The sequence below is a fragment of the Aquarana catesbeiana genome, linkage group LG07 (assembly GCF_042186555.1).
Source record: "Aquarana catesbeiana isolate 2022-GZ linkage group LG07, ASM4218655v1, whole genome shotgun sequence".
NCBI lineage: Eukaryota > Metazoa > Chordata > Amphibia > Anura > Ranidae > Aquarana > Aquarana catesbeiana.
In genome coordinates, this window is record NC_133330.1 from 77,930,427 (window position 1) to 78,074,605 (window position 144,179).

The window sequence follows — 144,179 nt, forward strand, 5'->3', positions numbered from 1 at the left end:
GAGGTCGGGACTATGTGCAGGCCAGTCAAGTTCCTCCACCCCAAACTCGTTCATCCATGTCTTTACAGAGCTTTGTGTATTGGTACGCAGTCATGTTGGATCAGGAAGGGGCCATCCCCAAATTGTTCCAACAAAGTTGGGAGCATGAAATTGTCCAAAATGTCTTGGAATGCGGACGCCTTAGGTGTTGCCTTCATTGGAACTAAGGGGCCAAGCCCAGCCCCTGAAAAATAACCCCACACCATAATCCCCCCTCCACCAAATGATTTGGACCAGTGCACAAAGCAAGGTCCATAAAGACATAGGTGAGCAAGTTTGGGGTAGAGGAAATTCACTGTCCTGCACAGATTCCTGACCTAAACCCGATAGAACACCTTTGGGATGAATTAGAGCTGAGACTGCGAGCCAGGCCTTGTCGCCCAAAATCAGTGCCTGATCTCACAAATGCGCTTCTGGAAGAATGGTCAAACATTCCCATAGACACACACCAAAAACTTGTGGACAGCCTTCCCAGAAGAGTTATAGCTGCAAAGGGTGGGCCAACTCAATATTGAACACAACAGACGAAGACTGGGATGCCATTAAAGTTCATGTAAAAGCAGGTGTCAATACTTTTGGTTATATATATATATATATATATATATATATATATATATATATATATATATATATATATATAAAGAAGGCCAGTATGGTGGTCCTTGTCAGTTTCGGTGCACGATACCCTCCCTCCGATTCCCCTTTTCAGGGCACTTCTCAGCACATTTCTCTCCATAATCATCCATTACTTATCTTGGGCATGCCCCCTTTTTTGGCATACCGACCAGTAAGACCAGGGCACACCTCAGGTCTATGCTATGTTGTATGTCTTGTGGCGTATTTATGTGGTTCATATCTGGGCTTCGAATATATATTTATATATATATATGTTTTTGAGATGAAAACCTGGGAGCAGTGTCTCATTAAAGATGAACCTGGGGAAATGAAAAACTACCCTTGCAGTGGGGCTTCTGCTTTTATTTGCCTAGGGTACCATTAAAGAGCACTTTTACCCATTTATCCAGCATTCCCATGGGAGCCAGCGCTCCTTTCTTCCATCCATTGCTCCCGTTTGTGGGTGGGCCTTTAGCAATTTCACTTACAATGCAGGACTACTAATTTTGCATTGTATGCGATGACATGAAAAAGTGACCAATGGGTGGGGTATCAAAGAGAAGCAACTGTGGCATGGAGAGCAAGAGGAGGCAGGAGTGATCAATAAGGTAGGTAAAAGTGGTGTTTTATGGTACCCTAAACAAAAAACAAGCATTTAAGCGACATTTTTTACATTTTCCTGAAGTTCAGCCTTAGGGCCTATATGTTTTGTACCCCTGTAAGGTGGGCAAGCAGAGCAGTTTTGTATTAGCCCCACCAACTGGACCATGGTAAACCCTACAGATCTTTTGGTCTAACCACTGCACTGTAGTAGCACTCACCTCTAACCAACGGCTTTCACACATGGATGTCAGGTAACTGTTTTTCCACAGACATTCATAGACCTATAAAAGGAAAGAGAAATGTGTCATTATGTCAGTAACAGATAGGCAGCTGACACACGAGCATCTGCTGTTCCCTTTTAGTGCTATACTCGCAATATAATTTCTCTTCTGCAAACTAGTGGATCGGACTGGAGAAACGGATGATGCACTAGTGCTTAAGAATCCCGGTCCTGACACAAGCTTCATCATCATCATCAGGTTCTTCTGACATACTGTATCTACCTCCTTCAGCCTCTTCTGTCCCTGTCTGTCATCTAGCAGTAGTATAGTGATCCGTAGATTCAAGCTACCCAGAGTTCCCATGTCCACTGTACACCACCATCATTTGCTAGTCTTCCTCCTTCTCAACTTCCTGCTGGAGCAAGCAAGCTGAGACCTGAGCACTTCAGGTTCCAGATCCTGGCAAACATCAACTAATTAGGCTACAGCAGGATGACTCTTCTTCTCCTCCATGCAGACAGAGGGTCGGTAACTGAAATTCCTGGTAGTCCCCCCTGCCCTTAGGCAACATGCTCCCAGAGCAGTAGTAAAAGGAGGACATATTAAGGCTGCCCATACACTCAGACTTTTTTCTTCAGCCTTCAGGCTGATGAAAAAAAATTCAACATATTCCTCCATTCATGCTATATAACTGGGCTACTGTACCCAATAAGCAGCTACATCATTGGATGCAGCCACTGTTTGACAACTTTCCGTGTGGTGCCTTTGGTTTTTTCAATCAAGGGATGTTGGGAAGGGGGGGGGGGGGGACTGCCAATGAGTTGACTTTGCACAATGTAAAGAAAGCCTAAGCCTGGGGCTGATAACAGTCCAAATCCAACTTTAGAAAATACACAGTCTAGAGCGGGCCATACATGGATCACTTTTTTCATTCAGCCAGTCAACTGAATAAAAAAAACTGAATCGATTTCCTCATCCAAACATTTGAAGTGGATGAGGGATTTCTTCCTGTTGTGCCACTGTATTCTGAAAACTGGATTCCCCCACTGTTAGTTTACACTGATCAGTGCTGCACCTCTTTGGCTGCATGCCGTAATCAAAGCAAAATTTCCCAAAAAGCCCATTCATGAGAAGGCAATCAATAGATTGCCTTCTTATGAATGGGAATCGCCATACATGGATCAAAATTCGAACCTTACTGGCCATATGCTAGCTCTGTTTCACAATCACAAGCAGCCTCATTAGAATTACCTATTTCTGTGCTTGATACTTTATAGCAACAGACCTCCATCACAAACACAGGGGGAGTCTGACAATATAACTTTCATGTTAGATATTGCTTTGTTATTTTTATTTCAGTAGATACGTTCATTTTCACATTTCTTTCATTGCTCATGCTCCATTTGTTGGGTTGGAGTTGGAAATGTGTGGATAGACCCTAATCCTAACAGCACAGTTTATTTTGCCCTTACTAACAAGGCTGATGCCTCAATGTCGGCTCGATTGCTGCCTTTGTCAGTTCCTACTTTTATCTTCTCCTGTACCAGAAAGTTGTTTAAAGGGGCCTTATCTTGCAAATTGTCTCCACTGGGATTTCATTTAAGTGTTTCCATTAGGAAAAATTTTGCAGGAAGAATATATTGACATCCTTGAATTACTTCCTTCCTAAAGATAATAGATTTGAAAACGGGAAACTCGACAAAATTGATGATAAACATGAAATGCTCCCCGAACATTTAACAATTGTTTGCAAGCTTTCCACATACACTATGATGTTATAGGTGAGAAACATTTTGAATGCTGTAATGGCTTAATCCATGAGGAAATTATAAAGAAAGCATGTAGAAATTTCAGTGGATTATCTTGTTTTTTTTATAATTACTCTCCCAACAGCTTTCAGTACATAAGAATTTTAAATAGAGAATAAAGGGTGTTTAATAGGGATGGGTCGAACGACCCCCTGTTCGGTTTGCACCAGAGCTTTCGAACATAGCAAAAGTTCAGAACCAAATAACGAACCCTATTGAAGTCTATGGGACCCGAACTGGAAAAAATCAAAAGTGCCCATTTTGAAGGCTTATATGCAAGTAATTGGGCATATAATGATTATGGGAGTCTGGGTACTGCCCTGGGGGACATGTATCAATGAAAAAAAAGTTTGTAAAAAACTTGTTTGTTCTGTGGCATAGGAACAATGGTGTCTGCATAAATTGGGCCTTGAAAGGAAAGGAAGTCCTCCTCTTACTTCCGCTGCTCTGCCTCAAGTGCCCTGTACATAATGCCATGCAGAGTTTGCTCCAGCAGGAACACAACAGGAATTGTGTCACTGATGCATGCATTGTCACAGCTCACCGTCCTCATGGCCTCCTCAAATGGTGACAGTACATTGCATGCATCCTTTATGAGCAGCCATTGGCGTAGGGAAAAAAAGCAGAGCCTTTCTGAGCCTGTTGTTGTGCCATACTCACACAGGTACTCGTTGACGGTCCTCTGCTTTATGTGCAGCCGCTGCAGCATTGCTAAAGTCGAGTTCCACCTGGTGGGCATGTCACAAATAAGGCGATTTATGGGCAGGTGGAATTCCTGCTGAATTTCAGCCAACCAAGCACTGGCTGTGTATGACTGTCTGAAATGGCTACAGATTCTTCTGGCCTGCTTTAGCAGATCTTCTAACCCTGGGTACCTATTTAGCAAACATTGCACTGCCAAATTGAGGACATGTGCCAGGCATTGCACATGTGTCAACTTTCCATTTCTAAGGATGGACAGGAGGTTTGTGCCATTATCGCATACCATTCCTGGCTCCAGCTGGCATGGCGAGAACCACCTCTGGGCCTGCCCCTGCAGATCTGCAAGAATCTCTGCTCCGGTGTGGTTCCTGTCCCCTAGACACACCAGCTGAAACACTGCATGGCACCTTTTAGCCTGACTCATTGAATAGCCCCTTGAACGCTTAGGGGGTACTTGCGGTTCATAGGACAGTCCAGCAAAGGAGGGCATGGATGAAGAGGAGGAGGGGGTAGAGCTGACAAATCTTCCATCATCTCCACTAGCTGTATAGAGATATGGGGACACAACAAGCTGCAGCACTGAGCCCTGTCCTGCATCCTTCTGAGTTTCAAGCAGTTTCCCAGTGTGCTGTGAACTAAATAAATCGTCCCTGACCATGCTTGCTGGACCACATGTCAGCAGTAACGTGGACTTTGCGGCTGACTGCCTTGCCCAACGATGTGACAACATTGCCTTCCACATGATGGTACAGAGCTGGAATGGCCTTACATGAAAAGAAATAGCGACTGGGAACCTGCCATTGTGATACAGCACATTCCGCAAATTCACGCAAGGGGGCAGAATCCACCAGACAGAAAGGCAGAAATTGTAGAGCCAGCAGCTTTAACAAGCTTGCATTTAGAGGCTGGGCATGTGGGTGACGGTGACTTTTTTTTTTCTGCAGCAGATGGGGCAGAAAAAATTGCCAGCTATAATCTACAGCTGGTAGATGTGCTGCAAGGACCTGGGACATTCTGTGCTATACCATACCATGGAATAGCAGCGGCAGACTGAGGTAAGTAAGGAACAGAATGGTACCCCTTTTGAGTGGTTTTCAGGTGCTCTTGCCAACAGGCTGAGTGGTGGGAGGTTAAATGCCTTGTCAAGCATGTGGTACCCAAATGTGATTGATGTGCTTGAGATAAAGTTGGCAAATTGCAACAGTGCGATCGGCTACACGTGCTAAAAAAGGCCCAGACACCTGAGCTGTGGGAAATGGGCCGGGAGATAACAGCTCCACAATGTGATGGAATAGGGTGGCTGCTCTACTCTTCCATGATGGCTGCCTCGTTGGGGTTGTGCCTCACCCTCACTCTCCTCCTCTGTTCTATCCGGCACCCAAATCACATCAGTGACCTCATCATCATCATCTCCTTCATCCTCATTACCACTGGAGACAACTTGGCAATACGCTGTGGCTGGGGGAACATGACTGCCAATTTGTGTACCAGTGTTCTCCCCTCTTTGTAGGCTCATGTTCCTGCCTTTCTCAACCTCAGAACCAACATCTGAATAAAGTAATGGCTGTGCATCAAGGAGCAAGTGGCTGACGCTGTTTTCAAATAACTCAGCTGACTCCTCCATGCCTGATGCTGGGGCTATGGCAGGAATAGCTGTGGACAAGGAGGCAGGTTTAGCCACTCTGGCAGTTGCAGTGGACTGCGCACTAGTCTCTGCTTGGGTGACAGAGGATGACGATGGTTTAGTAAGCCAGTCCACCACCTCCTCTGCATGCTGTGGCTGGATAACATAGGACACACCACTAAGCAGAGGAAATTATGCCCTGCCTGAGGACTGACCACGTCCACCTTTGCCTGTGGACACATACGCTGCTTACCCCCTCACAGTGCCACCATGGGAACTGCCTCTCCATGTTGTCCTCTCAGATATGATGGGGGGGGGGGGTGCTTATTAACAAAATGTAATGTAAGATGTGGAAATGTGTACCTGGATGCACTTTAATCAATGGAAAGTGGTGTTTGGTGCACTTCAATGTGAGTACTCACTAAACAGACACACTCCACTGATACACTATAATATACTGCAGTAAAACTGCACTGACGCACTGCAATATACTGCATCAAACGTATAGTAACACACAAATAAACTGCGTTAAATGGCACATAGCGCACTGAAATATACAGCATTAAACTTGTAGTAATGTACTGAAATATACAGCATTAAACTTGCAGGTAAAATACTGAAATAAACGGCATAAACATGCAGTAATGCACTGAAATATACTGACTTAAACGTGCACTAACGCACAGAAATATACTGCATTAAACGGCACGTAACGCACTGAAATATACAGCGTTAAACTTGCAATAACGCACTGAAATATATGGTCACTACACTCACACTGACTGATCTATCATTAGATTCACACTAATGTAAAGATGGATGGTGGTCACTACACTCACACTGACTGAACTATTACTAGATTCACACTAAACTGGTGTTCTACACTGGCAATAGAATCAGAATAGCACACTATTAGCACACTATCTAGTAGCACTGAACAGAGCCATGTTCTATCTCTCTCCATGCCAATATCACACTAAAAATGGCTGCTATTGAAAGAATACTTTTATAATGTGGGTGGGACTAAGAGCAATGAGCTCATCGTGACAGCATCCAATCATGGCTCTGACAGTGCTCTGTACCCTGATTAGGCAAAGCTTTCATTGCTTCAGCCAATCAGGGATTCCAATGCACTGTGCGGCCTTGCAGTGCACTGTGGTTGTTCGGCGGCCGAACAAATGGTCGATCGCCCGATAATTCGGATGTTCGAACGAGCGAACAGCCAATGCTCGGGCTGAACCATTTGCCCATCCCTAATGTTTAATTATGGTTGAATCTCGTTACCTCAAAAACAATTACCTAAGGCTTCATGTACATGGGATGTTTTTACAACCTCTCCTGAACGATTTAACTTGACAGATAGTAACCCAAGTTTAAAACGTCCGTTTTGACACGTTTACATGCCGCATTTAAGAAAACAAAATTTTTTTTTTTCCAAAATAGCCAAAAATGAAAAACGCCTATAAACAAAACGTGGCTAAATGCGAGTTACCACGTTTAGAAGCATTTGGTGCTTGAAATGCCTGTAAACTCAGCTTCTGAACGCATTTTTTTGCGTTCCAAAAAATGCCTCTAAATGACTGTAAACGACCCTGTGTACATGGACAGATAAGATAACATAGAGGAGAGTTCAGGGGCAGCTGAAAAAAACTCCCAACTGCTCCTAAACATCCGTTTACCAGCAGCAGTGTACATGAGGCCTAAATTTCAATATTCCATATTTCTTGCCATATACAGTATATCAGTATAAGGAGCGGGCTTGTATTCCTGTGCCAGTTTGTGTCCCCCCTCCGTTCCCGCCATTGTCCTGTCAGCTGGAGGAGCGCTGGACTCTGTTTACAGAGCAGCTGTGGACTGGGGATCGGAATGGCTGTGTGTGATCCCCTGCCACCCTTTCCTGGCAGCATTGTTTGAGCCAATCAACAGTGGCAGAAAGGACTTGCTCTGCAGCTGCTGAGTATTATGAGATATAGCTATGGGGCTGGGGAATTCACTGCACAGAGATCTCTGCACACAGAGGAGGAGAGGACAGGACTTTTTCCAGGCAATTTACCAGAGGTCTGGGAAGCCTAGTGCGGACAGCCAGAAACCACAGACCTGTTTGCTGTAGTCTGTGCACCGCAACAGAGAAAAAAGCTTGCGTGGAGTTGAGGGTGCCTATTTTGGTGTTCGCTGTGCCCAGAAAGCCAGAGGACTAAGCCAAAGTAAGGTCACCAGCTGAGCTCGGACCAGAGCTAGAGGGACCTGTTGCCGGGTGTATGCCTGCGGAAGGACAGATTTATTGAAAGTCTGTGGTGACTAAGCCTTCTGGGACAACTGACCGTCAAGCATACTGAAACAAGTCCATTACATACCAGGAGTGGTGAGCAGAACTACAAAGCCTAATCCCTTACTGTCCACAGTTAATGCCTATAAAATAGGATTTTTTCGTCATACTTACCTGTAAAAATCATTTTCTTCGAGTACATCATCGGACACCGAGTCAGGCTAATATTGATTACCTGCTGGGTTATACTTTATCTCCAAGTGAATGGACACTGGTAGACCAAAGGTCTTTAGACAGGAAGTGATCCCCTCTATAACCCCTCCCATACAGGAAGCACTTCAGTTTTGTAGCAAGCACTGAATCCTCAAAAAAGAGGGGAGGGATCTCTGTGTTCCATGGTGTACTCAAAGAAAAGGATTTTACAGGTAAGTATGACAAAAAAATCCTATTTTCTTTTTCATACATCATGGGACACAGAGTCAGGCTAATATTTATTACCTGCAGGGACGTCCCAGAGCAATAGCCTTGAGGGGAGGGAGACACCCTGTCAAACAATAATTATCAGAACTTATACGGCAGCCCACAATACACTGCGGCCAAAAGCCAAATCCTCAGCTGCTCGAACATCCACTTGATAAAATTTTGTATGAGACGTATGCACTGAAGACCAGGTAGCAGCCTTACAAATCTGAGCCACAGATAACAGATGGCAAAAAGCCCAGGAGGTTCCTACACCCCTGGTAGAATGAGCTCTCAACCTAAAGGGAGGAGCTTTACGTTTCAGACCATAGGCCTGAATGATCAATTGACGGACCCAGTTGGCAATGGAAGCTTTGGAAGCTGTCTGCCCTTTCCTGGGTCCTTTTGGTAAAACAAAAAAGGAGTCTGATCCTCAGATCTCCGCAGATCTAGACAAATAAACCTTGACTGCCCGGACAACGTCCAAGGAGTGCAGTTGTCGCTCTTCTGCCTAACCAGGCTGAGAGAAAAAAGGAGGCAAAAAAATGTCCTGATGTAAATGAAAGGCCGACGCCACTTTTGGCAAGAAGGATGGAACAGGTCGTAACACGACCCTGTCAGGGTGAAGGATCAAGTACGGTTCCCTGCATGAAAGGGCCGCCAACTCCGACACCCTTCTAGCCGAGGTGATAGCAAGTCTAATTGAATTTCCTTGATAGGTTCAAATGATTGTTTCTGTAACACAGACAGCACCAAGTTCAAGTCCCAAGGACACATAGGTGACCTAATAGGGGGGAGCAAGCGAGATACCCCCCGCATAAAATTTCAGACTAGTGAATGGGAGGCTAAAGGCCCTTGGAAGAATACCGATAGGGCCGAAACTTGACCTCTGATTGTATTCAAAGCCAGGGCCGTCTTTAATATTGACTGGACCCTGGGCAAACATTTTCTTGGGGCCCCTCTTCCATGAAATTTCGCTCTCCACATGCTTTGAGCCATACAATAAATAGCAGTTAGACTCAAAATCAGTTTAATGAATCAGATCAGTCAGCGATTGCGATTGGTTGCCAGAGGTTACAGTGTATGATTACCGCTCACTGACTGGCTGCTAGAGGTTACAGCACACATTATGGCTCACTATTTGCTAGAGGTTACAGTACATGACTTCTAGAGATTACTGTACATCAATACTGCTCACTGATTGATTGCTAGAGGTTACTGGACATCTATACCACTTACTAATTGGTTGCTAGAAGTTACTGCACATTATTACTGCCCACTGATTGGTTCCTAGAGGTTACTGCATATCCTTACTGCTCAATGATTGTTTGCAAGAAGTTAGTGCACAGCATTACTGCCCACTGATTGGTTGCTAAAGGTTACAGTACATAATCTCCTCACTGCCTGCACTCCATGGACTGGGGAGGTGAGGGGACCCATAAATAGACAGAAAACTCCTAGGGGTCCTAGGACTCCTGGGATCAGTGGCAATGCTGGGGGAGGGGGGTATGATCAGTGGCAATGCTGGGGGGGTTGATGGGCACAATAACAGTGGTGGGGGGATGGTATTAGTTAGGAGGCAGTACACTGCGGCAAATTCTGAATCATGTAGAGCAAAGCTGGAAATCTTTGGTAAGTATATAGTGGGGGATTCTACCAATGTAATGGGGAATTTACAATGACCACCAATGTGAGGGGGGATTTGCACTGACCATCATGTAACAGGGGATTTTACACCACCCACCAATAGAAACAAGGGATTTCTACACTGACACCAATGTAATTAGAGGGTTTGCACCAACCACCAGTGAAAGGGGGAATATACAATGACCTCCATTTAAGGGGAAATTTCACTGACAACCATTGTCGAGGAGATTTGTACTGATCACCAATGTAAGGTGACACTTCTACACTGACCACCAATGTTAGGGGGTATTTACACTGACCACCAATATAAAGGGGGGTTTACACTGATCAACAATGTAAGGGAGGATTTGAAACTGACCACAAATGCAAGTTTTGATTTTTTTCACAATTACAAATATAAAGAGGAGTTTCTACACTGCCCACCAATGTAATGGGGATTTACACTGATCACTAATGTAATAGGATCATTCATAGTAACCACAAATGTAAAGCGCAATTTACAGTGACCACCAATGTAAGGGGAACCTTCACACTGGTCACTAGTGTGAATGAAAGGATTGTGCACCAAGCCCCAACGTAATGAGCAGATTTACAGTGACTACCAATGTAACTGAGACATTTAGCCTGCGTTCACATTTGTGTGCGTCAGGAATACATGCAAAATCGCTTTCCTGAAACCACAGAAACATGCTGCCCCTAAGCAGATACACAGAAGTGCCATTAACTGTTAATGACACCCTCATGCATCGGCTGAGATGTGCGTATTCACATGCATCAAAATTCAGGATTCTGTGGCACCATGTTATTTTGAAGGGTTACCTTTGCAGAACAGGCTGATGTTAGGCCTAATGACTATAGTTGTAGGCAGGACTTTCAAGCATGCTCCTTTACCTCCCCAGTGGGCAGCATTCAGCAGAAGTGATGGTAGATATGAGCTCAGGGGGACATGATATAAATATGAATGCTGCCTCTATTTACATATCAATGATGCGGTCCACGACTATTTACATATTAATGCTGCCGCTATTTACATACCAATGCAGGTTATTTACATGTAAACACAGGGTCTGCAGGTGAGTCATCTGTACATGGCAAAAGGGCAGAGCTGGGCAGCAACAGAACTTTACACTGAAATATTAATACACAGCACGGGACTAAAAATTCAAGGGATAAGGGAATTTAAACTGGGATAGTTGGCAAGTATGAGGCAGCTGCTTTGGGCCCCACAACAATGATGGGGCCTAGGGCAGCTGCCCCTTTTGCCCTGTCTTAAAAACGGTCCTGCTCAAAGCCAATTTGATTTCCACAGCTGACTGTAGAAAAGAGAAAATTCCCCCAATCACGTATTTCCGAGGATGCCATTTTTTGGCTTCACACCAAGCAATATAAGTCTTCCAGACCTTATGATAGATCTTCCTAGTGACAGCTTCTCTAGCATTCATTAAGGTAGACACCATTGGTCCCGAGATGCCATGGTCCTTTAACACCCTGGCTTCAATAGTCAAATTTAGAGACTGTAAATTGGGGTGGAATATAGGACTTTGAGACAGTAGATCGGGGCGATGTGGAAGCATCCATGGCCCGTCTATTGTCAGTCTCACAATCTCCGGGAACCAGGGCCTTCTGGGCCACGCTGGTGCCACCAGATGACTGGAACCCCCTCTCTCCGAATCCTGTGCAACAAATGTGGAAGGAGAGGGATCAGAGGAAAAGCATAAACCAGGGAGTACTGGCTCCATGGAACTACCAGAGTATCTGCTCCGATTGCCAGAGGATCTCTTGTTCGGGACACAAACTGCTGTTTCTTGTTGTTGAACCTGGATGCCAGTAGGCCGACCTCTGGCAATCCCCAACATTGGCAAATTTATTGGAACACCCCTGGGTGTAGGGACCATCCCCCTGGGCAGATCTGCTGGCGGCTGAGATAACCTGCCTTCCAGTTCTCTACTCCCAGGATATGGACTGCCGATAGAATCGGCACATGTTCCTCTGCCCAGGCTTGTATGTGGTTCACCTCCTTCAGAGCTGAACGACTCCTGGTACCGCCTTGGTGGTTTATATAGTCCACTGCAGTGGCTTTGTCAGACTGAACCCTGATAGGGCAGTCCTGAAGCTCCACCGTCCATGATCATAGGGCCAGTCATACCACCCGTAATTCCAGGACGTTGATGGGCAGGACCTGTTCTGTCCCTTAACATTTCCCTTGAGCTGTGAGCCCCTCTAGGGTCGCTCCCCAGCCTGAGAGACTAGCATCTGTACTCAGTACTCTCCAAGTTACCGGGAGGGAGAATCTTTCCTTTCACTGGTTCTGATCCTGGAACCACTACTTTAGGCTTAAGCATGCTGGAGGAGATAAGAACATTGGATAATCCAGGGCTTGTCCTCTCCTGTTCCAAGCCAACAAGTTGTCTTGTTATAGAGGCCTGGAATGGAACTGGGCATAGGGCACCGCCTCTAAGGAGGATACCATCCTCCATAGAAGACTCATACAGAGCCGAATGGAGGGTTGTCTGCCCCCCTTATCTGACACACCTGATTCTTCAGGGCACAGATCCTTGCAGGTGGCAAGAATACTCTTGCTTGGACCGTATCTAGGATCAGACCTAAATACTTTAGACCTTGAGGTGGTTTCAAGGCTCAAATACCGCACTGTGCATGTTATGCTCTGTTCTAGAGCCTATAATGAGTGATCTCTGAGCAGAAGGTCATCCAGATACCCAATCACCAGGATCCCTTGGGCCTTTAAAAGACCCAGTACTGGTGCTAGGACCTTTGTGAACACCCGGGGAGCTGTAGTGAGCCCAAAGGGTAGAGCCACAAACTGAAAATGACATTCCTGTACTGCAAATCGCAGGAACTTCTGATGAGGCTGAAAGATAGGTATGTGTAAATACGTGTCTTTTATATCGATGGATATTTTGAGGGTAGAGCCATAAACAGAAATTGACGTTCCTCTACTGCAAATCGCAGGAACCTCTAATGAGGCTGAAAGATAGGTACGTGTAAATACGTGTCTTTTATATCGATGGAGGCTAAAAAGTCTTCCATCTGAAAGGACTGGATTAGTAGATACTGGTTCAGGGATCTTAGGTCCAAAAATGGGCCTTGTGACCCCGTTTGGTTTTTAAACCATAAAACAGGTTTGCTCCTTCGGATACAGGAACCTGTAAATCACTCCTTGATGCACTAAATGATGTAGTGCCTGAAGCAATAAGTCTCTTTTTGGAGGATCCGAGGGAACGCTTGATCTTAAAAACCTCTGAGGAGGAACCCCCCGCAACTCCAGCTTGTAACTGCCGGATATAATTGAAGTGACCCAACTATCCTGCATTATCATTCTCCAAATGTCCGCAAAGTGCAGCAGCCTTCCCCCCACCCGATGGAGCGGGGGCGTCCCCTCGAAGGGAGGGCTTGGTGCTGGGTTTAGAAGAATTTTGGACCCAGGACTTGCGGCTTGCCCCTGGCCCTAGCGTCCTGTTGGCAGCGGAACAAGGGATGCCTGGTGCTTTTCTTCACAGGAAGTAGAGAACTTTTCCCTCCGTAAATCTCGTGGATATTTTCATCCAAATGATCACCAAACGTTCCCCATGAAAAGGGAAACCTGCCAATAACTTTTCACAAGGAAGCTCAGCTGACCAGTTCTTAAGCCACAAAAGTCTGTGCATATGTACAGACAAGAGAGCCAAATAAGAAACCTGCTGTATTGAATCCTTTTAAGGCGTCAACAGCAAAACACAGCGCTCAATGAATATTTGTCTTATTTTCAGGCAGATCATCCTCCTGGTTAGGCCTATCAGGCCGTTTGACCCGATCCTTTATGGACTGGCAGATACCAATTCCTGCAACAGCTGGCTGAATAGCTGAACTGGCCAAAGAAAGGGAAGCCTTTAATAATGATTCCAATTTCTTGTCAACAGGTTCTTTCAAGCCCTGTGCGTTATCTACTGGACAAGTTAAGTTCTTGTTTAAGGAAGAGACTGCTGCATCTACAGCTGGCATGCTCCCTTTTAACAAACTTTTCATCCATGGGTTATAAAAAGGGAATACAAAATCCTGTCAGGATGTTCCCAATCAGTATACACCGCCTGTTCCAGCAGGGGGTGTAGGGGTAAAGCCTGTGCGGCCTGAAGAGGCCTCAGGGATCCCAAGAGGACCAGGAGGCTCAGTCACCTCTGCAGTAGGCAACTTAAAGGCAGAACGAACCATTTCGGTCAGAGTCAGGATGAAAAGCCTCTGCGACTGAGAGGCAGTCATCAACTGGATATCTTTTTGTCCAGATTGCTCGGAAGCAGACTCATCCGCCAGGCCCTCCACATAATCCTGAGCTTTTAGCTCTTCCCCATTCTCAACCCATTCCTGCACCAAACTAGGAGGCACCAGGGAGGGGAATCTGTTATGCTTCTTGCCACCATGCGGGATGGAGGCAATCCTGCCAGCATCCTGTGCTCTAACCCGGCTAGGGCCGAGGACAGTTCATCCTTTGTGATAAAGGGTGAAGCATCAGCGTTGACTGTAGGCACAATATCAGATAGGCGCAGCGGCTCAGATTGCATGGAAGCCTCTGGTCCTTCAGGGGATACAACACTAGGGATATGACTAGGTTCATCAGGAACTACTGACAACATAGGTGTGCTCTTCCCTGTAGTGTTAGTCCCACTCCTCTTTTTGCATGCGTGCGCATGTACGTGCGTTGTCCCGGCGAACGGACGTGGCTGTATTTGCGTATGATATGAATGTTTGTGCGCCCAGATAGAGGCTACTGCACATCTGCACCAAAGCCGCGTGCGCCATGGCCGCCAAACAAACTGCTAAGTCCAGCGGTGCTTCTGCAAATGCACGTGCGCCATGGCCACCAAACAAACTGCTAAGTCCAGCGGTGCTTCTGCAAATGCACGTGCGCCATGGCCACCAAAACAAACTGCTGAGCACAGCAGCACTCTTGCGAACGCACATGCACCATAGTGAGCCAAGGCATCATACAGGTAAAAAACAGCCAGACACAAGCAAAAAAGGTACACTTTGCAAACACCCACAGCTAGCCCAAAACTCCCCCATATGGTCACCGCACACAGGTGTCCAGTCTCTAGCTAGCTTGACTGATTGTTACAATCACTGGGAAACCCCACATCAATAAGTAAAGGGGTTTCACTTACCACTCCAGACGCAGGGCAGCTTAGAAACGAATAGGCCAAACTTCAAGGACTGGGTACCCTTTTCATGTTTAGGGTCCACTCCCTTGGACCTGTACAGCACCCTGCAGGAATGTCTTAGCGCTGTGGTGTCCACTGTCCAGGATTCCACTTCACAGGGTCCAGCGCCCAGAGGCCGCATTACAGGCAAAACCTCGCAGGATCTTGAGTCTTATTTGCGAACCATTATACAATTAATCTAAGCATATAAAGCCTGTGTCAAATAGATCCGATCGGACAATCCCTTGATTCATTTAAGAACCGTTTGTGGGACTAGAGACTTGGAGCTCAAACAAACTGTGCCATCCACCTTGCAGACACTGGTAAAAAACTGAAGTGCTTCCTGTATGGGAGGGGTTATATAGGGGATCACTTCCTGTCTAAAGACCTTTGGTCTACCAGTGTCCATTCACCTGGAGATGAAGTGTAACCCAGCAGGTAATGAATATTAGCCTGACTCTGTGTCCCATGATGCATGAAAAAGAAATACTGTTCCTTACTTAGCAGCCCATCAGCCATCCACTGTAAGTTCTTAAAGGGAAAGCTTCAGGTGCTCCTCCTTACAGATGGGACCCAATGACAGCCAGCTAATACCGACAGTTAGGTACCAGGTACTTTGTAGCCACCTCCAGGGGTACCCCTTATTAGGAACGTGTACACCCTGCCTGTAGGGTTGTATGCGAAGAGCGCACTTGAGGACACTTTTTTGTGTTAGTTAATATGTTGTACTTCTCAGCATTTATACCAGTTAACATTTGGTTAGCCTTGTCACAGTACAGTTAATTGCCATATTATAGGCTATCCTCAGTTGCCCAATTCATGCATTGTTTAACTGCCTTGCCATAATAAATCTATTTAATCTAGCATCTAGTTCCTTGTGGCCTCTTTACATTAGAAAGGTCTGTGTTTCAGCTTCAGTGAAGGTCAGTGTAAATGGAAAAATTCCCGTGAATACAAGGATGAGTGTGTGGTTTATTCTGTGGCCCACTCAGTAGCAACCTGTACATAGGCCAATTACCAGGCTTCATATTCTTTATAGCACCCCTTTCTGACAAATTGCAGTCCTGCTCCACCATGTTTATCAGAATCATTAGTTTTTCCTTTCCTTAATAGTTTAAAACTTTACACTCAAATAATTACTGTTATTTTATTTTCCAGGCACCAATTCGCAGCAGCATACCTGTGGTAGTATGCTGCCATGTTGGCACCAGGAAAAATGCTTTAAAATAGCTGTTGTAGATGACATTTTATTACTGACCCATTTCCCCTAACATCTTAGCACAGATTCTGGGGGTCAGCTTCTGGATTTGTTTTAATCTTTATGAGGCTTTGCTACTTCAGATGTCCTTTGTTGTCCTCAAATTTTCATTTCTTTTCACATTTCTGAATTTCTTCCAAAGAATATTAATGACACCTCTGGTATGAGGAGTCAAGATTTATTTCTTGGTGCCGATTTTCTTAAATTATTTTTACACAGTAGTAAAAGAGATCATAGTGGTAGAGGTCTTGGATATTCCTCTGACAATGTATTCTTCTATTTACATTTTTTGTGTATCCAGCCATCGCTACATACTGTATCCATCAGAATGGTTTTTCTTTTACTGAATATCGGTTTGAGACAGTACTTAATAAATGTCTAACTGCTCTTGGTCTACAGAATTTTAGGATTTCCTGCTTATGCAATATAAGCTTCCATATATATATATATATATATATATATATATATATACACATACACTGTATATATATTATAGGGAGAGGTAAAGCTTTATGTAGGAAGCAGATTTCAATAAATATATTTATTTTATTTTTAAATATATCTAAAATTATTTAATTTTGGATCTGAGAGATAAAGAAATATAAGCTAAATTATTTTAGCATAAATATCAAAGTAGATAATACTTAGTTTGCTAAAGCATTGTGCTAGAGGCATTGGTAATGTGATCCACATATACTTTGAATTATCTCACCCTATATTTGTTTCTAAAATACCGACATGGGACACATTCAAAGGTGAATCAATTGTTTTCATGATAGTGATATTTGCGAAAGCAAGAAAAATGTAATTTAAAGTAAAATGTCTGAACTCAAAGATGAGGGTTTATTGTCAATTGTTTTTTTTATTCTCCGAGTCTTAGTTAATAAAACAAAATGATATATATGTAGATTTGAGTGCTGTAATGTGTAGTATGTGTGTGTGTTCTACCGTCACAGCACCTGCTTTACATCGTTAATCCAGTTAGATTCAGAATTTGATCGCAGAAATATACTGTGAACACAAAAATGAGGCAGGAAGAAGCTGATTAGAATACTAAACAGTTGATGTGTTTCAGCATTTTTTTTTTTAACGTGGCATTCTTTTGTACCCGGTTTCTGAGGGAAAAAAAGCATTAGGTTTGCATTTGAGTGGGGTTTTGATTCCAGTTCTGTTTTGTCATTATGAGATCACCACCTTGTGGTCATTTAACAAATAACAGCAAGAGCTACAGGGTCACTGCTTTACAGAGAGCATTTATATGATAACTCTCATACAATAAATGTTAAGCCGTGGATTAATTTTAAATAGGCCTAAGAGTATTGCCTAGCATGTCTGAAAACATAATAAGCAACCCATACTGAATGTAGTGAGCACATGCTTACCACTAACACATAAACTCATCCGCCTTCCATAAAATATGTGGCTTCAAATAAAATCAGTGCAACTATATTGATGGATAATGTCACACCCACCATGTGTAATAAATATGACAAATTCTGCGCCACCTGGTGTTCATGAGTAACTTACACAGCATGCTTTCTATGTAATTACATTTCCTGGCGCATAACAACAGAATACATTGGACTGTGGCATCACCCCTCAACCTGACAGGACCGCTAACCCATAAAGCTTTGCAGGATCAGGCCCACTGGGATTCCACAAAAAAATTACACCTCATGGCATGTAAATTGAAAGGCAGAGGCTGTTAGATCAAGGCTACTCTGAAGAGGTGGTAAGCTACACGGTTACATGCCAGAAAGAGCACAACAAATGAAATATATCTTAAAATCTGGGAAATGTTTGCAGAACTTGGTAAACTAAATTCTTAGAACCTACTATCGCCAGAGATTCCTCATATCCTGCAACTCCTTCAGTCAGGCCTAGGCAGAGGCTAATGCTGTATACACACAACCGGTTTTGCCATCGGAATAAACTCCGAAGGTTTCTCTGACGGAATTCCGTTCAAGCAGTCTTGCATACACACGGTCACACCAAAGTCCTACCGTCCAGATCGAGGTGACTTACAACACGTACGACGGGACTAGAAAAGGGAAGCCAGTAGCCAATAGCTTCCGTCTCGTACTTGCTTCAGAGCGTCGTTTTTGGTCCGTCAAAACAGCATAGAGACGAGCGGTTTTCCCGAAAGGAATTGGTTCCGTCGGAGATATTTAGAACATGTTCCATTTCTAGGTCCGTCAGAATTTTCAAAAAAAAAAAGTCAGATGAGGCATACACACCATCGGAATAGATAATGAAAAGCTTCCGTCTGACTTTTTCTGCCGGACATTCCGCTCTTGTGTACGCGGCTTTAGGCATCAATACTTTAAATGTTCATGTATTAGCGCTATCAGCCATGAAGGGCATCGAATGGGACCTCCGTCTGCTAGGTATTCAGTTGATTAAAGCATGTTTAAAGTTAAGACCACCCAGAAAGCCAACCTTTCCAAAGTGGGATTTAACAGTGGTCCTCGAAGCACTCACGAGGTCACCCTTCCATCTGCTGGAATCTGTGTCTATCTGGAAATTTACCTTGAAACCAATGTTCTTAGCAGCAATAACCTCAGCCAAGAGAGTCTCAGAAATGCAGGCCTTACTTTATAAGGAACCTCATTTAGTGTTTTCCCCAGGCAAAGTGATCTTAAAGCCTTCAAAACAATTAATTCCAAAAGTGGCTACCTCCTTCTGCTTCAACCAAGTAGCACTACCATCCTTCTTAGCAAATCCGGCTCTCCTCATCCTCTGGATGTAGGCCTCACACTAAAAGCCTACTTGTCAGCAACCAATTCACTTTGGAAAGCAGACAACTTGTTTGTGGTACCACACAGTCAGAGAAAAGGTCATGCTGTGTCAGTCTGCGCTCTACCTTGATGGCTTGTCAAAAACATCAAGAAAGCCTATACACTAGAGAAACTTCCCACTCCAGAGTGTTTAAGGGGGCATTCAATGAGGACAGTAGATACCTCCCGGGCAGCATATGTCGAGTTTCCCCAGAAACTATATGTAAAGCAGCTGCCTGGTCATCTAGAAATACAGTACCTTTATCTTTGACTATAAAATAGATCTTGCCTGGTTGACTACAGTGGTTTTTGGCAGATCTGTTTTTCAGGCTTGTCTTTAAAACTTATCTTATTTTCTACCCTCTCATTTGGCCTGTTATTTCCCAATGTATGCTGCCATGATGTTCCAGGAAAATGGAAAAATATATACTCACTGTTCCGCAATGTTCCTTTCCTGGTGCATCTTCATGGCAGCATACATAGACCCACCCAAGTGGTGATAGCTACAGAGAGTACCAGCGGGCCAGATTCTACAAAGCTTTATAGGTTAATGGTCCTATCAGGCTCAGGGGCGGAGCCACAACCCAATATATGCTGCCATGAAGAAAATGTGACAGACCCCACAACCTAATATATGCCGCCATGAAGATAATGTGACGGTCCCTGTACTCAAGTGTAGTATGTCCGCCGTATAAGCTTCCTCCAGTCTGAACATAGATATCAGATATTTTAGCCGCCTATTGCAACCAAGAACTAGGCATGACTCGTTTGGCTGCAAAACTGGAACTATTTAAAAACTCAGAGAATTTATACTACACAACCAGGTGAGAATGATCACATTATCATATGCAAACACAACTGTATATAGAAGAATAATTAACACTATGACCATTAAGTTAATTAAACTAGCCACCTGGTCTCATTCCAGGTAAGACTTGGCATCATTGAGCTCACAAAGTACAATACACATTATTACAAGTGTAAACATCCCCTAGCAGACAATAGGTGAGTTAATTAGAACAATTACAATACAGTGACCTCCCCCTCCTTAGCCTAATAGACAACAGGAGATCCAGGGCTTTCCAGATCTCATTAACCATCTTTCTTTTCATATACATCTGTCCACTGAATCCTATGTGGCAGAGACCATCATGGCCTCCTTAATAATGTCATTTTGCATTACATAACAGGATATCTTCCTAAATGCTTGTAGTTCCCTCAAATGCCAGGGCCCATAGTCAGTAGGCAAGAGGCTAGCACTCAGTCCCCTCCAAAAGCTTCTGTCCCGGGTGAGCATCACGATTGGTCCTAACAGGCTCAGGGGCGGAGCCACAACCCAATGTATGCTGCAATGAAGATGCACCAGGAACGAAAAATTACAGAAAGGTGAGTATTACAACCCTAGCCCTTCCTTTTTCACTAAACCTATACCCCACCCCTCCTCCTGTTCTGGCCCTTTCTCTTTACCGATACCCCAGTTTAACACGTTTCCAAACCCCCTCCCTTTGTTGTGTATAAATCCATAATAATTGTTTCTTTGTCTTTTTAAAATTTCAGGAGAAATTTGTACCCACATCTGGCTTTCTTTTGGGTTCACAGGAATATCTCAATGCATCACTGCAATGATAACATATTTACCAACAGTTGTGTCATACTTAATGTACATGAAAACAACTGCATTAGCTAACTGTCTGTAATTTCCTGCTCATATTAAAGAGTTGTTTTTTTTTTTAAAGCTCTTGCTGCAAAACTCCAGTGCTGTCCACAACCACTACTCCTTTTCAATGCTGAATGACAGCCAGCAGCATCACTTAATCCACTTCCTTTGAGCCCAGACTGTCAGAGACTAAAAATTCTGGATGAACCCTCTGCACACAGCTGTCTACCCTTTCTAGCAAACTTTGCATAAAATCAGGAATTTTTAGTTCACATATATTGCAATGCATGTTTAAGCCATCCAACTGCATTAAAGTAGTCCCTCTCTGGCCAGTCCCTACTCTGCTCTGCAAACACTCCATTGGGGCCAATATGGGCAGATAGAAAGTGTAGGAGAGCTACAGGTGCAGGTCGGTTCACTAACCTGCATCATGCAATAGAAATGAGATATACCTGTGCTAAAATCCCAATAGGTTATACACATATATCCCATCAGGTACTAAAGGCTGTTAAAGACGCCTGGAAGCACATCAGCCTGGGCTCACAGGAGAATGCTGCAGATCATAGTAGCACATCATTACAGGGCACTGCTGACTCTACCATTAAAGGAAGAGGACCCATGACATCAAGGGACCGGATTGAACATGCGAGTCATTTAAGGAGTTGATCTTCACAACGTCCTTAATGTTTAAATGTCATTTTACAGGGAAATAAAATTGAACTTGATTAAATACAAAAACCTATAGTAACGTTTCTTAAATAATCTTAATGTCTGAGTAAAAAGCTGAGGTAGTAACACTAACTAGAACAAATTTGTACCACTTCTATCTACCCTGAAAGTCAATAAGCTCTCCTGTCATTCACATGCTGCTTTTTCCATATTAAACAATTAAAGTGGAATTAAACTTAAAAAATAAAAAATGGCTGACTAGTAGGATTTTTTTGACAGAAAAGACCTTATTGACCCTCTCTTCTGTCTTAACCACTTCTCCTTGCCTGTCAGCATTTATGTACAATGAATTGCACAATGCCCATTGAAAAACTAATTACAGAATGCACAAACATGGAAACACAAAAGTGTGAACCTAACCTATGATAAAACTTCTGGCTGGCTGAACATACTCTCTTCAGTCATTAACTTACCTCTGCTTCTTTGTCTCAAGCACAGAATGTTATCCATAGCTCTCAACTGTCCCTGAATTGGAACAAAGTCTCTTTGTCCCTCATTTTGGTCTGATCTATATAGTTGTAAATTAACTATTTAGCTTTCAAAAAGTGTTTCACAGTGCTAAACCTTTCATCCAAATTCCAAACTGCTGCCTTTGTAAATTTCCAAAGCCTATAAAGGAATAGTAGTGGTAAAAAAAAGGACTTTTTTGTACAATACTCCTTTAAGGGGGCAAGACAGGGGGTGTGTCCTAAGCCTACATATTTTTGCTAATAGGTGTCCCTTATTACCATCTCAAAAAGTTGGGAGGTAAATTGTTACCTTATAGCTCATATACAGTTGTGTGGAAAAATATTTCCCCCCTTCCTGATTTATTTTTTTGCATATTTCTTACACTTAAATGAGTTAGATCATCAAACACATTTTAATATTACACAAAGATAACCTGAGTAAATCCAAGATGCAGTTTTTAAATTATTATTTCATTTATTAACGGAAAAAAGCTGTTCAAACCTGTCTGGCCCCATTTGAAAACATAACTGCCCCCTTCCATGCTGAATCATGAATAAACTGTTATTAACCACATTTTTTTAGATAGCTGAGTTAAATTTCACTTGCCACACCCAGGCCTGATTACTGCCAGACATGTTGAATCAAGAAATCACATAAATAGAAGCTGTCTGACAAAGTGAAGCATGCAAACAGATCACAAAAAGCATCATGTCACAATCTATCAAAATTCAAGAACAAATTAGAAACAAAGTAACATACATGTATTGTTTCTAAGGCTTTGGAACTCCAGTGAACCACGGGGAGAGCCATTATCCACAAATGGAGATAACTTGGAACAGTGGTGAACCTTCCCAGGAGTGGCCGGCCTACAAAAATTACTCCAAGGGCATGACGATGGCTCATCATGGAGGTCATAAAAAAACCCAGAACATCATCTAAAGAACTGCAGGCTTCACTTGCCTCAGGTAAGATCAGTATTCATGATTCAACAATAAGAAAGACTGGGCAAAAATGGCATCCACTGAAGAGTTTCAAGGCCAAAGCCACTGCTGACCAAAAAGAACACAAAGGCTCATCTCACATTTACCAAAAAACATCTTGATTATCCCCAGGACTTTTAGGCAAATATTCTGTGGACAGATGAGACAAAAATGTAACTATTTGGAAGGTGTGCGTCCCATTACATCTGGCATAAAACGAATACAGCATTTCATAACAAGAACATCATACCAACAGTCAGACATGGTGGTGGTAGCGTGATGGTCTGGGGCTGCTTTGCAGCTTCAGAACCCGGGCAACTTACCATAATTGATGGAACCATGGATTCTGAGCTCTACTAGAAAATCCTAAAGGAGAATGTCCGGCCATCAGTTCGTGACCTCAAGCTTAAGTGCACTTGGGTTATGTAGCAGGAGTGGCCTAGTCAAAGCCCAAACTTAAATTCAATTGAGATGCTGTATCATGACCTTACACGAGCCATTCATGCTGGAAAACCCTCCAATGTAGCTGAATTAAAACAATTCTGCAAAGAAGAGTGGGACAAAATTGCTCCACAGCAATGTGAAAGACTCATTGCCACTCATCACAAATGCTTGATTGCAGTTGTTGCCGCCAAGGGTGACACAACCAATTATTAGGTTTAGGGGGGGCAATAACTTTCACATAAAGCCAGGCAGGTTTGGACAGCTTTTTTGCCTTAATAAATAAAACCATCTTTTAAAAACTGCATTTTGTATTTACTCGGGTTATCTTTGTGTAATATTTTTTTGATGATCTGAGTCATTTAAGTGTGACAAATATGCAAAAAAATATAAAATCAGAAAAGAGGCAAATACTTTTTCACACGACTGTGTGTGCTACTAAGTTATGCTAGTATCAAATTACTAATGGCTGTCCAAATGACATTTGTCCTTTCCTTTTAGACACTAGCAGCCAGGAGCGAATACACCATTAGTACGGACCACGCAGCTGTACAAAGGCCCTCCAAGATAAAGGGCCCATGTTTATTAGATGTGGGTCAGATGGGTGCTGCAACCCCCTCTCACTGTCATATAGATCTGGACATGGTTTGCTTCCATCTAGTTGCAAATCAATACACAATTACTTGGCCAGCTGCTGCACAGGGGGTGGGGAGCAAAAAAGTGTCTGGCCCAGGGGGCCCTTTGGTGACTTTTTCCACTGCTGTTTGCAATATAGCCTCTCTATCAAATGGTGTACACTTAGGGGGGTATGATGGAGTACATCTTCAACAGATCCCACAAAACAACCCCTAGGGCTGAACAGATATGCTTCGCTAGTGCTTTGTATCGACAAAATAAGCAAAACTTGCAGCATCTGCTGGTGGTGATGCTGAAACAATCCCTGCACCGCCAGCCATAAACTGATTGGCATTTCGTTTGCTAAAGCGCTGTATATCCATAAACAATTACCATTGGATTTCTAGTAAAATACTATGTGCGTACAGTCCTTAACATATATTATAATAGAACAGTGTCTATATTCCCACAATACCAGACAGGTACAAAGAGAATGACAGGAGAAACATATGAATTAACAAGAACCAGAAACATGCTCTAAACATCTCTAAAGCTATAAGCATGGGGTGACATCTTGTGGTCATTAGGGTGTAGTGCATCCAATGGACTAAATATCAGTAGTCAATAAATACTTTAATGCCAGTAAATGCTTTTGTACCTAGGACCGCTTTCCTTCAGGCTGAGTTCACACTAGTGCGAATTGGATGCGGTTTTCTCCACATTCGATTTGCTTGACAGGAGATTGTGACTGGTTCTCAATTGAGCTGGTTCACACATCTTCAGAGCGGCTGCGGAAAAAATTGCGCAGGAGTCCTGTGCGTCTTTGGCTCCATTTCAGGTCCGAACTCAGGCAAAAATTCAGGCTGGATTCATCCCTAAAATGGAGAACAGAGATGCACCAGACCCCTGTTGTCAGCCGCATCCGTTTTCAGTGTGAACCCAGCCTCAAGGATATTTTTCTTTGTAAACTGCAAAAATGTACATTAATAAAGCAGTATTTATGTTATAGATACAACAGAAGGCTGTTGAGAAAATATACATCTGGCAATAGGCACAGCTACATTTTTTTTATGTATTTGCAATTTAATAAAATTAACCTTTAGTATGTGCATGCAAGATAAAGGACATCCAGGAACCCATCTGTTATAGCCTTCAAGCCATCCACTGGCCTCCTTCAGTATGCAAATTTTTTTATGGGTGTGGTGTTTTTAGGGGGAGTTTTATTAGTAGGGGAAGATGATACCATGCTAGTATGCCCATATCCCACTAAAATACTGTATATATAACAGAATTTGTGTTGTAGCAAAAAGAGACTGTGAAATGGCATACAACATCTCACAAAAGTGAGTACACCCCTCACATTTTTGTAAATATTTTATTATATCTTTTCATGTGACAACACTGAAGAAATGACACTTTGCTACACTGTAAAGTAGTGAGTGTACAGCTTGTATAACAATGTAAATTTGCTGTCCACTCAAAATAACTCAACATACAACCATTAATGTCTAAACTGCTGGCAACAAAAGTGAGTACACCCCTAAGTGAAAATGTCCAAATTAGCCATTTTCCCTCCCCATTGTCATGTGACTCATTAGTGTTACAAGGTCTCAGGTGTGAATGGGTTGAAGGTGTGTTAAATTTGGTGTTCTTGCTCTCACTCTCTCATACTGGTCACTGGAAGTTCAACATGGCACCTCTTGACAAAGAACTCTGAGGATCTGAAAAAAAGAATTGTTACTCTACATAAAGATGGCCTAGGCTATAAGAAGATTTCCAAGACCTGAAACTGGACTGCAGCACGGTGGCCAAGACCATACAGCAGTTTAACAGGACAGGTTCCACTCAGAACAGGCCTCGCTATGGGCGACCAAAGAAGTTGAGTGCACATGCTCAGTTTCATATCCGGAGGTTGTTTTGGGGAAATAGATGTATGAGTGCTGCAAGCATTGCTGCAGAGGTTGAAGTTGAAGAGGGGGGGGGGGTCAGCCTGTCAGTGCTCAGACCATACGCCGCACACTGCATCAAATTTGTCTGCACGGCTGTCATCCCAGAAGGAAGCCTCTTCTAAAGATGATGCACAAGAAAGCACGCAAATAGTTTGCTGAACACAAGCAGACTAAGGGCATGGATTACTGGAACCATGTCCTGTGGTCTGATGAGACCAAGATAAACTTATTTGGTTCAGATGGTGTCAAGTGTGTGTGGAGGCAACCAGGTGAGGTGTACAAAGACAAGTGTGTCTTGCTTACGGTCAAGCATGGTGGTGGGAGTGTCATAATCTGGGGCTGGATGAATGCTGCTGACACTGGGGAGCTACAGTTCATTGAGGGAACCATAATTGCCAACATGTACTGTGAACATACTGAAGCAGAGCATGATCCCCTCCCTTCAGAGACTGGGCCGCAGAGCAGTATTCCAACACGATAACAACCCCAAACACACCTACAAGACAATCACTGCCTTGCTAAAGAAGCTAAGGGTAAAGGTGATGGACTAGCCAAGCATGTCTCCAGACCTAAACCCTATTGAGCATCTGTGGGGCATTCTCAAAATGGAAGGTGGAGGAGCGCAAGGTCTCTAACACCCACCAGCTCCGTAATGTTGTCATGGAGGACTGAAAGAGGACTCCAGTGGCAATCTGTGAAGCTCTGGTGAACTCCATGCCCAAGAAGGTTAAGGCAGTGCTGGGAAATAATGGTGGCCACACAAAATATTGACACTTTGGGTCCAATTTGGACATTTTCACTTAGGGGTGTACTCACTTTTGTTGCCAGCGGTTTTGACATTAATGGCTGTGTGTGGAGTTATTTTGAGGGGAAAGCAAACTTACACTGTTATACAAGTTGTACACTCACTACTTTACATTGTAGCAAAGTGTCATTTCTTCAGTGTTGTCACATGGAAAGATATAATAAAATATTTACAAAAATGTGAGGGGTGTACTCACTTTTGTGAGATACTGTAGTGAGCAAAACCAACAAAACAAATACCAGTATATTACCATACAAGTCCAATTTTATTATACAAAAGTTAAAAAAAACATAGTAGTAACCACTTCCATGTGTTGTATACAGGTAAAGTTCACATCTATAATACAGAGAATATTCCTGTTTTTACAAAACTTGTCCACATAAGAAGATTGACATGTTTTGAAAACACTCTCTGCATGCACTACTTTTCGAGAACACAATGCACCAAATGGCATGGTAATGCACTGCTTTTGTGTTCTACATTTTGGGTGTTGTAAGGAATATACTGACACCCGCTGCAGACTGCACTCTCGGGAAATGTGCACAGAATGCTGGTTTCCTGCAACACATTCTGGTGTGAACGAGTCTGCTGGACATGCTGTATTACCTATATATAGTCAAAGCTACATACAATATAGCAATCCACAGAGGGATGGATACTTTCTGTCTCAATCCTGGGTTGAGCACTGCACAGCCATTCACAAAAATCTTTGTATTCTATAAATGAAAACAAAGATTGCTTTGATTGGCTGAAGCGGAGAACAGGACATCATCCACACACCTCAGCCAACCAGAAAAGAGAACTTTGGGGTTATTCCCACACAGCACAGGGTGCAGAGTTGATATCTGCTGTGACAAACTTTGGAGCAGAAGAAATTGGCCCTGAGGTACATATAGAGGACACATGATCCTGGATTATTTCTCTATAACTATACAATTGGGAAGGTGCATGCATGGCACCACTCAGGCTAGCTGTACTTGTCGGCTCCATTATGTCCGGATTATAGTATCCTAAATTTGGCAGTCACCAAACAGTCTGTCCCTTCTACAACCCCAGATGACCAGGATGAAATAGACCTGCTTTGTTTCAACAGAGGATGCCATTACCTAAGCTCTTCAAATGATTCTAAGGTTGTAATTGTTTTATTTTCTAAAAACAAACATGTTATACCTAGCTCCTCTGTGCAATGATTTTGCACAGAACAGCCCTGATTTTATTTTAGGTAGCCTATTGCTATGGGGGCACTCTAGCAGGCTCGCTCCCAGGCTGTGTTCTCTCCATGTTGGCTCACTGTGATTGACAGCAGCAATGACAACCAATGGGGGGAAGAGACCCAGGAGAGCCGCTGCTCTTATGCTCATTGCTGGATCGGGATGGGGATCAGGTAAGTATAAGGGAGCCTGTGGGGCAGAGCAGAGCATAGAATGCATTAGGGTAAAAAAACCTTCTGCTTTTAGAACCACTTTCAGTTCGGAGTATATGTGTGCATTAGCACATAGAACGCCTGAGATATCTTCTTCTCTCATGTCACAGATCTCACAGAGGGACTGAGCGCCGCTATTCCCTGACTCCTGATTTAAAGGAGTTGTAAACCCTCCTGTTTTTTTCACCTTAATAATGCTTCCTATGCATTAAGGTGAAAAAACTTCTGTCACTCAGCAGCCCCCCCCGTTTTACTCACCTGAGCCCATTCGTACCCTCTGCAGAGATGCGCTCACCCTCTCTGGATGGGGTTCTCGGCTCTTGATTGGATGGATTAATAGCAGCGCAGCCATTGGTTCCCACTGCTGTCAATCAAATCCAATGATGCGGGCGCCAGGGCCAGTCCGGCATTCTGTGTCTATGGATGCAAATGCTGGACTCGGGAGCATGCCTGCATGGTAACCCCCTGGGAAAACACTTCCAGGGATTTCCAGATGCCAGCGCCGTCGGGGGGACCCAAGGAAGATGAGGTTTGGGGCCACTCTGTGCAAAACGAACTGCACAGTGAAGGTAAGCATGATATGTTTGTTATTTAAAAAAAAAAAAAACATAAATAAAAAAAAGGGGTTTAGTAACCCTTTAGGAGTAGGAAGGAGTGGAAGTGAAAACTTTCTTGGCTTTGTTGACATTGCACTGCAGATAAGAAAGGCGAAATTAAAGTGCTTTTAAACTCCAAACATTCTTTACCTTAATGCATTCCTTGCATTAGAGTAAAAAATACTCCCCTTCCTGCCCCCCCCCCCCCCCCTCCAACCCATCCCTAAAAACTTACCTGACTACTCCACCACTTCCTGATCTCACAGGAGACACAGCCAGCAGTGGTAGCCATAGGCATGGGCGAGCCACGCTGTGTATGTCTAAGGACACACATGGCCCCAGCAGCCAGCCTGCTAAGGGGGCACTCGGAAGAAGGAGTGGAAAGCGCCAAAGTGGAACTTAAGAGGTAAAGGACCACTATGTGCAATACCAATTACACAAAGCCGTTAAGTAGAACATCTTTTTATTTTAATTAAAAAAAAAAAAGCCTTTACAATTATTTGAAGTTAGTCTGGTATGGTTACAGCTGTTTCTTTCTCTTTTTTTAAGTTTTTATTTTACTACCTTTATTAAAATGTAACCAAAAAACCCCTCAGGATCCTCAGGCAGAACAGAGACTCAGACTATCGGAACAAACCTGTAAACTTCAGATACATTGGAACAACTCAAACAAAATCCCAAGAGCGAAGCACCTTCTCCTTAGGATTAAGGTAAAAAGATGGCAACACAATGCCCTAATTCGGAAAGAAGAAAGAAATGAGGACCACTTAATCCTGGTGAAGAACCCAAGAAATGTCCCTTGCAAGAAGTGCAGCCAACTTCAATACCCTGCAGGCCAAAGTAATGGCAACCTAAAAAGACAACCTTGTGTGTAAGGAGCGACAAGGGAATCTCTCAGAGTGGCTCAAAAGGAGACTAGGTAAGTCTTTGCTGAGCAGAAAGGGGTGGAGAATTCCTGCCTTTTTTGGCCAGTGGTCCATTCACCTGAAGGTGGCAGTATAACCCAAATAGTCATGAAGTACGATTTGTTCCAATTTAAAAAACAGAAGATTTGCTTTATTTTGTAGGAAAAAAATAGATATGTTAAGTGTGCCTAAACAGTACCCTAAAAAAAAAAAAAAAAAAAAAAAAAAAAATGTACCTTCTGTCCAGAATTCCTTCTGAAAAATATCAGTGCACTTCCTGGAATGTGAGCATTTCTTGGAACTCCACCGACTACAGCCTCATAACTGTATACCATTTGTGTGAAATCTTATGTAATTTGGTAATATTACTATTGCACTGTTCACTGTTGTCACTGCTGAAGGCTCTAAGGCAGTGGTTCTCAATCTGGGGGTCGGGACCCCCTCGGGGGTCGAATGATGATTTGCCAGGGGTCACCGAATCCTGGGCTGTTCCTGAAGCCTGCACCACTCTCCCAACCTTTTTGCGGCAGCCCAGCAGGACTATTCCTGGAGCCTGTGGCCGCCCAGCTTGGCTGTTCCTGGAGCCCACGGCTGCCCACGCAGCCTCTTCGCAGGCGCCCATTCAGTTCACGGCATGGCTGGGGGGCAGGACTAGAGGTCAGCTGACTGGTGAGGAATGTGAAGTGGGAGGGGCTGGATGAGATCCTATCTCCTGATTTTAGCACAGGTGTCACTGCTACGAGACACTACAAAATTGGAGACACAGTGAGTAACACTACCTGCGATTAAAGTTGCCATTAAAAGCACTCAAGGAGCGCTACATGTCTGCAGGTTAGAGGAGCAAATTACTTGTCTTGCCTTGGGTACCGACAACCCACGCTACAGAAATAATTTTACTGTTGGGGGCCCCCACAACTTGGGAAATTTTATCAAGGGGTCACGGCACTAGAAGGTTGAGAACCACTGCTCTAAGGAAACAAAGCTTTGCCTCTACCAAAATTGATTCCTCCACACAGATACAGTGTAGAACAAGGCATGATAAGTCAGCAGTAGGGGAAAGATCAGCTGCAGGAAGACCACAAGCAATACTAGTACTCTGCACTGTACTTACCTAGACACAATTTTCAGGGTTCAGTCCCTACTAAAGCATTTCTAAGTGCCCATCACATGCACCTAAAAAATACAGTGCCAGCTTTGTTAATAATCAAAGACAGATCATTGGAAGGAGTTCACAATGTCAGCACTGCTGATGAAATTGGTGTTCTTGAAGCGTAAAAGTTTCCTCTGTGATAAAAATGAGGCTTGGGATCCACAAAAGCTGAGCAGGGAATGGGGCATCATCCTGAAAATTCGCAACCCTGTGACATTCTATCCAATTCAGATCCTAAAGAGGTCATAAACCGCTGTTTTTTTTTACCTGCAAGGCAATGCCATTATGTGCTAGTAGGCATTGCCTACTAGCACATTATGTGAAACTCGCCTTAGAATGAAGCCTTCCAGCGCACGCTGTTACTGCTGAAGGTGCTTCCATCTGGGTTTGTTGTGTGTCACTCCCGCGCATCCTGTTTATGGCACAGGACTCTGGAGGAACGGCGCCGGTGATGTCACCGGCTGCATCTAAAGTAAATGTGTCCTTATTGGTGCACGTTTAGGAGAGATTTACTGAGCCTGTATGTAAGCCTTAATTTAGGCTTACCTATGGGTAAACATAAGTTAACTCCCACTTTAAAACTATTTTTTTTTTATTGTGTAGGAGCTCAGTCTAGTAGGTTTCTTGAATTCCATTACAACAGATAAGCCGTTGGGTAAACATTTCTGAAAACTTCAAAAGTATTCAATTCATCCACGGAAATTGACATTAATAAAATTTACAATAGCATTACTTAGCAGACTATGGGATCTTCTAATGAGGCCTATCATACACTCTCTCACAACATGTTTACACAGGCTTCAGTTATAAAACCTATTAAGCCAGATATTTCTTAACCAGCTCAAGTTGAATAAACACTTCCAGGCCAGAGTCTGTAAAGCCTCAGAGATCTCTAACTGCATCCTATAAGATACCATGTCAGGTCTGATTTCAGAGCTGGCCGATGACAGCCGTAAATAGCTTAGCAGACAATAAAGGGAATCTACAATCTTGAATGGATATTGCAGAACAAAATTTACACAGATTTTTTAAATCCCAATCTGAGTAAAATCTCAAACAACCTAAGATCAGACATGAGTAAGTTATATGATACAGATATTTAGTTAGACCCATTACACCCCCTAAGGAAATACACATCAGCATAACACCAAGACATAAGACAAGATAAAATATGAGTCACCAGATTGCGGCATATGGTAAAATCTAAATATGACCACATGAAAAAAAAAATGTACATCATGGGAGGGTCCACTGAAATACTATAAATAATTTCAACACTCTTACTTCCCACCCTATAACCCCTGTGATTGGGTTAGGTGAGAGCTCAGTGACATTCTTTAGAAAGTCCACAAAAAGCTGTTGCAACTGCAGCTTGAGATTTCTCTAAGTGTTAATTAGAACACCTGGTATTAATTGAAGTACTTATTTGCCATATTGCTGTTTCCATTGACCTCTAAGACCCCTTTCACACCGAGCTGCCCATAGCTTCGGCGGTAAAACTGCGCTATTTTTAGCGCCATTTTACCATCAGATTAGCGCCGCATTTCGGCCGTTAGCGGAGCGCTTTTACCCCCCCGCTAGTGGCCGAGAAAGGGTTAAAACCGCCCGCAATGCGCCGCAATAGCGGCGTTTTGCCGGCGGTATCCCAGCGTTGCTCCATTGATTTCAATGGAGAGCAGCGGTGGGGGAGCGGTAAACACACCGCTCCTGCACCGCTCCAAAGAAGCTGCTGGCAGGACTTTTCCTGACGTCCTGCCAGCGCGCCGCTCCGGCGTGAAAGCCCTCAGGATTTCACACTGGAGACAATGCTGCAGCTGTTTGAGGGCAGATTGCAGGCGCTATTTTTAACACTATAGCGCCTGCAAAACGCCCTTGGTGTGAAAGGGGTCTTAGTGACTGCAGTACTCTAAGTTTTCACACCCAGTGTTCCATGCAATGAGAATGTTCACCTTCCAAAAAGAACTAGGAATACACACCTTATTAAGCTCCAACAATTTATGCAGCGCTTGACATACTGTACATTCACACCAGTCCCTGCCCTCAAAAAGTTTACAATCAAAGGTGTCTTACATGCAAACACATACCAGGGCTAATTTAGGCAAGAGCAAATTATCCTACCAGCATATCTGTAGAGTGTGGGAGGAATGCCTGGAGGGAAACCATGCAACTCAGTGAAAACCCATGCAATCACATGGAGAACATGCAGTCAGCGACCTGACTAAGATTTGAACTGAGGACTCCTGTGCTGCAAGATAGAAGTGGTACAGACAAAACCACTGAGCTATTATATTCAAATTAACTGGTATACTAACACTGCTAAATTTGGTCTGGGCAAGGGATGCAGCATTCAAGCAGCATAACCTTTCTCAGTAGCGCTCATTGCTGTTAAACTTCTCACCACCAGAAAATAGAAGCTCAGGACAGGGTGGCTATAAAGGAGGCACCTCAGGGAAAGTTTTTACCAGCAGCAACCGCCTCCATATAATGGGATATGCACCATTACACATACCTAATGAGTTGGGTGCTGTATCAAAAATACATATCCTAAACTTTATATATTTTAGGATAAGCGAAGCATAGCACCCTGGATGGGAAGCTACTACAGATCTGATCAACTCAGGCCAAATTCTGACCTAAAAGTGCATTTAAACCCAAGAACAAAATGTATGTGTATGTGCTTTGTATTAGCAGCTTCCCAATCCTTAGATGTGGTTAATTTTCTTTTTCAGGATAAGAACATTTTCAGCAAGTGTAGAAAATACCTTCTGTGAGTAAACAGAAAGCTAATGGAGAAGTCAAGCGTGGATGACAACCCCTCTCTCCATAAATACTAAAGGGGTAAACACAGCCACAAAAGGGACAGGGAGTGTGTAATTCACAGGTTTGCCAAGTTAAAACAAATGAGAAAAGGTGATGAAACAACCAGACCTTTAGTAGCTTTCCTTTTTTCTCCTGCCATCCCACAACAGTATTTAATTGGCTGAAACCTTCCAACCCAGTAGATCTCATCCTATGACATTTTTTGTTGCAGTTACTTGTGATTTAGTCATAGGAATATCACATGCATTGGAATGATTATACCATACAATAGCTCGTCATTTTTAGCAACCATTTTCAAATATTTGTGTTCAAATGTTTTTACTATAGCAAATTTTAAAATGTAAGGAAAACATAGTTCTAAGAAAAAAAAATTAAAATATTTTATTATGATTTTATTTTTTTTTACATGATTCTACAACTCTTCATGCTCCACTCGCTCCTGCGATGAAATCCATCGATTGACAATCACTTCCTATAGAAAGAAACAAAATTAGATAATGATAAAAAAGTTGCTATTTTCCTTTACAAAATCATTTTTCATAAATGGCCAAAAGTGTAAGTTCGTCAAGCAAAAAAAAAATTGAATTTTTATAACAGCTTACCTGTAAAATCCTTTTCTTGGAGTACATCACGGGACACAGAGCACCATAGTAATAATAACTATATGGGCTATAGGCCACCTTTAGGTGAATGGCCACTGGTATAACCAAAAAGGAAACAGGAAGTGCCCCTTCCTATATAACCCCTCCCATACTGGGAGTATCTCAGTTTTTGTAGCAAAGCAATATATACAAATATCTCAATAAGAGGGGAGGAACCTCTGTGTCCTGTGATGTACTCCAAGAAAAGGATTTTACTGGAAAGCTGTTATAAAAATCCTATTTTCTTTATCGTACATCACGGGACACAGAGCATCATAGTAATAACTATATGGGATGTTCCAAAGCAATGCCATCTGAGGGGAGGGAGACACAAAGCAAATAGCCGCCGCCAGGCGTGAGGACCCTATACTGCTGTCTGTAGCACACTGCGCCTGAAGGCGGTATCCTCCTGCCATCTTACATCCATTTGATAGAATCTCGTGAATGTATATACTGATGACCAAGTAGCGGCCTTGTAAAACCTGAGCCACAGAGGCTTGGTGATGCACTGCCCATGAAGCACTGACTGCCCGGGTAGAGTGTGCTTTAATCTGAAAGGGGGGAACCTTTCTTTTCAGGCCATACGCCTGACTAATCACCTGACAAATCCACTTAGCAACAGCAGATTTCGATGCTGCCTGACCCTTTCTAGGGCCTTCCAGCAACACAAACAAAACATCAGTTTTCAGTTTCCGAGCAGTCGCTTTCAGATTTTCAGGCTTTAATTGCTCTCACTACAGCGAGAGAATGTAATAATTTTTCTTCTACAGAACGAGGTTCTGGGAAAAAGGAAGGTAAAGAAACATCTTGATTCAGATGAAAACTATACACTACCTTTGGCAAAAAAGGTTGGGTGTGGATGCAGCACCACCTTATGCTTATGAATGATTAAGTATGGCTCTTTACAAGAGAAAGTAGACAATTTTGATACTCTTCTTGCAGAGGTTATCGCAATTAGGAATACCAATCTCCTTGTCAAAAGGATCAAACGAATATTCCGTACAGGTTCAAAGGGTTGTCTTTGCAACACCGACAAAACCAGGTTAAAATCTCATGGGCACAGAGACATTCTAACTGGCGGAGTTATCCGAGTTACCCCTTGTATGAATGCCCAGACTAAAGAGTGCGAAGCAAGCGGCCTTTGGAAAAACACTGCCAAGGCCGAAATCTGACCCTTGATTGTACTCAAGGCCAGCTTCATTTCTACTCGTAATTGTAGAAAGGCCAGAATTCTTCCTATGACAAACTTATTTAGCATTTGTAAGGCAGGATGGAATACCGGTCCCTGCGACAGCAGGTCCGGACGAGTTGGAAGAGTCAAAGACTCCCCTACTGCCATTCTCACGATCCCTGCATACCAGGGTCTTCTGGGCCATGCCGGGACCACTGGGATGCAGGGATCCTTCCTGTGAAGCAGTCGTGGTCTTCTCGGACTCTGACCACTTCCCTTGAACAGTGGTCTCTTCTAGAACTGCTCCCCAGCCCCATAGGCTGGCATCCGTTGTTACTACTTTCCAGGAAACTGGAATGAAGGATTTCCCCTTCTGTAAATTCCTGGTTATCAACCACCAGTTGAAACTCTGGCGTACCTTTGGAGCCAGATTCATTGGATAAGCCAAGGCTTGGATCCGTTTGTTCCAAGCAGACAGAATACTGTGTTGCAACAGTCTTGAATGAAACTGGGCATAGGGAACCGCTTCAAAAGGAAGCTACCATCTTCCCTAGTAATCTCATACAAAGGCGAATGGAAGGACCCTTCTTTGCCTTGACCGCCTGGACCAGCTCTCTTAGAGCGTTGACCTTTGTCTGAGGCAAGAACACCCTTTCCTGGGTTGTGTCTATGACCAGGCCCAAATACTGCAGCCGTCTTACCGGCTGTAAGGATGATTTCTCTAGACTGAGAATCCAACCCAGGTGTCTCAGATAACTGACTGTTCTGGACACCACCCTGCTATTGACTGATCTACCAGTAGCAGATCATCTAGGTATGCTATTATTGCTATACCCTAGCCCCTTAGTCTTGGTAGTACAGGAGCTAACACTTTTGTAAACAGTTGGGGAGCAGTGGCTAACCCGAAAGGCAAGGCCACAAACTGAAAGTGGCGCTGCTCTACTGCAAACCGCAGAAACTTCTGGTGAGTGGGAATAATGGCAAGTGTAGATACGCATCCTTGATATCTATGGATGCTAGAACCTCTCCTCCCCATAGGGTGGAAACAACTGACCGAATCTACTCCAATTGAAAGGAGCGAATGTTTAGGAAGTGATTCAGATTCCTGAGATCTAGAATGGGTCTGACATCTCCATTTAGTTTTGGTCTTCTGAGGGAACCTCTATTATTACTTCCTGACACAGTAATCGGTCCAGTGCCAGAAATAAGGACTTTTTCTTTACTGGGTCCATGGGAATGTTTGATCCTAGAAAACACGATGGTGGAAACTCTTGGAACTCTAATTTGTAGCCTAGGGCAACTACAGAGAGGACCCACTTGTCCTGGATCTCCTCTTGCCAAGTTTCTGAAAACCACCGCAGTCTTCCCCCCACTCGATCAAGCGGGGGCACCCCTTCACAAGGAAGCCTTGGGACTCTGTTTTGTGGACTTCTGACTTCAGGGCTTTTTGTAGCCCTGTGTCTGGTTATGAGGCTTATCCTTTGCCCCTGGCGGTGGAGGCCGTCAAGACTGCCTGGAGGCTGTTGCCCCAGACATCTAAGGAGAAGGTTACAACCTCTCTCCAAGAAACGGAAACCCAGCCAAAAGCTTCTTGCATGGTAACTCGGCTGACCAGCTGTTTAGCCATAGAATCTTGCGCATATGTATCTCACATGAGAGCAAGGCGAGACGCCTGATGGATAAAATCCTTGATAGAGTCCACTGCAAAGTATAGGGCCCTAGAGAGCTCAGCTAAACTTTGGGCCTTTTCAGTTTGAGCAGGAATTTTTTTTTTTTTTAAACCTGCTTGAATTCATCCCCAAGGGATTGGCAGATGCCTATTGCTGCCACTGCAGGTTGTACTACCGCACCAGCTACAGCAAATGAGGCCGTAAGTAGAGATTCCAACTTCTTATCAGCTGGATCACTAAACACTTGTACATTGTCCACTTGGACAAGTTAAACTCCTGTTCACAGAGGAGATAGCCGCATCTACCCTCTGATTCCTCCTGTATTGATTTGCATTGTAAGTGTACTGTCTGCCCTCATGTTGTAAAGCGCTGCGTTAACTGTTGGCGCTGTGTAAATCCTGTTTAATAATAATAATCTACCGCTGGCAAATCTTATCTCTTTGAGAAAATCTTTTAGGAGGAGAAAACTGCTTATCTGGGTGATCCCAAATAGCATAAATCAGTTGCTCCAGTAACGGGTGCATAGGGAAAGCATGAAAACCCTGTGGGGGTTTTAGCAAACCCAAGGAGGGGAAGGAAACATCATCCACCTCTGCAGAAGGCAACTTATATCCATAATGAACCAAGTCTGTAAGGGATTGGATTAGCAATTTCTGCAATTGCAAAGTTGAGAAAGGTTTTTCAGACGCTAAAGAGTCGCCACCTGAACCTCCTTCTCTCAAAGATACCCCAATATCATCTGCCCATTGTTGCTCCAATACTGGAAGGTCAAGGGCAGGAGAAGGGGGGTCTGCCGCGTTTTCTCACCTCCTGGGAGGAAGACGCTAACATCTCAGCTATTTTTCCTTCCAAACCAGCCATAGCCAAATCGTCCTTAGCGACGTATGCAGAGGCTAGGACATTGAAGGTAGCCACCATGCCTGTGAGACAAAATGGCTCAGATTCACCAGATGCTCCAAGTATTTTAGGGGAGGATGGAACTGCGGGCATGCTTTTAGGAGCCTCAGGCTCTGACTGCAGCGACTTTGCACTCCCCCCTGATGAATTACCCCTCCTGGGGGAAGACATAGTCCTAAGCACAAAAAAAAAAAACAGAGGTACTAAACAAAGTGCATCTACTGCCGAGCTTTAGTCTAGCAATTACATAACATGCTGCTATAAATGCTCAGTCTCAATGTTGAGTAAAACGTGCCCCTTAAAAATGCCTTTATCCACACACCCATATAGCTTACATACCACTTGTATGCTCTGTGTCCCTCCATCAGCCAACCAGACGCTTCCAGAGTGCAAACTTTTTAAGCCAGTGAGTCTTGCGCCTGTGCCGTGTCTCACGTGTACTCCGTTCCACATGCACAACGGCGGCGTCTAAGCCACGCTCCCGTGTTCCGGGACTCCACCCCCCCTCCAAAAAAAAATTCCTTTTTCCCCACGCTGTGTGCGGGGGGGCGGTGGGTCTCAGCAGGGGGGAACCTGACCTCTCTAATGGTGGATGGTCCCACCAAAACCCTCTGATGGCAGACAGAGCAGGAGAAAATAGCAATGCTGCAGCCTTTGCTGACATTTGAGCACACACAGGGGGAGCATGGAATGTTGAAGCCAGATATGTAGCTTTTACACCCTCTAGTGGCTAAACACAGTTTGGCTTTCAAGCGTTTTAGATGGATCCATTTGTACAGCTCCTTGATCCCGACAGGGATTGCTTAGCGGAGCTCTCCTAACACTTCATCAACTGTGACCAACACCTTAGACACTGGCGAAAAAACTGAGATACTCCCAGTATAGGAGGGGTTATATAGGGAGGGGCACTTCCTGTTTCCTTTTTGGTTATACCAGTGTCCATTCACCTAAAGCTGGCCTATAACCCACATAATTATTACTATGGTGCTCTGTGTCCCGTGATGTAAGATAAAGAAAGTCAATCTGTCTCAAATGTGTGCAAGTCGCAGATTTAAAAAAAACGGAACAAGAAGAGGTTGCCTTCTGTAAAAACTGCTTTTTAGATCAGTGGATGCAATGAGATAAGCAAGGAAGTTATAAGCAAATCTTGAGTCTATCAATAAAGTTGAGCCAAGGCACATCTCTCCTGACTCCCAAGCCTTGCTTTTGGTGTTTAAAGGCTCAGTCACTCCAGGTGTGCTGATCAATGCAGGCTCAATGTGCCCTATTCACACTATACAATGTCTGCAATGCCTCACAGTGAGTAGAGTGGACAAGACTAGGTATGGCTAGGTGATTTCTACCTTTTGTTATTCTGAAGAAATCCATGTGTGTTTGTCTGTGCCTCTGGACTGAGTGAGTCTAATCCGAGTGGTTTCATAATTATCAGTCAGCTGTGGTAGCTGCAGGGCACTAATGAGGAAAGCTGCTGCGCCTGCATCCCTTTAGACGTGCTCCTATTGGAAATATCTCACCAAAAATGACAAAAAATGCCTGAAATCTGACTTGTATCTTAGTGCACACTTCTGGGAAAATTGGTGAGCCAATCACACACGCAGGAAATTATGTTTTCTGGGGAGTGGTCAGTACACATTCTGTGTACAGAACCACTCCATGTAGCCATTTTGTTTGCATTTATAGAAAATTACAGCGGCTGCAGACTGAAAAGGAAAGGTAATTTTTAACAACATTCAATTACAATATGACTTGTATCACAATTGTACACGCTATATTACTTTTTCTTTATTTGCCATTTTTGTCCCTACGGAGGTGGAGTTACCCTTTAAACTTTAGTAAAGGCAGATAAAGCCCACATCAAAATGGCAACTCTGCTCTGAATTTCTGCAGGCAAGAGTATCTTCCTCAGCAGTAGAAGCCTAAAGAGCAAACTTTGAAGTTGTCTCCCTCTCTAAGCACTAAGAAGCTTCCCTTTATTTTCTCCACTCCTTCAATTTCTGCATCCAGCACCCCCAAGCGTAGCTCCCCATCCATGCATATCCACACAAGTCTGGGAATTCCAAGTCTGACATTTCCTCAGACAAGTCTAACTTTGCATGAAGGTGTACCCCCATTTTCCATAGTAGAGAGACATCTGTTGACATGTGCAGATGTTTGGACAGCTTGCATTCCAGACGCCTGGGTGCAAGAGGTGGTGTCCTAAGGCTTCAAACTTGAGTTTTGTTCCGTGCCCCTTCCTTTTTATCCTGAATAACCACTCCTACTATTAGAAAATTTTACGTTTTGCAGCAAAGCAGTACTGAAAGCCTGATCATAAACACAGAGGGGTGGGACCTGCGTCACAGGAACACAGGGCATGTGAAACGTTCATGTCCAAAATCAGTCCAACTGAGGGGTGGGTAAGAGAAAAACATGCTAACAGGCCCAAGAAAATAGCAGCAGAACTGGGCACTGGTTCAAAGAGCAACCAGTAGAATCTTAGGCCTAATCTGGCATCAAAATAGACCTTAACATCCACCAGATAGGAATTACAGAATGTGTGAATGGAAGACAAGGTTGCAGCCTTGCGAATCTAGGGTAAAGTAGACTGATGCTGAAAAGCCCTAGAGGCACTTGCAGATCTAATAAAGTCCGCCTTGATGGGAAAAGGAAGAAAACAATTCTTGAGACCATAAGCTTGAATAAAGCTGAAGTAATAAAGATAAATCTCTGGACAGAGAAGGAAGGACAATGTACTGGTTGAGGTGCAAGGCCGAAACAATTATAAGTAGAAAAGGAGTTCTAGGCCTTCCAGCCAGATGGTACAGTGCTGCAGAGACAAACTACCCAAAAATCCAAGCTGTTGATCAGAAGACGATTCTTCTGATATATTCCCCATGCTCCACAAGCTGGCATCCATCAGAAATATATTCCAAAAGGTGAGAAAAAAGGACTTCTCTTACTTTAGAGCCAGATTTCTGAGCCACCAGGCCAAGGACAACCTGGTCTTCTGCTTCAAATGAATCGTTCTGTTTAGAGAGTGGACTAACTTGTCCCATGATGACAGAATATGGTAATGTAGAGGTCTAGTGTGAAATCGAGCAAATGGAACTTACTCGAAGAAGACTACCATTAGACATTTGACTGAGATCTGAGAGATTGAAGCAATCCCTCCAAGGGAAGAAAAACTCATTGCTTAAAATACCTTGATCTACTCCAGGTACAGCTTACACAGTTCAATACTAATTTCTGAAGGTTTAGGATCCATCAGAATATATAGACAGTTAAGTCTATGTTTTCTGCTAAAGCTTCTGCCAACTTTCCCCTCCGCAAGAGATCGTCTAAAAGGTCAAAATGGCAAAAGCACAAACAGAGTGCAGGGGGGCCACAGCAAAGTATAGGACACACTGATATGCTCAAAATATGGGAACATAAAAAGGTACAAATCCTTGATGTCCACAAAGTCCAGGAAGTCTCCCAGGTGAAGAGGGCTATGGCAGACCCACTGGATTCTATACAAAATTTCTGAGCTCAAAAATGGCAACTGCTCCAATCAATTTATAAGTAGCTATTTACAGTAGGATGCACATGGAATAGCTTTCCCTGGCTTGGTGGCTGGGGAACCTAGCTTCCTGCCTTTTGAAAGATTCTCACAACAGATGCCAACTTAATTGGGCTGGGGGAAAGAGCAAGGAATTCTTGGGTATCTTGTCAGTGCAGGGATCTAGGCTGGAAGAGGAATCTCATCTCTTAAATCAAAGTTATAGTCTCTTTGGCTTTTCAGCTTTTGGTCACTTGTCGCCCCCCCCCCCCCCCCTTTGTGTTTTGATCATACCCACAGTACTGCTTTGCCACACAACTGGGGCATGTTAGTAGTGAGAAGGCCTATATTGTGGATTGGCCTCCAGTGTTTGCCATTGTTGTCTGATTTTCTTGTAGGCAGTGGCATAATCTGAAAGGTCTAGAACTCACTGTGTCAATGGACTCCAAGAAAAGTATTTTATAGTGAGTAAAACAATCTTATTTTATTCACTTACAAGGTGCCTTTGAACTTGCTAGAAACTTTACTACTTCAGGAAGAGTCAATTCTCCAGGTTCTGCAGATCTGGACAGACAGTAATCACCCACTTGTTAACATAATAGGTTGAGCAGCTTCCACTCTCTGTCCAGATCTGCAGCACCCCCTACCCTGCTGTGAGAATGACAGTGGCGGTCAGGCAGGAAACCCTGGAGAGGATACCCAAGGCTGACAACTGTCTCTGCCCTGTGGAAGGTAGGACTGTGCAGGGAAGCACTGCAGGGGCACTGCAATTTAAAGGGGGACTGCAATGTAAAGGGGCACTGTGATGTAAAGGGGGGCTGCAATGTAAAGGGGCACTGTGATGTGAAGGGGACTGCAGTGTAGAGGGGGGCTGTAATGTAAAGGGGAATGGACACTGTGGGACTGTGATGTTAAGGGAACTATGATGTGAAGGGGGGACTGAGGACACTAATCTAAAGAGGAGACTGTAACCCCTTTGGTTGTGATGTGATGGGTAGGCTGAAGACACCACAGTAAAGGGGGGACTATGATGTGAAGGAGGGAGGGGGGCAGTGATGTGTATAGCTCAAAAATGAGACTCAGACCTCTGCTGGAAGAAAATTTTACTGACTGGACCCCTGTAAATTTTAATTCAAGAACCCTGGCTATAGATACTTGCATCACATCCAAGATGGCAGCACCCATCAGCAGTCTCAGGGATTTTGGACGTTTACACAAGAGAGGCTTTTACATGAAAATTACATGTCTAAAATATTTTATTTGCAACTATAATCTTGCATCGGTCCAATGCTGCATCTGTCGTTAGCTGCCTCTAAGACCAAGAACTGAGAGATCAGTCACTGGCTCTCGGCTCTGCCCTTCCAGTGCTTACTGGAGAACCAGACTGTGTAGGGCACGGGAGCGGTTGGCTCAGGCTCTCAGTGGCACACAGAGGCTGAGCCAGCTGTCGGTCAGGCATCTGGGTGGATCCCGATATTAAAGTTGGGATCCCTCCAGAGTATGGACCATCTGAGAGACATCAGCCGACACCAAATTTAGCCTGCTGTCGGCTGAATATGGGTCACAGCAGTGCACAACTAAGTAACCATACATCTCCTTTAATTCCCCAATTTAAAAAACTAAAAAGAAAGAAAAACAACCACATTATTAAGAGAAGTCCCGTGAACCATAGCCCATAAATTATATTTACCTACCATACAAAATGTCCACATTATAAACTGAATAGATGCATTGCTGCTCATGTTAAGGGTCCTACACATCCTACAGGACTCTATGCCCCAATTCTTTACTAAATGGAATACTTGAATTTAGTTTAAGACCTAAAACAGAACTGATAATCCTCTACATATAATACGCTGCCATTATTTCTCCCTGGGACTAAAATTATCTTGCGCGCCAAACATGACAGTAACTATATACTGTGACTAAAGTAATGTGTCTTCCTTTAAGATATACTCTTACTTTAATCTATAACTCTGTCAGACTACCATTTTAAATCTTTATGGTTTACTGTACATTTGCAGAAACTTCAGATAAACATGAAGCATTGTAACAAACTCCAGTGACAAAACATATCTGCTGATTGCTTTCAATGTTCATCGATCAATTCAGCAGCTAGCTTATAATGTTTCTATAATCTGGTGGCTTCCACTGAATGAGCATGTGGAAATGCAGGTTGGTGTGTCCGAGATTCTAGCACCAGCCTCTCTTTTTCCACATACGGCTACAGAGCTCAGAAACCTAACATCACCTCTTTAAAACTTCACATATAAACAAAACGTTTTTATAATCATTTGGTTACCTTGTACAGCAAGAGCATTACCAAGTAATTGATTGGTATAATACATAAAAATAATAATTAACAAAAAACTTGCCTGCACTTTAAATGTTTTTATGCATTCTGGAGACTTCATTTCCTTTTCTGTAAAATCCTGAGGCTGGATTAAATAGCAGATCATCAACTCCTGTTAACAAACAAATGTGGGTGAATACCTTCTTTTTTTTTTTTTTATTTATTTTTATTATTAAAGCGGGGGTCCACCTACATCAACCTAAAAAAAAAATATTAAAAGCCAGCAGCTACAAATACTGCAGCTGCTGACTTTTAATACATGGCCACTTACCTGTCCCAGGGTCCAGCGATGTCGGCAGCCGACGCCGATAACCCGCTCGGTTCTCGGCAGCTGCCGCCGCCATCCTAGGTGAGGGAATCAGGAAGTGAAGCGTTGCGGCTTCACTACCCGGTTCCCTACTGCACTGTGTGTTTCCCAGGAGACAGCGCGGAGGGACAGGAAGAGGCATAGACTCCCGTGGGAGTCTATGCCGGAAGTGGATGCAAATACCTGTCTTAGACAGGTATCTGCACCCCCCTCCCCCCTGAAAGGTGCCAAATGTGACACCGGAGGGGGGGGGGGGTTCCGAAAAGCGGAAGTTCCATTTTTGTGTGTAACTCCGCTTTAATGTGAATTCTGCTCAGTGCTGTCAGCCACGAAGATCTCACCTACATTAGCATCTTCTCCTCTTACACAACTCTCAACACTTGCTCCACTCCCATAACCCTGGGGGATGTACATCTACTGGATAGCTGTGCTAAATAGCTCTTTTTTATTTTGCTCACAAATACATGTGAAAATATATGTAAATGAAATATATGCATTTATTATGATTTCATAAGCAGGATTTTAATACTTTCTATTGTGTGCTACCATAACTGTGTTCTGGGGAATTTGTTTTGTACAATTGTAGTGAATTGCACAAGACCCTTTGGCTGGCTACACTGATGTGCTTCTTGCCAGTTTCTTACTATTTGCAGTGTCAGCTTCACCCTTAAAAGTCCAAAGCTTCCCTCCTGTCCTTTTTTTTACCTTAGACACATTCATTGTTGTCCTGTTAAGACCAGATAAAGACCTCCAGGTCAATGGTCGCAGTGGGGAACCTTCATAATTGGCATCAACAAGTTCCACAATCACAGAATAACTAAGAAAAAAAAAAAAAAAACTATAAACATATCCAGCTTTATACAGCATAAAGAGACTTTCAAAGGAAAGAATCAAATGCTTTTCAGTTATTCATAATATGGGGGCTGTTTAGTGATTCACAGCTCTCAACATGTTCAGTTCCATAGAAGACAGTAATCAGATCCCTTAAATGAAATTAGCTAAGCAAACACCATATGCTGTCATAGTAGCCCAAAATTCTAAGACACGATATGTACCTATAGCCTATCATTCTCAGCACAGCTGAACTTTATTGAGCAGAAAAAAAAATCACCTTGCATTGCCCATTTTGTCTAGGGGTAATGGATAAGGTAAAAAAAACGTTTTTATCATTCTCCTGGCAGTCGGTACTCTTCTTTGTGCCTGGTATGCGGGTGGGCCCTCGTCATCCTTACATACATGCAGGACTACAGGTTCTGCACCCTTCAAGATTATGTTGGAGACCTGCACTCAATTAAGTGGTGAAAAGGAAAAGTAGGAAAATGCGGGAGTCACTGCAAGGTTATTTTTTATTTTTTTAGCTGATCGGAGTTCAGTTTTAACATAGGGGCTCAGCAGAGCTGCTGTTATAAATCACGGCGGACACATACAGCCTATCTGACTGGTGATACCCCCTTTTCAAGCGGCCCTGGGGCTTAGTCCTCAAACAGCCCTTACATCTCCAGTGAAAGCTAATTAGATGATTATACAGTATCTCACAAAAGTGAGTACTCCCCTCGCATTTTTGTAAATATTTTATTATATCTTTTAATGTGACAACACTGAAGAAATTACACTTTGCTACAATGTAAAGTAGTGAGTGTACAGCTTGTTTAACAGTGTAAAACTGAGCTGCAGCACGGTGGTCAAGACCATACAGCGGTTTAACAGGACAGGTTCCACTCAGAACAGGCCTCGCCATGGTCGACCTAAGAAATTAAGTGCATGTTTGCTGAGAGTCATATCCAGAAGTTGTCTATGGGAAATAGACGTATGAGTGCTGCCAGCATTGTTGCAGAGGTTGAAGGGGTGGGGGATCAGCCTGTAAGGGCTCAGACCATACGCCTCACACAGCATTAAATTGGTCTGCATGGCTGTCATCCCAGAAGGAAGCCTCTTTTAAAGATGATGCACAAGAAAGCCCGCAGTTTGCTGAAGATAAGCAGACTAAGGACATGAATTACTGGAACCACGTCCTGTGGTCTGATGAGACCAAGATAAATTGATTTGGTTCAGATGATGTCAAGCGTGTGTGGCGGCAACCAGGTAAGGAGTACAAAGACAAGTGTGTTTTGCCTACAGTCAAGCATAATGGTGGGAGTGTCATGGTCTGGAACTGCATGAGTGCTCCCAGCACTGGGGAGATACAGTTCATTGAGGTAACCAAGAATGCCAACATGTACTGTGGCATCCCGAAGCAGAGCATGATCCCCTCCCTTCGGAAAATGGGATGCAGACAGTATTCCAACATGATAACGAAGCCAAACACACCTACAAGACGACCACTGCCTTGCTAAAAAAGCTGAGGGTAAAGGTGATGGACTGGCCAAGCATGTCTCCAGACCTAAACCCTATTGAGCATCTGTGGGGCATCCTCAAATGGAAGGTGGAGGAGTGCAAGGTCTCTAACATCCACCAGCTCCATGATGTCGTCATGGAGGAGTGGAAGAGGACTCCAGTGGTAACCTGTGAAGCTCTGGTGAACTCCATGCTCAAGAGGGTTAAGGCAGTGCTGGAAAATAATGGTGGCCACACAAAATATTGACACTTTGTGCCCAATTTGGACATTTTCACTTAGGGGTGTACTCACTTTTGTTGCCAGCGTTTTAGACATTAATGGCTGTGTGTTGAGTTATTTTGCAGGGACAGCAAATTTACACTGTTATACAAGCTGTACACTCACTACTTTACATTGTAGAAAAGTGTCATTTCTATTTTTTTTTTTTGGTGGAGGGGGGGTGTAAAGCACAATGAACACATTACATTTGGAGGAAGAGAGGAGACAGGAGGGGGGGGGGGTATTATTAGAGTTGGGGAGGGAGAAGAGAGGAGAGGGGAAAGGGGAAGGATTTGTTTGTGTTATTATTTTTTTTTTTTTTTTTTTTTGAGAGGGGGAAGAGTTGTCATGGATAAGGATGTATCTATTTTGAAAATATATGAATACTAGCGATATGAAGTATGTTTTAATGGATATGTTGGAAAACTAATAAAAGTTTGATAAAAAAAAAAAAGAAAAGTGTTATTTCTTCAGTGTTGTCACATGAAAAGATATAATAAAATATTTACAAAAATGCGACCGGTGTACTCACTTTTGTGAGATACGGTATATCACTAACAGATGTTCTCTGCAAGTGGAAAAGGAACAATGTGATAAACATCATCGTTAAATAAATATACTGAAAACCTTATTTGTACAGTATGAGCAAAAGATTACTGGAGCTTTTCTAAGTGTCTGTTCTGTGAAAGGAATTCTGACTAGGCTCACAGACCATTGCTCACTTCCCAACTACATTTCCAAACCATTTTAAAAATCGATAAACTCATTTATCATTTATGGAACCCCTGGGTGGCTGGGCAGTTTAACATCCCACAGAGCTGTTCTAACAAAACCCATAATGAAAAGGAGAACTTTGAAGATACTGCCATTTAAACAGACAGCAATAAAATAAATAAATAAATAAATAAATAAAAGATTCAATAAGTGGAAACACCATTTAAAATATCAGCTACAGCTAATAATGATATATATATATATATATATATATATATATATATATATATATATATATATATATATATATATATATATATATATATATATATATATGACTTCTGATGTATTCACCCCTATTGCAATTATAAATTTGATTTATAGTTAGGTGATGACACTTAAAAGCAGGGCTGCTGTTAGAATTCACGGGGGCCCCATATAGCCTACCTGACAGGGCCCCCCTCCCCCAGGCTGAAAGTGACTGAGGACATAGAGTTATCAGTTCCTTTCTCTACAGCCTCAGCTGCACAGATGAATGAATAGGAAGCGCTATGAGGCTTCCTGCTTATTCACAGGCTGAAGCATAGTAAACATAGTTTACTATGCTACAGTGATGAATGGACACAGGAGTGATTAGTATCGATCGCTCACTGAATTCCTTGAGGAAAGGAAGGGGCCAGTAAATGGCATCCCTCCTGTGTGCCCGCAGCAGCTGCCAGCAGGAGAAGAGGAAAGCCGCTAGTACTGTGGGGGGGAAAGGGGCACACAGTGGGGCCCTCACAGCAGATAGAAGGGGTGCATGTGCTAGAAACCATCCCCTTGCAGTGCAGCCGGAGTGAAGGAGAGGAGGAGAAGCTGGCAGCACTGCAGTGGGAGACAGAAGAGGATCGGTGTCTGCAATAAGGCAGTACAGCCGACCCTCCTGCTCAGCAGGTGCCTGGGTCCCCCTTTTGAACTGATGGGGCCCGGGCCCAGTACAGGAGGGCTGGCTGTACTGCCTTATCAGCCACCCTGCTTAAAAGCACCCTCCTTTAATTGTTATAATAAGTTGCTACCAGTACTAAGCATTGGGGCTAAGTTATTACTTGACACGTTTCACACAGGAGCTAAGAGGGCTGTTGAACAGAATAATTTGAATAAATGCAATCCTAAAATGAACTCAAAACAACATATTACAGTACTGTATAAAAGTTTTAGGCAGGTGTGAAGAAATACTGTAAAATAAGAATGCTTTCAAAGATAACACACACATATATATATATATATATATATATGTTAATAGTTTATTTTTATTAATTTACAAAATGCAAAGTGAGCGAACAGTAGAAAAATTTAAATCAAATCAATACTGTAATTTGGTGACTATCATTTGGCTTTAAACCAGTATCAATCTGTCTCTTCATGTAATCCCAGACAGACTCAATGATGTTGAGATCAGGGCTCTGTGGGGGCCAAACCATCACTTCCAGGACTCCTTGTTCTTCTTTAGACTGAAGATAGTTCACTTCAATACCGCGGCATAGCGGAAAGACAGCTACAGCATGGCATCCATGGACGTCCTCCTAGAATACACCTTCCGCAAGCCCCCTGGGGCATGCATCTGGCGCGATCTGTGATCGGTTCTCCAAAATGTTTGAAACAACCTACCTGCGAAATTCCTTCAAAAACTGTGTGCAAGTATACCTAGAAGAATTGATGTTGTTTTAAAGGCAAAGAGCGTTCACACCAAAAATTGATTCGATTTGGATTGCTCTTTTGTTTACTTTCCATTTTGTTAATTGATAAAAATAAATTGTTAACACTTCTGTTCCAGAAGGCATTCTTAATTTACAGCATTTTTTTACAGCCATGAAAAAACATAAATAAAGTGAGCGCTAGTCTTCTTACACATCATGCAATCTCTGTGTCTCACAAACCCTTTTTTTTACCATATGTGTTTACCATATATTTTTTCAGTTTTTCTTTCACAATTATTTATATTGATGAAAAGTCAAATGATATGGATATAAAATTTAATGTGAGAGCATTTCAGTTTTTTTGGAATCATGAAACACACATACATGGTAAAAAATAGGGTTTGTGAGACACAGAGATTGCACGATGTGTAGGAAGACTAGCGCCCACTTTATTTATGTTTTTTTGATGGTTTAGTGCGTTCTCACACTTAAAGGGGCAGCTATCATATAATATTTTTTGCACAATTTTATTATAGGTGGTGCCATTTATACCAACAATTTTTAATTTTTTTCACAGCTACCTAAAATTTTTGCCTAGTACTGTACATAAAGTGCCTTGAAAAAGTATTCATACCCTTTGAAATTTTCCACATTTTGTCATGTTACAACCAAAAACGTAAAATGTATTTTTTGGGGATTTTATGTGATAAACCAACACAAAGTGGTACATAATTGTAAAGTGAAAAGAAAATGCGAAATGATTTTACAAATAAATATGTGAAAAGTGTGGCATGCTTTGTATTCAGCCCCCCTGAGTCAATACTTTGTAGAACCAGCTTTCGCAGCAATTACAGCTGCAAGTCTTTCTGGGGATGTCTCTACCAGCTTTGCACATCTAGAGAGTGACATTTTTGCCCATTCTTCTTTGCAAAATAGCTAAAGCTCTGTCAGATTGGATGGAGAGTGTCTGTGAACAGCAATTTTCAAATCTTGCCACAGATTCTCAATTTAGTTCAGGTCTGGACTTTGACTGGGCTATTCTAACACATGAATATGCTTTAAAATAAACCATTCAATTGTAGCTCTGGCTGTACGTTTAGGTTTGTTGTCCTGCTGGAAGGTGAATCTCCGCTCCAGTCTCAAGTCTTTTGCAGACTCCAACAGGATTTCTTCTAAGATTGCCCTGTCCTTGGCTCCCCCCATCTTCCCATCAACTCTGACCAGCTTCCCTTTCTCTGCTGAAGAAAAGCAACCCCACAACATGATGCTGCCACCACCATGTTTCACGATGGGGATGATGTGTTCAGGGTGATGTGCAGTGTTAGTTTTCCACCACACATAGCGTTTTGCTTTTAGGACAAAAAGTTACATTTTGGTCTCATCTGACCAGAACACCTTCTTCCACACCTTTGCTTTGTCCCCCACATGGCTTCTGGCAAACTGCAAACAGGACTTCTTATGGCTTTCTTTCAACAATGGCTTTCTTCCTGACACTCTTCCAGAAAGGCCAGCTTTATGACATGCACGACTAATAGTTGTCCTGTGGACAGATTCTCCCACCTGAGCTGTGGATCTCTGCAGCTCCTCCAGAGTTACCATGGGCCTCTTTGGCTGCTTCTCTGATTAATGCTCTCCTTGCCCGGCCTGTCAGTTTAGGTGGACGGCCATGTCTTGTGAGGTTTGTAGTTGTGCCATACTCTTTCCATTTTCAGATGATGGATTGTATAGTGCTCTGTGAGATGTTACAAGCTTAGGATATTTTTTTATAACCTAACCCCAATTTAAACTTCTCCACAACTTTATCCTTGACCTGTCTGGTTTGTTCCTTGGCCTTCATGATGCGGTTTGTTCCCTAAGGTTCTCTAACAAACCTCTGAAGGCTTCACAGATTAGCTGTATGTATACTGAGATAGAATTACACACAGGCGGATTCTATTTACTAATTGGGTGACTTCTGAAGGCAATTGGTTCCACTAAAATAGGATTTTTATAACAGCTTACCTGTAAAATCCTTTTCTTGGAGTACATCACGGGACACAGAGCCACAGTAGTAACTGTATGGGTTATATGGCACCTTCAGGTGGTGGCCACTGGCACACCCTAAACAGGAAGTTCAATACCCCATATAACCCCACCCCTTACAGGGAGTACCTCAGTTCTGTAGCAAAGCAATACATGTGTAGCAAGAAAGAGGGGAGGGACCTCTGTGTCCCGTGATGTAGTCTAATGCCCCGTACAACAAAATCCGTTGTCGGAAAATTTTATCTCCTGCTCTCCAACTTTGTGTGTCGGAAAATCCGATGGAAAATGTCCGATGGAGCCCACACACGGTCGGAATTTCCTCTCCATTCCGGAAGGGGCGGAGCCATCAGTGCATCGGCGTCATGCCGTGTGCCCCAGTGAGAGACTTCCGCATTAGCGATGTCTCCACTTCCTGAGCACTGTCAACATCCGGACGATGGGCGGGTGCCTCTGCTGTATCCCGCCACACGCTGGCGGGCGCGGTGTGTGTGGCTTCCCCCCACCGACGTTTGTATGACGTTGGGGGCGGAGGCTACGGCGGACGTCCGGGTATTTAGGCGGGGGTTCTGGCATGGTCAGTCTTCTCTCCATTTGGCTCCTTCCACACACTGGTGAGAGACCATACTGGTAGGCATCACCATTATACTCTAATTTATACATGCTACCTCACCAATGCACTTATGATTCATATTAGTACACCTTGGAAATATCACTTGCAACTTTTTGACTTTTATTTCTGCTCACTCATTATTTCTTACTTACCTGTTTGTTTGTACCCCCCTCTTCTTCACTTCTGCAGTCTTTCTTGTCCTTTTTCTTTGCTAACTTCCTTCATTCTTCTTTCTCTTCCCCTTTTCTTTTTTTTTTTTTTTTTCTTTCTGTTCCCTTTTTTCCTTCCCCTTCACTATCCCCCCCACTTTTTCTTTCTCACTTCCTTTCCTTTCACATCACACCTCCCCATGTTCTGCAGGACACTCCTGTATTTCTTGTACCCCAGCCTACTACCTTATACTTTCATTACAATGGGATATGAACCATTTAAGCTTTATAAATACACATATTCATGTACCTTACTATGGTGTACATGCTACGTAGGACTTTTAGATGATTGAGTATACTTTAATAAATATATTTACATCTATACATTCTATTATAGAGAGTATGCCCTGCTAGACCCATGGGTTACACTTGGGCTGACATCTTTTTTACCTTTTTTCTGCTTTGCTTTTACTTTCTTTTTCATGCTCTGCTGGACACCCTGCACCCACCATACTCAAGCATACTATTGTATATATTTTTGGATATGGCTACTGCCACTATCTTAGATATAGATACATTTTTGTTATACTTTATTACAGTTAGTACGCTCTCCAACTATTATGGGTGACAGTCGGGTCCATCTTTCTTTTCTCCATTCACTCGCCATGCCTGCCCTGTGCCTGATCCTGGACCTCCGCGTCGTGGTCTCCTCCCCCTCAGCTCCCGGGGGAGATGCATTCCCGCCGCCCCCTGCCTGGGGCCGCCCTCTTTGGGGTCAAGTGCCTGACAAGTAGGTATCGGATTACTAGCTCTGACTTCATGTTGTTGTCCTACTACAAACCATACTTCAATACATTTTTACTTGTTATTACAGACATCAGATATACACATCAGCCCCTGATGAAGCGAGGAAAGCTCGCGAAACGCGTCGGGTTAGAGATGTATCATGTATATCTGTACTTTTTATACTTTGATGTTATGTCATGATGGTTATGTCTTTAGGACCATTTTACTATGTTGCTGTTCTTATGTAACTGTCACCTATGTTTATGACCTGTACTGGATGATATTTATTCCAATAAATCTTGTTACTTATATACTCTTTTTATTTATATGTGATCACCATGGACACTTCATTTAAAGTCCCACGGGCAAAAATTCTTTGTTTCCCCACGGTCGGAATTTCCGACAACACGCTAAGATCGGACATTTTAAATCGGAAAATCCGACCGTGTGTACGGGGCATAAGAACAGGATTTTACAGGTAAGCTGTTAAAAAATCCTATTTTATTTATCGCACATCACGAGACACAGAGCCACATAATAACTGTATGGGATGTCCCAGAGCAATGCCACCTGAGGGGAGAGGACAAAGAAAAAAGTAGGGTGCAATCAGACCTGAGGACCTATACTGTTGCCTGCAGCACACTGCGCTCAAAGGCAATATCCTCATGCTTTCTTACATCCACCTGATAGAATCTGGGGAATGTAAGGACTGAAGACCAGGTTGCGGCCTTGCAGATTTGAGCCATGGAGGCTTGGTGATGCAACGCCCACGATGCACGAACAGCCCTGGTGGAGTGCGCTTTGACCTGAAAAGGTGGAACCTTCTTATTCAAGCCATAAGCTTGAATAATTACCTGCCAAATCCATTAATTACCTGCCGAATCCATTTGGCAATAGTGGATTTCAATGCTGCCTGTCCTTTCCTAGGACCTTCAGGCAACACGAACAAAAGGTCTGTTTTTCGAATCTGAGCAGTCGCCTTCAAATAGATCTTGACTGCTCTCACTACATCCAAAGAGTGTAGTGACTTTCCTTCCTTAGAACAGGGTTCTGGAAAAAATGAAGGTAAAATAATATCCTGGTTTAGGTGAAAAACTGAAACCACCTTTGGCAGAAAGTTAGGATGAGGATGCAATACTAATCCATCCTTGTGAACGATTAAATATGGCTCTTTACAAGAAAGAGATGCCAACTTCTTTAGAAGAAATGGCTACCTGAAAAACTAGCTTCCTTGTCAAAAGGACCAAAGGAATATGTTGTATCGGCTCAAAAGGCTGTTTCTGTAATGCCGACAGAACTAAATTCAAGTTCCAAGGGTTCAGGGGTGCCCTAACCGGTGGATTAAGCCACGTTACCCCCTGTATAAAGCTTCGGATCAAAGAATGCTAAGCAAGCGGACGCTGAAACAATACTGATAAGGCCGAGACCTGGCCCTTGATAGTACTCAAGGCCAGTTTCATTTCTAGCCCCATTTGCAGAAAGGCAAGAATTCTACCTATGACATACTTTCTAGGATGCCAACCCCTGGATTCACACCAAAAAACATATGCCTTCCAGACTCTATAATAAATGACTCTGGAAGCTGGCTTCCTTGCATTAATCAAGCTAGGTATCACTGAGCCTGAAAGCCCACAATTTCTTAGAATGTGGGTTTCAATAGCCAAACCGTTAAATTTAGTGTTTGTAAAGTAGGATGAAACACTGTACCTGCGATAGCAGGTCTGGACGTGGTGGCAAGGGCCATGGGGCCCCTACCACCATCTTTACTATTTCTGCATACCAAGATCTTCTGGGCTATGCTGGGGCCACAAGAACTACCGACTTCCTTTCTCGCTTAATCCTGCGAAGAAGTCGAGGTAGCAACAGAATAGGAGGGAATGCATGAATCAGCGAGAACTAATCCCACAGGGTCACCAACGCATCTGTTCTGCATGTGAGTGGATCGCTTGTTCTTGACACAAAGTTGTAGACTTTGTTGTTGAACCTGGACGCAAACAGATCTACATCCGGGATCCCCCATCTTTGGCATATAGCCAGGAAGATGTTGGGGTGAAAAGACCATTCCCCCGGGAACAATAAATAGTCTGCCTGCCAGTTCTCTACCCCTGGAATCGGCACATGTTTTTCTGCCCAGGTTAGGATATGGTATACCTCTTCCTGGGCTGCCTGACTTCTGGTGCCCCCATCCTTGGTGATTGATATAAGCCACTGCTGTGGCATTGATGGATTGAATCCTGACAGGAGAATTCTGCAACCTGAATATCCAGGCCCTTAGGGTAGACGCGCTGCCCGAATTTCTAGAATGTTGATGGGCAAGGTCCTTACGGTTCTGGACCATTTCCCTTGGACAGATGATTCTTCCAGGACTGCTCTCCAACCTGAAAGGCTGGCATCTGTTGTCACCACTTTCCAGGTAAACGGTAAGAAGGATTTCTCCTTCTGCAGATTCTCGGATACCCTCCACCAACGGAGGCTCTGGCACACTTTTGGCGACAAACGCATTGGAAAATCTAGTGCCTGAATCTTCTTGTTCCAGGCCGATAGGATACTGTTTTGCAGCAGTCTCAAATGAAACTGAGCATAGGGAACTGCTTTGAATGAAGCCATCATCTTCCCCAACAACCTCATACAAAGACGAATGGAAGGACTCTTCTTTGCCCTGACCCCTTGGACCAGCTCCTTTATGGCGCTGATCTTTGCCTGGGGTAAAAACGCCTTCTTCTGGGCTGTATCTATGACCAGACCCAAGTACTCTAACCTTCTTACTGGCTTTAAAGAAGATTTCTCTAGGTTGATGACCTAGAGAAGATTCTACGCATATGTACCTACCCAAGCATAAGGCGAGAGGTTTGAAAAATAGAATCTCTGATTGCATCAATTGCAAAGCACAAAGCTGCTGGCAGCTCAGCTAATTCCTGGGCCTGCTGTTCAGGGAACACCTTGAGCACCTGTTTCAAGTGGTCTCTTATAGATTTGCATACCCCAATTGCTGCCACTGCAGGTTGAGCCACTGAACCTGCCAGGGAGAAAATGTTTTTTAACAGGAATTCCAATTTTTTATCAGTTGGATCCCTAAGCATTTGCGCATTGTCAACCGGACAAGTCAAACTTTTATTCACTTTTATTTTCCTCCATAGGATAAAGTGTTGAAAACTTCTTAGGAGGAAAAAAGTGCTTATCTGGGTGATTCCACTCAGAATACATGAGCTTTTCTAGTAATGAATGGACAGGAAAGGCATGCAAGGCTTGCGGGGGCATTAGTGTACCCAAACAAGAAGTGGGCTCTTCAACCGACTCCGTTAAGAGTAGCTTAAATGTGGCCAGGACCATTTCACTAAGATAATGCACCAGCAAGTTCTCAGCACGTGAAGCTGAAGAAGTTCCTTCCCCACTTGATTCCTCAGAAGAGGAATCATCAGCCTGTTCACGGTCCCCTGAGAGGATTCATCTTCCCCCTCCCACAGTTCCTCCGTTTGGGGATCCTGGGTGGTAGAAGGGGACCTAATACGTTTTCTTCCACTCTGTGAAAACGTGATTAAAGCCACTAATCTTTCCTCTAAGCCATTCTAAGCTGAGGAGAAAACCTGCTCCGTTATACAGACAGGGGCTGAAGTGTCGGAAGCAACTACAGCGCCTGATGACCCTGATGGCTCACTCTGACCAGCCTCCTTAGTACGGGATAGTGTTGCAGAGGGAGGGTCCTTAGGACCTGAGGGCGACCCCTTTGTGTCTTTGGTCTTTTCAGCATTTGAACCACCTCCTCTGGTCATAGTGCCGAGCACAAACGCAGAGGTACCACCAAAAAATGCACCCACTGCTGAGCAATAGTCCAGCAACTGCCGCTGCTATTAAGCTCAGCCTGATGCTTAAAGTAAATGTGCCTGGGAATGCCTGTGTCACTCACATGCCGCCCGTCCACTCTGTGTCCCTCCTAGCTGTATGCACCTGAAAAAAGGTGCATTGTATAGCTATGCAGCCCGCGTTGAGGGTGCTAAATCGCGCCAACGCCGCTAAGGCCCGCCCTCTTCCTTAAACCACCCATTGCGCCCCCCCTCATCTATTTTAAAATAGAGCATTTTCCTACATGAGCACGCTCTGATCCTGACCGGACCTCATGGAGGAGGGCTGGGGGAGGAGGAGAGCTGCCCATGGGAACCTGAAGGTGCCATATAACCCATAAAGTTATTACTGTGGCTCTGTGTCCCGTGATGTACAATAAAGAAATTATAGTTAGGGGTATTAGATTAAAGGGGTCTGAGCACAAATGCACACCACACTTTTCACATACTTATTTGTAAATAATTTTGAAAAACGTTTATCATTAGTGTCATTGTAACCAGACTATCTATCGGATTTATAATGCAATGGGGTGAATACATCAGAGGTCTTCTTTCCTTTTATATATACACACCATAAAATACTGTAGATGAGGTGACTGTATTCACACAACACAATTGCAATGTTTTTAAAATGATGTTATACACTAAATAAATACATAATTATAAATTATTTTTGAATTGTCAGTTTGAATGGAAGTTGCTTCAAAGTCCCCCTTTTTATGAGTTTTGTTAGTACAAACTATTTTGAAGGTTATGTTTAGGTAATCTAAGCACAAGAGTATTAACTATTTTCTTTACAGGGAAAGTTTGTATTCAGGGTTTGATTTTAGCAACCAAGTCAAATTAATATTTTGCCTGAAATTCCATTTTACATTTTTTAATTCTTTAAAACAGCAAAGTACCAAGCCTCCAGAGATCCCGAATTTTCCTATACAAAGTGCAGAGATACATTTTTGCATGATATACGCTTACTCATAAATCTATCATGAGTATTCTGTAAAACATGTCATGGCACTTTCTAGATGAATACTGCTGCACAGTGTTTTTACATTAATAACAACTCTCTAAATTCCAGCTCTCCCATGGCTTTTGGACTTTTTTGTAACTGATTATTGCAGCCAGGCAGGCTGTAGTCCGGTGGTAATCCAGAAGGGAGTGTGTCAGACTTCTGCCTGCAGAAGCAGAGGTTTCCCTTTAAATTTCTAAAGTTTTTAGAAATATGATGTGAATTTTAAATTAGGTTTTGTTGGAATCAAAATCTAGAGGAATATATCCTTTCAAGTATAAATAATTGGTATTATTTGAAAAAAACTGTGGGGTTGATTTACTAAAGGCAACTAGATTTTGCACTTTGCAAGTGCAGTTGCACTAATTTTCCCCAGAGCTTAGTAAAAATGGTAAACTCCACTTTGTAAAGAATACCCAGTCAGGTGCAAGGAAAAAAAATAAAAAAAAAAATAAATGCATTTTTGCTTGCACATGATTGGATGATGGAAATCAACAGAGCTTTGCCACATTTACTAAGCTCTGGTGAAAATGAGTGGAATTGCACTTGCAGGGTGCACAGTCTATTTGCTTTTAGTAAATCCACCCGTGACGGGAAGTAAACTCTATATAGCAGGTTCTAAGCCAAGGCAATAGCCACATATATTTTTCAGTTACCAACCTTGCGTGGTAGAAGGGTGGGCCTTTTCGATATAGCACTAGAAAACATAAAAAATAAAAAATATCAATAAATAAGGTTTTTGTTTGTGATACATGTATAACAATTGTCTGGCAGCTGCCAAAACTGAAATATTAGTTTTGAGTAGACTTAGTAGTTAATCTCAGTGATAACTTACATAGGTCAGTCCCGTATTTCAGTCCCACTTTGGGCACCCAGCCTTTGCTTCGGAAGTGGTGGTATGCCATATAACCTGTCTGGAAGTTCTGCTGTGCTTCACAGAAAATTTCCCAGAGTTTCTGTATGGTTAAAGGTTCCTAAAAGGAATTGATGGTCTGCAATTATTAACCAAGTAATGCAGTTTATTACCAATTACTTTACCAGGTCAACAATCAAAATACCTGGCATTCACACATTGTACCTTAAAAATGGACAGACTATGGATATCAAACTATTTACATATTCTTAACAAGCAATAATAGAGCTTTAAAACATATTATTGACCCTCTAGTTGTTTGTAATGTGAAGTTATTCATTCTTAAAGATCACAACAAAGACTCTACAGCAGTCTTACTCAACCTTTTTACCCTTGAGGAACCCAAACTCAATTTTTCAGGTCTCAGGGAACCCTTACTAAAATCAATTTATTGGCAGTTCGTGAGAAAAAAGCCCCTTACATTTGTGGCCATTAAGGGTGAGCTCAGGCGTATTCGCAACTCCACGTGTCCTCGACCACCAGGAAGCTGACACTCTGCAGCGCTAATCACAGGCAGTGAAACATTTCCCGATCCGCGGCTGCACAGATCAGGAAATGTCTCACTGCCTGTGATTAGCGCTGTGGTGTGTCAGCTTCCTGGCGGGCGCGGGCACGTGGAGTTGCAAACACACCTGAGCTCATCCTTAGTGGCCATTAGGAAGAATGTGCCTTACACTGGTGTTCAGTAGGAAGAATGTTGACCTTAAAAATGGAGGCAAGAATGGTGGCAAGAACTCCCCCCATACAGACAGCCATCATTGGTGTTATGCTGATAGTTTGCCATGTGCGGTTGACCCTGAAACTATGAAGGCGTCATCAAACTGAAGGTGATTTGACACAGCCCAAGCAACCTTTAACCACTTAAGGACTGTCCCACGTACATTTACTGCAGCAGGGCGACCCTTAAGTACAAAATCCTGTACCTGTACGGGATTCTCATGCTTGGCTCTGGGGCGCGCTGTGGTCGCTATGCCTGCTGGCCACCCGCGATCGCACCCTGGAAAGAGAGAAGGATGGTCTGCCTATGTAAACAAGGCAGATCGTCCTTCTGTCAGACAGGAAGAGAGACATCTGTGATTCTTGCTAATCAGGAGCACAGATGTCTCTCTTCCTCGAGTGCATCCGTTCCCAACACAGTAAGAAAACACTGAGTTACAGTTAACCCTTTGATTGCCTCTGATGTTGTTAACCCCTTCCCTGCCAGTGTAATTTATACAGTGTCAGTGCATTTTTAGCACTGATCACTGTATTGGTGTCACTGGTCCCCAAAAAGTGTCAGATTTGTCCACCGCAATCCCGCTAAAAATCGCTGCCATTACTAGGAAAAACAAAAAAAAAAATAAAAAGTCCCTAAATCTATCCCATAGTTTGTAGACGCTATAACTTTTGCGCAAACCAATCTATATATGCTTTTTGGGATTTTTTTTTTACCAAAAATATGTAGCAGAATACAAATTAGCCTTAATTGATGAGGAAATTAGATTTTTTAATTTTTTTATTGAGAATGTTTTATAGCAGGAAGTAAAAAAATATTGTTTTTTTTTTTCAAAATAGTCTGTCTTTTTGTTTATAGCAAAAAAAATAAAAAAAAAATCGCAGAGGTGATCAAATACCACCAAAAGAAAGCTCTATTTGTGGGAAAAAAAGGACATCAATTTTATTTGGGTACAACGGCACACGACCGCTCAATTGTCAGTTAAAGCAACGCAGTGCCGAATCGCAAAAAATGGCCTGGCCAGGAAAGGGGTCAAACCTTCCGGAGCTGAAGTGGTTAAAGGAACCCTGGTTGAGAATGGTTGCTCACAGTCATGTTTCACTGACTGGCTCAGTGTCAAAATCAGCACTTCGAAAGATTTTAATACTTATGCTGGAACTCTGAAAATGTAATTGCTCCACAATGCTTGAAAACACAGACATGACTAAGGGTTTGTTTGAAAATGTTTTAATTGCTTAGGATATCTAAATGATTTAGTAAGCATGATCTGAGCACAGATTCACTTTAAGTACTACTTAAACACAGGGAACCATATTTTTAAAGACAGCATCCTTAACATTGGGGTCCTGTCCCTAACAGCTGAAGTTGTCAGTCCTGTCCCCAGTGCACAGCGGAAAAACAGGGAGTTGGACCCTCTGTTGACTACCTGCAGTGAATAATAAATATCCTGACAAAAAGCCTCTCTCCCTCTCTTGAAACTGAATATTGGGAAAGGTGAGAATGACCGTCTTACATAAATGCAGGTCAGGCAGCGGTGTGCCTAAGCGGGATTCCTTGCATACAGAAATGTGTTTTACGGTCTAACAAATTTTAATTTTTTATCACAACCTTAACGTGGTTGTAAAGCGTATACATGTTTTACCTTGAAGTGTACTAAAGGCAAAAACATTTTTTTAAATTAAAATAATAAACATGTTATACTCACCTGCTCTGTGCAATGGTTTTGCACAGAGCAGCCCCGATCCTCCTCTTTTGGGGTTCTCTGCTGGTAATCTTGGCTCCTCCTCTTCTCTAAGTGCCCCCACAGGAAGCCACCTGCGTGCGCGCTCCTAAGCCGTGTGTGTCTATGGAGCCCGAGCCTCATAGACACACACACACAATGTGGCCCTGCCCCCCCCCCCCGTTCTCCTCAGCATTTGATTGACAGAGTCTCTGTGTGAAGAGGAAGAGATGTAGCTGTGCACAGCACTGGATCATTTTAGGACTCAGGTAAGCATTTAAGGAGGTAGGGGAGGATAGGAAGCTGTAAAAATTTTTTTTTTTTAACTTTAGTGCAGGGAATGCATTAATGTAAAAAATGTTTTGGATTGAGAACCACTTTAACGCATTCCCTGCATTAAGGTAAATTTTTTTTTATGTATCAGTATGCCCCCCCCTATACTTGCTCGAGTCTTCACTTGATCTAGTGCTGTGCCCATCTGCAGCAGCTGTCTTATCTCCACGCTCTCACAGGCTTTGCTGAGGCAGCCATTGGCTCCCACTTCTGTCAGTCAAATCCTGTGAGGAGGGAGTGGGGCCGAGCCATGCTGTCTGTCTCTGAATGCAGGCAGCACGGCTCAGGGATTGAGCTTGCAGATGTGCCACCATGGGAAGCAGCTTCCTATTGTGGCACACCGAGAAAGGGAAGAAGCCAGAAGCACCGTGCAATTCCAATGCACAGAGCAGGAAAGTATAACATGTTTGTTATTTAGAAAAAAATCCTTTACAATCACTTTAACCATCTCGTTAATAAGAGAAACAGAATAATAAAACAATAGTGGTTACCTTTTTATAAGAGACTGACAGACAGCCCAGGGCATACACCAAAAAGAAAGCCTGAGGAAAGAAGAAATAAAACATATGAAGTATTTTGTTTAACGCCAAACCTTTTATGACACAGTATTCTGTGCTGTTATAACAAGCCCTAAGCCGAATTCTGACCAGAAACCCAAGAAGAACAACAAAGGTTCCCCTAAGAATATTAATTTGGACCTGTGTAGAGGAGGCTTATGTTCGTGTTAAAAATAATGTACAAATTGAACAGCGCTATAGCCGCACCAGGTACAAATATAAATAGGCCCCTTGTCGCACGGATGGACCGATTGGTTCCGCCTGTCAGTTTTTCAGACAGACCCATCCCATCAGACCATGCTTTGCTCTCTATGGAGTGGCAGATGTCAATGGACATGTGTTGAAATCCTATCCTATCCGCTAAAAACAGAGAGATGGGGATCCGTCCCCCATTCGTCTGGGGGATCGAATAACAGTCGGATGAAAACGGACAGGCGGTTCATTTACATCTGACCACCCACAGAGGAAAGTGGGCTATATCATCCGCCTGCTCAGTGGGGATCAGTGGACATATTGCCCAGTGAGTAGGCGGATCCGCTTCTGAAGTCTGTCCGTCTGAAAGGGGCCCAACATCCAAGAGCACTGAAAACCAAAATGCGATAATCAAAAGTTCAAAGATATGAATTTTAATGTATCTTTCAAAATGATTTGTGTGTGTACACCCAGTGAGAAAACAATCCTCCACCTGATGGTAAACAAACTCTTAAGCCCCGGACACACGGGCCGAATGTCATGAGACATTGGCTAGTTAAAAAAAAAGCGGCCGACGTTTGGCCCATGTGTATGGCACCCTGTCCGACAGAAGCTGGCTTCTCTCGGACGAGCATGCTGGAAAGCCAGCAGCCGACCAGCTCCCGATCAGCACTCTCTGTCAATGACGGAGAGCACTAACAGGAGTGTTCTGGCAGGGGGCCGCCCCCCCTGTCAGAATACAACAGCTCAGCGGGAGAGATCGCTGTACTTACTTCAGATAGTTAAAGCGGTGTTCCGCCCAAAAACATACTTGCCCACACATACTACAGCTGCCGGCTTTTAACAATAGGACACTTACCTGTCCTGGAGTCCAGTGATGTCGGCACTGCATCTGATGTTTCCATCTGCTGTCGGGTGCTGCCGCCGCCATTGCGGGTGAGGGTACCCGGCAGTGTAGCCTTATGGCTTCACGCCAGGAACCCTACTGCGTTTGCGCGATGCCCCGCACCTCTCTTCTACTGGCCCGGCGACAGGGAGGAGGAGAGAGCCCCGCGGTGATGTCACAGGCCGCGGCTCGGACTCCCGGAAGTGGGAACAGGATACCAAAGACAGGTATCCTCTCCTCCCTCCCCCCCCCCCCCCCCCCAAAAGGTGCCAAATGTGGCACTGGAGGGGGAGAGGAGGCAAATGAGTGGAAATTCCACTTTTGGGTGGAACTCCGCTTTAACTTGCAGTTTGTACCCGGCTTTATAGAAGGTCAAAAGCACAAAAGACATGGATACAATATTTCCAGCATGAGGGTGAAATCTTATGATGAAATCCTCAGATCATGGCTTCACAGTATATGTCTTCTTTTTATAGTTGTCCCATTTGACTGAATTTGAACGAAAGTGGCAAATAGATTGTTCACTTTGCAATTGCACTTTACAAGGCGAATTTTCCCAAGAACTTTGTGAATGAGGTGACGCTCTGCTAAGTTCCATCACCCAACCATGTGCAAGAAAAATGCAGTTTTTTCCCTTTCACCTTGTTTGCCGTTTTTTGCAAAGTGATGCTTCACCACATTCATTAGGCTTTGTGGAAAATTCCCTTTCAGAGTGCAACTTCACTTGCAAAGTGATCACTGCATTTGCTTTTAGTAAATAAGCCACATTGTATCCATAACCTCTGCAACTTTGACCTTCGATAACCAATATCTCACTGGGTGTATGAACAATAAAGCATGTGGAAAGATACATGAAGATGCACCACTTTGAACTTGAATGATTATTACATTTTGTTTTTCATCAATCTTGGATGTTGGGACTTTTATTCACAAACCCTTTTATTTTAATATATTGATCATTGAATATATATATTTGTATCAGGTGTAAAGACAGTCCTGTTCAATTTGTACATTAGTCTTTTCTGGGAAGTTATTATGATACATTTTGAAGCAGCAGCTTACTTCATATTTTCATTTTTTTTATTGTATTGATGGTTTATATGGTATAAACATGTGGTGGTCAACTTTCTTGATACAGAGGGACTCAACATAAAAAGGCTGCACATAAAATATGCGCGAATATGCAGCGTCAGAGACAGCAGAAACGCAACAGGATATAGTCAAAGACTATAAGCATGGTACAAGAGATGGTCAGAGACTGTGGGCAGGATACAAGAGATGGTCAAGCTGATATGATACAGAGCTCACAGCAGCCGCGTAACTTAGTAAAGGAAATAGTTAGTCTGGGCCAGCTTGGCCCAAACTATTTAAAGTGAAAGAAAATCAGCAGTTTGGCTTCAAACATCAAACCCAAAAAGGTAAATCATGTTAATATTACATCATATACCATATTAGGAATCTTTTTATTAGTGCTGTCTATACCCCAATACAACAGGAAACAGATGAAAATCTCTCCAAAGTAAGGGGAAATTCCAACTCTTAACAGCTGTCACCTGAACAAGTGTCCCAATCAGAATATATCATGTTGGAATTCCTATCACTTCCTTTTCTGTGACAAAGAGCTTAGGTCCCCCTGTGGGGACACAACAAGAAAAAGCTGGCAGATTTTCTAAATCTTCCTTGTTCTATCCAAAACGAAAAAAATAAGTGATACATAAAAGGTGCAATCCCATAGGGAGAGCGAGTAGATGTATAAAGCCCTACTATTCTTAATAGGGATCACTGTATTGTGACTGTACTTTACTCTTCCAGGTAGCTAAAAGAAGGATGTTAGGATCACATGATTCTATACAAAGGAATATGGGAGATGAAGGCTTCACAAGGAAAGGTTCCTGATAGACCCCTCTTCCACAGAAAATGTCTTTCAAAAATCTCTTACTATAATTTTACTGCTTGGACTATTACCTCTTCACGGCTGAGCTGTAAATATTCAAACATTTGGAATGGATTTCTCCGGCAAACAAGCTTGTGTGTCTCCTAGAAGGATAAGAATATGGTAAGATAAATACAAGAAATTAAAAATAGCTCTTCAACTTTTAATTTAGCCTGGAATAGAGGCAACTTGAACTGGAAGGTAATATAATAACAACGTAAGGGCTAAAAGTTGTGGGTTTGTTCACAGCAACCAGATTCCAGTGAAGTTTGGAAATTAAAGCACCTCCCCACTGTACCACAAATTCAGGGCCTGTGCCGACAGGCTTTAGGCTTGTGATGATGGAAAATTCAGCATGCTTTCAGTTAAAGCAGGACTAAACCCTCCTAACCCTTTCAGCCATGGAAGCTGCCATCTTAGCTTCAGTTGGATCTGCAACTGCCATGGTGCTGCACATGTGATCAGTTGTGACTCCAGCTATTTGATGGTTTGACAGGTTGGTTGAGAGCAAAAGCAAATGTGACAGTTAGCATTCACAGCATGTCTGGCAGGTAACAATTTTTTGAAACCTTTAAATTAATGGGATTAGTTCCGCTTTAAATTCCACTTTCAAGAATCATTCTCAGAGGATTCAGAGCTTATTAACAGTTCACTGACAGGATATTTTGACCTCCTTTTACACTATATCAACCTTCTCCAAGCTGCTTTTTCATTTCTATTGACTTGTTTGGGTAGAGAGGCCTGTTGAAGAAAGCCCTTAAAAGTGTTTGTTAACCCAAAAAAAAAAAAATTAAATCCTGTTCCCATAACGCATGTTACACAGCACAAAGCTTGTGCTGTGTCATTTGGCCCCCTGTAACACCTGAAATACCTGGCTGATCCTGCCACTTTCTGCCCTCCCCTCCCTGCGTTGACTCCGGTCCATCAGGGCTGCAGAGCTCTGACAGTGGAGTCAACATACGTGTCTCCATCATCCGCAGCCTGCTCTGTGTCTCCTGTGTGCTCTCCCTCCTCTTCTCTCCCCTCCCCTCTCTGAGTGTCAGCTCCCCGCAGGGGCGGATCCGGGGGGGGGGCAACGGGGCAGTTGACCCCTCCTAGAAATGCGGGTGTGTCAGAGAGCCGACGGGCGGTTCCGTAAGTGACAGAGCCGGCGAGCGGCTCCGTAAGTGAAGGAACGGCTCCATAGGTGACAGACTGAGCCGGCGAGCGGCTCCGTAAGTGAAAGAGCCGCCGGGCGGCTCCATAGGTGACAGACTGAGCCGGCGAGCGGCTCCGTAAGTGAAAGAGCCGCCGGGCAGCTCCATAGGTGAGAAAGCCGCCGGGCAGCTCCATAGGTGAGAGAGCCGCCGGGCGGCTCCGCAGGATAGAGACAGCGGGCTGGCCCGGCGGCTCAGTTGGTGAGATGTGCCAGCGCCGCTCGATGTGTGAGCGGGCTGCTGGCCAATCAGGGAGCCGGCCGGCGGGGGAGCAGAGAGATGACATCATCTCTCACCGCCCGGCGCCCGCTCTGCATCCCTGCAGTTCCCCCCTCACAATGCAGGCAGCTGCGGCAGCAGAGAGATTACATCATCTCTGCTGCCTGTCTCTGGGACACAAGAGACCACCTTAGCAGGTGGCAAGTGACAATCTTCATCTGGTGACAGGCGACCTGGCAAGTGACAATCCGCAACATGTATAGCAAAAGGGAGATCCTAGTACTGAAGTACCTAGTATACAGGGTGACTCTGTAGGTACTTTAAAGGTCACTTGTGCCAACGTCCCCGATAATGTATTAGAAGCATCAAAGGACTAAAAAATGGGACTTTTAAGGCACAACTATAATGGACTACAAAAGATATGTAAAAAAGTTGGATTTTATTAATAACATACAAAGAACATAGGGAGTGGACATGGACATTTAAAAAAACAAATCAGATATAGGCATACAACACATGTAGTAACACCATTGAGGATCCTATCCTGCAGTCTCCTAAATATTTCTATATACTCTTAACAATACATTCAATTCCAGATGAAAAAAAAAGGGTAGACTTCCCCTAAGGAGTTTAAGATTGAGGGAGCACTGCAGGTCTGGTATTCCAAAGTGGTGTATTCTCCAATTGCTCTACATGTTTCACGTTGACAAAGAACGCTTCTTCAGGAGCTAGAGTTTCTATTAAAAAATACATACAAAGAAAAACATATATCAAAATCACAAAAAAAATTTTGGAGGTTGTTCTCAGTAAGTATACTGTAGGAAAAGTGCAAGTAACCACTTTATTAGAGAAGATAGAGAAATCCAACCCCTAGTGGCGAGGCATGGCAAAGGCCCTATGAAAGATTAAAGTCTCAGATGGAAGGACAGCACAGACCAGCGGTCCAGGACAGCCAATACAAAGGGAATCTATAGAAACATTTGATATCATAACTAAAATTAATAATTACAATTGGGCAGATGAGTGGGTAAGCAAGGGGTGACGGTAGTGCATGGTCAACGAATTAGATACTTGAACGCAGGACTAAAGAAAAAAGAGGGAAAGAGCATACATACAAACAGGGGAGGGAGGGGGGGAAAGGGGAAAAAAGGTCTCCATCTGAGACCTTAATCTTTCATAGGGCCCTTGCCATGCCTCGCCACTAGGGGTTGGATTTCTCTATCTTCTCTAATAAAGTGGTTACTTGCACTTTTCCTACAGTATACTTACTGAGAACAACCTCCAAAATTTTTTTTGTGACTTTGATATATGTTTTTCTTTGTATGTATTTTTTAATAGAAACTCTAGCTCCTGAAGAAGCGTTCTTTGTCAACGTGAAACATGTAGAGCAATTGGAGAATACACCACTTTGGAATACCAGACCTGCAGTGCTCCCTCAATCTTAAACTCCTTAGGGGAAGTCTACCCTTTTTTTTCATCTGGAATTGAATGTATTGTTAAGAGTATATAGAAATATTTAGGAGACTGCAGGATAGGATCCTCAATGGTGTTACTACATGTGTTGTATGCCTATATCTGATTTGTTTTTTTAAATGTCCATGTCCACTCCCTATGTTCTTTGTATGTTATCAATAAAATCCAACTTTTTTACATATCTTTTGTAGTCCATTATAGTTGTGCCTTAAAAGTCAAATTTTTTAGTCCTTTGATGCTTCTAATCCGCAACATGTGGCAGGTGACGTGGCAAGTGACAACCTGCATCTGGTGACAGGCGACGTGGCAAGTGACAATCCGCAACATGTGGCAGGCGACGTGGCAAGTGACAATCCGCAACATGTGGCAGGCGACGTGGCAAGTGACAATCTGCATAAGGTGACGTGGCAAGTGACACACTCGGGGCTCCCACTGATTCTGCATTATGGCGAGTTAAACTATTTAATTTTTTATAACAATGTAATAATAGTAATAATGCGCTTCAATCATCCTGACACCATAACAACCATGGTGCCGTGATAATTGAAGCGCCAACACCAGCCATTTCCCCGATAGATGTACCCCAAAAAAATATATTTTCTGGCAGTGCCCCTCCCGAGACTAGACTCTGGATCCGCCCCTGGCTCCCCGATCCTTAACTCCTGCTCTAAAAAAAAAAGTTTGTATTTTCTATAGTTCCCTCTGATATAGAATAGTAAGCTCCCCAGTGTATGTCATTTCTAAAAAAAAAAAAAAAGCGGGATAATAGCTTACTTCAGAGCGTTGCTCGGCGCTTATGTGACTGCCCACCAATCTCCTCCTCTCTCCTCGGCTGATGTCAGCAGGGATTTCCCAGTACCTCCTCCTGCAGCTATCACATGGAGACAGGAGACCAGCGGGCAGTCAGCTGAGCGGCGCTCTGAAGTAAGCTGTTATACAGCATATTTTTAGAAATTACATGCACTGCAGAGCTTACTGTTATATAACAGGGGGAACTATAGAAATTTTTTTTACCTTAACAAACACTTTAAGCTTGGTACACATATCAACAGAAACCGGACGACATTCAGCCAGTGTTTACAACAGCCTGTCTGGCTTTTTTCAGCATAAACAGTTCTTTCCTTTAGAGCAGTAAGGATGTGGAACTCCCTGCCACAGTTGGTGGTGTCAGTGAATAGTGTAGATAAATTCAAATAACTTTTAGATGTGTTTCTTAGCAAATATAACGTACAGCGATATTGAAAAAATGAGACATGGATGTCCAGTAGAGGTGCACATCTTTATTGGTCTCACGATTCGATTAGGATTATCCAGTCAAAGTTTCGATTTTGCGATGCATCACAATTAATGCCCATGGTTTTCATCAAAAAGTTAAAGCAGTCAGAAGAACTCCATTTTTTATTTTATCTGCTCTTAAAAAAAAAAAGGGCACTCCCTGCAAGTAACAAAGTCGGAACACAGCAGACAACAGTATTTATTTAGAACAGTAAATACTAAAAATGGCACAGCCCCCTTTACATTACACAGCCACCCTTTACATTCCACAGACCCCATTTACATGACACAATCCCCCTTTACATTACACAGCCCCCCGTTTACATTCCACAGTCCCCCTGTGCTCCCAGGAGACCCCCAGTCTCCTGGGACAGCCCTGCCAGCGTACGCTAAAGTAAAAAAAAAATCACTGCCAGTTCCTCTGTTTCATGGATGCATCCTACCCTGTGTAAGGGTTAATGTAAACCGATGCCTGTAAATATCTTATTATCTCCGATCTTTCATGGCCGGTCACAAAACCTCTGGCCAATTTCCTCCCCCATTTAAGGGCTACAACCAGAAGAGAAGGGTACGCTGGCAGGGCTAACACAGGAGAGGCAGGGGGCGCCAAGATGACGTCATCCGTGCAATCGATGCAGCCATTCTCCATTCTCTGCATCAATGCAGAATCGTTTGAGGCTGAATCGTGATGCATCAATTCTGCGATTATTTTCAACAGCCCTAATGTCCGGTGTCTTTATTCAACCTTACCAACTATATAAAAACTCTAGTTGTGCTTTATTGAAATTCCCTTGGCAGGTAGACACAAAGTTGTTTGGTTTTCAGCATAAGGGAAATTTTATCACTTGATTATTGAATATAATGACTATTACAACCATTGCTCTAATTATATAATACATACTACTATGTAACACTTGCTCAGGGTTTGTAGCCAGGTTTAGTGCAAGGAAAACTTACATTTTTGTACTCCTGCACATCTTCATCCTTTAGACCAGCAGTGTCTTGTTCCTCTTCCACCAAGACATATGCATGCTGTTGCCCATCGATTACACTTTTCTCAGAAGCATAATCTTGAACAGTCCGTTTGGCTGGCCTACAGCCGCAATGTACGATCAAGTCGTCATGCCTATGACAATGCATCTTCTCCAGAACTTCTTTATCTGGTACAATATACGGTTCCTCCGCTTCCAGCTCCTGTGAGCTATACTTTGATAATGGATCAAAAAGGGGGTTACCTTCCAAAACCTCATTTCTTTCATCTGCAGTATTAAGTTCTTCTTGAGCTTTAAGGTCCACAGAATCCACAGTTTCATCTTTATCCTCTGGCAAATCAAGCGGAGAGCAATAATCTTCAAGAATCCTATCAGCAGAACTCCTGTCCATTCCTTGCCCTTCCAAGAGACTTCTAGCCCACTCCACGTGACGCTGGTATCTATAATTAGTTTATGATTGGTAAAGATGAATTCCAGGCAAACCACTAACTGCACAGATAAAATGCATAGGCAGTGAGGGAAAAAAAGTATTTGATCCCCTGCTGATTTTGTATGTTTACCCACTGACAAACGATAAGTCTATAATTTTAATGGTAGGTTTATTTTAACAGTGAGAGGCAGAATAAAAACAAAAAAATCCAGAAAAGCGCATTTCAAAAAAAGTTATAAATTGATTTGCATTTTAATGAAATAAGTATTTGACCCCTTCGCAAAACATGACTTAGTACTTAAAGTATTGAAGTATTTATGGGATTTATAAGGAACATATACTAGTAAGTAGATCCAAAGAGATACATTTAAAGGAAAACACTTTATTTTAACAAAAATAAAAAAATGTTTAAAAACAGTTTTACAGCAAACACATGTAGTACAGTCCTTATGGATATAGCAAAATTGATGTGGTTCCCACCATGTTTCACCCTTAAACTGGGCTTCCTCAGAGGATGCTGTCCACGTAGAAACAAAAACCTTCTAATAGGAAAAGATATATACACTAGTATCAATATAAAGCATTTTAACAAAAAAAAAAAAAAAAATCAATAAAGTATACAGATAATTAAACAAATAAACATACATGTGCATATTCAGCTTAGAGCTATCCCTACTCACCCCAGGATCTAAGATAGATATATTAAACTGCAATCAATGGAGATTTGGGGACTCTACAAAAGCCACACCAAGCCAATGACTGCAGGTGACCATAATACTGGAAAGCAAAATAACAAAAAGAAAATGTGAACAAACATCTCCAAAAAAGAAGACTTACAAAATATAGTTTGCAGAAACGCAAAACACCCAGGGATGCAGAATTTCCAAAGCAGGATACTCATATAAGGAGCTAAACAGTCAGAATAGAAAAACACTTAATTTGTATATGCTGATAAAATAAACCAACATCCAAACATTTAAAGCAGATGCTTCATACTGAAACAAAGTAATCCCCAAACAAGAGATGCAGCAGTGAAAGAGTACTGTATCATTAACGTGCAATATATGAAGAATCTTTGTTTAAAAGGCTAGTACCTATGGTTGGACGAAGAACTATATACACCACATACGTATATAGCAATCACCAGAATGTTGTTTATTGCTAGAAAACTTATAGCTAAGAAATGGCTTTCGGTGACACCACCGACACACGCAGAATGGGTGAATACCATAAATGAAACTCTATTGAGGGAAAAGCTGACATACCAACACAGGGGTAGCCCAGCAAAATTTGAACGTATATGGGATCCTTGGTTGGAGGTACCTGGTTTAGCCCCCTTCCAATTGGTCCAAAATAAAATACTAGGTGGCAGAACGCAGACGCCTACCCCACTTGTTTGAGGAGGGAGGCTGTCTACATTGAATGGATACAGGATGCTATGATGTCATAGGGACTCAGAATATAGATCAAACTGTCAATAATTTTGATGAGAAGTTGTCTTACTCTGCGGTGACGAGTTATAAGGTTTTAATTATATATTAGTTAAAAGAAGAAAGCAGACACTATTCCCCCCCCCCCATTGTTTTTAGGGGGGAGAGGTACCTCTACACCGACCGATTGTCCGTTGAAGGACCGGGAGCGGAGTAGGGGTACAAAGTACTAAAAGGACACACTTACTAATTATAGAAAATATGAGGTAAAGCTGAAATTGGTATAGATATGTAAAGATTTGTTTTCATAGATTGATTGTAAGCCTATATATACACCATAATATTGCAGGAAACATAAGCTGATTGACTGTATATTTGGATAATAATATGTCCTTGGCAACGTAATTTGATGTATGTTTTTGTTTTTGTTTTAAGGAAGAGTTTTTTCTCTTCTTATGTTTTAAAAATCAATAAAAAGAATCTGATTTAAAAAAGGCTAGTACCTGAAGTCCTGTGGTGTGAGAGCTTGTCCCTGTGGTTCCGACAGTTGTAATGGCCGAAACAAGCATCCTTTATTACCCCCCATAAACCAGCGCAGCCGGCTACAAACAAAAAGACCACACGTGCCACTCACGTTATTTCCCTTGTCCTCTAAGCCGCTGCTGGGTCCCAAAGTTCAAGCTGCGGGAAGGCAGGATGGACTCCCTCTAGTGGCTGGAGGGGAAACTTTCACCCCGGACATAACAGCGGCTTAGCGCATAAGAAACAGGGCTAAGGAACTAAAAGGGAAGGACCTGAGATAGTGACAGGTTATGGACGGAGAAGCAAAATAGTGTTGCTGGCAGACGGCTTTCTGAACAGGGAAATGCCCAGGGACCCGTTTGATTAGACAAAAATTGTAACATCAAGAAATGTGATAGATTGTTGGTCACAAGACATTGTAAATTTTAGATTATAGTTGTTTGAACCTATGATGTTCATGAATTCAATTAACTCCTGGTAAGTAACCGACCATACCATCAATATATCGGTGGAAGGCGATTATATATTCCAGGTATTTGCCGATATCTTATAAATCCCTCTCCCATCGCCCCCCCCCCCCCCCCAGGTACTGGTTGGCATACGATACATTGTGTCCCCATCGCAACCCCGTGCACCTGGAGGTAGTGGGAGAGACCAAACAAACACACTCATCGTAAGGATAAACCTAAGAAGGTCCCATATAAAATTCATTGTATTTGTAAGCAGAATGGCCACGTTCATGTAGATGTTCTGCTGTAACACGAAGTCCCAACTCATGTGGGATTGTATTATGCAAACTCTCAACGTCAATGGCTACAAACCAAGCATATTTAGGGATGTGAATACCTCAATGATCTTCAAGAGGTCAATAATGTCTTTTACATATGAGCCAGACACGCTGGTTGCTGGTCGGATGGGGGGGTGGGGGTATTTAAAGCTGCTTGTGTCTGCCATTACTGCCGGAACCACAGGGACACGCTCACACACTGCAGGACTTCAGGCACTAGCTTTTTAAACAAAGATTCTTCAAATATTGCACGTTAATGATACAGTACTCTTTCAATGCTATCTCTTGTTTGGGGATTTATTTGTTTCAGTATAAAGCATCTGCTTTAAATGTTTGGATGTTGGTTTATTTTACCAGAATATACAAATTAAGTGTTTTTCTATTCTGACTGTTTAGCTCCATATATCCTGCTTTGGAAATTCTGTGTCCCTGGTTGTTTCGTGTTTCTGCAAACTATATTTTGTAAGTCCCCTTTTTTGGAGATTTGTTCAAATTTTTTTTTTTGTTAGATATTCTGGTTTCCAATATTTTTTTCTATTCATTTAGTTGGTCCTTAAATGCCTCCTATGGTCACCTGCAGTCCTTGGCTTGCTGTGGCATTTGTAGAGTCCCTGAATCTCCATTGATTGCAGTTTGATATATCCATCTTAGATCCTGGGGTGAGTAGGGATAGCTCTGAGCTGAATATGCACATGTATGTTTATTTGTCTAATTATCTGTATACTTTATTGATTTTATTGTTTTTGTTTTGCTAAAATGCTTTATATTGATACTAGTGTATATATATTTTTCTATTAGAAGCCTTTGTTTCTAAGTGGACAGCAGCCCCTGAGGAAGCCCAGTTTGAGGGTGAAACATTTTGGGAATCACATCAATCTTGCTGTATCTTCAAGGACTGTACTACATGTACTTGCTGTAAAACAGTTTTTAAATATTTTTTTAACCAATGTTAAAATAAAGAGTTTTTTAAATGTATCTCTTTGGATCTACTTACTAGTATATGCATCTTAAAAATACCATAAATACTTCAATACTTCTTTATCTCAGGGATGTGGAGCTATTTTTGGTGTTTTGTCCATGGTTAAGAAATTATCCTCGTATGACTTAGTACTTGGTGGCAAAACCCTTGTTGGCAATGGCAGGAGGTCAGATGTTTCTTGTAGTTTGCCACCAGGTTTGCACACATCTCAGGAGGAATTTTGTCCCACTCCTCTTTGCAGATCCTCTACAAGTCATTAAGGTTTTGAGGCTGACGTTTGGTAACTTGAACCTTCAGCTCCCTCCACATATTTTCTATGGGATTAAGGTCTGGAGACTGGCTAGGACACTCCAGGACCTTAATGTGCTTCTTCTTGAGCCACTCCTTTGTTACCTTTGCTGTGTGTTTTGGGTAATGCTGGAATTCCCATCCACGACCCATTTTCAATGCCCTGGCTGAGGGAAGGAGGTTCTCACCCGAGATATGACGGTACATGGCCCCGTCCATTGTCCCTTTAATGCAGTGAAGTTGTCCTGTCCCCTTAGCAGAAAAACACCCCCAAAGCATAATGTTTCCACCTCCGTGTTTGACGGTGGGGATGGTCATCTTGGGGTCATAGGCAGCACTGCTCCTACAAACACGGCGAGTTGAGGCGATGCCAAAGAGCTTGATTATAGTCTCATCTGACCACAACACTTTCACTCAGTTCTCCTCTGAATCATTCAGATGTTCATTAGCAAACTTCAGACGGGCCTGTACATGTGCTTTCTTGAGCAGGGGGACCTTGCGGGCGCTGCAGGATTTCAGTTCTTCACGGCTAGCGTAATACTAATTGTTTTCTTGGCGACTATGGTCCCAGTTGCCTTGAGAGCATTGACAAGATTCTCTCATATAGTTCTGGGCTGATTCCTCACAGTTCTCATGATCATGGAAACTCCATGAGGTGAGATCATGCATGGAGCCCCAGACCAAGGGAGATTGACAGTTATCTTGTGTTTCTTCCATTTGCGAATACATCGCACCAACTGTTGTCACCCTCTCGCAAAGCTGCTTGGCGATGGTCTTGTAGCCCATTCCAGACTTGTGTAGGTCTACAATCTTTTCCCTGACATCCTTGGGCAGCTCTTTGACATTGTGGAGATTGGAATCTGATTGATTGCTTCTGTGGACAGGTGTATTTTATACAGGTAACAAGCTAAGATTAGGAGCACTCCCTTTCAGAGAATGCTCCTAATCTCAGCTCATTACCTGTACAGAAGACACCTGGGAGCTAGAAATCTTGCTGATTGATAGGAGATCAAATACTTATTTCACTCATTAAAATGCAAATCAATTTATAACTTTTTTGAAATGCGTTTTTCTGGATATTTGTGTTGTTATTCTGTCTCTCACTGTTAAAATAAACCTACCAATAAAATTATAGACTAATCATTTCTTTGTCAGTGGGCAAACGTACAAAATCAGCAGGGGATTAAATACTTTTTTCCCTCACTGTATGGGAGCTATTTTAGCTATCAAAGGATTTGTGTTTCTGTTCATTCGGTTCTGAGATTAACCCAGCTCTGCCACAGTGCACAGCCTGATTTTTTTTGGGTTTTTTTTTGCTGCTCATATGTAACACATGTGGACAGTGAAAGGAGAAGTACTAGACCAATGAGCTCTCCCAGTCTAAGCTTTGCTGTACAAGAGAATCCGAGAGGCTGATATCAAGTGAATTTGAGGAAATTCTGATTTAAGATTGTTCCAAATACAATAAAGCAACGGCTCATAATTATGGATCTCAGAGGACAGTGATGGTCCCAGAGTAATTTATTATAAATCGTTCAGTAGTGTCTTAATAGTTTTGGGGCTGCACATAAAAGAGCTTTAGGGCTCCTTCACACAGGACGGATCCGAGATGATCCACCCGGGGAACATCCGCTTGCTCAGCGGGGATCACTCTGTGGATCCCCGCTGAACAGGCAGATGACAGGTCCATCGCTGCAAACTGTGCAGCGACGGACCTGTCACAGTGCCGCTCCCCCCTATGGGGGGATCGGATGACGACGGACCGTAGAGTCCGTCGTCACCCGATAACGGATGGAAAAGTAGGTTTTTCCTCCGTTACACTTTTTCGGATCGGAGAGGGTCGGATGTCAGCGGACATGTCACCGGTGACATCCGACGCTCCATAGATGTCTATGAAGGGTCCGTTCAGGTCCGCCTAAAAAACTGACAGGCGGACCTGAACGGATCGTTCGTCTGAAAGAGGCCTTAGAGTAGGGTTGAATCGTACTATGGCAAGGGTGATGGCAAGGGTGATGACATCACCAGGCAGCCGTATTTTCGAATGGATTTTACTTGGGCAGGTGTGATGTTATGTAATTATTGCTTTCAAAATTAACCTTTATACAAAAATGTACATTTTTTACATTGAAGAGATGATGCAAGCCTCGAAGTTATAAGATAACTAATAATACTTACTTTTTGGATGAAATAATCGGTAGTTTCATTTTAGAAGCTGTAAAATAATTAAAGTTATTTAGTATTAGTCCTAGATTTAGTAATATAATACATTGCATAAAACTTGAATACAACTAAAAAACAGCACAATCTTAGAGCATGCTCACCCAAAATGTTTTTTTTTCCCAACCGATGCAGAATACAGAATATCCACTAGTGGACAGCTCCATGTGCATACACTTACACTGCAGTGGAGCAGCCGCTCTGCGTCGGATCACGTACATGTGTGCTGTCCTTCGGTACAGCTCAAGCCAGTCAGAAGGTCCCAGCCAACAATTTATGGAGGGGACTTGCTGATTGGCTTAACGAATCACAGCACAGAGCACTGTGTTTACTAACAAAATAGGGCTCTCTACAGGGAGCAGCAATGGGGCTGTTTTTTTTTCTCCTTGCATTGCAGGGAGAAAAAATCAGCTCCATCTATTAGTAAAAGCAGCACATATTACGCACATCACACTAGTTAGACACACAGTTAACCCTTTCATTACTCCTAGATGTTAACCCCCTCCCAGCCAGTGTCATTAGTACAGTGACAGTGTATATTATTAGCATTGATCACTATATTAGTGTCGCTGCTGAGGTCAGTGTCAGTTATTCAGTTCCCACCCAGTGTCCGCTAGTGTCATATTTTCCGCCACACTATCACAGTCCCTCAATAAGTAGCTGATCACTGCCATTACTAGTATAATAAAATAACGAAAAATTACAGTATACTGTACATACCAGTTTGTAGACGCTACAACTTTCACACAAACCAGTTAATATACACTTGTTGGGATTTTTTTTTACCAAAGAGATGTAGCAGAATACATTTTAGCCTAAATGAAGCAATTCGATTTTCTACATTTTTTTTCTATTGGATAAGTTTTATAGTAGAAAGTAAAAAAATATTGCTTTTTTCTTTTTGGTCTTTTTTCGTTTATATAATAAATAATAAAAAACCCAGTGGTGATCAAAAAGTGCCGCCAAAAATAGGATTTTTTTTGTCATACTTACCTGTAAAATCCTTTTCTTTGAGTACATCATGGGACACAGAGTTAAGCTAATATTCATTACCTACTGGGTTATACGCCACCTCTAGGTGAATGGACACTGGTAAACAAAGTCTTAGACAGGAAGTGATCCCCTATATAACCCCTCCCATACAGGAGGTACTGAATCCTCAAAAAAGAGAGGAGGGATCTCTGTGTCCCATGATGTACTCAAAGAAAAGGATTTTACAAATATGACAAAAAAAATCCTATTTTCTTTTTCTACATCATGGGACACAGAGTTAGGTTAATTGTTCCATTACCAGTTAAAGTAGTTGTGCGCTAAATAGCAAAAAATGTCCTGGCATGAAGGTGCAAAACCTTCCAGAGGTGAAGTGGCTATTCCATACCAACCAATTAGAATTAATTTTTAGTAATCTGCTTCCTTAAACAGAAATAACTTGCAACCAGTTAATTTTTTGCACATCACCGTTGCTTTTTTAACTGGTTTATCGAATTAGAGAGATATTTGTGATACCTGGTACACAAGACATAAATTTGAAGCTGAACTCCAGATGTGACCTTTATTGCATACTTACATGGGTCCTGCTTGGAGTAATGTAAGCCTGCATATCTCATACCTGAAGGGCCACTGGGGAAGCCGACAATCACTTTGTGACCTCCTGGGTCCTGTTTCTGAGCAGCTTCTACGCTGCACACTGACCACATGGATTCGCTCGCTCGGCACTGTCGCCATTTACAGCACACCTGGTATTTTTTCCAATGACTACAAGGTGTTCTCTCTGATTGGGCAAGGTGGAGAGGGGCAGTAATGTCACAATCTCTACCTCATTCAGAATATGCCATGCAGACAGAGATAAAATTAAAAAAAAAAAAAGTGTTCTGTGAATGACAGCAGTGCCGGCGAGTGACCTCTTGTGATCAGGTGTGCAGAAGGAAAGGGCTATCATTGTAGTATCACCAACTACTACATTGATTGTCAGTTTCCCCAGTGGCCCTTCAAGTATTAGATATGCATATTTACATTGACCCAAGCGAGACCATAATAAGTATGAAATAAAAATCCGACCTGGAGTTCAGCTTTAACAAGGTTTCTAAATCAATTAATAAGATTTCTAGCTTGGTATAGTAAATTTAATCTTTTAGTTTTTCCAATGGTTTAGGAGACCAAGATGCATACTGTATGCATCTTTAAATTGCTTTTTGCTGAGTTTTATAGCTCTTTCTGTGATTTACATACTGGCCGGAGTCTTAAGCCCTGTACACACGATCAGAAAATCATACAAAAAATACCGATTTTCAGAGCAATCACATGTTAATCTGATCGTTAGTACACAGCTTTCGAGAGCTGATCATGACAGTCCATCCAATATTATCCGATCGGACATGCACAAATGTTTTTTCGTACGATAATCAGCACATCTGTCATTCGAAAATGCAATATTAATACACTACAACACATTACATCACTTTGGAATTTTTATTCCATCGTACGAAGATTTTCGTGACTTTAGTAAACTCTTCAGGTTCGATTTGAAATTTGCATGAAAAAAAAAAAAACAAACAAAAAAAAAAAAAACATACGATCATTCGTCCAACAATCTCATTGTGTGTACCGGGCAATTTCTACAATTTCTGATTGGACACATTTCAGGTTTTTAAAAAGATAGCACAATATATTATAGTACATTTAAGAAACCTACCCACAAAGTAGAATATGTTATGTACATTACTGATTATACTTACGATTATGTCCTTTCCACCGGACCCTCAGCTCACCCTGCTCAATGTTATATTCAGGTCTACTTCTCGACAAAATCCCCTTCCCAAAATATCCCTGTGAATAAAAGAAAAAAAAAAAAGGTACATGGAATACAGGCTCAATTTTAAATATGTCTGTGACAAAATGGGGAAAGTAAAAAAATCCTACCTTGCAGTGGGCTGCCCTCTCACTACAAGGGTTAAAGCGGACCTTCAGTCATTTTTTTCAACTTTCCATTTATTAAATCTTGTGCCCTTGCTGTTTTAACTTTGGATAATAAAACATTTTTTTTCTGCCAGTAAATACTTTATACAGCCCACTTCCTGTTTCTTGTCTGGTAAAAAGCCTAGGCTTACGACATCATGCACAGCTCTCTCACTCTTGCAGAGCTGGAGGTGTGCCTCTGTGTGTCTGTGTAAATCCAGGAAGTGAACAGGCAGCAGCTTCAGCTGCCCACAGTTAAAATGGCAGAAGCCAGACTCAGTGGAGGGAGATTTCTGCAGTATATTTGGCAAGTACAGAATCACAGTATATATAAAATAATATGCAAAGTGGTTGGAGAGAAGCTTCAGAATGGCAAATATGTTTTTATTACAAATTATGTGAGCAGACTGCAGCTCCTCTTTAAATGCTTGTTTAAATGCTAGGGGGTTGGGAAAATGCAATTTTACTTACCTGCTTCTCTTCTTGTGCAGTAACCAGCATTCCCCTATGTATTGGACTGCTCCTTGCCTCTGACTTTGGTATACTCTGCAGAAGGCATTATGTGGCTTAAACACATAGAGCTAAATTTATTTAGTTGAGCTGATTTACTAAAGTAATACATGGTCTTTTTCAAAGTAGATTTTCACTTATAGAATAGGGTGCACATTCACGTTGCAAAGAATACCCAATTATGTGCAAGGAAAATTAAAAACAGGATTATTTGTTGGACATTTTTTCTATTTTCCTTACACATATTAGGGCATCCTTTGCAAAGTAAATTTTGGCTATGTTTCACTTAGATAAGTTACAATTCATTTTGAAAGTGAACATGCTCTACTCCTTTTAGTAAATCAGGGTATCTGACTCAAAACACCCATTTCATAAAGCTCACCACCCATTCTCCATGTCACCATGCTTCTTTATAAAAAGAAGAGTTCTATGTGCCCTTACTTAAAAAGATCCTGCTTGATGGCTCATAATGTCATTTTTTGATTTGGCAAACTTTATGCTTTAACTTGTTGCTACCCTCTTGCACTTTAACCTCTTACTGACTGCATAACACATATATGTGGTGGCGGATAGCGTGGGCCTTATACACCCAGCCACCGCACATTTGTAACCACAATGTTCCCAACATACTGACTGAGTTGTCTTCGACAGCTCTTGGTCATGGCTTCTGGCCGCCCTACTCTACCAGCTCCTTATGTGACCGCTGTGAGAGCTATTCATAGTGGTTATATTATATGCTATATGAATAGAATTATTGAATTTAACAGTCTCTTGTGAAGGCCTTTTAGAAAAACTGGAAAAAAAAGCACTAGAATATGTTATGAAAAGTGTTGTTTATAAAGTCGGAAGTCGGGCTCTAGTCATTAGACATCAGCTGGTTGTACATGCCTAACCCAACCTCCAAATGATCTTTCTTCATGAGCTTGCATGTTTGTGCCTTTGAAGAAGGTGGGCATTTGATTGTCTCAAAAGGAAAAACCCCATTCAATCAGGGATAGCCATCCAAAGTGACCAATTCTACCCATAGCTGGCTTACCTGGGGAAAGTAAGCCAGGGTTTTGAAAGAGCCTATACACATCTCAACTTTTCAAGATGCAACCATGAAAGGCTGGATCAGGGAAACATTCTCCAATTTATCCAAGTACCTCAATGATAGTAAGTAAAGTGGACAATTATAATCACCTTTCCATATAGCAGCAGTATATCCTCCAGGTTTCTCACAATGATGAAATTATTAATAATCTCAGCCTGGCATATCCTGAAATCCTTTGCATAACTATCATGAGATAAAGGGAGGGGGAAAGGAGACTCATAGGATTCATAGACTTTTCTCTTTCGCCTTGGAGCATGAAATATTGCCTGGGACATCGTCTTCTTGCTGATAACAAGGAGAGAAGACCACAAAGAGATGTGTATATTATATGAAGTATATATCAGAGCAATAGTTATAATAAAAACAGCAATAATATCATGCAAATGGTGATGAACAGAGAGGAGCAACTAACATTCACAGATCTGACTTTAGTTGTTGAAATCAGATTTGCATACGATGCCCCTATATGCTCTGCCTTCCAGAATCAGGCTGAAAATGTGAATCTAACAGAAAAGAAAACACCTCCCTTGGACGGGAATTCCCACCATGGCCAAAGCTGCTGTAAATCTTATATAATGTAAATTCAATTTTAAAAGTAAATTCGGATTACTCCTTAACACACATTTCTGACTTAAGACATGTCAAAAAATGTTTAAAAGGCTCGTAAAGTAATGTAGAGGAATTGATCTGATTTAAGGTGTTAATTTATGGTATGTGATTTTTGGTAATACTTGTGGTGTTTATATATATATATAAATTTTTTTTTTTTTTTGCTTATAAACCCAACTGTCTTTTTTTTAAAACAAGTTTAACACTAGAATGCTTGGCTTGGTCCAGCTGAAGAGGATTATGGATCAAACGTCCCAGCAAAAGGAGAGAAGAGTATTGTGTTGGTCCTGGGATTTTCCAGAGGGCACACCCTGTACCATGAGTTATGCACTTACTCACTAAAGTTTTTTGATGTCAACATGGGATGGTCAATCTTTGATGCCTTGCTGAAGAGCCTTAGACCCTGGCTTATGCATCCAGAAGAACATTCCCAGGCAGCAGTGCAATACATTATTATCCATGTATTTGTTTACTTTTATAATTAGTGTTAGCCAACATTTTTTCATTTGGGATAGAGAAAAGAAAAGGCATCAGTTAGGTTCTATTAATATCTGAGTTGCTATTGTGAGATTTTCTTCCACTTCCTATCAGGACAAGAAGCAATCAAATACTTCAACAGGTAGACAAGGCAAAAAAAAAAAAAAGGGTTAATAAGTCTGATAACGGGCTTGCCACTTTCCTAGTGGCAAGGGCCAATATAAAACAATGCTATAAACAGAAAATGTGGACCCCACCTCTCCTGGTTATAAACAAGGTGCTGCCTGCCCAATAACGTATATATAAAAGCAAGATACCCCCAATGGCTTATATGCAGCTTACAAGTAATGAAAAATACTAATTTTATTTAAAAATATTGTTTTTAGTTTAAATTGGTAAAATTTTCACAATAATATCTAAACGAATAAATACAAATCAAAGTCAGTATTTAACCCTTTAGGCTGTACCATATTTAAACGGTTAATCCAATAAACTTCACGTTTTCTCAAAGTAAGTTCTCTATCACCCCCTCGTCTATTCTTCAGATACAACGGTTCCTTTTCTAGACACTCTGCTGAGTATACAGGACAACCGTATAATGGTTGACCTGTATAGAAAGCCTACAGACCGAAATCAGTTACTACATTATTCCAGCTTTCACCCTCCGGAGGTATTTAAATCTATACCGAGAAGCCAGCTGAAACGTATATCTAGGATTGTAAATCAGATGGATATAAGAGAGAGACGATTGAGTGAGATGGAAGACAGACTATACCAAAGAGGATATCCAAGTGATATAGTTCAGCAGGAACGTATCCATTTGGATCAGAATATAGAAAAAAATATAACCCATAGACTGCCTTTCATCTCGCAATTCCATCCATTCTCTAATAAGATCAATAATATAATTAGAAAACATTGGTCAATATTGAATAAAAATTATCCGACCATCCCCGAGTTTTACCACCCCCCCCACCATCATATCCCAGGGGTAGAACGCTGCATGATAGACTGGTCAGCTCAGACCAATATAGCACACCTATTCCTCGCACTACATTCCTAGGTCCCCTGAACCATGGATCCTATCCTTGTCTATCATGTACCAGTATAATAAAAGGGAAAAGTTTTTGCCACCCACATAAAGGTTACAACATTGACATTAAGGATTATTTTACATGTCAGTCATCTTATGTTATATACATTATTAAATGCCCTTGTGGTTTACTTTATGTGGGAGAAACAACCCAGAAGGTAAAAGACAGAATTGCAAGGCACAAGTAAACGATTCGCGACAAACTGGATAAACTTCCATTATCCAGACATTTTACATTACAGAAACACACAGTATCTCAGTTAAGATACATGGTCATCGATGGTATACCCATGAATAGACGAGGGGGTGATAGAGAACTTACTTTGAAAAAGTGACGTTTATTGGATTAACCGTTTAAATACAGTACAGCCTAAAGGGTTAAATACTGACTTTGATTTGTATTTATTCGTTTAGATATTATTGTGAAAAGATGATATTCCGGGTTTATTGTTACATTTTTATGTTTTTGTAGATGTCATAGAGGGAAGGGTTTCTAGGAGGAATATTTTCTTTATGAAAAAATCTTTGTGTCATTATCTATATTGGTTCAATTTTTCACATTTTTTCCTCATGTTCTTTTTCTCTTTTTTATTTTTCCTTTTTTCTTGTTTTCTTCTTTTTTTCCTCCTTTTTTCTCCTTTGTTCTTTATTTTTTTTTTTCCCTTTTCGTCTTTTTTTCCCTTTTTTTTTGGCAAAGAAGTAACAGCACCTGTTGACAATTGATTGTTCCAACCACGTAAAATGAGGAGAAATGACTAGTTAAAAAACCTGTTACCAAATGTGGGTTAATTAATTCCAGCTTAATTAAGTATAATTAATAAACGTATGTGTATATATATCATGTGATGTATGTAACCAGTTGCAGACATACAATTGTGAGAAAGGGTGCTATCTGTGAAAGCCCGAAACGTTGCAGCCAGCTGCATCTAGTATCAGTTCGATGTCTTTGTAATTTTTTATGGAAATAAATTTCCTGTGCAGCAATTTATATATTATATATTATATATATATATATATATATATATATATATATATATATATATATATATATATATATATATATATATTCACTAGAAAAGCAAGCAAAAAAAAAAAAAAAAAGGTTTAAATTGTTTATAAAATAGACGTGAACAAAAGAAAAAAAAAAAAGCAGGAAAATAATTAAATGGAGAGGAGAATAGGGAGTGAATTAAGGCCGATTAGAGTAAATTAAGGGTTATTAAGGGGTTAAACAGAGGAACATTTGTTCATCACTTTGATCTGCAGATGAAGAAACAGAAATATACAAAAAGAAACAATGTTTCTTTTTATTTTAGTGATACGCCTTGCTTGGCAACATGCACATATAGCAAAGTGATGGAGATAATGAAAGGAGGATTGGGCTGCCTGCAGGCCCACCTGCACCTCATCTATCCATTTAATGCATGTGCTTCCATTGTGGAAACGCTTATAAATTCAGTAGCGTTAGGGCCGCAAGCATACACAGGGTGCCGTGAAGAGGCCTTGCAGCTTATGCATGCATTTGCAAATGTGTGCTAACTAAACCCATTTTTAACGCAGACTGTTGGACAGGTTAATTTGGTCAGTTGACAGACTGGTTGGTGAGTTGAGCTATGGAATGTTTTGTTTTTGTCTTTCAGATAATGAAAAGGAGGATTTTTTTTTTTCCTTTTTTTGGCAACTAGTAAATCCTTGTCTTCCATAACTTTCTGGGCAAGTCATTATTCAAAACATTGTGCATGACACTATATGGAGCCTATTAAAGTGTGCTGCAATGCCAGAGCAAACAGACGCTACAGTGGCTAAAATTCAGCAAAGAAATTGCCAGACAACAGATTTCCCTTACCAAGCACATTCACATGCGGCACCCCCCCCCCCCCCCCAAACTCTATGACTACAAAAGTTTCTTGATGGTCATTGTCAATAGAAATTTAATTTTTTTTTTTTGCTTTAGGACGTTGGTGCCTAGGGAAGCTCCACTGTCTCCCAGATGTTTTGAAACTCTCAAATGGAAAAGACGAAAACTGAAAGAAGGTTTAACAAGTGCTAGGCCTTGAAAAGAAAACGGTGAGCCCTTTCTTTATAATGGCCGGGGAGGCATTTGCCCTGTCAACAGCCCTAATGAAACCTTTTCCCAAAAAAGGCCTGGATATAAAAAAAAAAAAAAAAGAAGATTTTCAATTAGCATTTCACATGATATTAGCAACTAAGTGGAGAAATTTAGAGGCACTATATAAATGGATCAAAGCAACAGAAACACTATTCTCAAGAGCACTTCTGCTCTCTACAATTTTATGCACCAAAGTGAGGGATACAATTTGAAGGACGCTCTTGTCCGTGACCTGGAGAATGTTTCCTGGCCCTCTGCATAAATACAGATGAGGCATGGACTATTAGGGAGAAGTATGCCAATTTCTTCCTATTGCAGTATTCCAAAGTGTAAAAAAAATAAAAGTATTTTTTCCATACACAATTCTTACCCATGCCAAAAGTTACTTAATAAAACTTGGTTGCTTACATTAAAATGTAAAACTTGTGAATCTCAATAGTGCTGACATGCGTTTGCACTTTTATGGTGTTACTGTAATGGAAGCACCTGTGCTCCTTTTAAATACTCAGTCGTGGGCAAGGAAAAAAGTTTTAAAAAGCACAAGATTGGATGTTAATAATGATGAACACACTATAGCTTTTTTTCAGCGAAAGTCACATAAAAAAAAAAAAAAAAAAGGGGGGGATGCAGAAAGGGGAAATATGGTGGTCAAAACACACTTTTTGGTTGACTGACAATGCTGTAATGCCACTGATACAGAACAATGAGTGAGCGTGGTTTATGTTGAAAATGAAGTGTTTTACCTGTGATATTATCAGGCCACAAAAAAATTGTATTAGCCTTCCAAACACAGAAGTTATGTAGACACAATATCTTATGTTAAAGTGGAAGGAAAGCCCACTTTTTAACTTGTGCCCACAGGTAAGCTTATAACATTTACCTGTAGGTACAATGAATATCTCCTAAACTTGCACTGTTTAGGATAATCATCCAGCCGGTGACCTCTCCGTCACGCGCTGTGAAGGGACGTCATCGCAGCTCCAGCCAGAGTCCACGAACCTGAAAGGAAGACCAGGTGAAGCTGGAAGCGCTGGGGAGCCGTGACAGCGCTGTACTAGAGAGCTCTTTGTCCAAGTAAGTCCGTCATAATGTGCTAGCACGCAGTGCATACTAGCACATTATGACTTAAGCCTGCAGGGGGGCCCAATTTTTTTCTCTGGCAGTTTACTACTACTACTATTACAGTATATGCAACATCCAAACACACTTGTACAAGTCTTTACCAAGCCTGTCAAATTTTATTAAAAACAAATAAACAGAGAAAATTGCCAAAAAAGGAAATTTATTTCAGGAGTATGGGTAGATGGCTTAACAACACAACAAATTATTTTACATTACATTTAACAAAATCTTGGAGTAATGAAACATGTATTGACTGCAGTAGGTCTGCATGCCTTAGTATATAATATAAAATACAATGAACATTGTGTGAACTAAATCTGTGCATAAAGAATTTTTTTTAATGGACTGGACAAATTTGTCAGTAATCCATAATATATTGCAATCATTTGTATATGTCCAATTGTTTATTGCATGGTCATCAATCTTGTTTGAACATCATATCACACATCTTATTATCAGTTAACTATATAAATGCTTAGCAGTCTTTCGATGTGATGGCTTCATTTGTTTGCTTTTTCAGCATTTTTTCCCCTTTATTTTTACTTGGAGAACCTGCCAGAAGCACACTTACTACTCTGTATCTATGAAGTAGCAGGGTTCACACCCTCGGCTACCCTTCTGATTTGGACTACAAATACCTCCCCTCATTCCCATCACATAGGGAGGAGATGTTTTGTAGTTTAGTAACAAACATGTCATACTTCCCTCCACTGTGCAGTTGGTTTGGCACAGAGTGGCCCCGATCCTCCTTGTCTAGGGTCCCTCAGAGGCGCTGGTGGATCCTCCTTTTCTCAAGTGCCCCATCTGAGAAGCGCACTCCTTCGGGACACTGTGCAAGTGCACTCCCGTGTCCTGCTTCTGTGTCTATTGACACAGAAAGCAGGACTGTGCCCCGTGTCATTGGACTTGATTGACAACAGCGGGAGCCAATGGCCGTGCTGCTATCAATCTATCCATTCTGGACTAAAAGACACCAGCCATAGCTGGTGTGCTCTTCCCTGGGGAGAGAATGACAGGGCTCAGGTAAGTAAAACGGGGGGGGGGGGGTCTGTAGACTGATGGAACGTTTTTCACCTTAATGCATAGAATGCATTAAAGTGAAAAACCACAAGGGTTTACAACCCCTTTAAGGGAAATAATACATTATCAAATGTGAAACATGGAGGAGGGCTTGATCAGATTTGAGCCTTGTACTACATATGGTGCCTGGTCCAAGTAGTACTGTACCCTCCTTTTGGGTTTCTGTTAGCCCTGGTTCTTTTTATGTTTATGTTGAGTTACATCAGTGGTCTAGAAACTGTAGCCTGGGGGAGATATGCACCCCAGAATGGTTAAGAGCAATAAGTTGGATTATTCTGAAGTGGCTTTGTACGAGACCTTATCTGAATCCTATCACCCCTCTCTGTAAAGATCTAAAACATGGAGCCTGGAGATGGTACCCTTCAAAGCTTAGACAGCTATAGCAATTTGCTTTAAAAAAATAAATAAAAAATAAAAAAAAAGTGTTCCATATTACCTAATACATTCAATTGACTTAAAATTGTATGTAATTTCAGAGGAAATGTTGCCTTTTTCTCTGCTTGGTTAAGTACCAACAAAATTTGTCCATGAATATTTCTTTAGGCACCATACATAATGAAAACACTGCATTACAGACACTTACAAACATATGCAGGAAGCATAACACAAATGACTCTGTACTTTATTGGTATAGTGTATTACAAACTCTTTAACCAGTTGTAATACGGTGTTGCTTTTTTTTTTTTTTTTTTTTTTTTTTTATATATAAACAACATCAGTCCAGGGCAGTTCACAAAGTGGGTAATGCTAAGACTGCAGGAATGCAGGATTACAACGCACTAAAAGACACCTTTCAGGAAAAAAGTAAAAAGGTTGTGCGAAAATACAGCAACAAATAAGTGCGAAACGTACACTATATAGCAAAACAGTTTGTGGATACCTAACCACCATGACTATTCTATGTTCATAAGTGAACAAGCCTCCATATTATTGAGTTTCCAGTATAAGATGCTGTTTTAATGCTACAGCATACAAAGACATTAGAAAATTGTCCACTCCCAACCTTGTGGGGAAGGCTACCTTCTGTTCCTGCATGAATGTGCCCCTATGTACAAAACCCATCTCCATAAAGACATGGGGGAGATTTACTAAAACTGGAGAGTGTAAAATCTGTTGCAGTTGTGCATGGTAGCCAATCAGCTTCTAACTTCAGCTTGTTCAATTAAAGTGATTGTTCAATTAAAGTGATTGTTTAATTTTTTTCTAATGAGCCTTTACAAACATGTTATACTAAAAAATATATAATGCGGCGCTAAAAAAACAGTCCAAAGAAATCTGAAGAGTGGGAGGAGTCAAATCACCAGATACAGTGTAGATGTAGAAAAGGCACTCGTCACCACGTGATAATGTAGTCTGCTTACCAGAAGGTAATAAGAATTAGGCATGAATGGATGATTCTCAATGGCATCCTGCAAATCCAGCCCTCTGGAACCCCTCGTCAGACAACAACCTCCGTGTAACTTCCTTCATATATATACACAACTCCCAATAATCGTTCAAAGATGGGGCTTTCCAATATGTAGTCATCAAATACCCAGGAAGAGAAATGAAGGACCCATAGTGAAGCCCATAATAATAATGTTTCTTCCTAACGGATGTCTTTAGAGGCCTCTGAAGACATCCGTTAGGAAGAAACATGTCAGGCAGGTTGACATCCGCACGCTGAATGCTGCAGCCGATTGTCCTTTCTCTGATGCATGCGGACTTGAACTTCAATTGTAAGTTACTACAATAAAGTTGTTTTATATATTATTACGGGCTTCACTATGGGTCCTTCATTTCTCTTCCCGGGTATTTGATGACTACATATTGGAAAGCCCCATCTTTGATGCGATTATTGGGAGTTGTATATATATGAAGGAAGTTACACGGAGGTTGTTGTCTGACGAGGGGTTCCAGAGGGCTGGATTTCCTGGATGCCATTGAGAATCATCCGTTCATGCCTAATTCTTATTACCTTCTGGTAAGCGGACTACATTATCACGTGGTGACGAGTGCCTTTTCTACATCTACACTGTATCTGGTGATTTGACTCCTCCTACTCTTCAGATTTCTTTCGACTGTTTTTTAGCACCACATTATATATTTTTTATGTGACTTTGTGTTTGATATCAACGAACTTTGCTGGCCGCTTGCTTATTTTTAGTTCAGCGCAAATTTTTTCCTTGTTTTTTTTTTTTAAACATGTTATACTAACCTCCTCTGTGCAGTTGGTTTTGCATAGAGCGGCCCTGATCCTCTTCTCGGGTCCCTCTTTGCTGCTCCTGGCCCCTACCTATCGAGTGCTCCCACAGTCAGCAGCTTCCTATGGGGGCGCTGGAGCCGAGTCACAGCTCCCTTTGTCTATTCAGACACGGTGCCCCGGTCCCACCCCCTCTCTCCCCTGATTGGCTGACTGACTTTGATTGACAGCCGCGGGAGCTAATGGCAGCACAAAGAGAGGCTGGGGGTAGGGAACGGCCACAGTTGGCTGCTTCTGTCGGCCAGTGTCTCAATACCCCACGCAGGGGAAGAAGCTAATGGCAGCATTGCTGTGTCTCAGCCAATCAGGAGAAGTGTCAATCAGGATGGCTAAAGCCTCGTACACACGTTTGGATTTTCGGGCAACCGAACGTCCTTTTTTTGTGCCATGCTAGTCTCATGTCGAAAGTGAAGAGATTACCCACAATACAACATTAGAAGTGACGTAAAGTGTTGAATAGTTTTGTATGTGTTCTTTCGTTTCTGAGCATGCCTAGTCTTGCTCTTACGATTTTTTTTTCGAACGAAAACTGTACTGATGAAATGAAAAACGGATATTGACTTCACATCCGACAAAAAAATTTATAGTCTGCACATCCAGCTTTTGTCTGATGAAAAAAAGCTAAAAATCGGCTGTCGAAAGCACCATATTAACGGTCCGAAAATCGGCAGACAGCTCATCATATTAAATTTTTCCATCCGATTTTCGTATCATATGTACGGGCCTTTAGACACTCGTGGACATCGCTGGAGAAAGATGGGGCTCAGGTAAGTAATTGGGGGGTGCTTCGGGAGGTTGCTACACACAAAAAGGTTTATCTTAATGCATTAAGATGAAAAAAAAAAAAAACAAAAAAAACTTCTGCCTATACAACTCCGTTAAGCTTTGAAAAAACACTTGGAAGCTGACTGGTTTCTATGCAGACCTGCACCAGATTTTGCACTCTCCAATTTTAGTAAATCAACCCCATGGCTTGATGGGAGCAAAATATAGGAACTTAACCCTTCACGCCCACGTAACACATATGCAGCCTTACTGGACTGAGCTTTTTGCTATGGGGCTGCAAATAAACATATCTCCCTTTGTGCTGGAAGCTCGCCCCAAGCACAGGCCCCGTACTAACAATCAGGACCTGGGACTCCCGATTTCAGATCAAGTAGCCTCTGATTGGCTACCACAGAGATTAGTCACTGTGAAGCCTGCCCCTGTGTTTCTCTCTCTGTGAATTGACAGGAAAGATGCATTGTATCTTTCTCTCTCCTTGCAGAGATAAAAAAAAAAAAAAAAAAAGCGCGTTTGTAAAATAAAATTTAAAAAAAAACAAAAAAAAAAAAAAAACAAAAAACAAAACAAAACACACAACCATGGAAAAAGAAAAAAAAAAAAAAAACAACTACATTAATTTTCAGCGTCAGTGTGTTAGGTAAGACAAAAAGGAAAAAAAAAAAAAAAAAAAAAAGTAAAAATGTGCACTATCGTTTCTGAGCTGTACTACGGGTACAAACAACAAAAAACATACACATATGTGCTATTGCTGCGATCAGGAGAATTCATCTTGGGTTGTTTTTTGGTGGTAGGTAATGGTAGTAAAAAGAAATACAGCTAAATTAAAGAAAGAAGAAATAATAATTCAGGCCAGGTCTTCCGTTGATAAAAAATAAAAATCCAGGAGATATACCATTACCTCCAATTGAAAGCCCAATTTGTCCTGAAAAACAATCAAGGTATAATATACCTGAATGCATAAAGTAGTTGTGATGATATGTACGGTTTTGCTAACACATGTCAAAGTTGCAAAATTGTGCTTAGGCATTAATATTTGCTTTATCCTTAGACGTGCACTGATCTAAATCCTACCGAATAGCTTTAAACACTGATGTTGAGCCAGGTCTTCTCCTCCAACACCAGTACCAGACTTCAAAAATGCTGTTTTGGCCAGAATCTCTGACCCCCCCCCCCCCCCCACCCCCCAAAGTTTTGCTGAACATTGGAGGCTGTTGTAATGGTAAGGTAGTAAGGAGTGTGCGGGGGGGGGGGGGGGGGGCAGCAACTAATATATATGCATGTATATGCAAAATGGGCAGAATGCACAAAAACATGCATGAGGTTTTTAAATGCAGATACAAATCTCTTTTATGTCCCCAAGCCAGTTAGGTACCTTATCTTGAATCGCAGTACAATGATTCTGTGGGTGACGTGGACAAAGTGGCAGTTGTCCCAACATCTTTCTACATTAAATACCCTGTACCAGACCCTGAGGCCGGAGAATGTGTAGAGGGAGGTTCCTGTATGGTGTATGTTTGTGAGGGTTCTGTAGGAAGTTGTGGTGGCATGTGCATGTTTATGAGATGCTGCAGTTGTGGTTGTGTAGTGCATGAGGTTGTGTTGTAATGATATGTTGGATGATCGGGTGGTGAAGGCTGCATGTGCACATAATGACGAACTACTTGCATGATCTCCCATTTGAGGGCTGACAGTCTATGTGGTGGGATTTGCCTAATGTCATATTCCAAGGAGCAGAGGAAACTTGTGATGTTGTCTTCTCTTTCTTCTCTGCGACGGCTCTCACGCAGTTGTTCCCTCAGCTCTCCCAACATTTTCATTATTACTGATGACACCAAGTCAATATCTGCAGTTTTCTTTTTTTGCTTCTTGGATTGCAGCACCTGATGTTTCTCTGTCTCTTTAGATCCATCTTCTGTACTTGATGTTGTCAGCAAAAGTGATGACTGACTTGAAGTATTCAACACAGCTTCCCCATCCACTTCTCCCAACTCTTCTGCGTTGGAGCCTTGTGTACTCTCAACGTTATCATCCATGACGTCTGAAATTCTAAACATAAAAAATATTACAATTTTGTGTCATATGCCTATTAAAGAGCATTTCATTCTTTTTCTGTCTTGACAGAACTTAAAAAGTAAATCAATCTCCTTAACAGCAACTCATTGATAAAGGCCAAAGCATGCTAAAAATTTAATGTGAAAACACTCACCTCTTGCGTTTCATAATTGTATTCAGGAACTGTATCTCCTCAAAATATTTGCGTGTCTTGACTTGCTTTACCCCAGAACCTCTTGGCTGAATACCAATGGCAGTTAAATCCTTTCAAAAAACAATCCCTTAAGGATTTCTTCCTCGTTTTTATGTCGTTTACTAAAATAAATAAATAAAATGACAATTTATTAAAGTGGTTGCAAACCCTTACATATGCCCAGTGAATTGACTGGCCTCAAAATACACAGAGAAAAATAAATCCTCATATGAGTTGTACCTGTTTATCTGCCGTCTTCTCTTTATATAGCTTTTATAAGCCGTCAGAAAACAGGCGGCTGACAGCTGAAGTTACATCAGTGAGGAGAGCTCTGACAGCTGATTGGAGGGAAGGGACACAACCCCTTCACACAGTACAGAGCTAAGACTGTCAATCAGCTGAAGGTCCCTCTCTCCGTCACTTTTTTTTTCCTCTTGGTGTCAGGAAAACTTGTCAGAAGCGATTCATGCTGATAAGAGGAAAGAAGCAGCAGACAGAAATGACCCTTAGGGGTTTATTTACTAAAGGCAAATAGACTGTGCACTTTGCAGTTGCTCCAGAGCTTAGTGAATGAGGTAAAGCTTCACTTTGCAAAGAATGCCCAATCATGTGCAAGGAAATTAATTTAAAAAAACTGAAATTTTTCTTAAACATGTCTATTTGTTTTTAGTAAATCAACCCCTTATGGCTCTTGAGACTAGTACACACGATATGCTTTGTGCAGAATGTCTGAGGTTTGCAACCATTTTAATACAAATCATTAACAAAAAGTTAACATTTTAAATGCTATTTAATTAATTATATGCTTTATTTCTGTGACTATGACTCAATAGTTATATGGTTTGCTGTTGGTCTATATAGTTTAGGTATATATTTCATATGTCAATACCTCTTTAGTTATATCGTTTTTACAGGTTAACCACTTCAATGCAGGGCATTATCACCCCCATCCTGCCCAGGCCAATTTTTAGTGCTGTAACATTTTGAATGACAATTGTGCAGTCATACACCACTGTACCCAAATATTTTTTTCCCCACAAATAGAGCTTTCTTATGGTATTTGATCGCCTCTGCGTTTTTTATTTTTTGCACTATAAACAAAAGAAGAGCGACAACTTTAAACAAAAAAAACAATATATTTTTTACTTTTTGCTATAATAAAAAAAAAAAAAAAAAAAAAAAAAATCAAAACATTTTTTCCTCAGATTAGGTCGATATGTATTCTACATTTTTTTTGCCAAAAATATTGTAATAAGCGTATATTGATTGTAGGGCTGCAACTAACGATTATTTTCATATTTTTTTTTTCGATTAATCGGTTAATAACCTTAAAAAAAAAGTGTATTGTATAATTTAGTTAATATGTCAAGTTTTTAATAAAGGCAATTTTATTCTTAAATATCTCTATGCAGTGGTAAATATAAATAACTAACTATATGGTTAGGGAGCAAAATCTCTAATCCACTCTGAGAATAACAGAAAGAAGAGATATACTGTATATACTATTAGAGAAGATATACTGTATATGCTATTAAAGGGTGAATCTAGTAAATATCATCAGACTCAGAGATCAAATTTTTTACTTAAAAAAACAACAACAAAAAAAAGTAATTTTAAGAGCGCTCGTTCGATTTACTAATCGTTAGTGGGGGTAAAATCAACATTAATTTTCAACCACAGTGACGGGAAAATTTGGAAATAGAAAACTTCTTGGTCAAAGGAATTTTCAGACCGTGTATGTGATTTTCGTTCAGAAATTACAATTATTTTAAAAACAAGTGAAAATTTCAAACATACTTTCATTCAGAGAACGTACAAAGATTTTTTGTCTGAATATTCTCCTCTGAAAATTAATCCATGTGGCCAGCCTAAGGCTCGGTACACACTTATGCAGTTTGCTTTTGATCCGTTTCTGCAGTGCTTTTTGCTGTGCGTTTTGATATTTGCGCACTTGAATTTGCCGCGATTTGCGTTTTTTTGGCTAATTTGTTGTTGGGCAGTTTAAAAAAAAACACAAATTGCTGCAAAAACGCATTACGTGCTTTTCTGCAGCTTCTCCATTGAAGTATATTGAACCAAAAAAAGCACAGTTTTGTGTTAAAAAAAAAAAAAGTTCCTGACCCTTTCCAATTATGCAGCGGCTGAAAAAAGCATAGATGTGAATGTGTCCCATAGGAAACCATGTAAATGAACTGTAGTGCGTTTCTGCAAAAAGCACCAAAATACACAAAGATGTGAACCAGGTCTAAGATGTTTAGTAACATAATGGGGTTAAAAAAACTAATATTAGCCCTTTTATAGTACAAAAAAAAATTTACAGTAGCGATTACTTGCTCTTTTTGTACTATAAAGGGCTCATTTTAGGTTTTTTTTTAACCCCATTATGTTACTAGCCGATTAATCGATTATGAAAATAGTAATCGATTAATTTCATAATCGATTAATCGATTAGTTGTTTCAGCCCTAATTGATTGGTTTGCGCAAAAGTTACAGCATCTACAAAATAGGGGATAGATTTATGGCATTTTTATTATTTAACTTTTTTTTTTTTTTTTTTTAACTGGTAATGGTGGCGATCTGTGATTTTTATCGTGACTGTGACATTGTGGCAGACATATCGGACACTTGACACTATTTTGGGACCATTCACATTTATACAGTGATCAGTGCTATAAAAATGCACAGATTACTGTATAAATGTCACTGGCAGGGAAGGAGTTAACACTAGGGGGCGATCAAGGGGTTAAATGTGTTACCTAGGGAGTTTACACACACACACAGATCCACGACCCTGCTCTGTAATGAGCGATCGCGAGTGTCCAGCGGACATCGCAGCCGCCGGGCACACACATTGGCTCCTCTGACGCGGCGGCGTGCGCGCCCCCTATACCGCCAGGAGGCCGAGGACGTCATATGACGCCCGCCCAGGATGGAAGATGACATCTGCGTACCTCATATGACAACAGGCGGGTAGGGAAGTGGTTAATGAAGCTATATTACCAAAAATAATTGGTCACCCCTCCAAAAGAAGAAGAAACCAGCGTCTATTGGCTGGTAAAACACATCAGCGGTGTGAAGTCAGCACGTCACTGGAAGCCGCGCGCACCTTGACTTGAGTATCCAAAAATAATAATGCACCAACCCAAAGTGTAAAAAGCAGCCAACACGACAATCAGACAAATTGTGAATAACGTAAATAAAGTGTGGCGCTAAAAGAATATTGTTCATTATTGGGCAAGACCCACCAGAATGACAATCTGGAGGTCAAGTTTTGCACAATAAGGTGTTTAGTGAGACAGGACTTCTCCTGTATATAGTCTTAACTGTTATAATAAGATATGTGTATCTGTGAGATGATCACTTCTATGATTACATCTATAAGATGTCTATTTGTATAAAAAAAGAAACCCAAAAATACATGCACTAAAAATCAAATGTATACGGTTCAAAGAATGTGAACAAACAAATAATACGTTCATGGAAAGATCTAGGAGTCTCTTCCTATATTAAATATTTAACGCCCCATAACAGGAAACACGATAGTACATAAACCCTAAGTTATGTATGTGCGACTCAGAAACAGAAGACAATAGAAAAACATTTGTGCTAATAATGTTGCCACCACAATTTAAGATTAAAAAATATGTTCAAAAGGTAAATAAAAGTCCATAAAGAGTTTATACGACATATCTCAAGACTTGGCTAAATATGACTTCTACTGGAATTAATTGTGTGGGACCCCTGAATCCGAGAATGGCTTCTGTATGGTGTGATGGTCAGACTTGTAATGTAGATAGGGACAGGTAAAAATACCCTTACTGGCAGTGGTGGACTCACCAGCCAGCGGCTTGGGAGTCAAACGGGCTTATGGTAGAGCAGGAAATGATGAATGCAGCACTGTGTCCACAGCAGACGGAAAGAATGAACGGTGGAAGCACTCACCAAACGACTTCCTCCAATCTCACTGGCTCCCAAACTCCATGGTGTAGGATTAAACCGCTCATCAATAAATCAATCTCCATGAAGTGGATGTAGGCCCTCAAATGGAAGGATTAAAGAGAAGACTTCCCCATAGTGTAAATCTGCCCAATAATGAACAATATTCTTTTAGCGCCACACTTTATTTACGTTATTTATTCACACCTTGACTTGAGTGTTAGCACAGAACAAACAGCTGATGGCTTCTTGTTTTTTTTCTTCCAGATCTACGTCAAAACATACGGAGGGAACGAACACTCTATGAGGGGTTTCCCTCTCCGGTCGAACACCTTTGTTGACTAATATAGAACGGGGCTCGTAGCCATTATCCATCCATCTAGGGGTAGTCACACTGCAGGAGGACGGTGGACCCCACACAGTTGTTGAGAGTATCCACATCCCAATCAGAAGCTATTATATGGATGCCTGCTTGATTCTTTACAGCACTCCCCCTATTGACATTTACTTTGAATAATTCAATGCTATGTTTGCCTCCGCTTCTTTCCTCCACTGCTTATGAATATCCATAGTCAAGGTGCCCGTTACACCTGCTACACTGCCTGATTATATATCTATGCTGATGGTCTGTGTTCTGATTCCAAATAGACCCCACTATATGGCTATCTTCATGTAAACAGGACTAAAACACTCAAGTCGCCCACCTACTAACCAGCACCTAACCTATATGGCCTAAAGCTAATGGACTTTATCATTTGGAGCTTTTGATAAGGAATCTTTATGTTTATTCCTACATCCCTAATAGCTTCTTACTAGTGTATGCAAGTGGTTATGGTGGTGTCTGGTGTGCATGTGTGGGATATGCAGCTGCGGCTTCCTATGTTTTTAACAATTTGACAACGTTGTCTAATTTTTTAATAGTCTTTGTCAGTCATTTATCTTTTATCTCTTTTTATCATTTATCATTTTATATTTATCTCTTTTGTTTTTGTTAATTTAGTTTGCAGTGGTATTTTTTGTACTAATAAAACTAGTTTTGTACTAACTATAGTGTTCTGTTTTGGCCCTCTTAAGAGAACTTTATTCTCTAAGGCCCCTTTCACACTGGGGCGGTGGGGGCGTCGGCGGTAAGACGGCGCTATTTTTAGCGCCGCTTTACCGTCATTTTAGCTGCGGTATTCTGCCGCTAGCTGTGCGATTTTAACCCCCGCTGGCAGCCGAAAAAGGTTTAAAACCGCTCGCATAGCGCTGCTACAGCGGCGGTATAGCCGCGCTGCCCCACTGATTTCAATGGGCAGGAGCGGTGAATACACCGCTCCAAAGATGCTGTTTGCAGGAGTTTTTTTTTCCCCTCGGGCTTTCATACTGGAGAAATGGTAGCGGCAGTTTTAGGTCGGTTTGCAGGCACTATTTTTAGCACAATACCGCCTGAAAACTGCCGTGTGAAACAGTGTGAAAGGGGCCTAAGGCCTCTTTCACATGAACGATCCGTTCAGGTCCGCCTGTCAGTTTTTTAGGCGGACCTGAACGGACCCTCCATAGACCTCTATGGAGCGTCGGATGTCAGCGGTGACATGTCTGCTGATATCCGACCCGCTCCGATCCAAAAAAGCGTAACGGAGGAAAAACCTACTTTTCCATCCGTTTTCGGATTGGATCGGGTGACGACGGACTCTACATTCCGTCGTCATCCGATCCCCCATAGGGGAGAGCGGCACTGTGACAGGTCCGTCGCTGCACACTGTCATCTGCCTGCTCAGCGGGGATCCACGGAGCGATCCCCACTGAGCAAGCGGATGTTCACTGGGCGGATCATCACGGATCCATCCCGTGTGAAAGGACCCTTAGTCTTTTCTTGCACCCCTCCAAATCATTGGATTCAGGTGTTCCAATCACCTCCATGGCCACTGGTGTATAAAATTAACCTAGGCATGCAGACTGCTTCTACAAACATTTATGAAAGAATTGATCACTCTCAGAAGCTCAGTGAATTCAAGTGTAACTAGTTTTTGGATCTGACCATTTTCAAGGAGAGTGGGAGGCTTTTTACTCGTACTTTCTTCAAGAAAGTCGATAGAAATGGTTATATACCATTGGGCAACTGCCACCGTCCAAGATGGTTGAGTGGCATTCCTAAAAGCCAGATGCTTAGAGTAAAAAGAAACTGTAATAATATTGAAGATTACAACATTCAGTTGCAAATCATTGTTGATAGGTTCCAAGAAAAGGGGTACAGGACTAGTGATCTTAAGAGAACAAAAGAAACTACCGTATATACTCGAGTATAAGTCGAATTTTTCAGCCCTTTTTTTTGGGCTGAAAGTTTCCCTTCGACTTATACTCGAGTCACCGCCGTCTGTCTGCATGATCAGCGTGTCATGCAGGCAGACGGCGGCCGGCGTGTGATGATAATGCTCGGAGGCTATTCCAGCTTTCAAAAGCCGCGCCTCCTGCTCTTCTGTGATAGGCTGAACAACTGTCAGTGTACAGCCTATCACGGACATTCTCTCATCCTCGTCCGTTGTATGAGAATGAGAGAATGTCCTTGATAGGCAGTCAGTGGTCAGCCTAGGAGGAGTCGCAGCTTTTGAACTGTGGAATGGCCGCCGAACAGTATCATCACACGCTGGCCGCCGTCTGAGGATGGACATCGCCACAGGGAGGATGGACATCACCACAGGTAGGCTGCACATGCACACAGGACACACATGTACAGGACACACGTAGGCTGCACAGGACACAGGGAGGCATGCAGCTGCAGATGGGCATTATTGACCCTCTGCATTTCTCACCCTCGTCTTATACTCGGGTCAATAAGTTTTTCCCAGTTTTTTGTGGTAAATTAGGGGCCTCGACTTATACTCGGAACGATTTATACTCGAGTATATACGGTATAAGAAATCTGGATAGGGAATCTCTTTTCAAGAAGAAACCACACAAAAAGAAAGATTATGGTGTGGCTTTTTTGGCAGGTTTTACAAGACAACACAAACAATTTGAGAAGATAATAAAAGAACATTGGCCTCTGTTACTCAAAGATAGAGACCTCTGTAGTATGCTACCAGCTAGGCCACAATTTACATTAAACCTCCAACTCTTAGGTTGAAATTGGCACATAATGTGATCAATCCCCCCAGGAAAACTCTTACTTTTTTTTAGACCAAACAGGTTTTTTCAGCTGTGGTAAATGTATGATCTACCGAACTTCCAAACATAGAATTAGGAAACTACACATATTAATTCCTATTCTCAGGGTAGATCTAATGAGATCAAAAAATTCATCACGTGTGGAACTACCCATGTCACTTACCTCTTGTCCTGCCCTTGTGGCGCCCAATACGTGGGCAGAACCACTAGAAGATTAGGCATTAGGTTACAAGAACATGTGAATAGAATTAGAAAAGGTTTTAAACACCAAAGTTTGTCTAACCATTTTAGATTGTTTCATAACAGGGATCGAAGGGGTCTCAAGTTTTGTGGAATCGATAGGGTTGAGGCACATTGGAGGGGCCCCAACCTCAAGAAATCAGTTTCACGAAACGAGACCCGGTGGATACATAGGTTGGGTACTTTGAGCCCTTATGGTTTAAATATTGAATTAGATCTGAATTGTTTTTTGTCTAATTGGTAGGGATCAGCATAATCTTTTTTCTTTTTCTTCTTATTTCTTTTTTATTTTTATTTTCTTTTATTATTTTTGTTTATTTTTGCAATAACCAATTATCGTATGAACTTTAACAATGATTTTACTAATAATTTTATATATTACTGTCATTTATCAATGTCTATATATGCTCTTTTAAACAGATCGTTTGTTAATAAAGTTTTGTTAAATTTATGGCAACAAACAGGAAGTGATGTGAAGGGAAGTGGGTGTTTAATTACACCAGATGGTTTATCCTGCACATGATTGGCTAATTAGCTTGGAGACAACCGTTCTCTTGCATATAAATTCCGCCTTGCGAAAACCGGAAGTTATGTCCTTGATGACGCCCTGGAGAAGGGGCGAAACGCATCAACGCATTTCTGGTTTTACGTACCAGTGACGCAACTTCTGGTATCCATGGAACGCACGCTGTAGATGCAAATCCAGAACACACTGATGCCTGTTTTTTCAAGCCGTCTCGTGAGTGGCATTTTGTTAATGCGCAGTTACCCAGTGCTGGCAGTACTTCAATATATGCTTTTCTCTCTCTTCTTTTAAACATATATCATCCTCTTTGGTCCATATGCAAATTGTTTGCGAGAGCCCCTCTGACCTTGGATCCATACACGATGACTCCATTAAGCGTTTTTTGACCCCTGGACTGCAAAGCTGAGGGTCCATAAGCTCTGGTGAGTGGGGTCTCAAGAGGGGAGTGTATTCTGTGAGCGTGTTCTCTGAAATTTCCTTTCAAACCTGGACACCTGAATTGCCGTTGGAAGCACCTGGCACTTTACTTTTATTGTATTATTCACTATTCAGTATTTGTTTATTGCACTTTAATTGTGTTTACACATTTAATATATATTCCACTAGTGCTGTTAAGACTTGTATATCCAAACATTCCCATATACACACACTCCTAAACCTTGTGGACAGCCTTCCCAGAAGAGTTGAAGCTGTTATAGCTGCAAATGGTGGGCCAACTCAATATTGAACCCTACGGACAGGCATCTCAATACTTTTGGCAACAAAGTGTATTTAGTTAAAATGCTGATTTTTTGTTAATACTCAAGGAGCGGAATATGACCTGGCCGGCCTGTACCCAAATGGGGAGACTTCCAGGAAGGTGGCATGTCCCTATCCTTTTCCAACTCATCTTGAACCTCTCCCTGTCGCTAATCACCGTCTGTCAGATGGGGGACCTGTTCCTACACTACCCACACACAAAATACGTGCCAAGCCTGGGACCCAGGGTCCTAAAGAGACTCTGCCTGACACAAAATGGCTGCCAGAGTCATATGTGGTGGCAGTATCCATGTACATGGGTTGTACAGATCAGGGTGCTATTCTACTTCTATGGTAAATGCAGCTACATTAATTTGGTTGTAAACTGTTGGGGAAAAAAAAAAAAAAAAAAGAACGAACCACACACAAACCTTTTTTGCAAGTTGAAGGCATGATGTGCTAGTATGCTTCCCAAACCAGCAAACTACCGTAAGCACTCCAGCGGCGTGCTGTCATCACTGACAGGGCTTCCATCTTCACCCAGTCTTCCTTTTGGGTTTGTAGGCTCCGACTGTTTGAACGGTCGAGCCATGATGACATCACTTTTGTGCATGCACACAGGAGTCACAGCAGTAGCACAGAGCCCTGAAGGGACAGCATGACAGCATGTTAAATTGAGGCCACTGGCTGCAGAAACAGTGAATATCTCCTGGACAGTGCACGCTTAGAAGATATTGCTTGTACCTACAGGCAAGCTTTATTATAAGCGTACCTGTTATCACATAAATCAGTGGTCTTAAAACTGCGGCCCGGGAGCCAAATGTGGACCTTTGCTTGCCTTTCTCTGGCCCTTGGAACACTGTTCCTCCCACCGACACCAACGATGGGGCAGTATTCCCCCAACCCATTAACACAGATGGGGCAACAAATAGTTGGGAAAGAGCCATGTTTAGCACAGTATAGCATCCCCTCTTCTTTTACCAATACTATTGGTAAAAGATTGGTAAAAAAACTATTGGTAAACATCTGGGGACTGAGGAAATAAATTGCTGGAGTTTTGGGATGGGAATGTTGTCCCATTCTTGCCTGATATAGTATTCTAAGTGCTCAATAATCCTGGCTCTTCAACATATCTTGAGTTTCACGATGTGCCAATCTTTTTCAATTGGTGAAAGGTCTGAACTGCAGGCAGGCCAGTTAAGCACCTGGACTCTTCTACTACAAAGCCATGCTGTTGTCAAAGATGCAGTATGCGGTTTAGTATTGTCCTGCTAAGATCTGAAAGGCCTTTCCTAAAACAGAAGCGATCTCAATGGGAGTATATGCTGCTCTAAAACCTGGATAGATATAGATTTCTCTCTATCTCCTATCAATCAACATTGATGGTGCCTTTTCAGATGTGCAAGATGTCCTTTCCATATGCACTAATGCGCCCCGAATACCATCAGAGATGTGGCACTTTCTGTTTTTGCCAACCTAAATGTGATGGATCAGAGGTAGCCTGATATAAAATGGACAATGGAGTCCGTTTACATCTGGCCACCCATAGGGCGGTCACGGGCCCCCCGCTAGACATAAACTGAATATGCGCAGATGTTAAAAAAGTGCCATCCATTCTGTTCAGCACTGATTCAGCTCATGGATCCCCTGTTGATCGGAGCAGACTCTGTTAACCACTTTAGCTCTGGAAGGTTTTACCCCCTTCACGACCAGGGCATTTTTTGTTATTCAGAACTGCACTACTTAAACTGGTAAATGCACAGTCATGCAATACTGCAACCAAAATTTGTATCATTTTTTCTTGCACACAAACAGAAATAAATATAAATATATATATATATATATATACACATATACATATACACACATATACATATAAGCATGAAAGTTGTAGCATCTAGAAGCTATGGTGTATATATGTGATTTTCTTTTTTACTACTACTGATGGTGATCAATGACTTATAAATAGGACTACGATAGTGCAGGGGGCAATTTGACACTGACTAATTGCCTCTGACATCACCAGTGACACTAATAATACTATACACTGCCACTGTACTAATGATACCGGCTAAGAAGGGGTTAACATCTAGGGCAATCAAGGTGTTAAATGTGTAATGTGTGTATTATGTGCTGCTTTTTACTAATCTCTTTGTTTCTGATTGCTGCTTTGCAGGGATCGCTCCCTCATTTGTCAACACAGAGCTCTGGGCTGTGATTGCATCCAGCCGATCAGTATGTCCCAGTCATGAATCATTGGTCGGGACTTGCTGACAGATTCCCACTGTATACAATCACAGCGGGTGTTGGCAGGGGGGCACACATGCACACGCCCTAAACCTGGAAGCAGGCAGCAACGTACAGGTACATCGCTTCGCCTGCATGGTCCACCCATTCCCAGTACATTGTGGGTGGTCCGCAAGTGGTTATAGGACCCATAGGCCTATTGTATTAGGGTGGGCTCCCCCAAAGCTCAAACACACAGGCCTTTCTCTGCAGCCTCAGCTGCACTGGACAGGTAATGAATGGGAAGTGCTCTGTGCCGAGCGGCTTCCTGTTCATTCACAAACTGAAGCATAGTAAACAGTTTACTATGCTTTATGTATGAAGGAACACAGAGTGAGTGTGTTCACTGTGTTACTTTACAAAAGGAAGGGGACGGTAAATTACACATTTACTAGCCCCTTCCCCCACTGTCCATTCTGAAACATCCACCACAGGAGCCAGGGGGAGACAGGGGGAGACGAGGGGAGGGAAGCCAGCAGCACTGCAAAGGGGCGGAACATGGGGGAGGGGGGGAATCAGCACCACATGCAGTGATTAGGGTGTACCCAGGTACACCCCCTGCGCACGCTTATGAAAGGACCCCATGGATTCATTCAGATGAGCACAGAGTCCTGTCCTCTGTGTGGACCTGTTTTTTGTTGAGTGTGAATCTGCCTTGGAGCTGCACACAGGCAGCCCATAGAATCGGATGCACACGCACAGCTACAGTTGCATGTCAACATTTAACATGTGGTCTGGAGTGGGTGCATAGATCCAAATACACAGGCTCATTATCTGTCTGAATGAGCCAATAGGCCCTGTTCAAACTTGGCGATTTGGAATCGCCGCAATTCTGCTTGTAGATTCCTAACTGTGCTAAAATCTCTGCAAAATGTGCAACATGAGTTTGGGTGCTAGTCACTCTGAACGATACCGCAAACTAGAGGTCGACCGATATATCGGCCGATATTTGGCGTTTTTTACTTAATCGGCATCGGCTGATTGTGCTGATAAAAAAGGCCGATTGTAACTTCAGCCGTGACTTGCAAATGACTTCTGTAATAGAGTCAATGCAAGTTGCCTGAAAGTTATCTTCTCTCCTCCTCTGGGCAGCCTGCCAAGTCTGATAAGAAGATACATTGTATCTCTTCAAGTTCTTTTTTATCAATAGACTGAACTCCGTGTAGGAATTCTCAGTTTAACCATTTAAAATAGAAAATCTTTTCTGACACTTGTTGCTTACAGGTAAAAATCCTGTATTTTCTGCTAGAAAATCACTTAGAACCCCCAAACATTATATATATATTTTTTTAGCAGAGACCCTAGGGAATAAAATAGCGATTGTTGCAATATTTTATGTCACGCGGTATTTGCGCAGCGGTCTTTCAAACGCAATTTTTTTAAAAAAAAATACAGTAATGAATTAAAAAAAAAAAAACTAAGCAGTAAAGTTAGCCCATTTTTTTTTCGTCCAAAAGTTTTGATTACCTGTTTTTGTGTATTTAATATTTAAGATAGTTTTTTTTTTTTTTTTCTAAATTATACATACAAGTGAACTGATTGGAGGTTTGTTTTGTTTAATGTTTAAATGTAAAAAATTTTCTGTATCACTTATCACTAAAGGTTGCTTTCACACTGGAGCGGGCATGCGTTGACGGTAAAACGCTGTTAGTTTTAGCGGCGCTTTACCATCATTTTAGAGGCACTATTCGGCTGCTAGCGGGGCGCTTATAACCCAGCTAGCGGCCGAGGAAGGGGTTAAATGCGCCCCTGAAGCGCCGCTGCCAAAACGCTTAGCAGGCGCTTCGGCAGCGGTGCGCATTCATTTCAATGGGCAGGAGTGGTGGTATACACCGCTCCAAAGATGCCGTTTGCAGGACTTTTTTTTTTTACATCCTGCCAGCGCATCGCCTCAGTGTGAAAGCACTCGGGATATCACACTGAGACTGCAGGGGAGCCGTTTTACAGGCACTTTACAGGCGCTCTTTTTAGCCCAAAAGCGCCTGAAAAACGCCCCAGTGTGAAAGGGGTCTAACTGTTAGATTTTATGAGATGAAGGGAAAAAAAAAAAAAATCGGCCAAATATATCGGCCCAAAAAAAATCGGCATCACATATCGGAATCGGCCACCGCGATTTCTAAATATCGGCATCGGCCAGAGAAAAACCCATATCGGTCGACCTCTACCGCAAACATGGTGCGATTTTGCTGTGCGCCCATACGCACATTTAAAAATCGCGTGAAGCTTGATGTTCAAAAAGATGCTTACTGAGCACCCATGAGGGGGCATTTTTATTACTCCGATTGACATCATTGAGTCCTTTTGTACTCCCACTGACCACTTACAGAAATCTTCTTCTGATGTCCTTCTGCCCCCCTCCCCCCAAACACTATGATGGGCATTGAATGGCCTTTTGTTCAAAAAGTTTAGGGACCCCTGAAATTGAGGGACTCCACATCAGGGATAGCAGAGTGCTGTAGATTTATTATGCTAGGTTCATATATGTGTATATTCCTGACCCGTACAGAAACCACACGTACTCTGACGTCATTTATTCCTAACGGAGCACTTATGTATTTTCACATACGCAAAACTGCATGGGGGTGCAGCATGAGGTGCGGAGTGATGGAAAATATAAAAATTGAATTAAAACAAAAAAAAAAATCAGAGTTCCATTCCTGCATTTCTTGCGGGTACAGCGACCATGTGTGATGTACAGATTACTGAGCTCTGTATACATGAGGTACACAAATCATTATCACCCTACATACAATACATACAGAGGTGTGCGGTGTCTCATGCCCCAGAGTCATGTTCTTTGTTTTGCAGACACAATATAAGATTATACACAGTGACATCCCACACAATACTCGGTATAACACTCCTCTATTCATTCATTCATTCATTCATTCTATCTCCGCCAAGAGAACTCCCCCTCCCAAGCACACAGCACTCACCCAACCAACCGGTGTAGCAGCAGATTGTGCTTCCCATGAAAGCCTATGCCTCCTGAGCATGCGCTGACTCCTCATCTTACCAGGAAGTAATCAGGGTGTTTCGTCAGATTTGGCGACCTGTCAGACTGTGTAAAGGAAGTGACGTTTAGTCGCCGCCATCTTACTACACCCCGCACTCGCTCACAGTGAGGATGCATTAAGAAGGGGGAGAACGAACATCTTGTTACACCCACCGGAGTTTTGCATTTTACATTTATTTTTAACAGTAAACTGAAGTTATATAGTGTTATACAGTACTTAGAACTCCGGCTGACAGTCTAGATGTCGAATTTTAAAAGTAGCGAACTTCTGTCAGATTAGCAAACCTGTGAGATCAGTAGGCTTGCTGCTGCTTTTAAGATTCAACATCTAAACAGTCAAACGGAGTTCTAAGTACTTTATTCCACTATATAACTTCACTTTACACTTAAAAATAAGTGTAAAATGCAAAACTACGGTGGGTGTAACAAGATGTCCGCTTGCCCCTTCTCACTCTATCCTTACTGTGGGCGAGTGCGGGGTGTAGCAAGATGGCGGCGAAGTAACGTCACTGGTCGCCAAATCTGCTGAAACAAGGGCACATAGCCAAGCGCCGAGCTCCAGGATGAGGACTCAGGAAACCAGCTAGCCCTGTAAGCATAGCTCCCAACTGTGCCTGATTTCGAGGGACTGTCCCTGATTTTGGCCCTCTGTCCCTCATTTGTCCCTCATTTTGGTCTGATCTCTATAGTTGTATATAAAGAGAACTTTTCATCTTTCAAAAAGTGTTTCCCAGTGCTAAACATTTCATCCAAATTCTAAATGGCTGCATTTGTACATTTTAAAAGTCAATATAAAGGAACAGTAGTGGTTAAAAAACAGCACTTGTGGATTTAATTAACCTTTTTTTTTTAGTTAATTTTCCTTTAACCGGTTCAATACCGGGCAATTTCACCCCCTTCCTTCCCAGGCCAATTTTTAGTTTTCAGCGCTGTCGCACTTTAAACGTCAATTGCGCGGTTGTGCGACGTTGTACCCAAACAAAATTGACATCCTTTTTTTTACCACAAATAGAGCTTTTTTTTGGTGGTATTTGATCGCCTCTGCGGTTTTTATTTTTTGCGCTATAAACAAAAGAAGAGCGACAATTTTGAAAAAAACACAATATTTTTTACTTTTTGCTATAATAAATATCCCAATTTTTTTTTTTTAAAACACATTTTTTCCTCAGTTTCGGCCGATACGTATTCTTCTACATATTTTTGGTAAAAAAAATCGCAATAAGCGTATATTGATTGGTTTGCGCAAAAGTTATAACGTCTACAAAATACAGGATAGATTTATGGCATTTTTAAAAAAAAAATATTTTTTTATTTTTTTAGCGGCGATCGCGATTTTTTTTGGTGACTGCGACATTATGGCGGACACATCGGACACTTTTGACACATTTTTGGGACCAATCACATTTATACAGCGATCAATGCTATAAAATTGCATTGATTACTGTGTAAATGTGACAGGCAGTGAAGGGGTTAACCACTAGGGGGCGGGGAGGGGTTAATATGTTTCCTAGGTAATGATTCTAACTGAAGGGGGGGGGGACGCACTAGGGGAGGAGACCGATCTGTGTTCCTCCGTTCTGAGAACACAGATCGCTCTCCTCAGAGCTGACAGGCTGTGGATCTGTGTGTTTACACACACAGATCCACATGCCGGCCCGGTTAACGGGCAATCGCGGGTGCCCGGCGGACATCGCGGCCGCCGGGCACACGCACCGGGTCCCGAGGAACGCGGCGGGCACGCCTCCTAGACGGCCGGGAATCCCAGGACGTCATATGACGTTCACCCAGGATGGGAGATCCCATCTGTGGACGTCATATGACTATGGGCGTGTAGGGAAGTGGTTAAGGGGGTGTGGCTGGAGGCGTGTCCTATGCTTAAATACGTTTGCTAGTAGGTGTCCCTCATTCCCATCTCAAAATGTTGGGAGGTATGCTATAAGTAGCGGGTAACGTGCAAAGCACGGTGGGGTGGGGAGGGAATATTCTGGGCGGAATCCGACAGGATCTCACCCTCATACAAGCCAAACGGTCTTAACCCCACAGCTAGGATTGCCACAGGAGTGTGTAATGCATATTAGGAGTCATGAGTACAAAACAAAAAGAGCGCAGGAGTCAGCGGTGTGTAACGCACAGTGTGGGGCTAAGAGTGCAAAATTCCCCCCGCAAGCAATACTCTCCCCCATGTTACCCTTTTATCAAAAACCCCACTCCCTCTCCTGCAAAAAAAACATCCAGCACTAGACTTTATTTTCACCCTCTACCCCCCACCAGCAAAAATCAATTCCCCCCTCCCAGAACAACCCTCCCCCCCAAACAAATCTTCACCTTCCGCAGCCCAAGTACCCCTCCACTATCCCCAAAATCCCCAGTCCCAACACAATCCCCCCTTCTTCCCCATCCCCTCCTATTTCAAATCATCTTCCCTACCAGCACAAATCCTCCTCCCCCCCAATACCCCCATGGCCGCTGACAGGTGATACCACGGGGCCTCCTGTAGGGGCCCCAGCACACAGGGGGATCGGAGTGGGGGGATCGGAGCAGCGAGGGGGGGGGCAATTACAAAGGAGACAAAAGAGAAGGGAGAGAGGCACTAGGTAGCCACTGGTGTGGTAATTTTTTAATAAATTAAATGTTTAAAAACAATCCACTCACACATGTCCGAGCGGTAGCCATGTCAGTCTGTGAAGTCCGCTGTCAGCATTCTCCTGATACACGCTGCTCTGCTGTTATCACTGAATCGCTGGAGGAAACCGGTATATGGATACAGAGCGCTGCAAGGAAACTCCAGTGGCTACCTAGTGCCTCTCTCTCCCTTCTCTTTTGTCTCCTCTGTAATTGCCCTCACCCGCCGCTCCGATTCCCCTGCTGTCCGGGGTCCCCCTGTGTGCTGAGGCCCCTACAGGAGGCCTTGTGGTACCCCCTGTAGGTGGCACTGGTGTCCAGGTCTCAGGCAGAGGGAAACCCAGGCACATCATTCAAAACCCGGACTGTCCAGGTCAAAACTGAACAGGTGGCTACCCTACCTACAGTTGATGGGGAATTAACCCTTCAATCACTTAAAGCCACCTGATTATTGTACAGCTGTCAATTTTACAGTCAGTCTGGGAGGGAGAGGGGGTCAGTGAGGAGTAAGGGTAGGTAGTTGGGTAGGTGGGGGACAGGGTTAAGTACAATGGTGTATTTTGGTTTTGTGCTTCCCTAGGCAAGACTAAAATTGGGCACCCCCCCATCTAAATGTGTCCCACCCCAGCGGCGGTATACCGTTCTTGTCTCAGGGTCTGATGGGGAAGCTGCAGCCGGTCACAGTGAACAGTTGCGGCTTCCTCATCAGACCCTGATTCATGATTCATCCCAGTGCCACATATAGAATTACTGGCTATGATCTGACATTCGCGGTGATGTGGGATGATGGCTATTTGCGTGCGTGTGTGCGGGACCGACACATGTGCTCACCTTTGTGCGGGGAGGGCCAGGGGCACTTAAAAAAAAAAATGTTTTTTTTTTTTTTTTTTTTTTTTTTACACTGTTGGTTTAATTTTTTTTATTTTTTACGTCACTTTTATTGCTGTCACAAGGAATGTAACCCCCCTTGTGACAGGTACTCCTTATAGAGAGATTTGGGGTCCAAATCCCTCCTCTGCACTTAAAAGCATTAAAAACTCCAAGATCTGTGTTTTTTAATGCTTTAGAATTATTAAAAACTTGAGCCGATGGTTTCAGAGTAAACCAGAAGTGATGTCATGTCATCGCTTCCAGATTACTGTTACAAACAGCCGATCAAAGTTCCTGGATCCTGGCTTTGCTTGGCTGTCCGGCCAGCCGGCAGATGCGCTGGCTGGTCGCTCAGGTCTCCTGGTGGGATGGGAGAGCCCGAGAGAGCTGCAGAAAGAGGTGGGAGGGGGATGTCCCCTCCCACTGCTTCTAATAGCAATCGAGTGGCTAGTAAGCCACTCAGATTGCTATTACAAGAGAGTCGACCGCCTGCTCTAAAAAATTATATCGGGGTGATGCCTGCAGTTGCAGGCATCATCCCAGTACAACCACCAAAAGGACAGGATGTGGTTAAAAGAGAAGTATGAGTTTGTTTTTTTTCCCTCTTTTATACTTAACTAGGTGGATGCAGCATGGGAGCGATGCTGTATGTGTCCCCCGGCGTCTCTACACTGAGAACCGAGTGATCGAACATCGCTGATGGCTCGGTTCTCACAGATCCCCCAGAGGGGAGAGCTGCTGACTGTCAATCAGCATCTCTCCTGCTCTGTTCCTTCATGCTCACTGGAGTGCTGAGCTGTGGAGGGGCAGGGAGCGACTGTCTCAGTCTCTCAGCGGCTCGCTGAGAGGCTGAGACTGCCATCAGTCCAGGCACCTGGCAGATCCAGACTTCTTAAGTCGGGATGACGCTGTGCCGGGACTGATTTCAGTGACGTCAGCAGAGAGCAGACTTCAGACCGCTCTCTGCTGAAAACCGGTCACAGGAGTGCAAAACGAATTGCATTCCTGTGACCCTTAGGAGAAGCCTAGCCAAAGGAGCTCAGGCTGGACTTCTCCTTTAAAGAGTCGCCTCTGCCCTTCTGCTGTGTTGCCCCCCTGAAAAATGCGGCCCAAGGAAAACGCCTTGTTTGCCTTGCCATAGATGCGCCTCTGGTTAGATAGACGGTGATCTGTCAGTTGGGGCAGGGGTAGGTAGTTGGAGGGATGGGAGGGGGGATTTGTCAGTGAGGGACAGGGGTAAGTAGTTGGGGGGTGAAGGTCTGTCAGTGGCGGGCATAGGTAGGTAGTTGGGTGGTGGAGGTCTGTCAGTGGGGGGCACGGGTAGGTAGTTGGGTGGTGGAGGTCTGTCAGTGGAGGGCAGAATATCTGGGGCTGCATTAATATTATCAGAGGAGATATGGGGGATACAGAATATCATGGGCATTATTATTGTCAGAAGAGAGCAGAACAAAACCTCCAAACACAGAGATAACCCCACAAACACAAGGGAGGGAGCCGACCAGGCCGCTCACAATTAACCCCTCAATCTCTGGGTACGTTTACTATGTAACCAGGGGGTACTACCTAAAGCACCTACTAGTTGATAGCTGTCATTTTACAGGAAGAGGAAGGTATATTTTATCCTGATTCTCTCCCCTTCTACCAGCCTACACCCCCTCTCCCCATCACCCTACTTTATGATCATATCTCTGGTCATTTAAACTCACAGTGGGGTGTTCCAATTTTTTGTGTTAGTGGTTGGGAGTGGGGTTCTTTCAGTCTGGGGTGTCAGCGGTGGGGGGTTTAGTCTGAGGTGTCAGTAGTTGGTTGTGGGAGGTGTCATTCTGCGGTGTCAGTAAAGGGGAGATCAGTCTGGCGTGTCAGTAGTTGGGGGTGGGGGTTGTTAGGCTGGATCTGGGTGAGGTTTGTCAGTCTGGGGTCATCAGTATTTGGGGTGGAGGGTTGTCAGTCTGGGGTGTCAGTGAAGGGGAGTTCAGTCTAGCGTGTCAGTATTTGGGGGTGGGGGTTGTCAGGCTGGATCTGGTGGAGGTCTGTCAATATGGGGTGTCAGTATTTCGGGTGGGGGGTTGTCAATCTGGGGTGTGAGTGAAGGGGAGTTCAGTCTGGGGGGTGTCAGTAGTTGGGGGTGTCAGTCTGTATCTGGTGGAGGTCTGTCAGTAGTTGGGGGGTATCATTCTGGGATGTCAGTGGAGGGGATTCAGTCTGGGGTTTCAGTATTTGGGGTTGGGGGTTGTCAGAATTGGGGGGGGTATCAGTCTGAGGTGTCAGTGGTTCGGAGTAGGTGGGTTTCCTCACCTCTCAGTGTACATTTTATGTTTCAATATAAGTATTTTATAAACTCTCTCTGTGTACTTAGTTTATCTCTGTGTTAGTGGTCATCATTTCTATTGATGTATAGAAAGTGGATCTTCCTTGGGGCCCATTAACTTTACATTATTGAACCATAAGTTCATCAGTGCGATGTGGTGAAAATGAGCGAACAGGCAGAATTTTTTAATGCAGAAGAGACATGCTTTATTTCTTCTGCAATAAAGCTACCTACCTGCCTAGACCTCCTCTGTAACTCTAAACTGGTAACCTGTAAAAAAAAGTTAAGCATCACCTATGGAGATTTTCAAAGGGATTGTAAAGTCAGAAGGTGTTTTATCCCAATGCATTTCATGCAATAAGATAAAAAGCCTTCTGTGTGCAGCAGCCCCCCAATACCTGAGCCCCATCTCTGTCCAGCGATGTCCACGAGTCCCTTGGCCATCCGGGACTCTCTCTTCTGATTGGCTGAGACACAGCAGCAGGAGCCAATGGCAATCAAAGTCAGCCAATCGGGAGAGAGTGGGGGCAGGGTCGGGTCACAGCTCCGTGTCTGAATGGATACACGGAGCTGCAGCCCCCCATAGCAAGCTGTTTGCTGTGGGGGCACTCAACAGGAGGGAGGGGCCAGGAGCTCCAGCCAGGGACCCGAGAAGAGGAGGATCCAGGCTGCTCTGTGCAAAACCAACTGCAGAGAGCAGGTAAGTATAATATGTTTGTTATTTTATTGAAAAAAAAAACAATTACTTTATGTACTGTAGTTTAGTGCCATTCCACGAGCATGTGCAATTTTAAAGCGTGACATGTTAGGTATCTATAAACATCATCTTTTATTTTTTGCCAAAAAACGGGTTATATTTTGTGGTGTTGTGCATTAAAGTTCATTAAAGTGTACTTCTTCCAAAAAACTTTGCAACACCCACCATTTTGTTATCTGAGGCCCCTGCTTAAAAACAATATATAATGTTTGGGGGTTCTGAGTAATTTTCTAGCAAAAAATTATGATTTTTACAGAGAGAAATGTCTTGGGCAGCAAGTAGGAACAGTGCACCCTTATACAGTCAGGTTCATAAATATTGGGACATCTACACAATTCTAATCTTTTTGGCTCTATACCCCACCACAATGGATTTGAAATTAAACAAACAAGATGTGCTTTAACTGCAGACTTTCAGCTTTAATTTGAGGGTATTTACATCCAAATCAGTTTGTATATGTGCCTTCCACTTTTTAAGGGACCAAAAGTAATGGGACAGATTAACAATCATCCAACAAACTTTCACTTTTTAATACTTGGTTGCAAATCCCTTGCAGTCAATTACAGCCTGAAGTCTGGAAGCATAGACATCACCAGATGCTGGGTTTCATCCCTGGTGATGCTCTGCCAGGCCTCTACTGCAACTGTCTTCAGTTCCTGCTTGTTCTTGGGCATTTTCCCTTCAGTTTTATCTTCAGCAAGTGAAATACATGCTCAATCGGATTCAGGTCAGGTGATTGACTTGGCCATTGCATAACATTCCACTTCTTTCTCTTAAAAAACTCTTTGGTTGCTTTCGCAGTATGCTTCAGGTCATTGTCCATCTGCACTGGGAAGCGCCATCCAATGAGTTCTGAAGCATTTTGCTGAATATGAGCAGATAATATTGCCCGAAACACTTCAGAATTCATCCTGCTGCTTTTGTCAGCGGTCACATCATCAATAAATACAAGAGAACCAGTTTCATTGGCAGCCATACATGCCCACGCCATGACACTACCACCACCATGCTTCACTGATGAGGTGGTATGCTTTGGATCATGAGCAGTTCCTTTCCTTCTCCGTGCTCTTCTCTTCCCATCACTCTGGTACAAGTTGATCTTGGTCTCATCTGTCCATAGGATGTTGTTCCAGAACTGTGAAGGCTTTTTTAGATGTTTGGCAAACTCTAATCTGGCCTTCCTGTTTTTGAGGCTCACCAATGGTTTACATCTTGTGGTGAACCCTCTGTATTCACTCTGGTGAAGACTTCTCTTGATTGTTGACATACACCTACCTCCTGGAGAGTATTCTTGATCTGGCCAACTGTTGTGAAGGGCGTTTTCTTCACCAGGGAAAGAATTCTTCGGTCATCCACCAAAGTTGTTTTCCATGGTCTTCCAGGTCTTTTGGTGTTGCTGAGCTCATCGGCGCGTTCTTTCTTTTTAAGGATGTTCCAAACAGTTGATTTGGCCACACCCAATGTTTTTGCTATCTCTCTGATGGGTTTGTTTTGTTTTTTCAGCCTAATGATGGCTTGCTTCACTGATAGTGACAGCTCTTTGGATCTCATATTGAGAGTTGACAGCAACAGATTCCAAATGCAAATAGCACAAACTGTTGTAATTCCTACACCGTTCACCTGATTTGGATGTAAATACCCTCAAATTAAAGCTGAAAGTCTGCAGTTAAAACACATCTTGTTTGTTTCATTTCAAATCCATTGTGATGGTGTATAGAGCGAAAAAGATTAGTATTGTGTCAATGTCCCAATATTTATGGACCTGACTGTACGTTTAAAGAATGATGATTTTTACAGAGCCAAGTCGGTCCAACTTTGAAAATGCTCCCTGCACTACTTTGGTCTGACTTTAATCCTACTTCAGCCCATTGAATATCACTGAATTTGGATCAATGTCGGATCGCCGTCTTAACTGATGCGACTTTGGCATGCGACTTGTGCTCTGAGGATCTTGAAGGGAAACTCCACGCCAAATTTAGATAAAAAACCGGCATGGATTACCCCTCCAAGAGCATACCAGGCCCTTTGGTCTGGTATGGATTTAAAGGAGAACCCCCAAAAAACGGCGTGGGGGTCCTCCCAGACTCAATACCAGACCATTATCCGAGCACACAGCACGGCAGGTCAGGAATGGGGGTGCGGATGAGCGAGCGCCCCCCCAGAACCGTGCCAGGCCACATGCCCTCAACATGGGGGGTGGGTGCTTTGGGGCAGGGGGAGCCCTGCGCCCCCTACCCCAAAGCACCTTGTCCCCACGTTGATGAGGACAAGGGCTTCTTCCCGACAGCCCTGGCCATTGGTTGTCGGGGTCTGCGGGTGCTTATCGGAATCTGGAAGCCCCTGGCCCCCAACCCTATGTGAATGAGTATGGGGTACATTGCACCCCACCCATTCACCTAAAAAAAAGTTTCAAAAATAAAACACGGTACACTTCTCCCCTCTCCGGTTCTTCTCCCCTCTCCGGCACTTCTCCGCTCTCTCCGGTTCTTCTCCCTCTTTCCGCTGTCTTCTGCCGGGTCTCCTCCGCTGTCTTCTCCCTCTTTTGCCCAGTCTTCTCTGCTGTCTTCTCTGTCTGTTCTTCTGATGTTGACTCGACGCTCTCTCCCGCTCTAATTCCGGGTGTGCGGTGTGCCACTACTTATATTGGCATGGGGCGGGGTTACCGTGTAACATCACCTGGAGGCCCCGCCCCTTATGATGTCACCACCCGGGGCATGATGGGCGGTGACATCATAAGAGGCGTGCCTCCGGTGACCCCGCCACATGCCAATATAAGTAGTGGCACACCGCGCACCCAGCATTAGAGCGGGAGAGAGCTCAACATCTCACAGAGCACTGTTTAATCCATCATCCGAAAATGGAAAGAGTATGGCACAACTGCAAACCTACCAAGACATGGCCGTCCACCTAAACTGACAGGCCGGGCAAAGAGCATTAATCAGAGAAGCAGCCAAGAGGCCCATGGTAACTGGAGGAGCTGCAGGTGATCCACAGCTCAGGTGGGAGAATCTGTCCACAGGACAACTATTAGTCCTGCATTCCACAAATCTGACCTTTATGGAAGAGTGGCAAGAAGAAGACCATTGTTGAAAGAAAGCCAAAAGAAGCCCCGTTTGCAGTTTGTGAGAACCCACGTGGGGGACACCGTAAACATGTGGAAGAAGGTGCTGTGGTCAGATGAGACCAAAATTTCACTTTTTTGACTACTTTTCTTCAGCAGGGACAGGGAAGCTGGTCAGAGTTAATGGGAAGATGGATAGAGCCAAATACAGAGCTAGAAAACCTGTTATGTACACACGAGCAGAATTTCCGTCTGAAAAATCTTGGATGTTTTTTTCGACGGAATTCTGCTCAAGCTTGGCTTGCATACACACGGTCACACAAAAGTTCGCTGAACTTTCGACCGTCAAGAACGCGGTGATGTACAACACTACAACGAGCCGAGAAAATGCTTCCGAGCAAGCATTGAATTGTTTCCGAGCATGCGTAGGAATTTTGCGTGTCTGAATTGGTACAGACGATCAGAATTTCCGATCGGAACTTTTTCCGACCGAAAAATTGAGAACATGCTCTCAATCTTTTGCTGGCTGGAATTCCGCCAGCAAAAGTCCGATGGAGCATACACACGATCGCATTTTCTGACCAAAAGCTCTCATCGGTCTTTTGTTGGCTGAATTTCCGATCGTGTGTATGGGGCATAAGAGTCTGCGAAAAGACTTAAGTCTGGGGTGGAGGTTCCAGAGCTTGAACTATTTTGCAAAGAAGAATGGGCAAAAATGTCACTCTCTAGATGTGCAAAGCTGGTAGAGACATCCCCAAAAAGACTTGTAGCTGTAATTGCAGTGAAAGGTGGTCCTACAAAGTATTGACTCGGGGGGCTGAATACAAAATGCACACCACACTTTTCAGATATTTATAATTTTCCTTCCACTTCACTTTCACTTTCAAGGGGTATGAATAATTTTTCAAGGCACTGTATATTTGTAAATACCCCATTATACACACCTGAAATCCAGCAATGTTCTGGGAGTTAACAAGAGGTCACAGGCCTTCCTATTCATGTCCAGCATTGGCAGTCCTTGCTCCTGAACAAAAAGGCCTTCACATAATGGTGTATAAGCCAGTTCTGTTCTGTTAAAGTGGATGTAAACCTGAATTTTTTTTTATTTTTTTTATCATACTGTAGAGTATAAGATTTCCTATCATTTGAGCCCAGTCTTGCCACACAGAGTTAATCCATCTCTGAGCAATCCTCTTTTATTGTTCAGTGAAAAAAATCTTGACAAACTGAGAAAAACTTTGTCAAATCCTCCCCCTTGCTGTGAGTGACAGCCTGAGACACATGCATGATTTTTTAATTCCCTCCCCCACTCCTTTCTTCAGCAGCTCTTCCAGGATTGGCTGTTCCACACCTCAGCATGATTTGGCATGCTGAAGTCATGTGGTTACTTTCCTGTCTTTTCACTGGATGTTAGAGATCATAGCAGAAGTTTGGCAGAAGTTCAGTGTAAGAAATGCATATTGACCAGGGGAGTGTAGAGGTGGGCGGGGAGTCTACTGACATCACGACTCCACCCACCGAGCTCCAGACAACAGACCCACCCACAGAATCTGCAGTTTTTCGGGTCTAATAACAGACAGAGGGGAGACATTTGACAGGTAAAGATACATGCAGGAGGCATGTATATCCTTATAGAGAACTCCTATGGCAGTAGTTTAGAAAGGGTGACATTGGGTTTACATCCACTTTAAAGTAGTATTAAACCCAAAAGCAAACATTTATTATATTGCAGTTTCTTTTGCTTTTTTTCTTCTATTTTCACCTGGAGATCCAACCAGTAAGTCTATTGTTTTTCCAAAAGAATAAGCTCTCTTCCAGATGCATTAGTTTACAAGTTTGAGACAAACATTGCAGGGGTGCTTACAATGATCAGCTTTTATTTAGTCATGTAAAACCTTTATCCTAAAATAAAAAAGAAAACTGTTGTACCTCCTTTAAAGTGTGAGCTAGAGTTCAGCTTCAATGTCTTAGTGTACTTTTTACATGCCAGTCATTCTAACACTCCCCTTCCCCAAGACTGACAATTCTACTGTCCGCTGTGCCCCCTTTGCACTCCTCCAGAGTGGGGACACTCTATACAGGAGGTGGGTTACTATCTAAATCACCAGGTAAAAACAGAGGGGAAAAAGACTGAAAAAAGAAAACATGCAGACACTACATCCAAAGATTGGTAAGGGGAAATGTTACATTTTTTTTTTGCTTTCTGTTTAACTTCTTTAAGCAGTACTGCAAGCCCAGGATGTCATGAGGACAAGAAATACAGTATCTCACAAAAGTGAGTACACCCCTCACATTTTTGTAAATGTTTTATTCTATCTTTTAATGTGACAACACTGAAGAAATGACACTTTACTACAATGTATAGTAGTGAGTGTAAAGCTTGTATAAGGCCCCTTTCACACGATCAGACCGTTCAGGTCCGCCTGTCAGTTTTGACGGCGGACCTGAACGGGCGCTCCATGTTAGCTTATGAAGCGACGGATGTCAACGGAGACATGTCCGCTGACATCCGACCCCGTCCGATCCGCTAAAAGCAGACGGATGGCCCTACGCCCAGATCCGTCGCTGGCGGATCAGATCGGGTGAGATCTGCCGAAAACGGACATGCTGTCCGTTTTCATCCGATCCCTCCATAGGCAGCAGCGGCGCCTGACAAGCCCCTCCACGCTCAGTGAGCAGAGAGGGACCTGTCATCCGCCGGCTCAGCGGAGATCAACGGACTGATCTCCCGCTGAGCCGGCGGACCGATGCGGGCTCCATGGAAATGGAGTCCACCTCGTGTGAATGAGGCCTAACAGTGTAAATTTGCTGTCCCCTCAAAATAACTCAACACACAGCAATTAATGTCTAAACCGCTGGCAACAAACGTGAGTACAACCCTAAGCACTGCCTTAACCCTCTTGGTCACGGAGTTCACCAGAGCTTCACAGGTTGCCACTGGAGTCCTCTTCCACTCCTCCATGAGGACATCATGGAGCTGGTGGATGTTGGAGACCTTGCACTCCTCCATCTTCTGTTTGAGGATGCCCCACAGATGCTCAATAGGGTTTAGGTCTGGAGACATGCTTGGCCAGTCCATTCCATTTACCCTTAGATCCTTTAGCAAGGCAATTGTCGTCTTGGGGGTGTTTGGGGATGTTATCATGTTGAAATACTGCCCTGCAGCCCAGTCTTCGAAGTGAGGGGATCATAATGCTCTGCTTCAGTATGTCACAGTACATGTAACAGTACATGTTGGCATTCATGGTTCCCTCAATGAACTTTAGCTCCCTAGTGCTGGCAGCACTCATGCAGCCCCAGACCATAACAGTCTTACCACCGTGCTTGACTGTAGGCAAGACACACTTGTCTTTGTACTCCTCACCTGGTTGCCACCACACATGCTTGACACAACCTGAACCAAATAAGTTTATCTTGGTCTCATCAGACCACAGGACATGGTTTCAGTAATCCATGTCCTTAGTCTGCTTGTCTTCAGCAAACTGCAAACTTTGCAGGCTTTCTCATGCATCATCTTTAGAAGAGGATTCCTTCTGGGACAACAACCATGCAGATCAATTTGATGCAGTATGCAGCGTATGGTCTGAGCACTGACAGGACATACTGGGGCAGGGAGTTCCAGAGGATGGGAGAGGCTCTGGAGAAGTCCTGAAGGTGAGCATGAGAGGAGGTAAAAAGGAGCTAGAGAGCAGGGGGTACTGGGAGGAGCGGAGGGGACCATTTGGGTGATATCTGCAGATGAGGTTGGTGATGTAGCTGGGAGCAATGTTGTGGATGGCCTTGTATGTTGTGGTTAGTATTATAAATTTTATATGACGGGGTAATGGAAGCCAGTGAAGGGATTGGCAGAGAGGGGCAGCAGTCACGGATCGGTTAGTGAGGTGTATTAGTCCAGCAGCAGCATTCATAATAGACTGAAGGGGGGATTGCCTGCGTAAGGGTAGGCCATTAAGGAGAGAGTAGTCAAGGTGGGAAATAAATGCAAAATCATAAATCTGTCACCCAAAAAATAAATAGAAAGAGGTAAATATATACAATCATAGGAGTAATCACAAACATATCTTATATGTGATGAAATGCATCCAAGTGTTCCAATCTTGTATCCGAAAAGTGCAATAAATCCATGCATAAATAAATAAAAATTTCCAAAAGTTCATCCAAGTATGTGTGTTTTGAAACCTCTACCACTTAGCTTATATATATTAAACGTGAGTCTCCTTCTGAATGTGAAAGCACACCTCGACCAACATGCACTTACCGCACATTTAGCTGCCAATGACTGCAGCACACAGCACTGAAAACAGTGTCATGGACACATTTTTTCTTTCACAGCTCCAATTGTGCACATAAGAACCTTTGCAATCTTTTCCACTAGAGGGCACCAGATGACCAAAGTTGCTTGTCTAGGTAGGAAATTGTTTTCCTCATGGAGCCACAGGAGTGAATTATAGTGTAGTATTTTATTATATTAAGACTCCCATGTATAAAATAGAATGATCATGAGTTGTAAATGGCATCCCTAGAACAAGGAAGTTTAAACAAATGCAGCACAAACTCACAATGAAGGCCGCTGTTCTGGACCAGAAGATACAGTTTGACATCAGCACTTTTTATTTATTTATATATTGATTTTTTTTAACACTTGGATTCATTTAATCACATATAAGGTATTTTTGTGATTACTCATATAAATATATATATTTACCATTTTCTATTTATTTTTTGGTTGGCTGATTTATGATTTTGCATTTATTTGTTCATGCCACATTTTGGCGCTTACTTATTACTTAAGTATGTATGCACTCATATCTTTCCTCATAGCTGAGCTCCTCCATTCCTCTTATCAGTTTGGTTGCCCTTCTCTGCACTTTCTCCAGTTCCCCGATATCCTTTTTGTGAACTGGTGACCAAAACTGAACTGCATATTCCAGATGAGGTCTTACTAATAATTTGTACAGGGGCAAAATGATATCCCTCTACAGTCTACAGTGGGTATACAGCTTGCTTTGGAAACTGCTGCTTGGTATTACATGCTATTATAAAGTCTATAATCTACCAGAGCACTCAGATCCATCTCCATTATGTACTCCCCCTAGTATGTAGGATGCATGCATATTTTTAGCCCGTAAGTGCATAACTTCATGTTTATCAACATTAAACCACATTTGCCACATAGTTTCCCAATTAAACAGTGCATTGAGGTCGGCTTGTAAATTGGAGACATCCTGTGATGTTATTCCACTACATAGCTTGGGGTCATCTAGAAAGACTAAAATTATACTTTTAATCCCAGACCCTATATCATTTATAAAGGTATTAAAAAGTAAGGGTCCCAACACTGAACCTTGGGGTTCTCTCTGAATTCTGTCTTTTAGCCAGTTTTCTATCCATTTACAAACTGATCTTTCCAAGCCTGTAGTCTTTACCTTATACATTAGCCGTGTGTGGGGAAATGTGTCAAACACTTTGGTAAAATCCAAGTATACCACCTCTACAGCCACCCCTCTGTCCAAGGTTTTACTTACCTCCTCGTAAAAAGAAATCGGATTTGTCTGACAACTTTTGTCTTTCAAGAATCCATGGTGTCTGTTGCTTAAAAAGTTTTTTTTCTAGCAAAAACTCATCTATGAGGCCTTTTATATTATTATTATATATATTATATTGTATCTTCCCAAATATAGAAGTTAAACTAACAGATTTATAGTTACTTGGTAAGGAATTTGATCCCTTTTAGGTATAGGCACCACATTGGCCTTATGCCTGTGAGCTGGTTGAAATAGATAGGTGCTGTCCTGGCCGGGAGGGTAGAAGTTAGTGCCTTTCCCGGTTCCTTGGTCTTTTTGGAGGGTTCTTCTCTGGGTCCAGCCCATTTATCCTGTAAAATATAAATTGTGAAAGTGGTGCGGCATGAGAGTCATTCTCCTGACTAGCCCTCCATAAAGAAACCCAGAGGAAGGAAGAAGTAGGAAAAGGGCAGGGAGGAGAAGGATGTCATCCACCACCGTCAAGATGTAGAGCTATTGGAACCTGGGGTTCACCCTGAAGACACCATCACTGGTCTGTGCCTCCAAAGGACTTGAACCTACATGGAGATGCCTGTAAAGGACTTATCTTTGTCTGGAATATGCCTTAGCAGGTATCCCAGGGCAGCACTCAACCCTATAGTTAGTGTTAGGGAATAGGAAATAATAATGGCTTTATTGTTCGACTGTGAAATGTCTACTTGCACTTTTCTTGAGTAAAGTGTATGAAACCTTGTCCTTGCCTGGTCTAAAGTTACTGAATGGGGTATAATGTAGGTAACTGGAGGAAGCCCAAACAGAGGGCCCAACGTGTCAAGGAGTCTGTGAGATATTGCTCTGATTAGCGCTTTGATTCTGTTATTTTGTAAGTGTAATTTATTGCGGGGTGTTTTAAATATAGAACAATACACTATGTTTGTGCCTTTCTACCTTGTATGATATGTGAGCTGAGTTGGTAGAGAGCTTTGGCAAGTGGATGGGACAGATGCCCTGTGTTAAAAAAGGATATGAGAGATGTCTCTGGGTTAAAGATTGATGAGCATGTTGGTAATTTAATTGAGGTAAGCAGGCCCTTCACCTGGTGATGGATGTGCACTATGCATGAAGAGTGAAGACACGGGGTGTTTTGCTAAATAATTTTCATCACTATTTTTAATTTATTACCTGGAAGTTGCTGGATATATGTTTAGAGCAGAATTTTGTGAGACCTTGGACTATTCATATGTTATTGATTTAGGTGTTGCGCTACACTAAATTTATGTGAATGTAGATAACCGGCACGCACATAGTCCACCGAGTGGGTCTTTACACATTGGGGTATGAAGACATCGGTGTGGAGTGGAGTAGTGTGAAGACACCAGTGGTTACCTAGAGTAACGGAAGTTTAACCAGCAGCCTGTCGATAGCGTGTACCTGTTATAGATAGAACGGCCTCTAGCACTGAGGGAGATGTTGTTGGCACTCCCAGAGTGGATGTGTGTTGCAGATTTTGCCATCCTGTACAGAGTTACATACGCTCAAGAGTTAAATTGAGTGCATGTGTGGAGTCTGCTCAGAGTGCATGGTGGGGCCCGCTCTGCTGCTAGGGAGTAGTAGTGGAAAACGCTGGACAGGTGGATGTGGACATGATGTGGGCTCAGTGTGTCCCACCAAAATGCACATTACAGAGAAGGTGTACATTGTCAGGGGAACCTGGGAGTTAACTGGAGAACAGTTGCAGTGCAAGAGTACACAGTGTATGTTCATCTATATGAGTGGAGACCTTAAGATTGAGTATTCTCCCATGGCAGCCTCAGCCTTGTCCCAGGGCATTGATGAAGATGACACAAAACAAAAGTAACCCATTTGTGTGTAGTAAAGTGACCCTGTAAAAGTGCCCAACATAGCCCAGAAGAACCCACACGGTGTAGGCCTCTCATGTGACCAACGAGTTATGAGAAAACACGGAGGACGTGACAACCGATCTACCCCTGCAGGCCACAGCCTGTCAGCCTGCCTGCATGCAAATCCAGTGGTAATATGCCAGTCTTTAAAGAGTTCCTAAAAATTAGAATCAATGGCTTTGAAATAACAGAGCTCAATTCTTTTAGGATCCATGGGTGTATGTCATCTGGCCCAGGCGCTTTATTCACCTTATTTGCTGTCTAAATATTTCTGGACCATATCAATTTTCAGCCATTGTGAATCATTTGGGGCTGTGTCAATATCATCCCCATTAAGGACTTGAGCTCCCCCATACTCCTTTGTATACACAGAGCTGAAGAAGGTATTTAATAAATATGCCTTCTCTTTGTCCCCAGTCACCTACTCCAGATTATTTTGTAAAGGGCCTACATGCTTTACTATTAATATATGATAAAGTCAAGTGACAGGTGACGATACACATCGGGACTGGGCAGCAGATAGACTGGAAGTGACGCAGGATGAGCTCGCTGCTCATGGAGTATATGCCTCGATCTACTGTTTTTAAATGTGAGTAAAGCAATTTCTTTTAATAAAACACCTTTGGAAAACTATATTACACTATTGGAGCTCCTTTGTGTGCCGCTACCACGGAGGAGACTAGGTGGACAATCCAGAACCATCCCTAAGGAGGTATCGCCATAAATCCGGCCCTTAGGACAGCGCTCGCCGCAGAGAGATCCCTAGATATATGAGGAGGCACAAGGATCCCCCCAATGAGAGATTTTCCCCTAATGCTGTTACCCTACAGCAGTAAGGTGAGAGGCTTGTGAGCACAGAGGTGTCACATACACTATAAGAAGAGACGCCAATCACCATTTATTTCACCGTTCATATGTGCAAAGAATAGAGCACTCTTATTTTCACTGCACCTTTCTGGAATCACATTGTTATTACTGGGATTTTAAATATATATATATATATATATATATATATATATATATATATATATATATATATATATATATATATATATACATATATTAAAATATATATATATATATATATATATATATATATATATATATATATATATATATATATATGTATATATATATATTTTTTTTTTTAAATATTTTTAAATATTTTTAATTTTTTTTTATATATATATATATATATATATATTTTTTTTTTTTTTTTTTTATTGCATGTCACTTTATTGGCACGTTATTATGGATTTTTAGAAGTATTCACTTTATTTATCCATTCACATTAAAATATGGTTTACTGTATATTGTTTAGGTTTCATGTTATTGTTGACAGCGTAACATTATCTTTATTCATTTCTTCAAGCTCTTTTTTTAATTATTTATAGCCTTTTTTACTTTGGCCGTGAACTACATAGGTTTTATTTTTACCCTTTGAAATGTATTGCCCATAGGAATATACAATATCTTACAAAAGTGAGTACACCCCTCACATTTTTGTAAATATTTTATTATATCTTTTCATGTGTACTCACTTCTGTTGCCAGCAGTTTAGACATTAATGGCTGTGTGTTGAGTTATTTTGAGGGGACGGCAAGTTTACAGTTGAAACAAAGTTACATTGTAGCAAAGTGTCATTTCTTCAGTGTTGTCACATGAAAAGACATAATAATATATTTACAAAAATGTGAGGGGTGTACTCACTCTTGTGAGATACTGTATTTTGCAGTGTGTTCACATACAGTCTTTTTAAAGAATTACCATTCCTGTTCTGTGTTCATCAATGCCAATATTCCCTCCCAGTCTAAGTCTTGGGAAGCAGCCCTCATCCCTGGAAAATTAGCTCTCTTAAGGCTAAGTATTTTTATCTTTCCAGTAAGTGCTTGTTGTGTTATGGTCACTGCTACCCAGATGTTCTGAGGAAGGTGTACCTGAAGACCTGCAGTGCTAGGATCTCCTTGCTTCTGCTTCATTCATTTAAAGAGTAACTCCACTTTACTGAGAAACAAAAATGAGCAAAAAATAAAAAATAATAATAATATAGCATATACAATTGCGACACAAGTCATATCTTAGTTAAATGTTTTAAAAAATTACCTTTCCTTTTCAATCTGCAGCACTGGAAGGCTGCAGACCCTTCGCCTTGGTCACATCTCTAGAGATGCTCTCCTGTGTTCCTGTTAAAGTCTTGCTTGGCTGACATTCCTTCTGGCTCCAGATCCTGCTTGCTGTTCTACAAGGCTCATCTCTGACTCCCTGGTGTTTTGGCTTGTCTGACTATCCGTTCCGGTTCCTGAACTCTGGCTATGTTTTGACTTTGTTTACTCTGTTTACCTTTTTTATTATTATTAAACAAGTGAGACTTAACTGTGCTTCTGTCTCAGTCTGATTCATGGTTTCTGACACAATGGCACCAACCTTCTCTCTGCCCTCTGACAAGGACACTTGACCCATGTTCCATGTTTGGCACATGTCCTGAATTTGGTGGTGCAGTGGTTCTTGACCAGGTACCCAGGCTTACAAGATCTCCTGAGGCAGGCCAGAAAAGTCTGTGGTCATTTCCGCCGGTCATACAATGCCAGTGCTTGGTTGGCTGACATTCAAAGGGAATGCAACCTGCCCACCAACCGCCTCATTTGTGACATGCCCACCAGATGGAACTCAACATTGGCAATCCTACAGTGGCTGCACACACAGCAGAGGGCCATCAATGAGTACCTGTGCGAGTATAGCACCAGCACAGGGTCAGGGGAGCTTGGCTTTTTTTTTGCCATGCCAGTGGCTACTGATCAAGGATGCATGCACTGTCTTGTCACCATTTGAGGAGGCCACAAGGATGGTGAGCAGCGACAATGCATGCATCAGTGACACTGTCCCTCTAGTCTTCCTTCTGGAGCAGACGCTTTGTGGAATCATGGACAGGGCACTTGAGGCAGAACAGCGGGAGGAAGAGGAGGGCTTCCTTTTCTCTCAAGGCCTCCTTTATCCAGATAGCATTCCTGCAGGCCCGCCAAACACACATGAAGAAGAGGAGGAGGAGGAGGATTGTGTGAGCATGGAGAGGATAACACTCAGCAGCAGCCTTCAAGGGATGATTTTCAGTCCCCAGAAACCCAAGGAGTTGTATGTGGCTGGGAGGAGGTAGTTACGGATAATGTAATCCATAGTGACCCAGAGGACTCAGAATCGAATGCCTCTGCAAACATACGCTGCATGGCCTTCCTGATTCTGCAAAACCTGCGAAAGGACCCTAGTATTCGTGGTATCAAGTAGAGGGATCATTACTGGCTGGCAACCCTTCTTGATCCACGTTACAAGAGTAAAGTTGCAGAACTCATCCTGCCTTCGCAGAGAGAGCAGAGGATGAAACATCTTCAGGAGGCCTTGAAGAAAGGTTTGTGTAGTGCATTTCCAGACCCTGGGAGGTTACCATTTCCTGGTGCTGAACAACGTGTTGCTGAGGCTTCGTTCAGTCAAAGGAAGAGCGATGGAGAAGGTGGCCGGCTGACCAATGCCTTTAAACAATTTTTCAGTCCTCAGCGCCAAGGTCTGATCGGTTCAAGCAACCATCACCAGCGTCTGCATTATATGGTGCAGGAATATCTAGGGGCAAGAACAGACTTGGAGACCTTTCCAACAGAGCATCCACTGGGTTACTGGGTCTTGAAGATGGACCACTGCCCAGAACTTGCTCAATATGCAATTGAGCTACTGGCCTGTCCTGCATCTAGCGTGCTTTCTGAATGCACATTCAGTTCTGCTGGAGGGTTTGTAATGGATCAAAGAGTGCGCCTGTCCACAGACTCTGTTGATAGGCTCACATTCATAAAAATGAATCAGTCTTGGATCAGCAGCTATCAAGCACCTGATGCTGATGTAACTGATTGAATTTGTTATGGATCTGCCCATGCTGACTAACCTATTCCTCCTCAATTTTCATGATGCTAGCTTCCAACAATATTTTTGGTTTAGGGCACCACTACCACCACCCAAGGCCCAATTTTTCTGCCCCTGTTTAACAGGGGCATGTAATTACAATTTTTGATATAATATTTCACAGCAGGGCACGTTTCTGCGCCCAACAAGAGTAACTGTGAGGGCTTATAGTGTTCTGGCACCACCAAAACCAAAGGCCCAATTTTTCTAACCCTGGTTACCAGGGGCATGTAATCACAATTTTTGATATAATATTTCAACGCAGGGCCCATTCCTGCAACCAACAAGAGTAACTGTGAAGGCTTAGTGTTCTGGCACCACCAAAACCAAAGGCCCAATTTTTTTAACCCTCTTTAACAGGTGTATGTAATTACAATTTTTTATATAATATTTCAACACAGGGCCCGTTTCTGTGCCCAACAAGAGTAACTGTGAGGGCTTACAGTGTTCTGGCACCACCAAAACCAAAGGCCCAATTTTTCTAACTCTGGTTAACAGGGACATGTAATTACAATTTTTGATATAATATTTTAACGCACAGCCGCGAGCAGTTTTAAATGACATTTTTTCCTTTAGAAATGTCATTTTGCTGTGGTACTGTTATAGACATGGGAAAGATGCGCTACTTTACAGACAGACTAAGAAGACCCCCCAGGCATGATATTTAAAAGAATATTTAATTTTTATTGATTCACTTTAAGCATTATTAAACTCACTGCTCCTGAAAAAACTGTAGTTTTTAAAGCTTTTTTTGCATTGATACGTGTCCCCTGGGCCAGGACCCAGTTCCCCTAACACTTTTTATGGCAATAATTTGCATATAAGCCTTTATAATTAGCACTTTAGATTTTTCATGTTCGCATCCTATAGACTTTAATGGTGTTCGCATGTTTGCACAAATTTTTTTGCTTGTTCGCTTGTTCTGCTGAGAACCGAACCGGGGGGGGTGTTTGGCTCATCCCTAAAAGTGAGTAATGGGCAAAAGATCAGCTGCAGAGAGTCCACAGGAAATGCTTGTAATTAGTCCTGTGCTTGACATTTTTGGTCCCAGCTTTCACAGATCAGGATAGGATAGATGTAACCCAGGGGTAGGCAAGCTTTTGAGCACAGTGTGCTGAAAAATGTTTTCAAAGAAATTGAGTGTGACGATTTTATAACCAAAAAACGTCAACTTTACATTCTTAATCACGAAAAGGATTTCTTATAAAGTAAATGCTGTAAACTACTTTAGTAGTGAGAAATTACCATCCTGTACTCTCACGCCTCAGATCAGCCCAAATTCATGCACCTTCACACCTCAGATCACTGTCCCCCCTGCAAATCTGTTTCACCATTGTACTCCCCTGCTTATCTGTCCCACCACTGTAACCCCCTGCACATCTGCCCCACCACTGTAACCCCCTGCACATCTGCCCCACCACTGTACTACCCTGCACATCTGCCCCACCACTGTACTACCCTGCACATCTGCCCCACCACTGTAACCCCCTGCTCATCTGCCCCACCACTGTAACCCCCTGCTCATATGCCCCACCAATGTTCCCCCTTTCTCATCTGCCCCACCACTGTATCTTCCTGCACATCTGCTCCACCGCCTTACCCCCTGCTTCTATGCCCCACCACTGTAACCCCCTGCTCATGTGTTCCACCGATGTACCCCCTTTCTCCTCTACTCCCCTCTGCACATCTGCCCAACCTCTGTACCCCCCTGCTCCTCTGCCCCACCGCAGTAACCCCCTGCTCATCTGTCCTACCAATGTGCCTCCTTTCTCCCCTGCCCCAACACTGAACCCCCCCGCTCATCTTTCCCATCACTGTAACCCTCTTCTCATCTAGCCCGACACTGACCCCCCCCCCTGTTTATCTGTCCCACCACTGTAACCCCCTGCTCATCTGCCCCACCACTGTACCCTCTTGCTCTTTTATGCCACCACTGTAACCCCCTGCACTTCTGCTCCATGCCGTATCCCCATGCTCTTCTGTCTCACTACTGAATCACCTTCTCATCTGTCCTAACACTGAACCCATCTGCTCATCTGCCCCACCACTGTAACTCGCTTTCTCATCTGCCCCACCAATGTACCTCCTGCACATCTGTCTCACCTCTGTACCCCCTGCTCTCTTGCCCCACCACTGTAACCCCCTGCTCATCTGCCCCACCAATATACACATTCACATCTGCCCAACTGCTCTACCCCCCTGCTTTCCCCTTCTCATATGCTCCAACACTAAACTCCCCTGCTCATCTGCCCCAACACTGCACCCCCCCTGCTCATATGGCCCAACAATGAACCCCCCTGCTCATCTGGCCCAACACTGAACCCCCCTGCTCATCTGGCTCAACACTGAACCCCCCTGCTCTTCTGTCCCACTGCTGAACCCCCTTCTCATCTCTTCCACCACTGTACCTCCCTGCACATCTGCCCCACCGTTGTACCCTCCTGGTCTTCTGTCCCACCTCTGAACCCCTCCTGCTCATTTTCCCCACCGCTGTACCCTCTTCTCATCAATGATGTGTGTGATATGCAGAGTGGTGCAAACACTTCTAAACGCTGCTAACTCGCATTTAGCAGTGTTTCGTTTACAGGTGTTTTTCTTTTTTGGCTATTTTGAAAAGAAAAAAAAAAAAATATATATATATATATATATATATATATATATATATATATATATGGTATATATATATATATATATATATTTCTAAACGCGGCATGTAAACGCAGCAAAACGGACTTTATAAACGTGGGTTACTATCTGTCAAGTTAAATCATTCAGGAGAGGTTGTCCCGTGTACATGAAGCCTAAGGGGCACTAGGCCTATTATTAACTCTCACATATCACTATATACAAAATGATATTAATATATCAATGAGCATTTATTTTCATTTACACCTCGGTCACTGTTTTGATTTACGATAGTATTTAATGCATACAGAAAAACAGGTAAACACGTTTTTTTGCCCGTTGTTCTCATAAAATTATACATCTGGAGAAATATGCTTTGTGTTACGCCAGAGCTGTCAGAATACAGCCTATGTTTCATTAGCAATTCTGAGGCTGGCGTGCAGAATCGGAAAGGGACAGCTGCTAACCTAATCGAAATTTCTTATTGCTAAACAAATCTCAACTGCTAGCGAGGCTGCCGGAGCGGAGCGACATCTTGCTGATCTAACCAGGGAGGCATCATGGGAGACAGTAAGTGGACACCAGAGGGCTCAAAAAGCAGCGGTAAGGCCGCCATTCACAAAAATAGTACGTTTATAAAGCAGAGCAATGCAATTTAAAATTATTCTGGGACTTTGAAGCTTTTGCAGTGCAAGAAACTGAATGAAAGTTCTGTGTATAAAAAAAAAAAAAAAAAAAGGAGAGCCTGGACATGTGACCAGTCAAAATCACATGACCACTGTTCTTCCAATTACAAAGCTTTCTCTGTTCCATTAAGCGGCCCTCTGGCCACATACTACTATTTTGCTCTGTGCACTGTCACCTGTGTATCACAGAGAACTGATTTTTTTTTTTTTAATATAGTTTTAAAGGATAAGTTCACCTTTTGTGCCATGTTACGTTACATGCATATTGAGGATGTTACATGTAACATTCAGCAGTGCAATACACCCCCCCCCCCCCTTCCGATTCCCTGTTATGACAGTGAGTAGGGGATCATCTACCCCCCGCTTGCTGTCACAATATAAAAAAAATGTGGGGCTCCGCCCGCCCAGCCACGTCATTCATTGAACACAGTGTACTGGCACCTTTGCGGCTGTTGGCTTGTAGTTCTCAATGAACTCTAGGTAGTTCATTGAGTCTTCCTGTCAATATGTAACTGCCTGCCCATACGATGTGCAAGAAGCTTATACAGACAGTCTGCAGGAGTCCTGGGTTGCACCAGCGATCCACTGATCACAAGTGTAATGCTTTGCAGGCTCATAGTAAAAAAATAATAATAAATGCACATTTTTTACCTACAAAAATATATGAATTTATTTTTTATTTTTTTACAAAGGTGAAATTATCTTTTAATCTTTTTGTGCATCACAGTACTGCTATTCTCCTGCAGTCCTTTTGCAGCCACTTCTAGTCTTTATGCACTCCACCAATCATTGCACAGCATTTCTCATGGCACTGTACCATGTGCATTGCTTATGACACTTGTGGAAGTATTTTCAAGCTCTTAAGTATCAAAGGTTTCTAAAAACTTCACGCTGCCAGTGAGCTGTGGGTCTCTTTTCTGTGTTTAGTAAGGTGATTGGCCCGATCAAAACTAAGAGCTGCAAGTTGAAAGAAGAAAGAGGGACTGTTTTTTTTTTTTACTGTGCAGTGGGGAACTGCATGGATTAACTGTGAGTTTTGGTCTAGGGGCTCGGAGAGCTGAGTTATACATACCTAATCAACCGATCCTCCCTGCCCAAGACCAGTCCCTCTCGCTCCTGCCCCCGCGGTCCAGCGGCTTTGTGTGGTGGACTATTCCTGACGTCACCCCGCCCATAGACCAACTCTGGACGTGAAGACATCAGGAACAGTTCACGGCTGGAGGTGGGAGAGTGCCGTGTTCCAGAGAATCGAAGGATCATGTGATTATAGGCGCTGTGTTCCCCCTAGACAAAATGAGCAAACCCATGCCATGCAGGCACAGCCCCACTGCATGGCAAGAATTTGCCCAGGGTTGGGCTTTAATATATACGTGTGCTTCTGTAGTGGAGTGCCCATTTACTCACCTTACTGAGATATTAGGTGCAGGCGCCTTTAACTCTTTTTCCCACATCTCCCTGGGGTCCAGGGCATACCCAGGGAGTAATGGGGCAGAGACTGCTGAGCAAGTGATCTGCAGCCAGGTGAGAGGCCCTCCTTATCAGAACCGGTATGCAGGCAGCCAGACAGGAGCCTAATAGCAAACAGCTTCTCCGAAACACCCAGCTACTATGGGGAGCTACCAGAGTACTCCAGTTCCAGTGGGGTGCATCCTTGGGCCTTGGATCCCTCAAGCTTTTCTCCTGTATTACCAGAGCTACCCTGGACTTCACTGAGAGGGATGCCGGTTATGAGGATAATCACAATTAACTGTTTGTTTTCTATTCTATTTACTGAAGCAGTGATTCTCAGCTAGACTCTCGGTTGTCATAGAATATCATAGAGACTTGCAGCCAAAGTTATGCTATGCTATGCAGTTCCAAAGGTTCCAATAACACAGTGCGTGAAAAGCCATATTCCTGTTACGTGATGTAAGAAGTTAGACATAAAAGATATATTGCCATACTCAAGATGGTATAACCCAATTTACACTGCATACACCGCCAACTGATAGCAAACCGATTTCCTTGTTGGCTGTGTGAATGCCAGGGGATTGCTGTATGGCAAAGCAGATGTGTTAATTACATAATACAAGGTGGGGGCAAAATGCCGAAAAGCCTCAGCACTAGTAATCTCATTATAATACTGTCTCCATCCTCCTATCTGGTAGCACAGAAAGAGCCTCCAGGTCCAATAATGTACAAACAGTCCAATGTCTTTTTTGAATTCGTGCATAAGAAGATGCTTAACCACTTCGGCCCCGGAAGAATTTACCCCCATCCTGACCAGAGCACCTTTTGCGATTCGGCACTGCGTCTCTTTAACTGACAATTGCGCGGTCGTGCGAGGTTGCACCCAAGCAAAATCGACGTCCTTTTTTTCCCACAAATAGCGCTTTCTTTTAGTGGTATTTGATCACCTCTGCAGTTTTAATTTTTTGCGCTATAAACAAAAAGGAGCAACAAATTTGAAAAAAAAAGCAATTTTTTTTTACTTTTTACGATAATAAATATCCCCCAAAAATATATAAAAAAACTAATTTTTTCCTCAGTTTAGGCCGATATGTATTCTTCTACATATTTTTGGTTAAAAAAATTGCAATAAGCCTATATTGATTGGTTTGAGCAAAAGTTATAGTGTCTATAAAATAGGGGATAGTTCTAAGGCATTTTTATTATTATTATTATTATTTTAATTACTAATGGCAGTGATCTGCGATTTTTATCGTGACTGCGACATTATGGTGGACAGATCGGACACTTTTGACACTATTTTGGGACCATTGTCATTTATACAGTGATCAGTGCTATAAAAATGCACTGATTACTGTGTAAATGACACTGGCAGGGAAGGGGTTAAACACTAGGGGGCGATCAAGAGGTTAAGTGTGTCCTAGAGAGTGATTCTAACTGTTGGGGGATGGGCTACTACTCACATGACAGCGATCACTGCTCCCGATGACAGGGAGCAATGATCTCTGTCATGTCACTAGGCAGAACGGGGAAATGCCTTGTTTACATAGGCATCTCCCTGTTCTTCCGCTCCGTGACATGATCGCGGGCACCCAATGGACATCAAGTCCACGGGACCTATGGTCACGGAGCACGCGGCGGCCCCACAATGCCGCATCTTAAAGGGGACATACCTGTACGCCCATTTGCCCAGCCGTGCCATTGTGCCGACGTATATCGTCGTGCGCTGGTCGGAAGGGGTTAAAGAGTAACTCCAGTTTTGTTGAGAAAAAAAGCATTCCACTCTGGGTGATCTATGTACAATACAAGGATTTTACAAAACGGTGTAGCAGTTTTCTAGCTTTTGAAGAAATCCCTGTGTGTTTGTCTGTGTCCATGCGGTAACTGAATCGAATGGGAGTGGTTTCAGAATTATCAATCAGCTGCTGCACTTGCAGGGTTCTGATGAGGAATGTGGCAGGGTCTGCATCCCTTTAGATGTAATTTTCTATTGGGAATATCTCACCAAAAAGGACATTTTTGTTGCAGGGGATGCGCAAAATCTGATTTGTATCTTAGCGCAGACTTCTGGGAAAATCAGTGAGCCAATCACACAAGCAGGAAATTATGTTTATGTGACGTGCGAGGAACCTTTCAAGCCCGCAGAACACAATGATTACTGCTTAAGTGCTAGAGGTTATAGCTGCGGGCAGTAATCAAATGTAAAAAATCTAACAGGCTGGTTGTACCCAAGTCAATTGTTGGATTGTCAGCCTTCCCATAGAAGGATCGAATCTCGGTCAGTCCCTGTTGAACCGGCTGAAGTGGGTATTACCCCTTATCTGGACATCTACAATAACAGTGTTTCCATTATTTTGCACAGGTGATTTGATCAGTTTCACTGCCTTAGTAATTACCACAGCCGTTTCATCTGAGGGAAATCCTGAAAACATGACCTGTTGGGGGGCCTTGAGGACTGGAGTTGAGAAACACTGCACTGTCCTAAAGTGTCCTAAATACACCTACCTAAAAATTACACATCCACTAAATAAAGAAAAAAAAAGTACATTGTTAAATTTTTCCTCCCAAGCAATTTTTGCCTGAGCAATTTATTAAAGAGGAAGTAAACCCTCAGCAAAAAAACAAAAAACCCTGCAAGACAAAGGCATAATTAGCTAGTATGCATAGTATACTAGCTAATTATGTATTACTTATGTAGCAATAACTCACTGTGGAGCTGCTGGTTTAAAGCGGGCTGTTACCGTCACCTTCGTTACCTCTATTTTACCAGAACCAGGTCTAGGGTCCTGTTGAGTTTGAGTACCAGACAATGTAGGCACCGGACACTTGAGAATCTTTTCCAATGCTTTAATAAACATAAATTGAAGGAAGTAGCAGGAAAGAGGTAGAAGAAGAGTTGCAGGGACGTTCAAATACCTTTTCTTAGTGTAGTATTAGGAATTGGAATCTTGTAGATGAATGTACTCTCTTTTTAGAGTTGAATCTTTGCCCGCCTGGATAGGTTTCTCTCACTAACCTAGCAGCCAGTATGCAGCACGACAAAAGTCTCTGCCACAGACGTGATTGAGATAGAAACCCGTACGATCCTCTACCACAGGATTTAATGGTTTACGATGAATAGCCAACACAGCACTAGAATCTTTAAGCCAACCCGGCAGTACTATGCGGTAGGATTACTTTTGGATGCGTCCTCCAACTGAGTCACCAGGCCCCTCTCCAGACCAGCACTCTGCGTGATCCTTCCATGACGGGTCCTCCCCTGGGATCTTCTCAGTTGTCCAGCTTCTTCCCGTAGGACAGACAGCCCAGTACCATTCCCTTGCGGCTGTGGTAGGCCCCAGACAGGCTTCTGGGCCCACCCACACGCTGCAGCAACGTGGGCCTCCCGGTCGGAGGACCACGAGGTAGTACTCCTAGCACATACCTGTCGGCCAGGAGGGCCAGCAGGTGAAACGAAAGACAAACCCTAAAACATGGCATCTGTCCAATAAATACCCTCTCCCAGAATGCAACTCGGAGGACCACCTCCACGAGTTATCTCCGGGACAGAGGAGCACTCATACGCTTCAACGTGTTGCCTTTCCAACACCGACCCATGGTGACAACGACACCCACAGGCACAGTGTGAAACTACATGCAACTCAGCCAAGCTGGAACAGAGACAAATCTGACTATGTATGAACAGATAACCCACTAAATTTACCTATAAGCAGTAGACTGAAAATCTACCAGCGCTACATACTCCCCCCACTACAATAGACGTTGTCCTCAACGTCTGTCAAAATAGCTCCCAAGCCTGAGAGTAGGTATTTGAACTTAAAAAACTTGGATGAAGGGGAAGAAAAGACAGTATAGAAATATTACAGTTTGAACATTTATAAAACAACACCTTTACATCCGTAAAAGAAAACACATTTAGAACTGTTACAAGTCCCACTATCTATCTAGCTGAAAAGCCTATCAGCTTGATAAGAGATCCAATTGTTCCTGAAAAAAAAACAAAGTTAGACTCACACTAAATATGTACAGTATCATCACTAAACAATTTAGGAGCAAAGCCTCATTCCAAAAGAAGAATGACACTCTCTTCCCGTATATTTTTCCTTTTAATGAAACGAACTGAAGTAACTTGAAAAGTCCATCCCTATCTTTAAGTGAATCACATACTTTCAATAAAGAAAATCCAGCTAGCAAAGAGTCTTTTGGATTTGAAAACGCTGGGATGGGAGGTGTAAAGTTGCCTGAGCTTTTTGGGGCGTGATCGGAAGTGGATGGAGGGGAGAGGAGTGGAGTCAGTGTGAACGCTTGGCCCACTCCATGACGTCCTGTGATTAACCTACCACCTCTTACTACAAGATAACCCCGGTCTTCTGATCCCCTTGCTGGGCTGTTGGGCTGCTCCGATCCCGTGTGTACCCTGTGGGCTCCCGGTCCCTCGTCTGGAGTGGTTGCTGGAGTGGCGGGCAGGACGCTGCTCAGGACGGTGTGCAACTCAGAGTCTGGCGGCGGCAGCGCAAGAACCGTGAGATATGAGACGGTGATGGAGAGCCTGGAGCAGCCGCCAGTGTGAGTGTGAGGTGACGGAGCCTTGGTGGGACGGCCGTACAAACAAGGAACAGGTACATAGTGAATGGACTTTGATTTGAGCTGTGCTGTGGAGTGTCGGCTGGAGTGGAGAAATATGCCGGAGGTTTTCATATGGCCACACCGTGAGCATTGACGGAGAACCCTGAAGTAATCCCCCGAAGATATCCCCCAGGCTTGTGTTTTGTTAAAGAGTTTGGGATTAAAGTTTCCCCCGTAGTGTGGGAGGGAGGCATTGTACTGATATCCCCTGGTGTTTTCTGGACTGTCCTGCCCTTTCACTACTGGGTTATCAGCAAGGACTGTGGGGGGGCACATTAAGGAACCATATTCCATACTAAGGAACCCCAACTGGACTGCAAATACAGGAGGGGGATTGAGACTTCTGGGGGGGAGGCCCGATGTGGGGTACAAAAGGTACTTTATGATCTATTGAGAACTGTGAACCGTATCATAAATCTGTTGCTGAGAGGGAGAGATGCTAGACCAGGATCGCTGATGTGCAGCTTAGGACATGCTTGATATTTTAGCAACGGCCGGGTGGAACTGTGCAATCAAAAAAAGATTAAAAAAGATCTTAATAGCAGCTGTGCAAGTATAAAAGGAGTTAAAAGTGGTTTAAAGAATAATTTTACTCGGTGCAAAACAATATGACAGGGAGAAGAAAGGGAGATGAGCACCCCAACCAGGAAAATATGGGGACTCAATCCTTGAGGTCAGCTAAGGACAAAGAGAAGGAAAAAGGCCCTCATCTCACTGTGGCAGGGGCAACGGCGGCGGTGGTGGCAGCTTCCGCTAAGCTAGAGAAATTGGTCCTTGCAGCAGAACACACCCCAAATAAAGGAGGGCAGCAAACTCAGATCAAGTCAGCAGCAGACAGGAAAAGCCAGGGACACGTGGGTCAGCCCATAGGTACCTCTAGTACAAAAAACCCCTCCATGAAAAGTTCAGGAGCCGTTAGCAAGGAGACGGAGACCTTGGCAGCCCCAATCTCCACGGTCGAAGGAGAGCCCTCTTTAAAAGACATTTTTTTGGCAATAAGTGCATGCAACCACTCTCTGGGGGCACTGGGAGAGCAAATGACGGACATTAAAGAGGAGTTGACCCTAGTACGTCAGGATCTTAAGAAGACAGCTGAAAGGGTGACGGAAGCGGAAAAGAGAATAAGTTTAATAGAGGATGATCTGTTCCTTATGAAACAAGAAGCAAGGATCTGGAGGGAAAAAATCGATAAGCTTGCGGGGAAAGTTGATGAAATAGAAAATAGACTTCGCAGGGACAATGTGAGAGTGGTGGGAGTCCCTGAGGGGAGTGAGGGCCCGGACCCAATCGTATTTCTGGAAAACTGGATGGTGGGGGTATTTGGGGGCGAGACATTTACTCAGCAGTTCTCAATAGAAAGGGCGCATAGAGTCCCGTTTAGGCCCCCCCTACCGGGAAACCCCCCAAGACCGTTTCTAGTAAAGTTTTTAAACTATAAGGACAAAGTAAAACTTTTACGTAAAGCTCGAGAAATGGGGAAGATTTTATATAAAGACGTTAGGATATCAATATTCCCCGATTTCTCTCCGGACCTTCAGAAACGCAGAGCTGAATTCTTGGGGGTTAAACGTAGTCTCCAGAAATGTAACATCACATATGCTCTCCTTTACCCGGCTAAGTTACGGATAAGTTACGGATAAACGCTCTAGGGGGTAGCCAGTTTTTTTAATCCCCTGCCAGTGCGCTAGCATGGTTGGAGGATAAGAAGGATCAATTACCTAAGAAGTAGAGGGGGTATACTGCCGAAAATTTGCACATATAAACTGGGTATAATTTGAGTTAATTAAATTTAAATGGAGTGGGGACGGTTAGGGGACACGATAAATGGAAACAGGTGTGAGATGGAGTGTGTCTACAATAAGGTTTTGTTTGAGTACATGGGGGGAGGGAGGGAGGTGGGGTGGGGGGGGGTCGATTGGTGAGGGAGGGGATGGGTTGTGGTATGGAAGGATAGGTGGATATGGGTCGGCCATTAAAAAAGCCCTGAGGGGTAACCTAAAGTGGTATGGGAAGGACAGGAGGGAGGAAGGGTGGGTAAATAACTTAGAATACGGGAGGGATGGGGGGAGTGGTGGGGGGGATGTGGGGGGGGTCAGGAGGGGGGCCGGGGGTAAAGAGCACAGGAAAACTAAAATGCAATATAGGGGTATCAAGTAACACATCAATGGTAAAGATAAGGTATGACACTTTGTACCATATAAAGACACGGATAAAGTTTGGTATAATATTTGTAATGAGATAAACTGATACTACAATTAAGCACTGAGGTAGATTTGATAGGAAACTATGGTATTTTCTCTTTATGTGTTGGGTTTTTTTTTTGTTTTTTGTTTTTTTTTTTGTTTTTTTTTGTGGTAGGGGCACAACTCAGTGAGTATGGAGAATGTTCCTATATCTGGTTATTGGTTGTTGGTTGTTTTTTTTTTGCATGGTTCATGGTGATAACCTCACCCTTAAATAGCTAATGGGAATAAAGATTGGGTCATGGAACGTTAGGGGGTTGGGTACCCCCTCTAAAAGAGCACAGGTATTTGATCTGTTAGAGGCACTGAAAGTAGATGTTGCTTGTCTGCAGGAAACGCACCTGACCAAGGACACAGAAACATATATAAGGAATAAAAAATATCAGTGTCAGTACCATGCGGTGCACACCTCGTATTCGAGGGGGGTGGTGGTGCTAATTAGGAGGGGGGGTTGTGTTTTCCTGCAGACAAAGCAAGATAGATGAAGGGGCAGATATGTTTTTTTGCACTGTATGATGGGGATTCAGGAATGTATATTAGCGAACATTTATAACCCTCCACCCTTTAAATTAGAAGTCTTGTATGCTTTGCTGGAGTTTGTGGTTGACAAACCAAGGATCCCCGTCATTGCAGTGGGGGAATTTAATGCTGTAATAAATAAAGAAATAGACAGATTTCCCTCAGGAAAAGCGGGACAGGGTCTGTGTGGGAATCGAATGGGCCAGTTTCTTGAAGAGGTAGGGTTGATGGACCTGTGGAGAACAAGTAACCCGGGGGTACAACAGTTTTCGTGCCACTCTAGTACCCACTCTTCACTTTCAAGAATAGACTTTATCTTAGGCAATGATATGGCCGCTTTATTAGTCAGAGGTATAACTTATCATCCTAGAGGAATCTCGGATCACTCACCGGTGACAGCTATAATGGATATCGGGATAAATAAACAAGGTGGGATCTGGAAGCTGAATCCAGTATGGCTCGAGACCCTTGAGGACCCGAAGGAGATCATAATTAGGTTGAGGGAATTTATAGACCTAAACGAGGACTCCGTAGCAAGAGGGATGATGTGGGATGCCCTGAAAGCGTATCTGAGGGGAATATTGATCCAGCAGATTTCAAGAATAAAAAGAGCGTCAATGATTGAGGAAGAGAATGCCAGAGAGGAGGTCCCGAGTAGCAGAAAGGGAGCTTGTGGAAAATCCATCCCCGGAAAACTATCAAAGGTGGGAAAACAAGCAGTTAATATATAAAGAGATAATAATTAGGAAATCTGAAAGTAAAAGGATATTTCAAAAACAAATAATATTTGGAGAAGAGGAGAGAGTAGGGAAGATATTAGCCTATATTGTTAAAGTAGACGCCCCCCCTTCAATAATTCCCGCCATTAGTACCAGGGAAGGTGAGATCACATCCCAACCAGACAAAATTAATGAAACGTTTAAAAAATATTATGAAGAATTATATAAATCCCAGGGGCCAGTGGTAGGAGAGGTAATGGAAAGATTCTTTAGGAAAATGGAGTTACCCTCTCTTACAGAGCCGGATATCGAGGCACTGGAGGCGCCAATTACATTAGAAGAGGTTAAAACAGCTGTAAAGGAACTGGCCAATCAGAAATCCCCGGGACCTGATGGTCTCCCGGTAGAAATTTATAAGAACTACGGGGAAATATTATTACCAGAACTTCTCAGGGTGTTTGAGTGGGCATATCAGGAAGGGAGGTTACCCGACTCAATGACGGAGGCCACAATTATAATGATACCTAAAGAAGGGAAAAACCTCTTAGAACCCGGATCGTATAGGCCTATCTCCTTATTATGCTCAGACGCAAAAATCCTGGCAAAAATTCTGGCTATTAGGCTTCAAAAAATAATCCATAGTCTAGTCCATCCGGACCAAACAGGATTTATTCCCCAAAGGTCAACAAGCGAGAATATAAGGAGGCTCTTTTTGAATCTCCAAATCCCAATAGAAAATATGGGTACTAGAGCTGTTATGATGTTGGATGTGGGGAAGGCTTTTGATAGTCTTGAATGGGGATCCATTTGGCAGGTTCTGAAGGTATATGGCTTTGGCCCCTCATTTAGTAGATGGGTGAAAATCCTATACAGTAATCCCATAGCAAAGGTCAGAACTAACAATGTGTTCTCTAGTAAGTTTCATATGGAGAGAGGCACAAGACAGGGGTGCCCTCTATCACCCCTGATCTTTGCCCTGGCTATGGAACCAGTGGCCGCTGCGGTAAGACAAAATAGGCTGGTGGAGGGGTTTCGGAGAAGGACTAGGGAGGAGAAGATCGCGTTATACGCGGACGATGTCCTTATTTTCCTGGGAAATACGGAGGGGTCATTAAGGCAGGTGATGGGTGTTTTTTCAGAATTTGGGGAGGTCTCTGGCCTCACCATAAATTGGGAGAAATCTGTCCTGCTACCAATAGATCCCATTAAACAAGGTACCTTTCTGGAAGAAACCCCATTAAAAATAGTGGAGAAAACTAAATATCTAGGAATCCACGTAGCAAAGGACCTGGGCAATTTCTTAAATAATAACTTGGCCCCACTGTTGGAGAAATTTTAAAAAAAGGTTGATATATGGAAAGGTCTCCCATTGTCGGTAGCTGGAAGGTGCAACTTGGTCAAAATGCTGTGGCTGCCCCAATTACTGTATATCCTACACAACTCACCAGTTTGGATCTATGGAAAATGGTTCAAAAAAATAGACATGTTGTTTAGAGAGCTTGTGTGGAGGGGGGGACACCCCAGGATAAGTCTACAGACCCTACAGTTTGCAATAGGTGAGGGGGGCATGGCGGTCCCGCATCCACGCTGCTATTTTCTAGCGGCCCAGCTGCAACATCTGAGATCAGGTAATGGTCCTATGGGTAATAATAACCTAGGTATAATGATTACAGGTGCACCCCACAGATGGGTTTTGGAGGTGTTGGAGGCAAATTCGTTTGTATATAGGACTCCCACAGTTAAACTAATGCTAAAACTTTGGAATAGTATTAAGGGCCTGAAGGGTATGGAGGGGGTAGCGAGAGGTATGCCTCTTTGGGATAACAAAAATCTCCAAGAATTGACATTGATAGGAAAAATCAAGGTATGGGAGGTAAAGGGGATAATTAAATTAGAGCAATTATATAATGGCAACATGTTGAAATCCTTTGCCTCCCTAAAGGAGGAATTTGGTATCCCGAAGCAGTCATATTTTAGCTACATTCAAATTAGGCATGCACTGCAGGCCCAGTTTGGGGAACAAGGCCCAAGCCGGAGCCAATCACTTATCCCTCAAAAAATAGAGAGCTTGGAGGGATCAAGAGGATTAATAGCTGAGTTCTACCAATATATCTGTAAAAATAGTAGGGAAGGGCCAGATAAACTTAGGTGTAGAGGGAAGTGGGAAAGAGACCTGGGGCCTATGTCGGATACCCAGTGGAGGGAGATATTGAAGGGGGGTCATCAGGTTTCGGTATCGCCTGCTCAGAAGTTTTCGCACTTAATGTTACTTCATAGGGCATATTATACCCCCCAAAAACTATTTAAGTGGGGGAGAAGAGTAGACGCTAAGTGTCCTAGGTGCCAAACTACAGGAGATTTGCTGCATATGGTATGGAAATGTCCTAAATTATTCCGCTACTGGACGGAAGTGGTCGAGCCATAAATAAGATCTTTAATTTAAGTCTTAAACTAGACCCAAAATTATGTATTCTAGGGGTGGGGGGGAACTTGGGTAATGGGAGGGATAAAACAAAAGCAGTGCGAAGATGCCTCTACCAGGCAAGAAAGGGAATAACTAAGAGATGGCAAGCTGAGAATCCCCCTTCTGTAAATGACTGGCGTAGAGCAGTGTCAGAAACAATAGGGAAAGAAAGGACAGTGTTTGTAAGAGCAGGGAACTTAAAGGAATTTAAAAAGATTTGGAATCCCTGGTTGGTGAAGACGGCCCACCCTACAGTGTGAACAGAGTAGGAAGAAGATAAGGAAGTTGTAGGTCCGAAGATAGGTGTAGTAGTATGTACGCACGAATTGTTTCATAAAGAGAGAGCTTGGTACAAGGTGTATATATCGGGGTAACAGGGGGGGGGGGGGGGGGGAGAAAAGTAGAAATGCACTTTTTATAGTATGGATTTATACAACACATTGGGTATTAGGATGTTTATTACCATTTGGAATTTTGTATACTGAGTAATGTGATGTATTGTGTATAATCATGATTAAAAATTATCAAATTAAAAAAAAAAGAAAACGCTGGGATGAATATCACTTCTTGACCACGGAGATCTCTATATACTGACACTCTCTAACTATATACCCCAAAGTTATTGTTCATAATCACCAATAAAACCAAGGATCTGGCAATGTCAGTTTCTTTCCCAGTTTATCCACTGTAGTGATAAAGTACACAATATAATCTTTTCCAGGTCTGCAAATGACCACTTTGTCAGCATAGATGTGCCGACCATAGTTCCAGTGTAGGAAACATCCACTGAAGCGTTCATCCATGGCAACAGAATATCCAGTTTTCCGGAAAGGTTTTGGCACAGACAAATAGTCCCAAACAGCTTCACTGTACCACAGTTCCCGGTTGGCCTCAATTTCCTGCATAATTTCCTGAGTAACATAGGGAAATTCCAGA

The 144,179-nt window shown here is 42.7% G+C and overlaps 2 protein-coding genes across 2 annotated transcripts; both read right to left on the reverse strand.

Annotated features, from left to right (window-relative positions):
* Positions 1–34,094: 34,094 nt before the first annotated feature.
* TSEN2 (tRNA splicing endonuclease subunit 2) lies at positions 34,095–106,994 on the reverse strand. The gene is made up of 12 exons (XM_073592353.1): positions 106,868–106,994; positions 81,384–81,579; positions 79,472–79,562; positions 76,695–76,731; positions 70,049–70,523; positions 64,961–65,032; positions 61,852–61,902; positions 58,515–58,653; positions 58,340–58,376; positions 44,990–45,101; positions 44,000–44,089; positions 34,095–34,200 (listed from the first exon to the last, which is right to left on the reverse strand). The coding sequence occupies exons 2-12, from the start codon at positions 81,567–81,569 to the stop codon at positions 34,141–34,143; spliced, it is 1,350 nt and encodes a 449-aa protein (XP_073448454.1). The 5' UTR covers positions 81,570–81,579; positions 106,868–106,994; the 3' UTR covers positions 34,095–34,140.
* LOC141103110 (uncharacterized) lies at positions 92,047–103,171 on the reverse strand. Its single transcript, XM_073592355.1, has 3 exons — positions 102,077–103,171; positions 93,020–93,180; positions 92,047–92,859 (listed from the first exon to the last, which is right to left on the reverse strand). Exons 2-3 carry the CDS (start codon positions 93,031–93,033, stop codon positions 92,256–92,258), a joined length of 618 nt encoding a protein of 205 aa, XP_073448456.1. The 5' UTR covers positions 93,034–93,180; positions 102,077–103,171; the 3' UTR covers positions 92,047–92,255.
* Positions 106,995–144,179: the final 37,185 nt, after the last annotated feature.

Excerpts from the sequence above, each read along its gene's own strand:
- TSEN2 (XM_073592353.1), bottom strand. The coding sequence starts at position 81,569 with ATGTCCCAGGCAATATTTCATGCTCCAAGGCGAAAGAGAAAAGTCTAT. Across the intron at positions 79,563-81,383 it reads TACTGCTGCTATATGGAAAG|GGATATTTTGGGAAGGGGAT; the intron begins GTGATTATAATT and ends TTTTATTCACAG. Across the intron at positions 65,033-70,048 it reads ATGTGCAGGAGTACAAAAAT|GAGACACACAAGCTTGTTTG; the intron begins GTAAGTTTTCCT and ends TTATCCTTCTAG.